The sequence below is a fragment of the Cryptotermes secundus genome, unplaced genomic scaffold, assembly GCF_002891405.2.
Source record: "Cryptotermes secundus unplaced genomic scaffold, Csec_1.0 scaffold62, whole genome shotgun sequence".
NCBI classification, from domain to species: domain Eukaryota; kingdom Metazoa; phylum Arthropoda; class Insecta; order Blattodea; family Kalotermitidae; genus Cryptotermes; species Cryptotermes secundus.
This window is the reverse complement of record NW_019727786.1, coordinates 1142812-1254392: the sequence shown is the minus strand read 5'-3', so window position 1 is coordinate 1254392 and position 111581 is coordinate 1142812. Positions and strand designations below refer to the sequence as shown.

The window sequence follows — 111581 nt, the reverse complement described above, 5'->3', positions numbered from 1 at the left end:
CTTTTTCACAAAAATCCTACTGGTTTTGAACCAGGGATCTTCTGAACACTAGGCTGATGTCTTACCCCTAGACCACCAGCACCGCTGAAATTTATTTTCTTTAATCTTCCTCTTAAGCTACGTCTTCGATTATAATTCCAGAAAAATCATATTAACTCACTTTCTATTTCACAAAATTATCGTTGGTCTCGAACCTTGTAAGTCCGCTTCACTACGCCGGTGTTTTACCAATTGGCCACCAATGCCACGGAAATTTTTGACCTTAAATCTTCCTCTTATGTTACATCGTTTGTTATACTTAAAGAAAAATCTTATTAACTCCACTTTTATTTTATAAAACTTTCGCTGGTTCCGAACCTCGAAACTTCTATTCGCTACGCCGGTGCTTTACCAATACACCACCGATGCCACGGAAATTTTTGACCTGTAATCTTCCTCTTATGTTACATCTCGCTATATAATTCCAGAAAAAATCTCGTTACAAAAATTCTTGTATTCTCGAACCACGGACCCTTTAATTACAACGCCGGTGCCTTACGTCTAGACCAACAGAACACCTGTGCTACCGCTTTCTGCGATTCTCCTCATATTCTACGACTTGGTTTATAGCTGCAGAAAAATCGCTAGGGTCGCTCCCACTTCATGTGTTCGCACCTGTCACGTTTTTAATGATTGCTGTAGGATATTAAAGATGTAACATCTTAACCAAATTTCGTGAGAACCTGTTAATTGGTTCAAGAGTCGGAACTCACATACGCAAACAACATTGCAATCTCGTAAATATTGTTTCTTTTAGAACGATGGAAATTGATGAAGGAAAGAGTGGAAGATCTAAGAAAAATCGGAAGAGGGGGAGGTAAACGAAAGAAATGAAAGAGGGCGATGCAAAAATAGGAAAGACGAATAGAAAAAATAATTCTAGAAAAATCTCTTTACTAAAATTCTTGTATTCTCGAACCACGGACCTTTTAATTACAACGCCGGTTCCTTACCTCCAGACCACCAGACAGTATGCTACAAATTTCTGCGATCCTCCTCACATTCTACGACTTGGTTTATACCTGCAGGAAAATTGTATTTATTCGTTCACTTTTCAATTTCTATTGACAAAAGACACAGCGGTCTCGAACCCGGTACCTTCCCAATACTACGCCAATGTTTTACCCACGTACCCCCAGATCTAGACAAATTTGTTACTTTCTCCTTCCTCATATATCATATAGTACGACTAGCTTCCTACATGCACAAATTTCTTAAATATTTCTTCTCACGAATATAGTCATGTCTTCGAACCACGTATCATCTAAACCATACGCCAGTGCCTTACCAAAGGACCGCCATGGTTATGACAACTATTCGCCTTCGTCTTCCACATATCCTACCGCTTCGTTTCTACAAAATTTCTCTTTACTACTTGCTTCGTTTCAAAGTCAATTTACGACTGACGGTTGGCCAGTCACTTTCTCTTAATTTAGAGCTCATTCAGACGCTCTTGACCAGATCTTAGTCTTGAAGTAGCTTCACTGTTTGGCCTTTATTAGGAATCTTTTCTGATAAGACGGATCTATCTCTTCTCACAGTCAATTAGTTTCTATATTTCGTCCTTCCTCCTTTAAACTGCATGTCACGACCTTTACAACTATACATACTACATACTGCACACGTCCTTTTTGGCACTACGTATAAGCCCCCTATCAGTCCACAACAGATTCTGCATTATTTTCATTAGCTCACACTAGACCGGCAATTTAGTCACCTCAACGATCAGAAGCTTGGCCGCCGCAAAATTTAAGCTTCGTGTTATCCAGTATTCCGAACATTTGCTTCTTCACGATCTTCTGTGCCTTCAGGTTGCTGGCCGTTCTGCGCCTTGCGATAGTGCTGCTGTTGCGGAGAACCCTGATTTCTAAGCGCTGCACTTTCGAAACGTGGGTATTTGCCGCAAATCTCAAGGCAAGCATACGGCATTGCAGACATGTTCAGAACGTATTTGAGGCGTTACTTATAAGCCTTCCTTACTCAGCCTACATCACATAGATATGCAACAGTTCCCAAACCCCACTTCCCTAAATACAAAATTAATATTCGCCATGGTAAAGTGTATCCACAGTCACTATCATTGGCATTTAATTTGCAATTTCTCCTCCCCCATATTTTCACACCATCTCATTTTCGAGTACCTTTGGACTTAGATACTTCTTGTGAAGCACTCTGTTCCTTAAGAGGAACGTATGTTTTTGCATATAATTTCACATAATTTAATTACTAGTCTAATGCTGAAGGTGTTGAAGCTGAATATAAGTTTCTCACTTCTGGTGCAGGCTGACAGATACTAAGGCACATAACGTTTCTTTGTCATCTTGTAAGCATTAGACTGGACACTGCGTCCATACTGCAGCACACAAACCATCATAAAATTGTTTCAAATCTATCCTACGACTGGCAGAGTATCAGTTAATGTACTAGATCCCACGGTCCACACCCTTACGGAATCACGCATCTACGTATATTTAAGTACTTGAGACCAAGCGAATTCAGCACGAGTTAACATGTCTGAAATTAAAAATGTGACAAATTACGCACATGTGAGGAACTAGGATAGAAAAGGAGGTACAAATTTTTCCTACAAACCTAGCTAACAAAAGTACATGAGCACCAATGCATAGAAATAGAAACAATTTTGTGAAGACATGTGGAATCTAAAAATAGCGCAATCTGTGGAGTAAAACGTGAACACTCCAAACTGAAACCTCATGGAAACACATGAAGAGGAGTAGTTAAAAATGTAATACCTCAGAATTGCTAATCTTTGAGCTGTGGTCTTGAACATGGACTATCCACAATATGAAGGAGTGCTGATCACTAAACCATAACATTTGCTGAAAAATATAGAAAAACAGGACTTACCTCTAAGTGATATCTCTTGTTCATATCATGTGCAGGTTTGGAATATACAGTTCCATCAGCCTCAGGAAACTGAAAGAGGATAGACATGCAACAGAGGCATGATTTAGGATGGTTATATACAGTACGTGCTTGTTTCCTCATTCTTCAAACATTACAAAATGTTAAGGTTCCTTGTTGATTTAAATTTCATTGTCGCAAATACATTCATTATAAAACAATTCAGAATTAAGTTTTCTTTAATATAACTGACATGTAGGAATCCAGCTTTGACATGGTTAATTCCTATGGAGATTTTATTTGTGTTAAGTATAAAGAGATTTTATATACAGCTTCCCAAGTATGGCCATTGCTATAGATAACCAGTACATACAGTTTTGTTTATCTCATAAACAAAAGTTTGAATATATGTAATTTTGATTGAACTGTAAAGACCATGATTCAAGAGTATGTTGTTTACGTATTTATCACATTATCATAAATAAAATTTGATTTGGAGTTAAGTTCATTTCACAGCATCCGTAATGGAATGAATCTTGAATTGGGAAAATAAAAATATTCATTTAGTCTGCTTCCCGATTAACCTTCTAGTACAACACCAAGAACAGAGACTAAAATTTATGAATTATACTAAATTACAATACAAAAAATATACATAAAGTACATGGAAATGACATGTAAAATATATGAAACTAAATAACTATTAAAGAATTCATCACAGTTAGTCAATAAGTCATATTAACTGGCAACATACCTAGTTCATACAAGTAATGCATGAACTTGAAACATGCCTATGTAACTGCAAAGAATGACAAGGATATAATACCTGAATCTATGACTCTGTTGTGTTGAAAACTTTTATTATGAAGTAATTCTGGGAAGTTATAATGTCATCAAACAAGATCACAAATGTTCATCAAGAGCATCAGTCACATTTTGTTACNGTGGTTTCCATAACTAGGCAGGACTGCGTGTTCCAAATATTTATATATATATATATATATATAGCCACATGCAGGAAAATGAAATGGGAATGGAAAATGTTCTGGATATATGGAACACATGTTTCATCAACAATACACTGTGCATCTTCAATTTCTCAAATAAATTTCAATGATTGGCTTCTCAATCTTTTAATTATTTACAATCTGTAAATTTTGTACAGTTTCAAATGTTAAAGATGTGAAGAAATGTTACACACTAAAACTTCCATAATTTTATACAACTTTATACTAAGCTGTAAGCACAGAAATTCATGACCTTAAAGAGATATTGGCAAAAAATTTTATTCCTATGTACTGAACACTCCTAGGAATAAAATATGGGGGGAAAATTCTGATTATAAAACTTCCAGCATTCACAATCATGTATTATGAACTACATCATTTTCAAAAACCATGATTGATTTCAATGAAGTTTCAAAAACAGTCTTAGTATGGCAGTTGGCAATATCCAAAGCTTTAATATTGGTAACAAACTGCCTGATTATACATGAAGATTAACTGAGAGCCTGGTGAAACTTATTCAGGTGGTCTCACAACAGGGACACGTTACTTACATCAACTCACACCATGTGCGTTCACTTTTGCAGCATAACCAACATGCTAACAGACTATAAGCCCCATGTGGAGACAGGTTATAATACCTCCAACATCGCCCTGTGATTCATAGAAGGCAATGAAAAGGGAACCCCTAGGCTGGGGGCATAATTGGGCCACCCTGTCACTGGGGAGCATAAATACAGAGACCTGGTCCTTCAGGTTTGGGGTTGGAAGCAAGGCTAATGACCGTGAACTGCAAAAATATTACTGCTTCAAAATCCAAAAAGTGTAAACCAGATGATCTAATTAATGACGGAATAGACAAATCTGGAACAAACATCTAAGGTAGGCTATAGCTCAAAAAGGGCTCTTTTACTGTTGCTGCTGCTGATGATGATTAGCCTATACACATTAAGATTTCTCTTCAACATCACCCCAATAAATCTTTCAACAGCTACCATGAAACAAGCTTGCTTCAACTCACACCATGCATGTTCAGTTTCATAGCATAATCAACATCCTAATAGCCTGTATACATTACGATTTTTCTTCAATGTCACGCAAATAAATTTCTGAACAGCTACCATCACGCAAGGGCCTACTGACAGTAATCAGCAACACTTGCTACCACATAAAACATTCTATCAGTCATGTCACTTCCTGTAGTTGAAATGACTTGTGAGAATTACACATTGATTTGAGTGTTGACGTACAATAAAGATAAAGCTATCCCTGTGACAGGCCTTAAAGGCCCATAGGGTTGTGGGACGTCAAGGCTCCCACATTTTCTAGGCAACTTACTCACAGATGATGGTAAGGTTGTGAGCCTTGCTCACCAGCCACCATTTATGCCCCAGGATCATTCCTGGTACTCATTTCTGTTAGAGGCTGAGTCAACCCCAGGGCCATAGTGCGGCTGGAAGGATTAGGTAAAATGAAAAAATCCACCCCATCAGGACTCGAACCCGCTACCTTCCAGCTTGTAGCACAGTGCCTCAACCAACTGCGCTACTGCATGCCCCTTCATGTACAATATCCCTGAGAAAAGCAAAGATAGGTTTACATATAAAATTCAAGATATTATAGTTCCAAACACAAAGAACTATTCCCAAGATCATAAATAAATTTGGTCTGACAAAGTTGTTACTGGACAAAAAAAAATGGACCAAAATGGCAATTACTCACTAAAGACAAACTAGATGAAATCTGTGCTAGGCTTGCACATTCCCTCAAAAATTCCTTAAGATGCCCTGCACAGGAAATGGGTATTTAACCTTTTAGGTTTCAAGCTTTCTCTACTTCCAAAACAGCACTTTGATGTCTGAATACAAACTTTCTACAGAGGTGCAAAGAACACATGCATAACAACAGGGACCATTTCTGGCATCTGCTGCAATCTAGGAAGGTTCTGTTTGTGATTTGGGGTTCATGATGCATGGAAAGAGCTGATGTGAGAAGCCTGTCCCTCTTCTGCTAGACTGGCAGAATGATTTGTGGCATGCTCTGAAATAACCTCCATGTAGATGGAAGTCTTCTTTGTGTGAACCCTTGAACACTTCAGGGTCCTTTGGGCTTAGTTTACATTTCTGATCCATCACTTTTGAGTACACTGTCCAAATTACATTCACGAAATGAGTACATCTGATGTGCTTTTAGAAAAGGAAAGAAATGACTGAAGAATTCAGTCTACATTTCTACTAAAACTTGGCAATTCTGGAGTAACTACAGGCCCCACAAAATACTGTTGCTTCATTTCACCTGGCCCATCTGAAGATCTTGCAATTATAGTTTTCTGACCCTCGCATTGCTCCATTTCCAGTCTCTTCATACGAGGAGTCACTTCAGACTACTACATGACATAATAATGAAACTGCTGGCACATTATATCTGCAGAATCAATTTGTTAAAAGGTTAATTTTTAACAGAGTAAGCACTATTTTCAGAAACTAAAAAAATGAAGTTGTAGTCAATACTACTCTGCATCACAACCCCAATTGTAAATGACTCCATATTTCGCACACGTCTGAAGTAGTAGCACCACTCTCTACCATCCGCACGCACAAACACACACTTCTTACTTCCAGTGCTGAAGACCTCAAAGAGGAGACTTCAATCCTACATCATGTCTGTAGCACCTTCACTTCTTCCAGCTGAAACAACAGACAAATACATCCAGGAATGGGGAAATAGAATTTCAAGAACCAAGGAAGAGTGTTTGTATCAATATTCAATATTTATGTTATTTTCAAATTGTGTACAAATCTTCATGCACACATTCTCATAATTAAGCACAGTTTATGGTCATAAACCAAGAAGGAAATATCAGATATTTTTGAAAAAGTAACAGCAGCATGTCTAACATATCAGGGTGGCTGCACATATAGTTGCAATATAATTCCCCCACACCATGCAAAGGAAGTGATCTAGTAAATGCACCCACATCATACAATTCCACAATGAAAAACGTATTATTCAAGTGACTCCCATTTTATAAGTGGAGATGGGTTCCTGCAAAAGTCTTTTTGGTCAACATTTATAATAAAACACACCACTTTATTCGTCAACACTTTATCTACAATTTTTTTAATGGAAGCTAATAATTTTATGCCCAATAATTCTGAACTGGAAATTAACAGAAATAATTCACGCAATATACAGAGTGTCCCAGGTCTTTGGTGCCATACTTCAGGAGCGTACTGACAGTTCCTTATAGAACTTTGAAATAGGAACCCATGTCCGCAAATGTAAAATATCAGCATTAGGGCGGAACTTAATATCATTTTGTTTAAACTTGGCGCCTCAATGTCTAAGAGCATGCACAGGCATATTACCCCCTCCAAATTCTTAAGACTCACACTTTATTTTGATGTCCCCACAATCTAGGCAATAGCACGAGTGCTTGCTGGTGGATGGCTGTTCCTCTATGGAATACAGTTCAACAATGAGGCGCCAAGTTTAAACAAAATGATTTTAAATGTCGCCCTAGTGCTGCTATTTTACGTTTGCAGACATGGGTTCCTATTTCAAAGTTATTCTATAGGGAACCCTCAGTACGCTCCTGAAGTACAGCACCAAACTCCTGTGACACCCTGTATATGAGCACTGACATAACCACTCCTGCTGTTGTATCATTTTAGCAGGGAGTTTGAGCTTCTAAGGCTGCAATTTAACAAAGCCTGTTTCTAACACGTGAATCCTGTGAAATTTTTAAACAGTGAATTCCCAGTGAAACAGAATTTACTAAACACTTATTTTAATAAAGTACTCAAAATTTCCTCTAACATTCTCCACTTTCCACTTGTGTTGTTTAATGACTACATATTGGAACATAGAAGGAAATACCACCTTGAGTATCCACCCCCTGGTGGCTCGGTCAGTCGTTGCGGCTGTGGCCGGACTTCTTACCCAAGGCCCTCTCCCTCTCGATAGACTGCGCTGAACGAGAGCTTGAAGATGACTGCCTCCTACGATGAGATCTCTTGCTTGGGGCTAATGAGCTTGACCTGGAACGGGAGTATCTTCCTTTCTTGCTTCCTCGATGACCCTCATGCCTCTTAGACATGGATGGAGAACTAGAGCCTGATGAGTGCTGTTTCAGTCTCTTGTTTTTTCCAAGCTTTTTGTTCTTTCTGCTAACTGGCGAGCAACTCTCCCGCTCATGTCTATATGCACGTGGTTTGCTACTACGACTACTACTACTACTAATCCTCCTCTCACTATCATGACTCTTTCTACACCTGCCATCTGATTCACGTCTACTGCTGTGCCATCTATCATCCTTGGACTTTCTCCTGTCAGTCCCATCCCTACTCCGACTAGTGTCCGACCTACTTCTGCTTCTACTCCTACTACTCCGACCCCTTTGTCTATCCTTTCTATCCTTCCCTTTCCTGTCCTTGTCACTTCCCCTTTCCCTGTCTTTGCAACTATTCAACGTTTTGTCAGACTTCTTGTATTCACTGTCATGGCTATAACTACGTCTTCTGTGACTGTTACTGCTACTTTTTTTCTTTTCCTGCCTTCTCGATCCTCCCATATGTCTGCTATTTTTTGAGCTCTTTTTTGAACTTTGTCTACTTGCTGAAGAACTAGATCGAGATGAGCTGCTCGAATCTGAAGTTGATGAACTATCAGAATTACTCTTTGAACTTGTTTCATCATCATTTTCCTCTGAACTGACACTCCTTTTATCACTTTTCTTATTATGTGAGAGGGATGTTTCACCCCTCTTTGGGGATTGTTTTATTTTCCTGTCTAATTTAGAATTATCAGCATTTCGCTCAGACTTTCCTTCACTGTCATGGAAAGATGATTTTATTGAAACTGGGGATGTAAACAGGTCCATATTAGGCGTACTTTGTAGTTTATCTTCACGTTTTATACTGTCCTGTGGATGTAAGATTTTCGGCTTTTGGTCTTGTTCTCCTTCCTCTTCAGACCCTAAAATTATGGTCAGTCTGTCAATGATTACAGCAACAGTGCCACACTGAGCTCTGCAGACTTGAAAGTTTCATAAAAATCTAACAGATGACAGACAATCGAAGGAACATAGGAACTACATCATTTGCACAGTACACATCCCTGACTGTCATGCTACTGACCTGCAGGCTGCAACTCAATACAAAAAGTGTTTAATGTTATTGCAGTGTACACCATCACAACAAAACCTGATTAAAACATAATCTTTACACTTGCATCTAAAAATTCTTTTAATTAATTTGGTTATGTTTTAAGTAGTTTTAAAAATTATTGTTGTTATTATTATGACTATATCACAATATTATACTAATGTTATTCCTAATCTTTTCAATACAGTGACCTCAAGCTTTTAATCCTTTCTATTTTCCTTGTGTGTATCACTGCAAACACCATTCTACAAATGTTGAACAATCTCTGACATGTGATTTCAACTGAAATAATTTAATTTCTCCAACTACATGCCTGATAAATATTTAAGTGAAGAAATCAGTCTACATTCCTGGTATGAGTACTACAAATAACTGATCAAATTATCAACGGGTGACACATACTACAAGCAACTACACTTCATTTGCATACAGATAAAACGGGTTTACAGTTTCAACAAATAGATATCAAAAATTCTAAATTAAAATAAAATGCAGAAATGAGATAATAAATGGAAACAAAAAGTTCATAATTTTGGTAACTTCTAAGAAATCACATATGTTGTAAAACAAATTCTTAGAAAAAGTTACGTAAAACTGTGATTTTTCTGTTAGACAATCATACACATCTTGAAACTTTAGTGTTAAGACTATGCGAAGTCACTGTTTGTAGTACAAACTGAAGAAATGTGTTTATAGAATGTGAAAAGGCAAACTTTCCTATGTGCTATCATGTCTAACACTGGGCAGTGAATCTTATAAACTAAAAGAATAAGGTATCACGAAGACCCTGCTTTGTGCATGTCTCTAAATTTCTGCCCCTACTTCAAAATTTAAAGAATTCTATACAAGTCAGTACTAGTGAAATACATGCATAACATAATGCTATCATACCAAATGTTCCAAAATGGAGTGTCATACATAATGAATCAGTTTCAAAACATCAAAATTAAATGAAACAGTTCCTGCAAAAATGCTTTTTAAATAGGCATGTGCAAGAATTACTTTTACAGTTCAAGATGAAAACATAACAATAATCTGTAAACATTTCGATGGTGATGAGAATGAGAAATTTCTGTAATAATAATTTATGTCACAAGCCACTTTTCACAATGCACTAACATGAAATGCCCCATTTGATATAAGATTTTTTTTTAGTGAGAATTGTTCATAAATCATCATATACAGAGTGTTTCACAACTTTAGGGCTTAACTGCAGGAGGTGATTTCCTAGGTCTTTGCGATCAAAAAAGTTCATACAAACATGTGTCCGATTTTGGACGGTTACGGAGTTATGACCGTTTTTTCATTCCCGTACATGCCCTCATGTGAACCGTGTCTGTCAGCTGGTCGGTCACTATTTTTCGCCAGTTACAGACAGAGTGCTCTCATTATCTCAACACTTGAGATGTACCTAAAGCAGGGAGGGTTGGTATGTCCGGCGCGGTTCACAACCGAGCGGCAGCCTGTGTTGCGGCAGGTGGTGGCATTTTCAAAAATCAGCTTTAAGCGCCAAGAAATTCAAATTAAAGGTAATTTCACGAAATGAACTTTACATTCATACTTTAAATGTATCATGTATTATGCTGGTTTATTATTTTGTTCTGTTTATTATCAGTAATTGTTTCCTTCTATTCTGAGTTTAAAACGGTCATAACTCCGTAACCGTCCAAAATCGGACATGTTTATATGAACTTTTTTGATCACAAAGACCCAAGAAATCACCTCCTGCAGTTATGCCCTAAAGTCGTGAAACATCCTGTATAAAAACAATTCTACTCTATGACCATACCCTTTTCCACCATTGGCAGAAAGAGGGCCAGTGAGACAGATTTTGTTGACCGTAGCATTGCCAACCATTACAAAACTGATGGATCACATCAGATAGTTTGTATGCTACTGTGCAAAGCCTAAGACTACTAGAAATTCAAGGTTGAAAATAAATGTTCAAATGGGAATAAAGATTTTTTCTTCAACTTTTGTTTAAAAATTTATTATACATGGCTATTTTAAATGCTTCTTTAAAAAAATACTGTGCTCTGTGCTACTATATTTTCACATCACACATCTGCACAGATTTCAGTTATATTTTATATATGTGGATTTAAGTTAAAAGTTTCATAGTGCTGCTTTATGGGTTATCACACCATGTAACCTGGCAGGTAGCTACTACTGCTCCCATCTTCAGGAAGACATTGTTCAGTGAATTTCATTTTTATTTACATGATCTCTACTTTGCAAGAAGCTGCAGAAGGGCATACTGCTTGTTCTCATGTACTGTTAAATAGTAAATATATCTTAAAAATATTTAAAGTAAACACAATAGATTCTAATGAGATTCACACAAAATACCATGATATATTTTGCATGGTAAGCAGATGTTGAGAAAATGAAGTTCAATTTTTGCATTAATAGAAAGTTCATTCTTCAGCTTAATGTCAACCTCTCCCTCCCTCCCATACCAAATTTTATAAAACTGTCCTGCAATTTTGGAAATGGAACACATTACTGTCAGGAATGGGGGCTGGGATAGCTCAGCTGGTATAGGAACTGGCTACAGGATGGATGACTGAGGGGTTGGAGTTCGAGTCTCAGTAGGGTGAAGAATTTTCTCTTTTTCATGTCGTCCAGACCAGCTCTGGGGTCCACCCAAACTCCTATCCAATGGGTACCAGGGGATCTTCCCTCAGAGGTAAAGCAGCCAGGGTGTGAAGCTGACGACTAACCTCCAGCTTGCGCCAAGGTCAAATAAATGTGGATCTATGCATCCACTTCCTCATACGCCTTCATGACATAGTGCTTAATTAGTTAAGCATAGGGAGACAACTGTCAGGAACACTTCAGTAAAATATTTCCAGTCATATACTGACTACCTTTTTGACTCAAGAAGCTCCCTTATTTTTATGGAACAAGCTTTAAGACAGGTCTTCAGCTTATATAACATTTTCCAAAAAAGAAATACTGTGCATGTACTAGGTGGTTCAAATATGACCGGGACTGATTTTTTTGTAAACAAGTCGCACTGCGCAGCAGCTGTGCGACCTTGAGAGATTGTAGCCACAACCTCCACCCTCCCTCATGTTAGGGTTAGCAACTGTTCAGTCCTGTCTGGGAGTTGCTAGAGTGATGAGCGAACAGAAGGTACCACAGGGCGTGGAACAACACATTGTGATCAAATTCCTCGTTGGAGGAATTCACCACAGACTCCAACAACAGTATGGGGAAGAGTGTCTCTCACGGACCTGTGTGTTTGAGCGGTGTGTTGGTAGTGTATAAGACATCATGAAATGGAATACCCATTAGGAGCACCCTTCAGTTGCAAAGTTAAACAACTCTGGAAATGAGCAACCAGTACAGTTTCCATGTGCGTTTCTTTGCACCTCTGCATTCTCGATGCTCCTGTTTCTTTCCAACAGCTCTGATGAAGTTAACATTATATACATGCTCAAAAATGAATTAGTATGGTTAATACAGTCACTAGTGGTACTAATGTTACTACACATTTCAGTACCGATGTCAGAATCATTCCAACCTCACTTTTTCATGTACCTGCCATGTTTTCTATCATGTTGCAGGAAACTCACAAAATGTGGATTTCAGCTATCCTTTCACATCAGCTATCATCAAGACCAACGAGCAGTTTCTGTTTTTGCAGACAGGCAGACAGATGGATAAACTGACAATATCACTCCTACATATGGAGTCAGGATAGCTCAGCCCATACAGCAATGGGCTATGGGCTGGATGCCTGAGATTTGATTCCTGGTAGGGCCAAAAGATCTTTCTCTTCTCCACAGTGTCAAGACCCGCTCTGGGGCCCACCAAGCCTTCTATTCAGTGGGGAATGGGGGCTCTTCTCCTGCGAGTCAAGTTGCCCACTCACATCCATCTAGTGCCAAGGTCAAGGACGGTGGTGCTAAGCCTCCACTCTCCTCCATATGTCTGTATGATGCGGCGCTTAATTAAGCGCAGGGCCAGCTTTATCTTACCTTTACATCTCCTATATACCGTTTTCTTATGCATATTTTGCAAAGTACGCACAAAAAGTAATAATTCATTTAAGTGATCATCTGACCCATCAAATAGGTGCAGGAGTGATGAGACTGGAGCAAGATTCATTTGTCCATGTTCTATGCTCAGTTTGAGGTTGAAAGGCCCAAGAAAAACTACATAAAAATGTTCCAAACAGCTGACCCATGGTATCACTTTTATGCATTTATTACTTATCTAAACTTCAAATTCAGTGGCTTCATTCACTCAAATTATAGAGTGTTTACAAAACAACTAATTAGCCCAATTTTTACAAATTCTTATGGCATATCCTTTGACAACCACTATACAAGTTTACTCTCAGAAGTCCACAAGCAACCTTTTCCCATATTTTTATGTGCAGATTAATAACTCAAGAACTGGAGTCAATATGCGAAAGAAACACTAACTCCCAAACATTTTACAATCTACTGAAGCATTAAGTTAATAACCATTCAACAACATCAGTAAGAGAGAGAAAAAGAACATACTTGCAAGTGCTGATGGCAACAGAAACTTAGATAGGAGCATTTTTTAGCATTTAGGATGAGAGAGGTTTAAAAAACCTGTATGAACAATAAAAGATTATTTTGTGAGGATGCCAGTGATAATTGGCGAATAGACAGAATATGATAATGAGAGGCAGAAACAGGCACACACATGCCCAATTACATTCACAAGAACTTGAGACAGGTCCAAGATATTATGGTATCACAATCAAATTTATTTTTGTCCCATTCACAAAAAAGTTGTCATAACCTTTTGTATGTTCCAGACTTACACAGTGTATTCAGCACCTTCTCAATGGTCATATAAATTACGTGATCTGATTTCGTGTAAAACTGTGCAATGCTACCATGTACCAGGTTCACATACTTAATCTATTTTAGTGACATTTAATAGAGTTTTAGTACTTCTTCAAATCAATGACACCGATGAAGCCAGAACCTCTAACTGTGGTACAACTCTTTCACATAAAGAAAAATTGTGATAATCAGTTTTTCCCACCCCTACTCCCCTCCACCTTCTTCTGAAGTCTTTTAGTACAATCATTACATTCTAAGTTTGTATCTAAGAAAGCTGCTAAGTTTTGGTTTTAGTGTTGTTTATTTTTTAACAGTTTATTTTACAAAGATGTCAGTGGGTTAGACTACAAAGAGCTGAATGAAAAATGTCAGAATGAATAATGAATTGGAAAGGAAATGGAAGGAAGAGGTCATGACCTAATTTGAGGCAGTATTCTGGTATTTTCCTGAAGACCTCAGGAATACCTCAGTTGGGTCTTCAAGGTGATATCCAAACTTGGAACTCTCAAATATGAAAGAGAACTAACCACTCAAGGAACAATTGATCTTTTGGTACTAATTACACCAAAATTATGTCCACCTGTAACTTTCATACCTCCCAGTAAACAGGTAAGTAATGATTATTCTACAACAAACTCACAAATTATACAAAATTGAAAATCGATAATAACCCTTAAAAATTATGAAACTGCATTTGAAATTATGATGATAACGGGTGTTTCATTCGGGGCGGAACCGGGCATTTTGTTAATAACTCGGATACTAATAAAGATATTGCAACGAAATTTGGAGTGGACTTACCTCAGTTCATGTGAAGTCTGATGACATCGTAACAAGTGCTGGAAATGGCCACTATTTGCGTCCAGACAGCATTGGACTCAGCGCGCCATGTTTTCGAAAGTCCTTGCCCGTACATCAGGTGTCACTTTTTGGATGGCCTCACTTATGTTTGCTTTTAAAGCCTTTATGGTTCGCGGTTTGTTGGCATGAACTTGCGCTTTCAAATGTCCCCACAAAAAATAATCAGGCGGCGTTATACTGGGCGAGCGCGGTGGCCAAAGTCCCCTGGAAATGATGTGGTCGCCAAAAAAAGACTGGATTTCAGCCATGCTTGCGTGCGAGGTGTGTGCTGTTGCACACTATCTTCCACTGCTTTGTGAATCAACTGGAGGATGAGGAATTATCCATCAGTTATTTCCAGGAGGATGGAGCAACAGCACACACCTCGTGCGCAAGCATGGCCAAAATCCAGTCTTCTTTCGGCTTTAAAAGCAAACATAAGTGAGGCCATCCAAGAAGTGACACCTGACGTATGGGCAAGGACTTTCGAAAACATGGCGCGCTGAGTCCAATGCTGTCTGGACGCGAATGGTGGTCATTTCCAGCACTTCTTATGATGTCACCAGACTTCACATGAACTGAGGTAAGTCCAGTCCAAATTTCGTTGCAATATCTTTATTAGTATCTGAGTTATTAACAAAGTGCCGGATTCCACCCCGAGTGAAACACCCATTACTATCTCATGAAGAATTTACGTAAAACTCTACAAAGACCGTTGCACTTTACAAGCTGGCAGTTGGTGAGATGATCATAAAATTTGACTATTGTGAAACTTGAAGGTGTTCATAACACCCCACCTATATATCATCCTCACTTCTTTATTTTTCTGCTGTATAAATTTGGTCTACATCCCATACCTTCAAGGCATCCTTTCAGAGTCTCCCATCTATGCCTGGGTCTCCCAAGTGGTCCCTTCCATTCCAGTATTCAGACTAAAATTTTGCATCCATTTTTCATTATCCCGGTGCATGCTATATCATACCCATTTCATAATCATCAATCTGATCGTCCTAATGACTGGTGAAATGTACAATCTACGTAGCTTTTTATTATGCAAATTCCTCCACTCTATTACTCCTGCCTCATAAGTCCAAATATTCTCCTCAGCATGCTCTTCTCCAACACCCTCGGCATGTCCTTCCTTTAGGGTGAAAAACCAAGCTTTACACCCACAATAAAACACGTAAAATTATAGCTGTGTATAACGTCTTTTTTTTTAATCTTTACAATATTTACATAAGAGGCAAGAAGATAACAGATACATATAGCAGCAAACATCAGCAATAAATCTACTGGCCGCAAATTCTTGCGACTTCGCTCCCGTTCATGCTCGCAAACAATAGTATTGCTGCTTTAATGCTGAAAAGTCAAATCTAATTTCTGAAGCACACTTGTCCACTTCTGATAAATGAGAAACCATAAGCTGTTACTCACAGGGCCCTTTGTACACTTAAGTATAACCTACAGTTTCAAGCACGAGTTCTCCCTGGAAGACTGACTGCTGGTATATTTTTTAATCAACTACCTAACTGCATGTTGCAGGGTCTCCCTTGACATTGATACTTTCTCAGTTGGTCAAGAAATATTCTGTTTTTATAGAACCTGAAGGTTTACCATCACGTTCGTAAAGGCACAAAATTGGATCCAATTCTAAACAAGTCTTCTCTTTCCAAAGGTTTCCCAATTAACATGTTGGAAGTATTTTTCATTCCTTCCATGGATGCTACATGTCCGAATCACTACATCCTATTCGATATAAAATTTCACTGGTCCTGTTTCCCTTTGTGGGGCTGATGCACTGTGCAGGCCAGCTGGCTCAGCATTACATTTCTTCAGTGTTAATACCATCAACACAAAATTAAAATACAGCTGCCAAACATGCAGAAATGGGAGAGTTAAAAGCTCCTATTTCCTGATATTAATATGTATTGCCAGAATTAAAATATGGCCACCACCCTCATCGTGCCATTAGACTTAAAACCCATATTTTTGGATGAAAAAGGTAAATTGTCCTAACAAATAGAATGAAAAATTTGCTTAGTTTTATACACTCCGATAACATCAATAAGACAGTGTTATCCTGGCAGTAATGAAAGAGTTTACTTGCTTCACAACATACTATGGACACTGTCCTTGAACGCAATGAACACAAAGACAAGAGAGTGCATATTTCAGAATTCATCTTTGTGGACAATGCAGAATTAGATTTAAGTGCCAGTTCCAAGTCTTCCTGCTGTGGTTAGTTGTTCCACTTCAGAAATCTCTCTCTGTATCCCCCCCCCACAAAAAACAAATATGATATATAATTCATACTTTTGTTTCCATTTCTATTGAATATGAAAAAATTTGCAATCCGGATACAAAGCTCTCACCACTGACTAATGCAGTACAACACTGATATGTTGTTAAACTGTACTTATATGGCAAGATTTCTATGCCGTAAGTTATATTTATTCACACTGCGGTCTACTGAGTTCACACTGTGTAGTCTTGCAGATGGACACAGAGATTTCAGAGGAACTTGCTGCCTCTATCTTCAGGGTGCAACCTTAAGTATCCATCTGTGAGGCTACACAGTGTCACAACCCAGAAGGCCACCCCTATACAGATTCAAATTTTATACTATGTTTATTCTGCCATTCAACGCATGCTTCAGACAAACTGGTTTTATACCCAATTATTACAGGGTATTAAGTATACAAAATTAAATTGAAACACACCTACTTTGTACTGACCCACTTTAATCTTCTTCAAAATAAAAATAATTTGGCCACTAAATTCACTTAATATCGAAATCCACTTTAAATAACTAGGGGAAGAAACTCAGGCTTCATGATTTGCTTGAATTATAGCAAATGTGTTCTATAAATTGTGGCCTAAAATTAATGGAGAGAGAAAAACCAAATTACAAAACATGAATTAGTTCCCCCCCCCTTCTTACTAGCAGCCTCATTTTTATGTTCTCCTAAGCCCACTTCAGCGACAATCTATTTTAGCTAATGTCAGAAATCAATTTACAACTGGCAGCAATGAAATTCACCATACAGTCTAATGCTGGACAAACATTTAATGTTGAGAATAACCAAAATTCAGAATGCTGAACACCGTACCTTGGAAAGCAAATAGCATCCTATAATCTGCACATCCATGATGTTATGGCAAAACAACACAAAATCTTGTACTCACCCTTCTCTGCAGGATGCTTTGAATCAGTTTGGTTTTCTACCTGTCTCTCTTCTCTGTCAGTGTCATCACTTTCCTCACCCATCATGCGTCTTTCTCTTTCCTTCTCTTGCTCCTCTTCTTCCTGAAGTCTTGCCTCTATCTCTCGTTCTGTTTTCATGAAGTCCATCTTCCGCTTCTGGATCTGATTCTACCAAATCCATAGTGTGGTATATAATTAACATACATATTCTTGGCTCTTAAGCTTAAGCTGAGTTACTTGTTTAAACAAATCTAATGTGTTGATGAACAACATCTTCATTATCATATCAACAAATCCATGACATTACCGTATTTAAAAGTTTACGTGTAGCTGTCATGTACCTAACAAACCAACTCTTCTGCTCAACACTGTACACAGTTCTTGGCCAGTTCCACCACCTCTCATCCCCACAAACTTTTTCAGTATGATCCATCTCAATATTACTCTGCCATGCAATTTCTAATGACTTTATACATGCAAAATAAAGCCTTGTCTCTACAGCATAGGCCAAATGCTTACCACCTAGCAGCTTCCTTCTATTATCTCCACATATATGAAGAAAAGAAACTACTCAGAGAAACTAGACATAGGTGACAGGAAAACATTAGCAGAAAATAATCAAATGGTAGGCCATTGTGACCACAGCAAAAGAACCTATGAGTTAAAAAACAGTCCCTGCAAATGCAATAAAATGTTCAGATACCAAAAATTAATATTTCCCAAAACTGCTGCCTCTACCATTAGGAGGTACTTACCCGGCACTGCATGCAATTCTGTTCAGTAACAAGATAATCAAGCTTGGGAAAGTAAAGATTTCATAAGAAATTAATATCATAATGACAATCAATCAATTATTTATTTAGTAGCAGTCTCTTACCCTCAGTTCTTCGTCTGAGTCAGCCCCATTAATCCGTGAAGGAGTGTTGTTGCCCGTAGCATCATCACCACTGTCAGAATCCTCACTGTCACCATACATTCCCAGACCTGCATGTGTGAGATTTCGAATTCTCAAAATATTAATGCATCACCACAATAATGCTCGGTAACATTCACATAAATTAATACTATGAAGTAACAATATTGTAGTTTTTTCACTGTTCAAGTTATGCCAGCAAGCTTAAGTCATATCGGTCTGCTAAAAACATCAAAGACTGACTTTTGGGAGTGTATAAAGTGATTAGGTTGGACCAGGTTCAAGATTAACACAGAGGATAATGGAGAAACGTACATGGCCAAAACAGTGAAGAGAATGCTTATTCACTTAGAAACATGGAAAGAGGGAAAAGCAGTAACAGGATGGTTACAAGATGCTGCAAAGAGTGGCAACCAGAATGGTTTAACCATTACAGAGTATGAGGACAAACTACTTATCTAAATGCAAAATATTGAAGAAGACAGTAGCACCTCAACTTCCCAGTTTTGTATTCAATATCTTACAGCTGCATTTAGCAAGAAGAATCTTTTTACCAGCAAATTGGACTTAAATTTGAAAAAGAAACTAGTGAAATGCTACATTCGAAGCAGGGCTTTGTATGGGGCTGAAACTTGGACACTTAGGGCAGTAGATCAGAAACACTTGGAAAGCTTCGAAATGTGGTGTTGGAGAAGGATGGAGAATATCAGTTGGACCAATTATGTGAGATATTTAGAGTCAGTGAGCATAGGAATATCCTACACGAAATAAGAAAATGGAAGGCTAATGGGATTGGTCATATCTTACGCAGTAACTGCCTCCTAAATGAAGTTATTGAAGGAAAGACAGCGGGGCACATAGAAGTGACCAGAAGACGAGGAAGAAGATGTAAGAAGATGCTGGATGACCTAGGGGACAGACGAGGATATTCTCATTTGAAGGAGAAAGTTCTAGATCGCATGAAGTGGAGGAACTGTTTTGGAAGAGACTGTAGACCTGTCGTCTAACAGATTACTGATGAATGAATGAATCTTACAATTCTGCTATAATGGAACATCAAATCCAAATCATTAACACTACTTCCAAAGCATAATCTATACCTTATAGAATTTGGAAGAAACTAGACATATGATGTGAAAGCAATTTTCTTGTGCCAGTTGGGGTTACTGGATTTTTGGACCTGTCACTGTCTGGTAAACAACACTTTAGGATACCTGACAATGGGCAAAGTCCAAAATCCTAGTAATCCTGAGTCTGATATACCACTGTCAGATCCCTTTACAATCTACCTCTTGTTCCATTGTCTTATATTTTGTTTCTTCGGACAGAATAAACAAACCATAACCCTTACACACTCAAATATTATACAACATTTGTAATATGTCTGTACAGATGATGGAAAATACAATGAATGCTAATCAGTATTCTGAAAATTAGTAAGCTCCACAAACTTTCTTACATACGATCCTCAACTGCCTATTTGTAGCGATCTTTGGGTCACAATGTGACAAACATAAAAACTGCTTAAAAATGTTAAAACAAACATAATTTCTCACGGAGCTGCAGAGTTGCTTTCTGTGCAACATATACATACTCTAGTAATATGGACCATATGATTATTCACATTTAAGTACAGATTTGGAAATTGATGATGCTAAATCTGCTTGGTGGCTTAAGAACTTGTGGGTACTTTCACAGACTCTTTATCACTATTTAATTTTATTTTAAATACTGAAGTGAACATTATAGCCCACCCTCAAAAAAAGAGAGAAAGAGGAAAGGAGGAAAAGAAAATAATGTGGAAGATGAGGAGGAAGAACAGACTAACAGAATGAACATAACATGGAGCAAGTGTGATGTACACCAAGAATAAGAAGCATATCTATACAACTAAATAAAATTTAACACTCCATGTTGAAGTCATCTTCATAAATTCAAAGTTCTATGGCAGTCTTTCGTGTAAATGTATCTACAATTCAGCCATCATTTGGTTGATACAAATAAGATATCAAAGGCAAGAATATATAAAAATGGAATTCATAAAATAAATGGGAAAATATTCAGGTGCAGAGTAATGCATAGAAACATTACTTTTATATCTTCTTCTTCTTCTTCTTCTTCTGTGGCACAATAATGTAAATAAATGTAAATAAAACTAAAATGCTGATACAGTCTAGAAGGAATCCAAGGCAAACTGGAGAAATTAACATTACTTTTATATATTTAGGGGCATTTCAGAGATATCAGTCGGTCGAAGTATCTGGGGTAATTTTTGTTGAACAGAAATACTTACTCCACATGGAATGCAACAAAATAATCACAATTACCTTTATAACTTCAGCATAACTTGACTAATAAAAACTACAATAATGAAACTGCTGAACAAGCTATTCAGTTACACAGTACATATAACAGTAGTCATGAAAACAAAATACAAGAAAAGCAAACGTCAATTGTATAGCCTCAAATGTAGAACCATTTCCTTTAACTAAGGTTGAACTAAATGTGTTTCACAATACGTAAGTAAAATGCATTAATATCATTTGAAATAAAAAAGTATAAAGCCTGGTAGAAGAAATTAAAGGGAGACATAGTTATGGTGGCTTCTGTATTTTAAAATGCCAATAAAGCTATTAGGCAATTAAGAATCTGGTAGAAGTCCCTAAACATATGCTGAGCTAATTTCCATCTGGCTCCCATCCTCAAAATCTGTTTTCTATCTACCATACAATCATTTTTCCATCTTCTTCATTGCCAACCAACTCCCCCTTTTCAACAGGTCTCCCCAGCATAATTCTGCATTTATTTCTTGACTCTCCCATCCAAGTTACACGTCCAACTCAACATAACCTGTTTAATTTCATCACAAATTCTTTTGTGAAATTATCTTCATACTTGGGTGATTTAAATTTATAAGTGAACAATGATATGCAATGCAGTCCCTGAGATAACATGATAAGACTACTGTGCATGTGGTCATATGACTGAATCATAGTCTAAAGTTTTTATTGCTTTATTAAAGAAGGAACAGTTTACTAAAATGGAGCATTTAATCATCTTGGACACTGCACAGATATGTAGTTCAGATTCACAGTTTAACACTGACAACTTGTATTAAGTTTCATTTTGAAATATGTTATATAGAACACCACAAAATAAAATATATCACAGAATCAGACAATAATAACATATATTATGGAATAAATTACATCACAGTATTATCAATAGTCTGCTGGCCTAACAGGAACAAATGACTTTAAAAATATTCACATCAACAATACATATTCATGTTAAACGAGGCAAAGTTCCTCCACATGGATTACATTCATAGATGTCTACAAGCATCCCACGGGTCCTGTTCCACAGAAGCATTAATGCATACTTTAGAAGATATAAATAAATTTACTTGCAAATGCAGCTCTGTAAAAGTCTGTTCCATAAAAATAAATCATTTTTTTTTTGATTGACACAAACCTGCATGGATTATAATAATTTTAATCTTAAACAACAAAGTTTTTAAGAAACTTTAAAAATTTTAATACAAGGAAGGCTGCTGTGACTGAAAAGTTGAACATTGTGTACATCGTGTATGTCAGACATTATATGTGTATGTATATAATTTAACACCTATTGTAATAATAGTTTCCGAAAAAAGTATTTATGCCCTCTGAGGATGATCCCTAGGGATTGAAACATGTAAGGGTGATGAGTTTTCAAGTGATAAAACTTAAATAGTCACACTGGACGGTGTTATTTTTGTCTTTGTAATAAATCATATACTTAAATATTCCAATTATGTCATTAAACTACACTTTATTAATGGAGTAGAAAAGTAAACTAAGATGAATACATCTCGACAAATCAAACTGTCTGCATTGAACAGAATATACAAATATAAACACACGATATTTCATTAGTATCATGGTAAAGTGCCAGAGAAAGATAAAATAAGTATGTGGCAAGATGTATTTAACATGGGAAAATCATTTGGTTTGTCTGACTCCACCAAAGATTAGACATACATAAGAGAAGTGTCTTAGCCCAGTTCAAGGAAAATGAAAGCAGTAAGTACAATTTATGTACATTATTTGGATGTTATTCCTTCTGTGTATCTTTAAAGTGATACCTTGCAGGTAAGAATGAAGTGTAAGTACAGTTAAATGAATAAAACATAAAATCTATAAATATCAATAAATATGAGGTCATGGCTTTGAATAGCTGAGTGTTCCAGTTCACGACTTATGTCATTTATAATGTCTCCCACTGCAGTAGCAAATCACCTAGAATGTTCATGACACACAAATGTGCGCGAGTGCACTCACACACCACCATCCATATTCTAATCATTATAAGTCCTTCTATTCTGGCAGAAAAATATGTAAATTTTATATATAAATTTCTATTTCTTGATAGCTGTTTGGAATAGAATGCTTGTGAAAATAAAAACATTACTTACAGCTTGTAGAATGCTCATTAATACTATACAAGTGTAGAACAAATGTTCACAAAACACAATACTTTTACAGTAGAACTTGGTTATAACGTCATCAAAGGGACCTAAAAATAGTGTCGTTATAAACGAATGTCAATGTAACCGAAATGGGCACTTCCACAGTAGCCTTATGTTAGTCACGTAAAAATCTACCAAAAACTGAGTTAAAATGCTGCATTTTTTAGTGAAATACGTAGTTAAGTACAGACTAACGTAACATTAACGTGGAATTGCCCAAATGTGTAATATCAAAGACATATTACAGCGCTTTTCACTGACAATACACACAATATTTCACGAATCACTTTAACTTTCTCTTCAATGCCTAAAACTTTCCTTTTCATTGCCATGTTTTCGCTACTGCACTTCTCTGGGTTTAGGCAGGAACACTATAGGGTAAGTAGACAATGTGAGGTCCTGTTAGACGAGATTCTACGAAAGGAATGCAGTTAACAACCTGCCGCGTCCTCTTGCACTATTCACGCAGTCCCACCCCACACCCTTGTTTTTGCATAAAACCCACGCTCCTCTTGCAGCCCGCGGTCGTATTCTTCCAGGACAGTCACGTCAGCAAGTAGAGAAAGTGAGGGTGGGCAGACACATCGAACTTTCCCACGATATCAGAGAAATTCAGGAATGAAAATGACGTTACATACGAGGTTGATGCATTTGTGCATGTCGTGCTAAGCAAGGTATAAAAACAGTTGCTTTATGAGGAATTAGTTCGTACCATTGAATATTTCACGCAATAGACAAGGTGTCGCAGAAACCGATGTTGCTATAACCAAGTTTTACTGTATTTTGTATAAATTACAAGTAAATTCATTTGTATTCTTCAAGTCTACTTTTGTGGAACCAACCCTGGGGCCACTGCCTTAACATGGTGGGGAAGCTTTATGCCCTGATCACTTAGAGAGTCATGCTTGTGACAGCATAAACTCCTGGTATGGTCACACATGCTAGATAGGTCAAAAGGCAGCCCCTGGACCTCCATACTGGAGGTTGGATGTGAGGCTAACAACTCAGCTAGTTAGACAATATGTGTTCAGACATCCAAGAGTAGTATTTTGGAGGCTGTCCCTGACTTGATCTGCAGGTAAGAAAAAAGAATCCAATGTGTGGCACTCATCAAATAAAGACAGTTACTTCACATTCAAATGAAGACTGAGAGTCATTATCCAAACACTACACAGTGGAACCCTCATTTAATGTTCCTTAATCTAACGTTTTCCTTTGTTTTGCATTCAATTTCAATGATCCAAAGTTAATAACCTCAGTGTTCAACTTTTTCTGCTCAAAATTTTACTCAGTTTAGTGTTCAAATTCTACAACTTCCCAAAGAAACTTTAAATGGAGTTTTCTACTGTTCCTGATCAAGGCAATGAACAATGTTGGAAGATAATATTCCCATACATAAATTACTGTACATGATGATATTATTATAAATGATGAGCAATTGTAGTTGCTAAGAAAAGTACTTTTGGCTGGGATGTAATATCCTGTGGTTTGGAAGAAGTTCCCCGATTTTGGGGGGGAATGTTGATGAACTTCTATCAGACAATGAGGCATCACATTCCAGTATATAGTACTCTTCAAAGTCACTGCTATGAGAACCTCAAACCTACAATGTTGCTGTTATTCCTGACTTGGAAGGATATCACGCAACTCTACAATATTACAACAACAAGACCACTTTGAAAATCACAGACAGTATATTGTATATTTATGACAAATGTCAACCCCTAGTTTGGAATCTAGAACAGCATATGTCCAAGAATTTTTGGATAGAATGGCACAAGGGTTGTGATCAGAAGCTTTCATAAGTTAACAAATTTAAGTTTAAAATCAGAATGCTCTATAATATCAAAACTGTCTTAAAGTGAAAAGAATTTAATACCTAACACAACTTCATTGTTATTTTAATTACAGTTCTCACATTGTGAGTTACACTAGAGGTAAGTACTGAAACATGTAGGTCTATATGCAAAGGGACCATTATTTTTGCCTGAGTTTAACCAAAATTGGAATGTGACAAATTTTAGTAAAACTTCCCACTATCAAAGTTCATTAAAATTCATTCAGTGGACCCCCAGCTGTTAAGTGGGGAGAAATGAACAGGCAGACACAACAAAGCTAATAAGCATATTTTTACAAATTTTCATTGTGAATACAATAAAAATGGGTAATTTATGATAACAGCATTAACATGTGAATCTTTCTGCACCAAAACATCTGGTATGATTCTGTAAATCCAATGGAACGAACAAATAAATAAGATTAAATAAAATAACTGCATTTTATGAAGATGTCTCATTTTACATCAGACCCTTCAGTTATGCGGTAAAATCCAAATTTAAGGTTACTCTAGAAGCAATGACATGATACTTAGGCTGAAACAACAAAAAAGAGAGTATTAAAATGGGAAAACTTTACCCCAAGGTGTATTACATATACTTAAAACATATAAAACACAATTGCTCATCATGTCTATAGCAATTAGTAGTTACACATATGGAAAAGGAAATACAACTTCATGAATCTACACAATATTATCTTATTTTCAGACATAATCTGAAACGTGTCATTGGTGACTACCTCAAATGACAGATATAAATCTTTAAAAATCACTTACCCAGCTTGCCAGTCAAAGACGCTAAAGCCTGGGTCTTCCGCAGTTGCAATGCTGGAGCTTTGTCACAAATATAAATGTTTAGTACAAGGCGACTGACACGCTTAAATGAGAAGGGAGGATGTAATAATTCTGTTCCCTAATGGACCACTGCACAGCATCTGTAAGTAGCCCACAGCTACACAAAACTGCACACAGCAGCTCCTTGTAAACAAATCCATAATAAGTAGAGAACAAACACTTCATTGCAACAACATATCTTTCTGAAAATTCAAGATTACAATCATTCCTTTCAATAAGAACAATTTCAGTACACTAGATGTTATATCAACATACACATCAACAGAGATTTCCACATGTATGAGTCTTTTAATAACAATAACTGATTCTATTGAGTATTGAAACAGATGCTCAAAGCAAAATATTACTGCCAAGTACAAAGCAGGCAATATGATGATCAAAATGTTCTTGAAATTACACAATTGATATTGAGCAGAAATGTGAATGTGTAATTGAAGTTTCTAATACCTTTCGCTTTTGCTTTACTCAACACTTCCTGTGCTACCGCTTCCATTTCCTCTGTAGTAACCTCCAAGAGGATTTCCGTTAATGTGCGCCGAACTTTCAGCATCTGTAAATTTTAAAATAGTTGCAAATTTAGACTTCCATTTCTATTCTGTGTAATGATATTCTGTCACGGTGAATAACCTGCGGACATTCCAAACCACTTTCTTCTAGCAGACTCCATCTTCAGGATCAAGTAACAGCAGACAAAATTCTTGTATACTACATAGTATAGCTGTTTTCATCAACAGCACTGTATGACATATATATAATATGACATTGACATGTATATAAGAGACCAGGGAGGATCTTACCTTGGTTGATCAGTTCACGGTGACCAGCGCACTGCTCACTGTGAGGCACATACAAATTTTGCCCATGAATTAGTATGCCTGATGGCCGATTACATTTGGTATTAAGGGAAGTTAATTTGGACTGCTTGACAGTATCATGTTTCATGACAAGCAGTTATCAGCTCCATTAGCTGTTTGCTCTCAGTTACAATTTGTCAGCAATGTGTTCCAACATGAAATGGTATACTTTAGAGCAACCTGCATTTCTGTGCTATACGTTCATGAAATACGGATCTGCTAGGAAGTGTCAGCGAAAATTTTGTGATGAAAGAGTTTCCAGCAGACAGATAAATTGGTGGATAGACTTAGATCAACAGAACTCTTAGTAGACAAGAAACAAAAATATATGTGGTTGATAGACTTGAAAGGATTCTGACGATGGTGCATACTGTACTTCTTCTGGCTTATTTTGGACTTCATCCATCGTCTGGTATGTAAAAGACAAAAGACCACGACGTTTCGGAGACCGGATCTGTCTCCGTCTTCAGATGGGTAGGGGAGGATAAAACCTACTCAGTTGGGCCTGTTAGAAAGAGATAGTCTCATTCACTGTCTTTTACATACCAGACGATGGATGAAGTCCAAAATAAGCCAGAAGAAGTACAAAAATATACGTGCCAAGCACTTACCAAGGAAAACTGGGGAAGCTTAATAAACTTCACGATCACAAAGAGGGAAACTGTCTCAGTAAAAGTAACAAAAGGCGGCGCCATAGCTCAAGTGGTTAGCAGCTGGCTTCTCACCGCGACAACCCGGGTTCGATCCCAGTTCTGGTCAAGTGGAATTTGTGGTGGACAAAGTGGTGCTGGGGCAGGTTTTCTCCTAGTACTTCAGTTTCCCCTGCCAATATTCATTCCACCAATTGCTCCACAATCACCATCACCTATCATCTGGGGCTGGTACAATAGGCCAGAAGTGGCCACAGTGCAAGGTACTTAGTCCCACCCCACTAGCAATAAAAAAAAAGAGTAACAAAGAACATGTTTCCATATATTTCATATTTTTATGATGCTTGCTTGTAGTAATTGTATGAAATTAATTGTTTTACAGAATATAAAATACCCTGGGACAGCTCAGCCAGTACTGCAATGGGCTGTGCACTAATCACAAAATATTATGGTAATTCTACAACTTCAAGACAACATGATAGAAATGAAAGAAGTAAGAGGCTATGTAAGTTCAACTATGCATACTTACAATTTCCTGCATCACTTCTTCTCGAGACTTTGGTGGCTCTGGTTCATTGCCTGAAAATCTTACTGAAGGATGATGTGGAGATAAGTTTGGACTGTCTGCGTTTCTAAACCGGGATTTCCTTCTCAAAGAAGACTGTGAAGGAGTTGGGCTTCCCCCATGGGCTGATTCTTCTGAATCACTTTCCTGCATTAAAAAATTACAGGAAAATATTTAAGTCTAAGTTCCAAAATCTGATGACACAAATTTACATGAGTTCTCATTTTACTTAATTTCTTAACTGTATGGATTTCACAATTCCCAAGAAAATATGAATATGACAGACTTTCAGAATGATTAGTTACTATAGAATTCTGACGATGGTGCGTAACACACAGAGATATTGCGTTTTCGGACTTTATCCATCGTCCTGGTTTTAAGATAACTAAGAAAAACACGTTTCGGAAACTGGATCTGTTTCCGTTCTCAGGTGAGGGAAAACACCTATTCTGTTGGTCCAGTGATTGAAGCTAGCTCTTTGTAAGGGACCCAACAAAATATGTATTTTCCCTCACCTGAGGACGGAAACAGATCCAGTTTTTGAAACATCATGTTTTTCTTAGTTATTTTAAAACCAGGATGATGGATAAAGTCCAAAAACCCAATATCTCAGTGTGTTTCAGAATAACGTTTCAAAAACTCTAACCTCGTGACAATAATTAAAATGGCAAGACTAGAAACTAGTAAACAGACCCATTCATATTTCTACAATTTACAGGTACCAATTATGTATGGAACCAGTAGTGACTCATAACTGGCTAAACTGATGGGGCCAGGACCAATAAAATTCCACACCCCATCCAATGCCAATAGTGTTTAAGGAGAGTGAGGAAAATGTGTTATTCAAATGTTCATATNGGTGTGTGGGGGGGGCTCGGCTTGGCGCAACATGTCACAATATAATATTCCCTTTTCAGCAACTTTGGTCTCACTCAGAACAGTCTACACAAAGGGGCTGTGCCCCATTGTGACCTGCAGGTGAACACCTTATTCCTCTTGGTAGAAATACAATACTCCTTTAGGATAAAGAAGGATTCATCTGTGCCCTCTATTGCCCACATGGTGATCATACTGATGGATAAGACAGTTTTACACCACAGGTTCTTCAGCACAGATATGTACAAATCTAAAAATGTGCTGATTCTATTATATATTGGGCTCAGCCAACTAAAAAAATCCTGTCTTTCTGTAGGTTCTCTGATAATCACAGCAACAAAGATGTTGCATTTAACCAAAATGAAACTGTATTTAAATTCTGAATGACACTTCTCAACCAAGTTCTTCTTATGTATGGATCTGTTTAGTACCAGCACTAAAATTTTATTTTCTGTTCGTGCAATATCACCCTTCCTTAATTATATTACTTTCCATTTCTGTAACAGCACCTTTGAAATTAATGCTACCTACACCAGTATGCAGGCACAAGGATGATGTTATCAGTTCAAAACGAGACTGACACAAGAATTTTGTAAAAATTTTGAAAACAGAGACGAAAATGAGAATTTTCTCTAGCAGACCAACTTTTTCACTGTAATGATTTACAACAACAGTCACAATTTCAGTCTCTTATTGCATTTATCCAAAAGAAATATGACTCCTAACGTAAGACAACCACATAAAGAAAAGTAGTTTCATGAATTTCATACTCTTACTAGAAACATGTGAAAGAAGACAAATATCAGAAAACATTTTTCATTTCATGCATCCCGTTGTGTTACAATATACAACCTCTTTATTAACCATCACAACACAACAAATGTTTTATATGTTTTTAAATGTCAAGTGTTTTATATGTTTAATAGTATTGTATCCAGTTTAATAGTACTGCAGTTCAGTGGTGTTAAACATGTATTTGCCTGATGATGGCTACTGATAGCCGAAACATGTAGCAGAGCTGTAGCTGGGCACTAACCTTGATGTTTGTTGTGTTGTGATGGTTATTAAAGAGGTTGTATCAGAAAACATGTTATGCATGGCACTTATTCAGTTTCGTTTTGGAAGTCATTAACCCTCATTCATCTTCACCAATGTCATTCTTTCCACTATTCCTACTGTCTCTTTCAACTTCATTATCTCCACAATTCCCATCTTCTGCCTCATATTCACAGCTCATACTCTCACGTTTGTTGCCAAGATTCTCAAGTTCTTCCTCACTCTCCACTCTATTCGCAGCATCAGGTATACAGCACCTCTTTATATCCTACAATGATACTTCTGGAGAGATCTGCTGCTATGATGTCTTGATCCACTGGCACAGCTCTTTCGTACTGGGCTTCCTTACTGTCCCAGTGGTGTCAGAACATGGGCCTCTGCCAAGGGCTATTAAAATTGTTTCAAATGACCCTTAAAAAGTAGTTACTATAGGATTCTGACAATGGTGTATAACACACAGAGGTATTGGGTTTTCAGACTTTATCCATCGTCCTGGTTTTTAAGATAACTAGTTAGTTAGTTATTGAAGAGGGTGGGTTTCCCCATGCACTTAGACCTGTATTGGTTCATTGTGCTTCCCTCTATGATTTCTACCAGTCTCTATATCCTACCGGTACTGGTGCTTACCATCAGTCTCGCCCAGCCCGCGAGACCGGCTCTACTAGCTGAGAGGTATCTATAATGCTTCCCCCATCTACCAGAGGTATTAGAGGCTGCTGTTGGGCGAGAAACGTCCGTAATTTGGCTCAGTGACCTCCTTTGGAGATATGAGGTTCTTTTACGTGCCGTAAAGCTACGACACGGGACCCACAGCTTAAAGTCCCTCCTGGAGGACTTGTTCCCTGAATTTTTCCGCCCTTAAAAATTCGATGACCTCCGCCGGGTATTTGAACCCGCGTACTACGAGTCATTTGGTGGGAACATTACCTCTAGAGTATGGAGGCCGCTTTTAAGATAACTAAGAAAAACACGACGTTTTGGAAATTGGCTCTGTTTCCATCCTCAGGTGAGGGAAAACACCTATTCTGTTGGGTCCCTTAGAAAGAGCTAGCCTCAATCACTTGAGGACGGAAACAGAGCCAGTTTCCGAAACATCGTGTTTTTCTTAGTTATCTTAAAAACCCGGACGATGGATAAAGTCCGAGAACCCAATATCTCTGTGGATCCTTAAAAAGCTTAATCACTGATGTGTAGTTATGCTCATACCTCCAGGTATGAAGACAAGGTCTGTAGTCACTGTATGAATCAAAGATCTGATATCCCATGTTAAATGACTTTCAAATGCATCCAGGAAAAACATTCTTTGCTTTCTGAATGGTATCTTGGCCTCCTATTCCAGACAGCACATAATCAATCCCCCAACAGTTCATTTAGTCATCCATCTCTGAGTTTCAAAACTAATTATCAATCACATAGGCAGCTGTGCCTTAGGTATTGTGTTTCAATTCAATATTAAATAGGGTAGTAGTTATGTGATGCCAACTCCACTGTCATGACAGTCACATCATTCCATTGCCCAATGTTTATGACCACAGATAATCACTGGCATTATTTCCTATTTCTGTTGTTTCCACATTCAGACAGTTGCCCCAGAGGACACTGTTCTTTCTTGATGCTTCAGTTGACTGACAGTTCTGTGCATTTAATCACTACAGTCTTCCTGTATGAATCACAACAGCCAGGCCAGATACTTTTTGACACATTATTCCTTTTAGCATTATTAGCTCTTCTGTTGACATGAGCTGTGATCCCCTGGCAAGGAAGTTTCATTTGCACTAAATTTCATGATTTAATTTGTTCCAAACCTGGCACTCTGGACAACCTCACAGTAGCTCTTGGCTTCTGACCTTCAAACACACTTCTGACTATCTTGCTTTCTCAATTTCCACTCTCATGGCAGGATAGTGTGAATTGCACCATGAACATGCTAAAAGCTTAAAACAGACTACAAATCACTTACACAAATATTCATTACCCAACCTTATGACTGTTTTCAAATTGTTAAAAGAGGGGAAGGGTGGGGGAAAAACTTGTCCAAATATGACAATACTCCCTCTGGATATTAAACCCTGATGTGCAAAGCAAATGCTGTTATCAGGAAATTCTCTAAGTCTGAGACTTAAAATTATTTCTTTTGGTTTCAAGTCTAACTTAAAATTATGTTCAAACTGAGATCAAGAAATTTATTTTTTCATTTCAATCTTGGAAATTCAAAACTCACACATGCCTATGATATAGCACAGCATTTATGTGGAGTTTCTAATGAACTTTAAACAGCATTCGTGTTGCAAACTTGCAACTTCAAACACCGATGCATGTACTGATCACACAATCTTAAGCTCGCAAGAAACTAAAATGTTAACATTTGCTTTTCTCACAGTATACGTGCACTATTCATTGCCTGTAGGAAGACTGAGATATTCAAAAAGTGTGGAAAATACAAATACACATGGATTTCTATGAGTGCTCTAACTGTTGGTCCAATAGTTGTAGAGAGAAGGCATGATATCTGTTCATGGGGCCCATTATCTCATGACCTTCATGATGGGCTGCCCCTGGATGGTATGATTCTGTCAAGCAGGAAAAGTTCTGCATGTTGTAGACACAACCATTCTAAGCAAAATACAGTGTGCTCTGACATATATTTAGCTTTTAGAAATATTAGAGGAAAGACAAAGAGGTAATAAATTCTTATCTTATATACAAACTGTGTTTAAGAGGTTAATAAAATAATACTTAATATGAACAGAACTGAGATATTTCACTCACACACAAGTTCTGCACACTCAGGTCAGTTTCAGCTGAAGAACAGCCACCTAACATATTTTTCTTTGACAGCAGTGAAATGATAAGCAAGTACATCTACAAAGCTAAACTACTCACAAATTTGCTTTTCTTTGGAATCACTGGTTGTCCACTATTTTTTTCTAATTCATTAATTGCATTCACCTCCTCTTCTCTTTTCTTTTGCAAATAGTCTTCCCTTTCTTTTATCTGTCTTTCTCTATCAATCTTTTTTTGTTTTTCCCTTTCCATCTTCTCCAAGCCTTCCCTGATCCATGCAGGTAATTGTCTCCTCTTTGCAGCATCTGGAAACATGAGAGCATTACTTTCATTAACTGAGATTCGGAATTGTGCTTTAATTCCATTACACGTTCACTGAAATATGTATAAAATGACATACATCTGGTCCCATTTAGAGTGAAAGAGATCTAATGCCTCAGGTGATTTCATATAAAAATTTTGAAAATTATCAAACTAAAAAACCATTACATACAACCAATTCAGTGCCAAATTTCCATGCAAAAAAATTCACAATTTTTCTTTTCTTTAAAGGTGCAATAAGAGATAATGTAATTTCTTCATATGAAATACAAGGTTCTTGCAATATATACTGCAGGTTTCACCTCTACCATCAAAATCATAGGAAATCACATAGAAAGTGGAAGAACTGTTGACAATAAAAGATCAATCTCTCCACTTTATGCACTTTTCATACAGTAAAATCTTGTTAATTTGAAGTGCCTGGGAAGCTGTAGTCCCTAATGTTATGTTGCAAGCTACAATTGTTTATCTACCAGAAGATCTCTTTATTCTTTCATTTATTTGCAGAAAAATGCAAGCCTGAAAACAGTAATTCACATTTAGCTTTGATCTTGGTTAACTGGTTCTTAAACTATGACTGGCTTTTGTTTCAGAGTGTTCTTATACATTTTTCATACAAAATCTTCATCCATAGCATTAACAATTTTCTCATCAGCATCACATAAATTTATAATACAGTCTAACAGTGACAAAGCCATTAATGCATGTAAGATTTGAGATTTACATGGCTGTGACTATGAAGAATGCCGTCTTCTGGGATGTGGTGCCGTGTAGATATTGTGTAAACCGAAGTTTTGGAGGAACCTGGAGATGGAGGTGATATGTTCCTCCGAAATTTCGGGTTACACAATATCTACATGGTGCCCAATCCCAGAAGATGGCATTCTCCATTAATGCATATTTGCAACCTGGGAGCACTGGAAGCAAATGCATTTCCTGCATCTACTCTTCTCACTCAGTTCCGACATGATTGCAGCTGCAGCTGTCCAAACTTTTCTTCTGATCACTGGTGGTTGGAATCAATTTGTCAACACTGAGAAACCCATTAAACTTATTAAGACAATCCATATGACCTTGAAATCCCACCCATCCATTGTTCCCTCTATCTGCTTCCAAGCTAATGCCACTTAAAGTGCCAACAACCACATCTTACAAAGCAGTTCTAGGTAACTACAGGAATCAATGATTCCCATAACATGATAACACTATGCATGGCATCTGAGATATTCCATTTCTTAATGTCTACTGCAGAAACATTACTGTTGATTTCTTGTAACAGAGAGTTCACAAGGTTCTCTTAATACATTCTTTTCATGCAACAGATAATCCCTTAGTCAAATGGTTGCATATAAATGGTGTTTGGCAGCAAATACAACACGTACATGCTTCAGATTAAGACCCTTGAAAGAGACTGATCTGGTATTATATGGGAATCCCAGTTTTGGTGAGCCATTTTCCTTTCAAAATTGACTCCCTAAATAGCTTTCCAGTTACCCATGCATTCTTAGAAGATTTGTAGTCGCAAGGATAGTGCTTCAAGCCTTTTAGGTAATGTGCTTTTTAAAGTTTCCAACAATCAAAGCATGCAGTACTGCATTATAACACAACAGAACCGTCGCTCTGTTTCTTATACCCTTTCTGTCCTTGGAACGTTTTTTACTTAAAGCTAGTGTTTTCTTTGACTATGCATTGTACACAGCAGTTTTGTCCATGTTCAAAATGTCCTTTGGAGCACATTGTGCAATAATAGGTCTCACATTTTTCACACCATTTCTCTGAGAACTCGATATCAGCAGTAGCACCTTCACCATTTATGGCTTGCCATATGGCCCACCACTCTTCGAAATACTGAAACATTTAAATTCAATGTCCATCTTCAGTGCAATTTTGTGGGCTTTACCTTTTTTCTGTATGACCATCCACTGCAATAATTTTATGCTAGAATTGAAAAACCATTCAAACAGTTCATTCCCCATACCACCATTTTTAGCACCATCTCATTCATTCATTAGTAATCTGTCAGACGACAGATCCACAGTCTCTTCCAAAACAGTTCCTCCACTTAATGTGATCTAGAGCTTTCTCCTTCAAATGAGAATATCCTCTTCTGTCCCCAAGGTCATCCAGCATCTTCTTACGTCTTCTTGTCACTTCTATCTGCACCTCTTATCTTTCCTTCAATAACTTCTTTTAGAAGGCAGTTACTGCGTAAGATATGACCAACCAATTAGCCTTCCACTTTCTCATTTCGTGTAGGATATTCCTCTGCTCACTGACTCTCTGCTATTCTCATCTATTTTCAAACATCACTTCATTAGAGAACTTCTTGTTCAACTGAATTCAGACTATTTAGATATAAGAACAGGGAGGGGGACAGGGATCCCATATACTTGTGCTATTTCACTCTTATTTCTTTTATTGACTTCCTTAATCACTTCCTGTTCTTCAACAGTTGTCTTTTTCAAGTATCTATTCTCCTTCTCACTTATGTTTCACACAAGTGGATGGACTAAAAATGAATATCTATTGTGCAAAATTGATGTGCCCCTAACACAACAGTTATTCTTTCTGACCCATACTAAACAGCAGCAGTGTTGTCATGCAGTTATGAATGGCTGTGACCCATAAAAAGACTGGCTATTCTTACTGGCCACAAGCTCCAGATTACAGTCACACTTCCATAGCTGAAAGAATTTTAGGAGAGCACAACTACTGGAATGAAATGCAGTATCAAATTGAAAAGTAACCACTTTTGAATTAAGCAGTGTAGAAAACATTACAAATTACAAACTTTAAGCAGGGAAGTTTCATTTACTTTAAATTAACAAGTGCTTTTAATTAACTGATACAAAATTAACGTTTTACTGTAACTTTTCAGCAGAACTTTTGCTTATCAGCCCTGATGACTGATATTCCAGAAACATCTACTGATGATAATACAGGCATAAGCCATTTCTAAACCACGCAACTTTCAGCCAACAAAGACTTAGGCAAATTATCTAACATAAAAGCTGTCTTACAAAAATGGCTGAACTTCACTAAATTACATTTTGTTTCATTACAGTTTCATATTTATGTGTTTCAAATATAACAGCAAATCACATCATTTACTATAAGATACCACTTAAGAAAAATACCACCAGTACGCAATGTGATAGCAATACTTGGTTTCTCACAATACAGCACATATCTTACTGTATCAGATTTGATCAATGCGTTGCCAGGCAACAGTTCTGTAAACACAGTCCAACATGCAACAGAGGAAGCTGTATTTTCCATGTCCGCAGTGATGTCACATAACAGTAGGTAGCGGTCACGTGACGTGTTTTCTGTATGTTTGTGCAGTGTGCGTGGGACTGGCTGGATAGTGATCACATGACATGTGCTTCCTGTGATGCATGTCTGTTCCTCAGCTATATAAGTAAGAGTCCAGGAGGGTTCAAAGCAGTTATGAGTAGCAGCGGCAGAAGCACACAAACCAGAGGATAATAGTAAGCTTGAGGAGTACAGAAGAGTACAAGAAGTCAGCCTATGAAGATTTAATGTATGATTTGAAGACTATGTGTTCTGTAGCACAGCGACATCGGGAGTGTGTGAGTTAGTGAGACTTTTATAGTCCGTGTTATAAATTCGTGAAGACTAGAGGAGACAGACTGATGTGAGTAGGGTGGAGTGTTCTGTAGTGTGAAAGTCAGTAACACTGTTATAATTATTTGTAGTTACAACCTGTAAGTATCCAATAAATACAATTACCAATCCGAAACCTTTCTTTAGTCACTGTGACACATGACATTATTAAAGAACAAGGTATTCCAGTAAATATGGCGCTAAAAACTTATTCCATTCTGTATAAACATGGTGTGCATCCTGAAGTTATACACCATCACATTACAGAGCATGAACCTCGGTCCTTCGCAACTTCACTAACTTTGTCTCTAAGTTAACGATGTGTGTGAACATTATGTTAAGAAGATTTTACATGGGGCACATTGAACAGAAAAATAACTCACCTAGGATCACATACAGTGAAATCTCTATAATAAATATCTGTGGGAATAACTTCTATTACACTAAATCAGGGTCTTTGCCAAATGGGAGTTATACAAAATTACATGATGAAACTCATCTTCTTCTGAGACTTACTGTATATAACTAAGGTAAAGCAATTTATTTACAAGTGTAGTTACATAATATAAAATAAAAACTGAAACAGGGTAACTGTTTCTATGCAAATAAATACAATTACATAATAACATCAAATTAATTTCTAAAATAATGAAAGAATATGAAATAAAAAGTATTAAAGTATTAAACATGACCAGCGACACACACACACACACACAGGGAGCCTGCACAGAATAATATATGAACGGTGCTGAAAACAAGAAATAGCCGCTGCAGCACATGTAGACAAGAGCAGGTGTCCCTGGTATTTAAAACTTTAAATTTTACAATTATAAACAATAAACAAATCAACTTTTAAATTTTAAACTGTAATTCTAAAATCAAACTGACATGCGTGTGTTGGCGAGATTTTAAAACAAAACTGACAGGCTGATGTTTTAGATTTTGGACTGTGTGCAGTGTGACAGCTATATGGTGAAAAATACACCTGATGGCCAATTACAGCCAAAACATGTAGTGTAGAGGAAGAAAAGACAAAGATCTACAACCACATAAATTGTTGCATTCACAACGACATTTGTATTACATATAGAAGTGTATAGTGCAACAGGATGCTTAAATATATGAAATAAACACTGAAAGAACCTCAGCCAAGAATCAAGGCAAGTATAATTCCATAAGTAACATGGCTTTCATACATCTACAATACGTGACTGATTTGCCACATAGTCATATTATAGTTGGCCGCTAAAAATTTCCATTTGAGAGAAATATAAATATCAACTGTTGCTTTAACCAAAGTCACACTAAGTTCAGGAATGAGTTCTGGAAGGTCAAAGTTTCTTAAACTAAATGTGGGATTTTACTAAATCAAAGATCACTAAATGCAGAAAAATAATAGACTACTTATGCTGGGCTCCAGCTGGAACCAGAAAAATATTCACTAAATGCGGGAAATAACTAAATGTGGGAATACTTTGATAGGATTTAGCTGTATACTGAATGTTAAATCGGGGGAAATCTAAACTGAGTAATATGAAATGGTGATCCAATCTACCTAGAACAGGAACTGTATCTTCTTCGTCATCCGACTTCTCTGTTGTTCGTATACGGTCATGGGAACGGTTATTCCTCCTCCAGTCATGTCGGTTATGCCTAATGAAGGGAGATGGATCAGTTTCAGGACCTGGGGGTACACCACCTGTATCTGCTGGGCCGCCTGGTGTCCAGTAGCCACTAGCCATAACCTAAAAAACAGAATGTATATAGCCCTCCTTTCCAGTCAAAGCACCATAAATTTGACAATTACATAAATGTTCCAATCCTGTTGAAAATCAAACTGGAAAAAGCAACACTGAATTTGAATTTTCCACTGGTTCTTGTGCTCGCTGATTGAAGATACAAATCCATCTTTCTTGAAGAAACGCAAATATCACACAACACAATAACAAATTATATTACAACAGACAGTAAATGCATGCAAAATGTTTATGGATAAACCATGTGGAGTACCAAGAAGATGGCAATAAGATGATCTTAGGGCAACAAACTGATCACTAAAATGTGACAGGCTGTACAACAAGAAACAGAATGAAAAAGTAATATTACAATATATTCTGCCATTTATAACATTAACATGGACATTAACATGTCCAATTCATAGGCGATAGTCAACAAAAGTGGTGGCAAGTACATTCACCTGCAGACTGTACTGGAAGATCCAACGAGTACAAGGAAACAGCCAGAAAAAGAAGGGGGATTTGAACTGGAAAGGAACGATACAATATACAAGTTCAATAACTAACATTTCACTGTGCCAAGCACCTTATTTCACACTGTAATATTCCTTTCAAATGCAGTAGGTTTTTTTTATTAACATTTAAATTGCATATTTACAATCTGCTCTCAATTTTATGGAGTAATAAGTAAATATGCTCTACGTTGGTGTGTTGAGAAGAGAAATCATCCACTAATGATACTCTCACAGGTCCTGTAGCGGAACTGTAATGGCTTTATAATGGACAGTAAAGTTGAAGACATACCAAGGTGTGTTGGTTATTAAGCACAACACTTCAGACTGGAATCTCTGAATTATTTTGGTGTTTGATGGTTAAATGCAGTAAGTGAAGGAATTCTATTACTGTAAATAATCTAAATTGTGTAACTTTCATATAGTGCTGAGGTCAAGAATGGTGCAACTATACCTCCAATCCCCCTGTATCTTCATGGCATAGGGCTTAATTACTTAAGCACATCATATCATAAATAGGTATAAAAGTGCTCTACAAGATTACATTTCCACAAAATGGAAACAGGAGTAAACCGGGCAATAATTCCGAATAAAAAAATCATACACAAATATAAACAAACCAAAAACAAGTATGTTTCATGTATATACATGGTAGAGTCATTAAGTTCGTGGAATGTGGTTTTATCACATCATATTACAAGGTATTCATATACACTTACACAGATCCACATCGGCCCTCAAAATAGTTGCCGTTGGATGCTATGCAAGTCTGCCAACATTGATATAGCTGTCTAAACATTGCTGAAACATATTGGCAGTAAATTCCCATATGATGCTTTGCGGCCATTCCACGAAGTTATTGACTATGGTAGTATATTCTTGTATGTTTAGGACATGTAAACCGGGAGGGGGGGGATGACATTTAACCCGCTTTTGCTCCAAGTACCTGAAGCTACAAAATTATTTGTAGGACACCAAACATACTATACCATGACGAAGTTAACGTAACTGGTATTGTGTATCCCTTGCTTTGAGTTTGGTGTGGTTTTGGAATTTATTTCAATTTTTTCTGCACACTTGTAACAGAAGTTACAACTGCCTCCCTGCTTAACCCTTCAAATCTGGCTCTAGTACACATATCATGGCTACTTGCCTTGCCAAGAAACCAATGGCAAACACATGTATCACCATAAATTTAAAAATCTGCGGTAAAAAAACTATCCGCAACATTAACAGAAGTTTCACAGTCTGACAGCTCAAAACTTGTAGCTTTATGTTCAAAAGTAGAGGAGGTTTCTGTATAACAGCAATGTGAAGTACCACCATGTTTATGTGGTGATTCAGTTTGTCGCATAGCGTGCACTATGATAGACTAATGTCACCACATAGAGATATGACGTATGGATACAAACACACGGCTCCTGACAACTGGAATGTGCTTAATTAAACCACTAGTAATAAATCTTGATGTAATTAAGTTTCAATTAACTTCAAGTTTTCCCTTTGACTATAATTTAAAATATTATATTGTTATACAGACATATGTATCGTGAATCTGTACGGTGTTTCAAATTAATGTTGATGAAACGTCTGATGATGGCCATGACAGGATGAACCATATAAGAAAATTTGTGTCTTCACAATAAAATAAACAACAAACATCTAAATGAATATATACTGTTTACATATATATCATACATTGTGACAGAACAAGATGCATGTAGTTAAGCTAAGGTGATATGACTTACCTGACCATAATGTTCTGATCCGGGGGCACGATTATAATCATATACCCCTGTGCTACTGCCATATGTTTGAGAACCATGCGGGAAACCATACGGAGGTACTCCCACTGAACCACTAGATGAAGATCCTTTCCCTGTGACAAGAGCCTGACTGGGTGGAGGAACACCTCCTGGTGGCACTATGCCCCCTGATGTACCCCAATTCCAGCCCCACTGCTGCCAATTAGGCCATGTTCCCCAAGAATTAGTTTCTGAAACAGAAAATTTTACAGTGTACATGAACTACCACAGTACTGGCATTAAAGTATTGGAGAACATTCTTTATTACTGGTTATAACAAATATACAACAGTCAAAATCCTAATTTCACACATCTCTGACCAGTGGTTCCCAACTTTTTCAAGTATGAGGACCACTTCCTAAATAAAAAAGAAATGCATACCCCTGCATGCTAACAGATATGGATTTCAGCTCTGCTAATTGATAAACTACATAATGACAAAAGACTACTACAAAATCAGTAATTGTTGCAAATGAATTCACAGTTCATTCATCACAATAACGAATATATACATTTGAAGAATAGTAGTATATATGCAAGCATCAGAGTCTACAGGAGACATTTATACAGTGTGTCCACAAAGCCCTGTCAGGGTTTTGAAACATTGTGGCATGCAAACAAACTGCTCAGCAGACAGCATAGACAACACTGTTTCCAACAGTTCTTTTATTGTTGTATGCACATCTGTTGACAGACACACATTTAGCATGTTGTTACCTAGCAACGACCATGTCTACATATTCCATTACTCCAGCTTATCAGCCATTATGTCACAATACGTTATGGGACAAGATATCATGTATTTCACAACCTTACTGGATAGTTTTGGACACTCAGAACGAATGTGTAGCCGGAGGTCTGCCAGATGCTTCTGGGTGAAGATTAGCTTTACAGAGCTGTCATGTGAAAATTCTGTTATGCTCTCAAGCTCCTTTGATGTCAGGTGACATATGACATTATCAGCATCCAATAAGGGGTTTCTCAATTGGTCTACCTTCATTCAGAAACAAGAAAGTATTCATGAAGTTGCACTTTGAGGCTTTGCAAGCATTCAAGTATGTATAATATTTTACGATGTCCAAAAGCTGAACTTTTGATGCAATGAAAAAATCTGAAGGTCATGAAAATGACCTTTAGTTTGGACTCAGCAAAGACACCACGGACCCAATTTCTTGATCACAGCTTCTCTTTTGACCATAATTCTGCAGACACTTATAATGTACCTTGGAAGATACATAAGTTGGATCTATTAGGGTCCATTTGTCTATAATCCGTCTAAATTGCAACACTTTTTATTTTGCACTTCAATACACTCTCTAACACTACATGTTTCGGCCTCAAACGGCCATCTTCAGGTGTTTTTCTTTTACAGATATTCAATTAAGATTGTGTCGAAACTGCTACACTGTTTCACTGTTCCAAGTCATTTTAAAAAAACCATATGCTGTAGTCTTCTTTTCAATTAAAATGAGATAAAATTCTTTTATAATTTGTTACTTATTGTAAATCCTACACAGCTTCCATTTCAACTATCTTAAAAACTGTTAAGAATTACAGGAAAAGCACAGTAGTCAAGAAAGGTATGACTAATTTTTCTCTATTAACGTTTGATTGGAACATTTTTCTCTGATAAATATTTAGTAAGATATGCCTGAGATGTAGATCTTCATTTACAGTATGCATCAAATTGTATCATCCAAATAAAACTGATTATGGCTTGAAATTTTCCCATAAATTCCCCAGTATCAAATCTCATACAAAACCTATCATCTGTAAACAGAGGCACATTTGCTAAACAAACTTCATCGCAGGATTCTATATGAGCACTATCAGTATCCATAAAAAAAGGTAAAGTTGTCCCTGTGCTTAATTAAGCACTAAGCCATGAAGACATATGGGAGAGTGGAGGTACAGTTCCACTAATCTTGACCTCAGCACTAGATGAAGGTTAGTGGTCAGCTTCACATCCCAGCTCCTTTACCCCTGGTGGAAGAGCTCCTGGTATCCATTGGATAGGATGCTGACTGGGCCTCAGGGCTAGTCTGGAAGCTGTGGAGGAGGGAAAAATATTGCTCCGGCTGGGAATCGAACCCTGGTTGTCCAACCCGTAGTCCTTCACTATACCGACTCCTATTACTACTTATAGCATCCCTGCAAAGTATAAATCTTTCAACTGCATGCAGAACACATTTCCCAAAAAGTGAGAGTCGTTTTTGTAACTTTCCCCCTTACAAATTAGACAGGACTTTATAAACACCTGACTCAATCACATTTCCATAGATACAGCTACAATTTATAATTTAAATTACTCCACCTGGAGTATTAGATGAACTTGAATTTTCTGGCTCATCTTTGGTGTCCATATCCATAGGTGCCTCCCCTCCTTCCAATTCCAAATCTTTCTTTTTTTCTCCAGATTCTACTCTGTCTCCAATGGGCGGTGGTGGTGGAGCAGGTGGAATCTGATCTGCAGGAAGTGTTTCCTTCATCTGGATCCACTGCTGTGCTAAAGCTGCCCAATCAACTGTTCCATAAATTAAATATCCTCATTATAAAAATCTGACAAAGAGATGATAATTGTCCATATTCATTAAAAATACAGGGCTGGTTCACAGTCAACTTGGATTTCATTATTTTCCTGAAGATGTGAACTCCAGAAAAATAACTCCTCTATGGACAGCTGGTGGCAACACTGTAATCAATGTCTTGCAGGTGGCCACGTGCACTGCTCCAGTGAATAACAGCTAATATAAGACAGTGTCAGACCTTGTCACTCTTAGTGTAGAACAGCACTGTATCATCAGATTTCTAGTGAAGGAGAAAATGAAACCAGCACAAATTATTTCTAGTTTAAATCAGATTATGGGAAGAGACCCTGTCATGTGCAAGTGTCTATGATTGGAAAGATAAGTCTCCTGAAGGCCATAAAGAAGACTTGAACCTATCACATGTTCACGTTCAGCAAAGAGCTGTATGCGATGTGAACATTTGCGGCATCAAACAGCCGATAGTGGGAAACAAGCAAATCACAGTGCATGATATTGCATCAAACAGTGGCATACATATTGGAAGTGTAGGAACAATTATCTATGAACAATGATTTGATTTGATCCCAAAGATATTAACATTCAACAAGAAGGTGCAGCATGTTGCCTTGTCTGCCAAATATCTGTAACAGTTTGAACCGGAAGGAAACACATTTAAAATGAAAACTGACTCCTGACGAGTCTTCACTCCAGAGCCGAAGTGGTCCAGCATGAAAAGACATTACAAGGATCTTCATCATCAAAAAAATTATGACACAGCAGTCAGCTGTTAAGATCATAGCAAGTGTATTTTGGGATTCACGAGGAGTGATTTATGTTGATTTGCTTCCACACAGTGTAGCAATTAATGTACAGTATTACAGCATCTTGCTTCTCAGTGAAGTGCACCAAGTAATGTGGAAGAAAAGACCTGTGAAACTGTCATATAAAATCATCATACTGCATGATAATGCTGTCCAAATATGGCAAAACTGATGATTACAGCGGCAATAATGGGCCGAGAAATAATGAACCGCCCTCCTTACAGCCCTCACTTAGCCTCAGTGATTTTCATTTGTTTGGACCACTGAAAGTGCAGCCAGGAGGACAGAAATTTCAAACCTGATGAACTCAAACATGGTGTCCTAATTGGCTACAGTCAGAATTAAACTCTTTAACACAGCTGGAACCAGTAACTTGGCGGAACGATGGTAACGATATTAGTGTAAAGGGAGAATATCTTCAAAAAGACTGAGAGTTTGGCCTGCACAAATATTCTTTTTGTTAAATAAAACTCCAGGTCAACCTCAAACCAACCTCATATACAGTATTTTATTTTATTGCACATTTACAGTAATAACATTACCATAAATTATTTCTCTGTCTCTCACTCATAACTTCTAAACTAACCAATATTATAACACTAGAGGTAACCCCACTTTTCTAACAGATAATACACCTTGAAGAGTGTATAGGGCTAATACCAAACCCCAACACTTGAACAAGACACTCAGCTAGTTCCAGTCAAACAGCTGCTTTTTTTATAAAAGTCAAACCGAACTCTGCACCAACATGACAAACACTTTCCAACGGGTAAGAGCACCAAAAGATTAAACATAGTCTGTACCAAAGTACACCATCATATATACTTTCAAGCCAATTCCAAATCTGCAAGCGAACTATACTGACTGAACGACCACCGCTTATCAGCGAAGTCAGTGCCAACTTTTGCAGATAGAGGGTGTCATGTGGTCAGCGCACTGGATCCCCATGGCCATTAATCTCAATTTTCTAGACTGGAGCCACTATTTCCTTGAAACAGCTCCTTAACTATCCTCATAAGGCTGAGTAGACCCCATTCCAGACCCACTACTTCACAGAAAATCTGGTAGCACAGGGAATGGAACCCAGGACCTCTGGATCTGTAGCCAGGAACTCCGACCATCAAACCACAGAGGCGGTCTTGAGAATAACATTATATGCTAAAATAATTATCATCACCTCAAAATCATATATTTTGCTCTAATAAACTTCCCCCCCCAAAAAAAGAACACTGTACAGGAAAGGACATAAAACCTTCATTACACTCATAACCACCCCACTACTACAAAATTAAGGAAAAGAATTTAGTTAGGAAGAATTATTTTGTTGTATAATCACGTTATTATCATGAAGTTCATACACGATGTAACATTTTCAGACTGAAAATCTTATTGATAGAGTTGCATACCTTCCTCGTGGGACACATTCTGGTATGTCGATGGGTTCAGGGCCCATTGGGAATACTGCGGATCACCCGACCACATGATGATAAATCTTTATTACCTTACTTTAGAGATATACCTGAAATGTAAAGTTCATTGTAACAGGTGAATATCACTTAATTAATTTCATACAACAGCAAATACATGACAGGGACTCCTCAATATATCTTCACAGCATCAGAGCATACCCAGAACGAGACCTCTTATCCAGTAAGCTTTGGACCTAGGGCTTCATGGATTTTGAATCACTATACTTTTATCATAAGTGATTATACCTTGCTTGAAGGTAGGGGAATATCCATGTTCCCTTATTTCTACTAAAGTTCACATTACATAACACCACTAATGAAATCACTGTCAAAAGTACAGTTTGCATGCTGTCAAAAAAGGTGACAATATAGTAAAGTACTAATTACTTTGCACACAGCAAAAAAAAAAAAAAACAAACAAATTACGTGACCTGTAGTCCGCAAGTGAACTATACTGACCGAGCAACCACCACTTGTTGATGAAGTTAGTACCAACTTTTGTGGATAGAGGGTGTCACGTGGTCAGTGCAACAGTTCCCCATTGCCGTTAATCTCGGTTTTCTAGAACGGAGCTGCTATTTCCTTGAAATAGCTCCTCAATTATCCTCACAAGGCTGAGTGGACCCCATTCGAAACCCACTATTTCTCAGAAAATCTGGTAGCGCCAGGAATCGAACCTGGGACCTATGGATCTGTAGCCATGAACTCTGAACCACTAGACCACAGAGGCAGCCTTGCATACAGCATTTTCAATGAGCATTATGTTAATTACAATGATAAGTAACACACTGTCACTAAAAAGGTCAGTTCTTCAACAAAAAAACCTGAAATCTCACACATTTTACTGCTGCTTGAACACCAAATTCTGAACACATATAGAGAGCGAGCATTCTAAATCTTGGTGAGCAGTCAGTTTCACAATTCTACCACTTCACTCTTGACTCTCCAACTTGCCAACATAAAATAAAACACTATCATATCAATATAACAGAAAATATGTCAGAAATCATAAAGACAAAATAATCATCAGGAACATATGAAAATCATATATTTCATCACAGTGACCAATTACTTATGCCTCTACAGACTGTTAACCCCACATTGTTCAATTCTGACATAAAAAATGCATGTGTTTGATGACTTCAGATGTCGAAACATTATAGTATGGCTATATGTATAGTTAAAAAATTAGTGTCTGCATGCGTAGCACATATCTCTCTATATGTTTCAGGTTCTTCAAGAACACGTAGTTCCACAAATTGCTTTTGTGATTTATTTCACAGCGTTGTGAATGATACGATGATCTGTGAATAACGGATTGGAAGGGATGTGGAAGGAAAATGTCAGCCTAAACTGAGGTACTACCTTGGAATTCTGACTGAAGGGACCAAGGGAAANGAGAAAAAAAAAAAAAAAAAAAGAGAGAGAGAGAGAGAGAGAGGAGGAGAAGGAGGAGGAGAAGAAGAAGAAGAAGAAGAAGGGGGGAGTAGGAGGAGTAGGAGAAGAAGAAGAAGTCAGGATAGCTATGTCTTGGTGGCCCCCCCCCAAAAATAATAATAAGTAATTATAGAATTTAATTAAGAGAGAAAATACACATGTATTACTAACAGCTTCTTCTTTAAATACAGTTCACTGTATGCTGTTACAATGGAGCAAGCTGTGATATTGAAACAGAGCAAGCAAGAAGAAGACTGTGGGAGCAGAATGGTCTAAGAGATACTGTGGTGTAAGAGACAGTTATAAAAACTCTGAGAAAACTCCTAGCAACTGATTCTGACTCAGACTTAGAAGGCATCCAACCCTCCCCTGCCTATCTGAACTTTAGTAGAGTAGGTACATACTTAGCCATGATACTTTAATATTGTGAGACCTTGTTACTCTACTCAGATGTGGAAAATCTCTGCCTGATAATTAGAATTAGACCTATGCCCTGATAGTCACACATTTACCCTGAAATTGACTGTACCTTTCTTAGTGGGAAGGAACTAGTGAGAACTAGAGAACCAGTCAGTAAAACACTGCATGAAAGCATATAAATGCCTTTATGTCAAGCTTAAACAAACAATAAACAAACTGTATATTTCATGTTTTAATACAGTTAAACTACATATCAGCAGACATCTGTAGCTGTACCAGCAAAGTTAACTAAGTATTCTTTTTCCATCCATTATGATTGAGTTAGGTCCAGTAAAAGGTAAAGCTGTCCCTGTGCTTAACTAAGCACTACGCCATAAAGGCATTTGTGGGAGTGGATGTATGGATCCACATTTTCTTCACCTCAGCACTAGTTTGAGGTGAGTGGTCAGCTTCACGCCCCAGCCATTTTACACCCCAGGAAAGAGCCACTGGTACCCATTGTACAAGAAGTTGAGTGGACCCCAGAGCCTGTCTGGACGACATGGAGAAGTGAAAATTCTTGACCCTACCAGGACTCAAACTCCAACCTCTCGGTCATCCAGCCCATAGCCAGTCACTATACTGACTGTGCTATCCCAGCTCATCACATCTAAAATCCATATTAGGTCTATTAATAAATGAATCTAAGCTCAACTACATGATCACCATATTGTAAAGCTCCATTAACTTTATATTGTTATGTGCAGATGCACACACATATGACAAAAACAATTATATATAAACTGAAATGCTGATCAGTCATTTAGGAACAAAGGAATGTTATGAATATATGTACAGGAAGGCAAACAAAATATCTATCAAATATTTCAATGGGAAAATCATATCCTTAACTTAATGCAAGAGAAGGAAAAGTTCATGGAAAATTTAGCAGCAGTTTAGGCTGTATTCCTTTTATTTAGGGACTTATCAGACATGCTTCAGATTTTTCACTGTGTTACAAGCCAAAAGAATATGACATGGTTTTAAGAGTTTGTTATAGCACAGACAAGTCTTTATTTACTCAAAATAATACTACCATAAGAATATGAATTTCTGTGCTAACAATGTTAGGTTTCTCGATGAAGCAGTAGCTGTGCATTATCATGAATCTGCATGAAATAAAATCATACTAATTACGTGCATGCAGTACCCAAAATCTAGCCCTTACACAGAACTTAAGAACCTAAGAATAAATGCGATTATCATAAATTGTAATAAACTGAACACACTTGCGTATAAATATTCCCAAATGTTACTCCTGCGTCTTTTCATTACATAGCCTTACTTACACATCTATGTAGTGTACAATGTCCTACAAATACATATTTGTGAAAGAAACACTAAACCCAACAGGTACTAGTAAACGTGGATTTTTGTTTTCACTATATGATAGAAGTTGTCTTCATTTTTAATAGGATGACTTTTTTAATGTTATACGACGTCAGAAGCACCAACACAACCCCGAGATCATTTATTTTCCTTTTTTAACTTTGGATGAGCTTCTAAATGGAAGCCATATTCACATCAAGCGCACACACACACACAAGCATAAAGATATAACGCATTGATTTCAAACCTTTCAGCGAACTATTTCCTGAGCCAGATTACTTTCAAACAATTAATACAATGCGTAAACTACAGATATACTGTTTTAAAGAAATCGACTACAACACCATTTGAAATCTTATCAATTTCAATCTACATGCGAAAAAACTAACACACTCCATAGACTTTGACTGCAGATAATCGAATAATATCGCCGGTCTCGATGTGACATATCCTAATACAATCGATACCTACACGAAGATGTAGCCAACATAACTTTCTAACGCTTATTAAGTATTAGATGGAGAATGTATAGTGTTAGATTACAGAAGAAACGAAAAAAATTGGAAATCTTGTCATTGTAATTAGTATAACTAAAAAAACTTTGTTGGAAATGTGTAATAGGTGATATGACTTTTGTACGCGTAACTATTACGGGAGAATTGGTGCACAACACGTATAGCTTATTCTTGTACTAGAGGAATATAAGTGATTTGTGCTGCATAGTGCGAAGGCGTTTTGTTTTTGGTGTGTAGGTATGTTGTTACTTTATGTGCGTAAAGAAACACAGACTTCAAACGCAGCTGTGTTAGCAGAAAGGTATGGTTTCATACTTAGCGAAGTATTTTCGTTACACTTAGCGAGGTTTTCTTTCGATTATTTCATCGTGTCTTCCTTCATGTTAGGTTTAGGTTAAATATGACATTTTAAGTGATTAGCCATGAAGTTAGCGACTAGAATGTATATTAACCCTACTGAAGCACGGTTTTATATTCGAACTTGCTTACGGGGACGCATCAGCTATTTGTGTGTTTATCACGTTAATTTACTGTGCTTTGTGTTTCTTAAATTAAACCACTGTCATGAATGCTTATAATATGTATTTCAGGGCTGGGGTCATTTTGACGAAACATTCCTAATATTGGGTTCTCATTTAGAAATAAAAGAATATTTGGTTAGAATACCTGAGACAAAAAGAACTTCTGGAAGACCTGGGCATGTATGTATTGTCATGTATTAGTGACTGGACACGGAGTTTGGATTCATAGTTGGAAATACTGAACGCTTATGATTCGTAACTACAAAAGTTACAACACTCGCACTAATCTATTTGCTCTCTAAACCAGTACAATCTCGGTTTGGTATGTCATCACTACTAGTTGCTAGGTAGCGGCTTTTAACAACAGATTCACGGCCAACCACCAGTTATGAAGTCATAGTCAACGTTACTTTATGCTAATCCTTCGAGCCATAATATGGCCTCGAGGTTGACTCAGCCTCTGAATGGAATGAGTACCATGAATCTTCCTGGGGGTAGGGGGCAGCCCATGCACAAGGCTGACAACCTTATCGCCATCTGTGAGCCGACTTTCTAGAAATTATAGTCAGAGTAACTTTATGGCTGATGGTTTACCACTGATCAGTTCGTCTTGGCACCAAGCTCCTTGAGGATTGCAACCAGTCTCCCCCCCCCCCAATTGAACCCTTATGTCCATAATCCTTTCTTCAATCGTTTTTATATACCGCTCCACCATGACCCGTAACTGCGGGTGCATGTCTTACTTCCAGGCATTGAACACTTCCTGCATAAGACGAGACTTGAAGTTACAGCCCTGGTCACTGTGTAGCTCCCGCAGTACTCCAAAGCGGCTAAAGCCGGTATCCAGGACTTCTGCCACATTGATGCTGCCTGGTTCAGGACTGCATAAAGCTACAGCCACTTAGTGAAATAGTCCACAATGATAAGGAGGTATCAGTTTCCCTGGTTGCTCCATGGGAATGGCCATGCTACATCGATGGCTATCCTTTCAAATGGCGCCCTGAAGTTGTACTGATGCATTTGGCTCTGAATCCTGTTTGTGCCACAACTGGCTGCACATATGTGACACTGCCGACATAACTTCTCAACACTGTTTCATGCCTGAAGCTAGTAGTACCTTTACATTCTGACTTCTGAGGTCTTGTTGACACCAGGTGTCTTTCTGACAGTCCACCATGTTGTTTAGCCAATACATCCTTCACTTTGCTTTGGGGGGGGGGGACTGTCAGATATTCTTGGTCAGCTGTCAGCGGACTTCCAGTGATGCTTCAATGTGTCATCCCTTGTTGCCCAGCTACTATATTCTGCCATGGTCTTAAACTGACAACAGGCCAAGACACCAAAGATACCGACCCATCAGACTTTGGTGTCTCTACTGTAGCTACGCCAGTTTATGAACTGCCAGAAAAGCCATGCTCAGCTCAGACTTCGACTTCCACTAGTCTTGTCTCAAGTTCACGCCACATGGCTTCTACTGTGGTCTTTATTGCTTATATGTCACTCTATGTTCCTTGAATCCTGAGGCTGAGCTTTTTGTGAAGGCCCTACATTGTGGCCACTATCTTGGTGGTGAATTTCACACAGAGGCTCTTGGTCTGTGTATCAAGGCACATCATCACTACTTGTAAGCCCAGCTGCATTTCTTCGATCTTTGCATTGAATTCCTCGCAGATGAGCTATGTATTAGTTTATTTTATTTTATGCTATTCTTCTGATACTTCCTTCTTCATAGGCCCAATTGTTCTCCTCAGTATGATACTAATACTACATTATGACTACAGTCTTTTAGGATGTAACATCATGTAGTCTGGTTGATGATCACAAACTTTTCAGCTGGTTACCCTGAAGATGGAGACGTGTTCCTTAAAAACTGTGCTAACCATTGACCATATAGCATGACATCATATCCCAGAAGACTCAGAAGGACCTCAAATTTCACACAAAGTACCATGATTCCTGTCCATGATTTATGCTAACCATCTTACAGTGCATACACTTTCTCACCTTACTCTTCTCTTTTGCACTACATGTTTCAGCACTAATGTGCCATCTTCAGGCGTGTTTTCTCTATGCACGTCTAACTACTGCATTGCATGCCTTGATGTCTTCATACTAAAATGACTAAAATATATATTCGTCATATATAATAATAGATTTTAAATATATATTTTAGTCATTTTAGTATGAAGACATCAGGGCATGCAATGCAGTAGTTAGACGTGCATAGAGAAAACGCACCTGAAGATGGCACATTAGTGCTGAAACATGTAGTGCAAAAGAGCAGAGTAAGGTGAAAAAGTGTATGCACTGTAAGACGGTTAGCATAAATCATGGACATGAGTCAGTGCAACAGGACACTAAAATATAACATTACCATGATTCCTTCTTTCTTTTCTTTCAGTTGATTTAGAAAAATAAGGAATGGCTACAAATATTGGTGGGAATTTGGGTCAGCCCCAGATTGCTGTCACAACCATAGGTAATATGCAAGCTGGAACAGGAGCAGCAGTAACAATGCCTGGTCACCTGCCACAACAGCCTCCCGCACAACAGCAGACTGTTGGCACAGGCATCAACACACCAATGGAAGTAGAATCTGCAGTACAGTCTGTAGGTGAATCTTGATGACATGAATTGAATCAGAATGAGATCATGTTAACCTATCAGGAATAGAATTCTGTCCCTTCTTTCAGTTGATTTCTTTGCTGTATACTACCACATCATATGCATGTCATGACTTCACATTGCATATCATTCATAAAATGTCTAGGTGTGCTCCTTTGTGAGTAGCAGTGATCTGCAGGGCTGGGGACATGGTTTGTGGCTGATACACACAAGTAGGAAATTGATCCTCTGAAGGTTACAGCAACATTTCTGAAGCAAAATTATGCTGTAGGTGCATTCATGAAGAGAAAAATGTGAAATGGCTGCACTTAATTTTGAACAAAGGATGTTTCATAATATTGTGACGTGTATAGCCATTGCTAGGCAATGACTCAGTAAACATGCCTCAACAATAGAGAGGCTGTTTTCTGTGTGGCCTGTGAGAGCCCTCGATGAACGAGGATGTGATTCCACAGGAGCTGCTCGAGTTGGACAGACAGTGATGGGCTTGTCAATCTGATAGCTTTTCTGGATCTCAACTGTCCCTTTGATTACACCACATTTGAGTCCATGTTTAAGGCAGCTGAAGAGGATGGAGTAGAACAAGGTGTGATAAGATGGATCCACGCCATGTTTGGAAGTTTGTAGATTATTATGACAGTCCAAATGTGCTGCATGATGAGGATGTCCGTTGATCAGAGGTATGTGCATGTGTGGTTCTCTCCTCCCTGCTGTGGAGCCTGTGATGCATAGCCTGCTTGTACAGCTCAGTAGAGGGTCAGTACACATAAGGCTGATCTGATGACATGGTCTTGTGAATAGCTGGAAGTTATCCAAGTACTGTTTCAGTGGTCCTGCAAAGGGCTCTGAACATTTATAGAAGGCTAATGCTGGGCCAGAAAGCTGTCTGTCAATCCTGACAAGATGGAACTTGTGCATTTCACCAAGAGGAAGAAGGCAGACGAGTTTCTAGAGCCTGTGATATTCTGCTGTGCTAGTGAATATATAATGGTTATCCTGGATGTTATAAGTTGCATCACATAAACCTGGAGAAGGTATGATACACATACCAGGCTTTAATGCGTGCTATAACCACTTCATCCATTGGTTAGAAGAGCAATGTGATGGGAATATGAACACCTTAATACTTTCCCTAAGATCAAAAACATTTGGTTGGTGACCATGAGCATTTTCCATAAGAACAAGAATTTTAAAGTGAATTTTCTCCTTTTCAGAATAGGTCTTCATGCTAGAGGAAGATAAGGAGTGTAGTACATTTGTGGACTTTTAGGTTTTGTTCCATGCATCACACCTACTATCCAATTTCCTATAGGCTGATTGTCCCTCACCAACCATTGTTTAAATAAAAAAACAGGCGGGCTCTTGTACCATGTATCACTAATTGTAGTATTTTCATGTTCTTTTGTTAGTCTGTGGTATCATCAGCCCAAGTAAGTGGCTCCTCCACTGCAGGACTGGGAAATCTCCAATCAGTAGTGGGATCTGGTATGGGCAATGCAGTTACCACCTCATCTGTTGTCACCATGTCGTCACATTCTCCTTTAACAACAGCACTACAGAGTGGGAACACCAACACTCAGCCTTCCACAAATACTATTGGAACACAGGTTAAGAGTTCATCCACAACTGCCACCTCCTCCACCACAGTGGTTCCGCATGAAGTTCAGGCTCAGGTAGCTATATTGTTGTAAGCAGGATGCTGGAGCCACTGTAGGTCTGATGCTTGCTCTGTGCTCTAAAATACCTCTCCTGAGAACTTAAATTGGTCTACTGTAGTCATGGTTGCAGTAACCTTCATGAAAACTTTATGGCTGCCATCCCCTCCCAAAACTGCCCTTAGCAATGAGATAGAATACTTGGAATTGTAAAATCCTTTCAGAAGTGACTTTTGAAGATTCAAAAATAAAGTAACGGTAGTGTAATTAGAATATTACAAGACTGATACTAGTGTCTGTTCCTTACCCAAGGATCAAACTGCCGGGCAGGCCGTGCCATAGCTCAGGCGGTTAGTCACTGGCTTTTCACCGCGGTGGCCGGGGATCGATCCTGGGTCTGGTCAAGTGGGATTTGTGGAGGACAAAGTGGCGCTGGGGCAGGTTTTCTCCAAGTACTTTGGTTTCCCCTGCTAGTCTTCATTCCACCAAGTGCTTCACAATCACCCTCACCTATCATCTGGGGCTGGTACAATAGGCCAAAAGTGGCCGTAGTACAAGGGAATGGTCTGATCTGACATGTTGAAACCTTCACTAATTTTTTTCACTGCAAGAGTACACACACAACAAAATCCACTGTCAAAATTTTAGCTGCTAATACGCACTACAAGTATTTTTTTAAAAATTGCCAAAGTTGCTCATTTTTTCTGTATGCAGAACCGCTTGTACCAGGGGTTCGTACAACCCCAGCCTAGGCTGTGAGTCAGCCGTGTTGCATGTTGCGTACTGTTCTGCTATGGGTGGACATTTCTCCAAGGGTCTGGCAGGCTACAATATTGTCCATGTTCAGCAATTTTTAAAAAATACTTGCAGTGTATTAGCAGCTAAAATTTTGACAGTGGATTTTGTTGTGTGTATTCTTGCAGTGAAAAAAAAATCAGGGCAGGTTTCGACATGTTGGATCAGACCATTCCCCTGTTAGCCCCCCACCCCACTAGCAATAAAAAAACTGCTGGGCACTTAACCATTCATCTTTAGTAGGAACACCCCAGCAACAAACAAAATATGAACCCCGTGTATTCAACCATAGACCAGAAAGACCTACAGAAGCAATACATCTCACATATTATATGAAATTCATGTTAACCACGGATGATGATACATTCTGCAGTTAGAAGACACCTCATAAGATGATACTGATACTTCACCAATTCAAAAAACTTTACCAGCTGTTCAGCTTAGTTATTTTATTCTACTGTATGCATTTAACAACACTATTCATGCATTAATAACATGACTACTCTAATAAAAACATATGCCATATTCATGGTTAACTAAAGATAAAATTAAACATTTACAGTTCATACTCACACGTATCCTCAGGGGTACGTGGTAGCATAGTTGGTTGAGGCATTACGCTACAAGCCAGGAGGTTGCAGGTTAAAGTCCCGATGAGGTGGATTTCTTCAGTTTACCTAATCCTTCGAGCCACACCATGGCCTGGGGTTGACTTGGCCTCTAACAGAAATGAGTACCAGGAATTTTCCTGAGGGGTAGAGGGCTGCTGGCACATAAGGCTGAAAACCTTACCACCATCTGTGAGTTGACTGTCTAAAGAAAATGTAGCAGCCTCGACATCTCACAATCCTATGGGCCTTCACATCCTGTTACAGGGATAGCTTTTTTTTTTTAAACCTTTTACTCACGTGTACTCATGGTATATGAACATTTTAGTTTATATTATCAACAAGTGTATGAATTTAACTTTTTATCATACTGTTTTAGTAGGAAAATATTTATACCACATATCATAAAACTGCACAATTGAAGTTCTACCAATAGTCATTAAAGCAAATTTGATATTTATTAGTTTTGTAACTATTAAACCCAACAAGAGGCAGAATTTAAATATCCCTAGTATCTGATGGAAATGTGTTGTACTGTGCTGTCATCCCCAATAACAGCATGCAGATATAAACTTTATGATATGCAGTAAAATTTGATTTTGCAGATTCTGACTCGACCACGTCTTCAAGACTTGGTTCGTGAAGTAGATCCAACTGAACAGTTAGATGAAGAAGCAGAGGAACTTCTATTACAGTTGGCTGACGATTTTGTGGAGTCAACAGTGGGTGCTGCTTGTTTGCTTGCCAAGCATAGGAGGGCCTCTACTGTAGATGTCAAGGATGTTCAGCTCCATCTTGGTGTGTTTGGTAACAAATGCTGTATTGTAATGTGGGGAGATGACATACACACAACAGTATTCTAACCCTCAGCTGGGCTTGAAGAATTCCACTGAAAAGTCAAATGTAATGTATGCAAATGACCAAATGATAGCAAAGTACAAAAAACATGGTAGCACTAAATTTGTTAAGAGGATCAAGCTGATTTATACACAACGCTACTACTGTAGTAGTAGTGGTAATGTAACCCAAGGTTCACATGTTCAAACCAGACCAAGGTTGGTGGATTTTCAGTTCATAGCACAACTTGCTTCAGAGTGTCATGCATTTACAGGCTGTAAAAAACCTTCCATTAATGAGAAGAGATGAGTGAAAACAAAATTAGGTGCTATTTTGGTCACCCTCAAAGCGGAGAGCAGGAACAACTTAAAATCACCCAACCCAACTGAAGTATGCTCGATAATTCGATAACATAACTCACTCAAGTGGTGCCCAAATATAAAAACGAAGATACATGAACAAGTTGAGGTTAAAAGCACAAAAACTGTGGTTTTAGTCCGCAAGTGAACTATACTGACTGAGCGACGGCCGCTTGTCGGCGAAGTTAGTGCCAACTTTAGCAGATAGAGGGTGTCGCGTGGTCAGCATAATGAATCCCCATGGCTGTTAATTTCGGTTTTCTAGACAAGAGCAGCTATTTCCTTGAAATAGCTCCTCAATTATCATCACGAGGCTGAGTGGACGCTGTTCCAGACCCACTACTTCTCAGAAAATATCTGGTAGCGCCGGGAATCGAACCTGGACCTCTGGATGTGTAGCCAGAAACTCGACCACTAGACCACAGATGAGGTTGGTTACAAGCACAAATGACTTAATTGTCGAAGTGCAGCATTAGAGACCGACCACCCAACACTGCTACTGCCACCCTCATTTGATAACATTATATATACACCTGCCTTTTAAAATAATGAAGCTGACCAACTAAGAATAATTTCTAATTTCTAACTATTCCATAACTTAAGGGTTTATTTTGATTCTCAGAACATTTATAGGGTCTGAGGTTCTCACAGCGGTGCTTATGAAGAGTACTATCTTCTGGGATATAATGCAGTGAAATCTGTTGAAAGTCAACGGATGAAGCTTGCCACATGCTTTCATGCTGGTTTCTTGCTTGGGTTATTCTTGAACCCCAAAAATGGAGGCGACATTTTCCTCCAAAACATTGGTCGACTTTCAACAGAGTACATGGCATCATATGGTGCAACATGAAGAAAACTCCCAACAATATGATATGTCTCCATGGCAGCATAAGAACCATCAGAAGAGTAAAATGACTTTGAGAATAAACATTTTGTGATCCCTCATATACAATGTCATTTTGATACCCAGTTCAACATTTCCAACAGCACTAAATAAATTTTGAAATCGATCTATGAAAGTTTTATATGGTTCTATTCCATACAGTGAAGTTATACAAATTTTAAAGTATTGTGTGATAAAAGACATTCAGCTTTTAATTGTATCTGATACCACACGATGTGAACAAGCAGTTGTATACTGTACAGAGAAACTCTAATTTAATTGTAGAATTTCTATCTTCTGGAATATGACATCATGTAGTTTTGTGGGTGGGTACCAGCATTACAGAGGCAACAGGTCCTCCAAAATGTACCCATCTACAAAACTACGTGTCATAACATCCTAGAAGACTGTAAGCTTGACAATTACTACAGTGAGAACCTCAAGTCTCATACAGATTTATTTGTTCTTCCTGTTTATTTCAGAGCGAAACTGGAATATGTGGATTCCAGGGTTTGGAACAGATGAACTGCGTCCGTATAAGAGAGCAGCAGTTACTGAAGCTCACAAACAGCGTCTTGCACTAATTCGCAAAGCACTTAAGAAATACTGAATTTTTGTGTCTTTAGGAAATTACTTTTAAAGTCTTATTACACATAAGATGACAAAACAGTGATTAATGTTTTCATCTATGAACTTTATTTTTGCATTGTAAAATATAGTCAAGAGAATGCATCTGATCTTCATAATGTCAAATTTTTGTGTTTCTGGATTTGTTGTGCCGAACAGTGATTGTGAATTAAAAGGATCTGAAACATTCAAAATACTCTCTTGCACTCCTTAGTAAAGCTCTTGACATATAATGTACATAATAAAATAAAATATATTATTACGGTGATATTTCCTTCATTTTTGTCTGTAAAATGTTAAACATTGAGGAGAACATTTAATAATATCCAGAGGAAGAAAGATTGTTTTATAATACCTATCATTGCCATCTTTACTACCCACTGATTCGTTTTCACTCGGTTAAGTTGTTCTATGACACAGCCAACTCCAATGGTCTCTCCCCCGTCATAAGTCCTCTTGTATCTGTATCCAATTAAAAACAACTATTTTGCTACATGATTACCTTTTCAAAAACTTCATATCTTTCAAGAATTCACTAATGCCATCCTGAGAAATATTTTTGTTGGTTGGTTGTACAGCCAAATCTGCATCAATCGTACATTTCATCATGTCAGTACAAAAGTGGATTTCACTGTCACTCTTAGCCCTTTGCATGTTATATTTTTGCCAGGCCTTTCCCTCTTTCTTTCTTGTTGTGTGCTTACATCTGTTTACCCAACATCATATGATGTTGACAGGACAGTAATTGCAGGATGTGCTATGATGACACCAGTAGCATTGAAAGGTTACTAAGTTCACAGATATGGTAGTCATCTCGGTGTTAAATATGGAGTAAGCTGGATTGTAAAGATGTCTGTGGATAGTTCTTTGAATGTTGCAGTTGTCATCAGAAAGGTATGCTGATGCACGTTGCCATACTTCAGGCAGACACCCTTATCAATGCATGTCATCACTGCTTAATGCCTGGCTCCAGGCTTACTTTTAGAATCATATTGCCGCACGTTGCCTATACAGCGTGACAAATAACTTCACGTGGGTCTCGGATTTAGCGAATATTTATTGAACGCTCAGTTTTACACACTCAAGTGCAATTAGTATCACTCTTATTGCTTCTGTGATCCAACNATCTACTGTAATTTGGTGAGTAGGCCTACCTTTAATATACAGTATTAGTGCGGTGTGTATTGTCAGTGAAAAGCGCTGTAATATGTCTTTGATATTACACATTTGGACAATTCCACGTTAATGTTACGTTAGTCTGTACTTAACTACGTATTTCACTAAAAAAATGCAACATTTTAACTCGGTTTTTGGTAGATTTTTACGTGACTAACATAAGGCTACTGTGGAAGTGCCCATTTCGGTTACGACGACATTCGTTTATAGCGACACTATTTTTAGGTCCCTTTGATGACGTTATAACCAAGTTCTACTGTAATTCAGCGAATGCTAGACTTCGACTGTACTCGATGGCGTCTAGCTTCCAACTCTGTCTGTCTGAGTCACAGTTACTTTATGACTGGCGGTTTACCGCCAATCAGTTCATCTTGGCATCAGGCCCCTTGAGGCCCACGACCAAAGATTTTTTTCCACCTTTAAGGTAATAGTCCTTATGTAACATCTTCTCTACGAGAAGATGGGTTTGTCTCTTATGAATACACTTGACCTTTCGTCAAGTGTATATTTCGCACATATAACATGTTTTCGAAAATTCTTCCTTGTGCACTACACACAAGTCCTCTGTCAGTACAGGCTTTACAGAGCAGATCATGCCTAAATTACATTTCTTAAGCTACAACGAAAACTTATGCATTTGAACGGTCGTAAGCTTGACCACCGTCAAATTTAAGCCTCTTATATTTTCTGTGTCTGGCTTCATCTTGTCCTATACCGAGAATATGTTCATTCTCATGATTTTGTATGACTTCTGCTTGTCGTCTGCACAATTTTGTTATATAATCGTATACATACGGAAAGTTGAAAGCCGTGTGCAACTTGCGGACTGGTGTGCATCTTGGAAAATTTACAATGGTGCGCAATACCTTGTTTTGCATGCACTGCAATTTTAGGAGGTAGGTGTCTGCTGCTAATTCCCAGGCGGGAGAGGCGTAAGTCATTACTGACCTGATCAGTGCCTTACAGAGGGATAGTTTAATGTTTGCATTTAAATGCTCACTTCTGAATAGGGAGTAGATTCTAATAAATGTTCTGAAGGTCTTGGCTTCAATCATTTCTATGTGAAGTCTCCATGTAATCCTATTATCGAAGATTATGCCCAGGTATTTTACATGATTGATGAAGGGGATATTCTGCCCATTCAATGTAAGATGAGTCTGAGGGGGCCTAAGTCTATGAGAGAAGTAGATTGCCTGTCTGGTATGTTCAACCCCCTTATATAGGCGTTATTTGAACTCCTTAGTGAACACCGTCAACAGTTCAGTTTCATGTGCTCTACGCTCGTTACCGCGGAAGTGCATTTTTCCTGCTGGTTCAACAATCCGTTGCTTAGGAAATGCATTATTCCACTGTTTCAATACTTTGTTGCTTTGGATATGCAATATTTCCCGTTGTTACACAATGCCTCTACCAATTCGTTGTAACCATGGAGACTCATTGTTAGAATTACGAAATTGCATTGCTTCTGTCCTAGGAATGGGTGCATATTCTGATTGTAGCAGGAACGTGGATCATTGCCTAGGAAGTGACTGTTTGGATATGCACGTTACAATATATTTCACCTTCTGTGGGGTGCTGATAATGTTCCAAAAAACTGACAATATCACTTTTCCAACTGACAATGCAAGTGTAATTTTGTTGTTGGGCTTTGATGATGATGGATGCCACATCTAGCCCACCTAATTTCATGCTGGAAGTGGTGCACCAATTACACACCACCTGTTATGAAAATTATTTTCTTCATAAAGGGTCAGTGAGACATTGTGTGTTGTGACAACTGCTTTATTTCATATATCAACTGATGATGCATTCAGCATGGTCACACTTTGTTGAATCTCTGCTTGTTACATATATCATGGACTGAATTGTCACTCATTTACAGTGCCACATCATCATCATTAGTAATCTGTCAGATGACAGGTCCACAGTCTCTTCCAAAACAATTCCTCCACTTAATGCGATCTAGAGCTTTCTCCTTCAAATGACAGTATCCTCTTCTGTCCCCAAGGTCATCCAGCATCTTCTTACGTCTTCTTGTCACTTCATCCGACCCTCTCTTTCCTTCAATAACTTCTTTTAGAAGGCAGTTTCTGCGTAAAACATGACCAATCCAATTAGCCTTCCGTTTTCTTATTTCGTGTAGGATATTCCTCTGCTTACTGACTCTAATTAACACTTCTTCATTTCTCACATAATCGGTCCAACTGATCTTCTCCATCCTTCTCCAACACCACATTTTGAAACTTTCCAGATGTTTCTGATCTACTGCCCTAAGTGTCCATGTTTCAGCCCCATACAGAGCTATGCTCCAAATGTAGCATTTCACTAGTTTCTTCCTCAAATTTAAGTCCAATTTGCTGGTAAAAAGATTCTTCTTCTTGCTGAATGCAGCTTTTGCCATGGCAATCCTGGATTTAATTTCACTAGTACACCTTCCATCATCTGTTAACAAGCTACCCAAATATTTAAAACATTTCACATTCTCCAGTTGTTTTTGGTCTAACAGTGCCACAATGAGGCTATACAAGTTATTCTATGATTTTCCCAAATTTTTCATTCTGCTTCTACAATGCTGTCAGGATGATCATGTGGTTCGCTTAGCCTTGCTGTTGAGCATCATCCAACTTCTGTATTCTGTTTTAATGAACTTTGGGTAATGCTTACTATCATTCAGTTTGGAACATATATAATTTTGCCTGTAGTTTTGTATAGGCATGAAACTTGGTCCCTAACATTAAGGGAAAAATACAGACCGAAGGTATTTAGAAAAGGGTGCTGAGGAGAATATCTGGTCCAAAGAGGGATGAAATGGTAGGTGGCTGGACTAAAGGAATGATACAGAATTTTGGTTGGAAAGTCAGAAGAAAAGAAACCGCCAGGAAGACCCAGGCATAGGTGTCGGGGGGGGATATTAAAATGGAGCTTAGTAAAATAAGATGCGACAGTATGGGCTAGATACATTTAGTTCAGGAAAGGGATCAGTGGAGGGCTCTTGTGAACATGAAAATGAACCTTTGAGCTCCGTAAGATGTTGGGAAATTCTTGAGAAGCTGAGCAACCGGTGGCTTCCCAAGGACTCAGCTACATGAAGTTGGTTAACCCTTCATTCCCAATGTTATCGGCCATCAGGCATGCTGATTCAACGGCAAAATGCGTATAAGCCACCATGCGTCACCATGAAGCACAGAGCCTTGAAGCGGTCAACAAAGTTAAAAACTCTCAGTATGTGTGTACTTTTTTCTTTGGTCAGAGAGAGACACAAAGAAGAGCATAAGCCTGCCATATGTTGATAAGATGGAATACTGGTACAATCTGAATGCAAAATTCAAAATGTCTCAGAGACATGGTACATCTGTTTGGAGAGAGTGGCTGATCATGACATGGCCATGGTTAGTTGATATCAGCTTCAGTTGTATTCCCAGAACACTTCTGTGATTCACTCTCTTCCTACTCAGTACACCATAGAAAAATTTTGGGTTCACTGTGCTTATTATATACTAATGTTTCTCTGGGCTGTGTGACAGATGTTATGCACAAGTTTGTATTTTTTTCTCAGAAAACAGCAGCATCATACAACATAATTCAACATAGCTTTCTAGATGCAGTACTTATACATTTGTACCTTTGGGAACACAAAGTTTTAAGGTGTCATTGATGGGGTGTCAATCTTACCTTCAAGTGGTGCAGTCTGCTTCTTTATATACAAAGCTTTGTTTCCAAGCTGATCACTACAACACAGTATCATCCCATCTGGTACATAGGAAACACCACTTCAGAAATTTAGGTTAAGTTTCAGTGGATGGATAGATTCCTTATTAAGTGTTCACTTTATATAAAACTGAGATAAAATAAGAATTTTATGTTGAAGAAATGTAACATCTCTGTTATAAAGATGAGTTTAGGAAATTATTCCTGTTTGTTCTGAGAGTCAAATGAAATTCATGAACTCTGCAAACCGAAATGCCACGCAGCATGCTCCTGCTCCATCATACTGAACATTCCAATTGTAAAACAGGGCTTGAGATGCTCCATAAATATATATAAACAATTGTGTTATTAAACGATTTTATTGAGATTAACAATATTTATCACTAACAAACCAATATTAAGAAGTCCTGGAATGTTCAGCGCTTTTTCCAAGTGTATTTCTTCCTGGCACCAGCTTGACCCGGCTTCTTCCGCTCGTGCTTCCTATAGTCACGCTGTAAAAGCCCAGCTGGAATTTCACAAATAAAAACATACTTTGCATATACAGTATGTCAAAGAATCTGGCTGATCATACTGATCTTCCCTGTGAGTTGCTGACCTCACTGCTGACAGGGAGGATCCAGATGGGAGAAACGTCAAAACTGGGTTGGCTGACTGGATTGGTTAAGCATGCCATATGGGCCAATTCCTTGCATTTACTGTACCCGCTGTCACTTCACCCAAGCCCACACTATGACCCTCTTCACACACATACACAGTAATATAAAGGCTGTTGCTAGGCAATGGCCATCTCATCTGTCTATTGGGTATTACAGTTAGTGTTCCCTCTTTGGTCTGCCTTGATGTATTAGGCAGATGTTCAAAACACCATATTTCAGTCTATCCTGTGGAGGTGGGGTCAAATACCTTCACCGAAGCCCTACAAGTCGAAGGAGGTGACAAAAAGGGAACCCAATGGCCAGGGATATAACCAGGCCACCCTTTTCTGGGGGATATAAATATGGGGACTTGGCATGCCAGGTTGGGGGAATCTCAAATCTGAGATGGAAAAATGTGTTCATCAGTCCCATGGAACCTGAACCTGAGAATGACTGTGCTGGCAATTATAAATGACATACCCATACTCTCGTCTGAGGGGTTGTTACATAACGACTATAAAAGCAAATGTTTGGCTGGAAAATAAAATTATTAGTCATGAGTCCCAAGGTGGTTGTCACCAAGAGGAAATGGCGGTAAACCACCAGTCGTAAAGTGACTCTGACTCTGAATATTCAGTCTCTGTCTGAGAGGGAGGAATAGGAGGTCCACTGCTTTGTTCAGTCAGAGCACATACATGGAAAGGCCGATCCCTTCTCTCGTCAAGAGGAGGCCCCGTTGCCTAGCAGCAATAGATGGAGACAAAGAGTCAGAACATGGCATAAGCCTACTTAAGAAAGCAGGCTAAAAATGGCAATTATAATAGTGCAGTATGTAACAGATATAAAGAAAATACAAAATACCTCCCGCTGAGGTGGATTTTTCAATTTACCTAATCCTTCCACTCGCACTATGGCCCTGGGGTCAACTCAGCCTTTAACAGAAATGAGTACCAGGAATCTTCCTGGGGTGCAAAGGGCGCCCTGTGTGTAAGGCTGACAACCTCACCACCATTTGTGAGCCGACTGTCTAGAGAAAATGTGGGGGCCTCAACATCTCACAATCCTATGGGCCTTCATGGCCTGTTACAGGGATAGCTTTACCTTTTACATAATAATACAAGTGAAATTCTTGAACGTGTACTTTTTTAAATGAAGACGATAATAAATAACATTAGCTGACAGATGTATTAGCAGCACAAATTTAACAAGATGGCAAAGACCTATGATAAGAGAGCAGGACTGAACTAGGTCTCACTGGTGTTATCACACTTGGTAAATTACTGTTAGATATGTAGAAATGCACATAAATTCAAAATGTCATGGTACACTTGGACTGAGAAACACCAGTGTAGCGGTCATGTTTGGGAGGTCCCACATCTGAACCTTGGATCATGAGCTAGTTTCCTAGCTGAATACTTTATAATTCTCCACACTTCAAAAAAATGCTGGGATATCAGCCTAAAATAACCCAAAATCATTTAATTACTTTCCTTTATCTCACAGAGACATTTTGTCTGTAATATTATCACTGCTACTAGGTGACCCAGAGTCATTAAGATTGCTGATGAGTAATGGAGATAATCCAACAAAGTTAAATTAAGAAATGCATACATACACATTGTAAATATTATTTCTCCCTGTTATGACTTGACATGACCATACTGATGTTCCTCACCTCTGCCCTGGTAATGGTGGAGCCCAATTCTAGGTGAGAGCAACCATGAAATGAAGTTTGTTACTCTAATGGTAAAATGACAGCTCATGGAGGGTACCTGTACTTCAGCATGGGCTTTAAACTGTTGTGTAAGTTTTGACTTTGGCAGAGGCAAAGCCACACAGATAAATCCACAGTGGATCTGATCAATCCTGAATCTAAGAACTTTACAGAAGTTCAGTCCCAGACAAGTCCTAAAAATGCACACGAACAAAGCTGACATGCACTGGCAGATGACTTCTAGAATTATAGTTATATCGTGGTAAGCAACAATGACTTATGAAATCATAAGGAACTGGCATATTCAAGGTTATTTTATCGAATGAAAAGGTGGTGATCATTAATATAACCAAACAGGCTGGCATAGCAGTACTGCTCTACATTTGTATTTGGGAACTGCGTGGTTGGAATCTTGGATGGGATACCTGCTCTCATGAAATTTTTCATCATTTTCCCCAGCCTCTCAAGGCATGTGCCAGGACAGTTATCTCAATCAGGCCACCACTGTTTCCATCCAAATCCTTTCCAATTCATGTCACTCTGCCATTGAATACTATACAGTCTAGCTACTAAGAGCACCATAAAATAACCAACAAAGAAGAAATCATTAACACCATAAAATTAAGCTTACCAATTCTCATTTTCTCAACCATGTCCTGCGTTACAAAGCTGCGAAGTCCATGAGCTATCCCCCATCTGATAGCTCCAGACTGTCCCGAAGGCCCTCCACCAGCCACAGTTGCCTCCACATCCACAGAACCAATCATGTTTGTAAAGATGAGAGGAAATAACAGCTGCAATAAAGGCAATGTGTCAAAATGAAAATGAGCTTCATAAGAAGGGTTAAATTCAGGATATGCCTTGCAATACAAAAATTCATGAAGTTTCAAGAAAATTACATTATAATTGTAATGTGTATAAAGTTTTCACCTGGCTAGAGAATAAGACATAAACAAGATTAAGAATCTCTACTGGGTTCAATTACATATCAATTTTGATGAAAATTAGGCTTCAGTTCCAGAAATTATTTCAGGTTGATACATGTGGATAGGATATATGGCTACAGAAAAGACAGGAAATGTTACTTTGCAATTAACCATTTTAATTATGAAANATATATATATATGGACTGGATTCATCTGCCTCAGGACAAAGTCCAATGGCAATGAATCTTCAGGTTCCATGAAGAGTGCAAAATTTCTTCATAAACTGAGTGACTGAGCTATTCAAGGAGGATACTGCTCCATAAAATACACTAGTTCGATAGGAGGTTCATCATTATGCTTACTACACCCAGCCAGTGGAACCAATTCTGTGCCAACTGAATAACCTACATCCATTATAATGGACTATATAATGCCCGTATGCAAGAAAACCTCAATTTAATTCTTATTTTCAATTTCAGGTTCTCATTTTTCATTTCCTACCATATTAAAGCCTGTTACTCAATGAAAAATAGCATATGCCCATAGAAATATTTCTGTAAACATTTAATACACTAAGGAGACATATCTGAAAAATAATAAATAATTCTTGTCTAGAGAAATTGTAACTTTTTATTCTGTTACATCGTAAAAAAAGCAAATAAGATGTATAAACAAGTGAAAAGTGGTAAAAAATACTCTTCAACTATATCAACATATATTCAATCAAATATGAGCAATAAATGAGCATGTTCACTATTTAAAACAAAATAAGCAAACAATATACAAAAAGTTAAAAATAAATAAATGACACACATCTGTTGGACCAAATGTGACAGTACATCATATATGGTTAATATTAATCAACTATAAGCTGCTAAATGTCAAATACCACAGATCAGCCTCTTCTGTGTCACTGCATGATAAACACTGTATTCCACCAGTACCTTTCAAAAACACACAATGCCATAAATATGAAATGGCATATACTAGTATCTCTTCACCACAGCATTCACAATGCTCCAGGGATCACTCAGATATATATTTTATTGTTACGTAAGTCATATTTTTCAGGAGTACCAGTGGCTGAAGAACAATATGTTCATTTTGTGCTGAGGTTAAGAATATGTGGAAATTTACACTGTCCCCTACACAGTATCATGGAACATTACTTACTTCTGTGCCCAATCACTAGCCCATCAGGATGTATCAGAAAACAGAAGTGTTATACAAGCTTTTTGTTTTACCATACCTCCATGTTCATGATTTCTATTGCTAGAAAGCTACAAATAGCTTAAGTTATCTAGAAAAGAGGGATATTTATTTAGCATCTTCTGAAACACAAAATAATTTCAGACTACAAGGGCCAGTGCTTCTAAACTAGTCATCTCACATGTAGTACAGAATGGTTTAATGAAACATATACTAGTACCATCAGGACAGCTAATTTCAATAACCTGTACATCCTATATTTCTGTACATTAAGTGCAGCAATGGATATTAACTTCAGTTTATCAGTGTACTTAAAGTTTTAACAGTCACTATTTTTCTTGTTCAACAGATCAAACATCTGACTTAACAAAGTCAGATTTGACCTTGTGGCTTCCCTAAGATCTTGTACTTCATCTGTTAATTTAGCTATTGCCTTTGATCCCTCCTCTATTCTCTGGAACAGCAAATGAATATTTGACAGTTCACACGTCTGCGGAAAATTCTTCTTCTGATCCACATGAAATGAAGACCCACGAGATGTTGTGAAGCTAGAAGAAACTGTACTGTGGGATCCTCGAGAGGACACCGTATGACCAAATTGTCTTCTCAGTTTCGCTGTTTCATAAGCTGCCATTAGAACATTTTTTGGTAGTCTTTTTTCTCGAGGATTGAGTGGTTTCACTTGTATTACAACCCTGTATGCAGAAGGTGACACTAGTGCTGTCCACTGAAGAATTCTAATTACATACTGTGGCAAGAAGCCATCAAATAATGCAGACTCTATATATGAAATCATTTCTGTCTGACGTACTAGTTTCAAGAGCCCTGCTGTCTTCTGAAGCCCTTGGATATCATGCACAGCAATTCCTACAAGCAAGTTCATCAATATAACAGTAACAAACAAAAGAAAGACAACAAACACAACATGACCACTGAACTCCAAAAGAAATGCTGGTTTCTTTTCTTCATCTTTTCCTAATATCATATCTTCAAATTCTAATTCACCAGTCATCATAACAAGGACCTTCATGAACCCTACAAGTGGATTTCTAAAGGCATCTGACATGGGGAAAATAACACAAAATGAGATTGTGAATCCAATCAAGAGGCAGAGGTATGCTGCAAAGAGTTTTGCAAATTCTTTCTGCACACTGGTGTACATAGCCACATAAGAACCCAACACAGGCAGCTGTCCAATCATAACCATGAGATTTACCCAACCCAGAAGAACAGCAAAGGCTCCTACATGATTCTGCCAGGTGTATGTTCTCCCTGTATAGATGCACGATATCACAAAAACACTAACAATCACAAACCATTCAATAGCATTCTCCATCTGTAACAGATACTGTTTCAAAGACGAATATGCTGCAAAACCAATGAACTTACGTAAGCACTCACATACAGTGAAGAATACAAGGACATACCATGTAACTTCAGTCACTAAATAATTCCTTCTAAGAAATTCTGCCATCACAGACTTGTCCAGACATAACTGTGTCTCACTGTCTGTTATCAGGGTGGCATTACTTGCAGCCCTGCCACTGTTATAACAGTTATGTGCCAGAGCCATCAGAACATAGGCAGACAGACACAAAACGAAGATTCCATAGAACAGAAGCCTGGCAACATAGTATTTACGTATTTTCTCCCATTTCAGGTAAAGAAATGCTTCACACAATGGATGCTCAAGAATATCCTTTTGACCTGCATCTACAAACGTCTTCAAAAAGCTTATTTCTCCCTTGTCACAATTCTGTAGTAGGAATCGAAAATCAAGTTTAACTTCTACTTCCCTATTAGATGCTTCTGGATCACTTAATGATATTGCAGAGTCTAATTTCTGGTACAACATGGCCAGTGATGCCGGAGTTTTGCGGATAATAATGCTGAGTGCTGAAGTGCCACCCTTAGTTTTGGCACTGACATTTGCACCATGGTATAGCAGTGTCTCTACACACTTATACTGCTCATTCAGGGCAGCAATGTGAAGTGGTGTATAACCATATTTGTCTTTTTGGTTCACTTCAGCTTTCCACATTAATAACAGCTCAGTAATTTCATATGCCAGCAAAGATTTTGCAACCGCTGCATGAAGTGGTGACCGCATATCATTATCCACAGCATTTGAATCACAAGCTCCAGTATCCAATAACATTTCAACACACTCTACTGATTGAGCACGAGCTGCCAAGTGCAATGCTGTTTGCCCCTTGTAGTTTCTCGCATCTGCATTGGCACCTTTACACAGTAATAATGAGATACATTCACTGAAACCCCCTTCTGCAGCAAGATGTAATGCTGTGTTCTTCTTATCACGAGTAACCAAGTGGGGATCAACTCCAAAATCAAGCAGAATCTTCAGTGGATGTATATGTCCCAATTCAGCAGCCAAATGCAGCGGTGAAACTCCTCCAGGCTCAACTGAGTTGATATCAGAACATTCTGCTAACAGCAGTGTGACACATTCAATGGCATTTGCTTTTACTGCAGAGTGTAAAGCAGTCCCATAAATGAAGTCATCATTGCCTTTTGTTTTTCCAGTAACTTCCAACTTTGCACCATTCTTCAGGAGGAACTTTAGAACTTCAAAAGAATTACCAAATGCTGCACTGTGGAGTGGAGTAAACCACTTGGGGGCCAAATTAATATTAGCACCATTTGAGATAAGAAATTCTGAACAGTCAACAGAACCAGTGAAAGCGCTAAGGTGAAGCGCTGTAAACCCTTCACTAGGTTCACTGAAATTTATGTCAACTCCCATGGGAAACAGAAACTGAAGGAAATCCAGTCGTTTAACAAAAGCTGCCCACAGGAATGTAACATTTCTTTCCATTCTGCTACTATTCTTCATTAATGGCACTACATCTTCAATGGACACTTTTCCAGCCTCAATATCTTCCAGGCAATGAGCAATAACTGTATTAGCATTGGATCTCATGAGGTCTAGAAGGCCTTGCCTTACAGTGTTTCTGCATATTCTCACGCTAATTACTTCATTTCCAATATCCTCAAAGCTATCGAACAGTACTATGTCATCTGCAGGTGGAGACTCCCCCCGCTTCATGACGTGGCACTCGTCTTCTTCCACACATACATCTCTCCTGTAGCTCTTCCACCTACCCAGAAGTCTGGGTGACACTGTCTTGTATTTTGGAAGAGCTGTTAGAGGTATCCTCTGGGCATCCATGCTCACAGCTCGAGCCAATGTTACTTTTTTCTTTTCCAGTGGCCTTTTATGCATATTCTTTTCTAGATCCTCCATGGTGACATCCATACTCACAGCTTGAGCCAATGTTACTTTTTTCTTTTCCATTGGCTTTTTATGCACATTCTTTTCTAGATCCCCCATGGCGAACTATACCATAACGCTGATTCCATTCAAGCGCAGTGCCCACCTGAAAAGAGAAATAAAGTACTGTCATTGCCCACTATGTCATTAATTTCTACACATAATATTTCATATATAGTGTATAATGTAGCAATTTTGAATGCAGTCACCAGCTCCTGTGAATGTTAAGAAATGTCAGACATAACCAGATATACGTTATTGCTGGAGTCTGTCTGTATTTTGGGATTTTTTCGCTGTATATCATGGATAAATCCGGGGAAAAAGTGACAATTCCGAAACCAAATGCCTTTCAAACATTTCGTTTGCACGTTTCTAACGCTCCACGAACATTTAGGAACAATAACTTTTTAATGTTTAAAACTCACGGCCATACCTTTTTTTTTTCTTTCTGTTCAATTTACATACTCAGTGCAATTTTCCTGTTCAAGAAATCAGGCACAGAAATGTCTTCTTTTTCATGAATGCATCAACAGTAAGCGCGTGCTGAAGGACCGCTGATCTATATTACGATAGTATTTCATCTAGACAAGCTTTATTTTCTAGAACTCAGCGCAATAATAAAATTAAGAAGTACCATAAACACAAACTTCTGAGCGCACAGTAACAAAACTATACAACACGTGTGTGCACATAAAGCGTCCGTGTCGTACATACAGCACAACCTTCTACGCTGGTCAATTCTGAACTAGCAGCGAACTCAAAGCCGGTTTCTCTCTTCAGGTACGCCGTATAGCTTCACATGACCCGCCTCTGATCCGTGACGTACTTCTTCATCATACTTCTCTCAGAAAACATCATAACCATCACCACGATCATGACTGCTCCTACAGCTACACACACAAGGTCACTGCAAATGAAGCACATCGCAAAACACAGCTCTCACGCGGAACGCTTTACCGCTGACGTTTGCAAAAGCTCGACTATCCGGTGGCATTTCAAATCTTTACACAAAGATTTACATAAACGTTTCAGTGGTATTCTAGGTGCATGTTCAAGTCTGGTCCCTAGGTCATCTAATTTCTCAGCAGGCACTTGGCGCTTAAGAGTCCGGTTGTTCTATGTTTATTCACCAATGAACAGCCTGCTGGGAACTCTTTCATCACAAAATTTACGTCGAAATTTCCAGCAGATCCGTATTTCACGTAGGTGTCATATAGATATACACATTGCTCTAACGTATGGCGAACCAAATCGTCGCGCACTGCTGTTAACTGCGAACAAATGGCTGATAACAGCTGCCTACTGCTGACAAATCATAAATAAACTCCCATGCATGAACCCCACTGCCCGCAGTGTAACATAATACTCTGTAGACGTCTAGACGTTAATTACGTATTATCCAAACATTATCGGTCATCAAGCATGCTTAGTCATCGGCAAAATTAGCATGCGCTTCGCGGCCGGCAATGGACCGGTTGCGGTGAAGCGCAGGGCCGTGGACAAAGGAACGGCGCATATGTCGGGACGTTGTGAATAAGCAGGAAAAGCTTACAGGAGCAAAAACTTCTTGTGCATGAAGAAGTACAAACCGAAGGCATAAATCGGATAAATATGTATTGATGAGTAGTCCTTCATAAAAAAAACGAATAAATGAAGTTCTTGATAGGATCAGCCGAACTTCACTTACGAGCTCATATTAGAAGCGATGATATCAGTCCGTTATGTTAACGACATTCAGAGTTAGCATACTAATAAACGGAAACCTCCAGTGGAAAAAATGAACAAGCTCAGCCTCCCAAAAGCAAGCTTCATAACGTATAAGCACAGTGTGAGGGAAACATTCATTGAGAATATCAAGAAAAAGGTTCAGTTATGAACTCAAAACGGGGCCTTAAAGGAGGAGGAAGAAGGGTTTCAAGGTCTCACAAAAGTAACGACATGCAAGTACAACGCTACTTAAAATCATCATTTTGATTAGGCCTACGAGTACGTGTATATACCATACAACGATTCGACAGTTCTGCTCTCATGAATAATTTGTATTGATTCAACATAAATTTCAAATAGTGGGAGAAAAAATCGAATATTACACATCAGTAAAACTTAATATTTCGTAATGAAGGGCGGTTGTAACGGAGGCGGTGTGGGAGTAAGAAAAAAATCAGACGAATAAAACTCTACATTTAAAAAAAACCTCCTAACAGACCAGATCTCGCTCCGGACAACGCACATAACTATACCGTACGCGAATACACGTAACTTGTGCGTATACGCGTGTACATCTGCGTGTACGTCTGCGTGTACGTATACGCGTGTACGTCTGCGTGTGTCTATGTTGTCTCAGGTAGGTAAGAGGCATCGAAAACGGGCTAATTCGCATCCCAAATACCTTAAGGACCACTACTTCAGAATCAAATCTGAATTCGAACAGGCCCTAATACATGACAGGCCTAGCCAAAGGAGCAGAACATACTGGATATGCTGCCTATCGCACAACATAACACTTTGTTATTAAATGTAATTGTGAAACTCTGAAGCACGTGTGAAGCTCCTCCCATGAGTCATTACTGTCCAGAATGCAAGTGGGAGGCAAGTTGTCTGTATTTCCCCTACATCATAACTACTGTCCAGGTCAACTTCGTCAGCTAGAAAATTAACATTCCGATATGATGATCGCATGCCGGCGGTAGCAGAGCAGCTGTAGAAACAGCCTAAATACACACTCCAGGCCCTCGAGACTGAATGAATTTATCTCTATACTCAAAGCGGAGGTTATGAAGATCCCATCATATAACGCCATGTAGGGGTCAACATGTTTCCCAGAAACGCCCGTTGACTTTCAAAGGATTACACCGCGATATACCCAAAAGACAGAACTCTTCATAAACACCGCTGTGAGAACCTCAAATTCTTCACTCTTTTATTTTGTCCGTGAAATCATTTTTTAATTTCTCAAATGCTTAAAAATTATGCAGATAACATAACAGCTTAGCATAATAATCTACTATTACACAACTGTACTTCTTTTGGCTTGTTTTGGACTTCATCCATCATCTGGTATGTAAAAGACAAAAGATCAGGACGTTTCGGAGACTGGATCTGTCTCCGTCTTCAGGTGGGTAGGGAAGGATAAACCTACTCAGTTGGGCCCGTTAGAAAGAACTAGTCTCAATCACTGGGCAAACCCCGGTCTGTAGAAAACCTACGAACACCCGACAACCGGTTCCATCTGTAGGAGATATGAATAAAATCACAGTAAAAGACATGACAGAGGTCCAAAACAAACCAAAAGTACAGTATACACCATCGTCAGAATCCTTTCAAGTTTATATTACACAACTGTTTACGAATAACGCAAACAATCTAACACTGATTCTGCCCATAATATCTACAGAAAAAAAAACTATATTCGTAATATTAATTTTGGTATGTCGGTATGACATAAGAAGTGACCGTACGCAACCTAGCGCTATCCCAGTAAAAAATATTCGAATATAACCAACCCTACTTTATATTCCCCCCTCAATGTTTCGGAAAGTAAATAATTTCTGCGGTGTATTTCCTATGTCAAACATGAAACAACACATTTTCGAAGGCTGCCGTGGGTCGTACTCAACCCAGATGTTATTTTCGGGTTCTTTACTTCCGCCGGATAATGTTGCTACCTCACACCATCCGTCCAATACTCAACGATTACCAGTTACATAAACCGGTTTGCGAAGGTCACATGTTGTTAGTGAAAAGCATGGCTACCAAAAAGAATGCCGGGACTTCACACACCTGCAGCTTAGGAACGAAAATAGATATGAGGTTGTTACTTGCAGTATTTTATTCATAAACAGAAACTGGTTTTACACACGGGTACAACAGATTTAGGGGGACAACACATCACAATGAGAGCCATCTGGATTTCTGCATACATCCCGTCCACAGTTCACCTCCTGCCACTGGCGCTGTACCATGTGCTTTTCAACATTCGCAAATGCTGCAGTGGTCCGTGCTTTGAGTTAATCCAGGGTGTTCACTCTTTGGCTCTACACCTGGTAAGTCACTATCCCCAAAGAAAGAAGTCCGAAGGCGTGAGAACGATAGGGCCATGCAATTGGTGCTCCTCCTCCTTTCCATCGACTTGTAACACTCACGAACGTCAGCAAGATGAACAGGTGCATCGGATAGTCGAAGAATAAGATTGTCGCTGCTGCTGACCTGCGGAAGGATATATTTTTCCAACAAGTCTGAGAATGAATAGACCGCCTCTGTGGTCTAGTGGTCAGAGTTCCTGCCTACAGATCCAGAGGTCCGGGTTTGATTCCCGGCGGTACCAGATTTTCTGAGAAGTGCTGGGTCTGGAACGGGGTCCTCTCAGCCTCATGGGCATAACTTAGGAGCTATTTCAAGGAAATATCAGCTCCGGTCTAGAAAACAGAAATTAACGGCCGTGGGGATCCGTTGCGCTGACCACATGACACCCTCTATCCGCTAAAGTTGACACTAACTTCTCCGACAAGCGGCGGTCGCTCGGTCGGTATAGTTCGCTTGCGGACTCAAGCTACGGAGTATGGTTTTCCTCTAAAAATGAATTGCTTGTAATGATGGCCTCGTGTGTCAGCGCATACCACACTTTCACTTTATAACTATCCCGTTCATGCTTCGAATGTTCTCTCGTNATTGGTGGAATGAAGATTGGCAAAAGGAAACCGAAGTACTCGGAGAAAACCCGCCCCGGTGCCACTTTGTCCACCACAGATCCCACTTAATCAGACCCGGGATCGAACCCGGGCCGCCGCGGTGGGAAACCAGCAACTAGCTGCTTGAGCTATGGCGCGGCCATCACGTGCTATAAGTTCCTAAAGTACCCGCAATTAGTACGGCTGTAGACGAAGAGTCTTCTAAAGAATTCTGTGGACAGTCACTTAGGGCATCTGTAACTTCTACACTTGCTCGGGAGATCCAACACCGTATGAAACCCTGCCTATTACGATCCAGATCTTCATCAGATCTCCTACTCTGCCCCGTAGAATGTCCTTCTAAATTGCTCACGCCATCTCCTACAGCTCTTGTCATCAAGTGGTCTTGCATCATACGTACAGATATATGTTTAACCGAGTGAAAGTTCGGCCACACAGAGTGCTACGTACGCGACGAACGCTACGTACGCTATGTTCGCTATACGAACAGAAAAATATCTCCCTTTATTGCCAATGTGACTGGCCACACAGACTTCCGTACGCTACGTACGCTATGTTCCCTATGTTAGCTGCGTCGCAGAGTGTACACAGCGTCGTAGCGAACATAACGTAGCGCTCTGTGTGGCCGAACCTTAATGGATTCAAATTTTTCGTACCACATCAGTCTATGCTTTCTGTTGTGCCGGAGACATTGTACTGATCGGGCACAACACGAAATCAAAGCTGCTGTCCGTTAACTATAGTTGGGATGAGCACGCTACTTGTGTCAGTGAAACTGTTTATGTTACACTGTAAATACCAACAGCTGTCATATCTGTTTTCGTTCCGGGGTCTGAATACTTGGCATTCTTTTTGGCAGACCCTGTATGAGCAAATGCTTAAATATGCACATATCACATGATTTGCCATATGTATCGAGTTTCCACCCATATAACAAGCACTTATATACTTAAATTCTACACATTTTTAAATGCAATTATAATTAATATTCAAATTAACTGTTAAATGATATGATTTCATTGTTATTCTTATATCATCGAGTAACTAATTCCATGGAGCCTAGTCTCTCTTGAGAAGCCAACATTTTATTGCACCTGAAGGTTCATTACCATGTTCCCTGTCCTGAGCCAGATCAATCCAGTCCATATCACCCCATCCTATATCTTTAAGATCCATCTTAATATTATCCTCCCACCTATGTCCAAGTTTTCCTAGTGGTCTCCTTCCTTCCGGCCTTAACCAGCAAAATCTTGCATGTATTATTCTTCTTCTCTGCTTTCCATGGGGTTAAAGTGGCCGAGGGGCGAAGCTTATCACTCACCTCCAACTGGTGTCGGGGTGAGAACGTGATGTATACATCCACTCCCCAACAGGCCTTCATGGTACAGTGCTTATTTGCGTACGCACAGGGACTCACCTCCAGCTAGTGCCGAGGTCAAGAAAATGTGGTTCTATACATCTACTCCCCCATGTGCCTTAATTCGTTAAGCACAGGGACTTCACCTTCGCCTGCGGCCTCCTGAAGTTGTAGGTAGAAGGCTCCTCCCAAGTTCCTACCAGACTATATGACGTAAGGTTCCAGAAGTCAGCAGTCTTCGTATTCACCGCCATAAAAACCTCAAATCTCACAGGGCAAACGTAGTTCCCAGTATTAATAAGAGATCACTTATCGTGCTGCGAGCATACCATACAGTAAACATGCCTATGTTACAGAATGAAAGAACATGACACTCAAGTATATTTGTTATGTAACGATACGCGGGCCAGATAAACTCGGTACACATGACTCGCTAAACAGATTTTGTAAGAAAATGAAAGTAACTTGTTTCCGGGTGGGATGCTGCGCACAGTCTATGCAGCTGTGCAGAATTAATCTGTAAAGACAAAGATGTCCTGGGCCTAAGGACAGTACTGGGATACTGGCGTGTGGAGGTACTTTGAAGGAAATAAGTGACGTAAGGCATATGCTCAATCTAGAACTGGAAGCTGCATGAAGAAGGTAATTATAAAACTGAACGAACATAAGATAAACACAGAAAAAGCACGTCATGCTCCTGAATTTAGACAGGAAAGAGACCTACACAAAAAATCAGAATCCAGCGACCAGTAAACACGGACAGGCCGATGAGGGGTGCACATTAGCCAGCAATCTCACAGTTACGGCTCGCTTTACGAGCTGTTAGCTCTCGAGGGCTTTCGTGAGTGGCCTAATCTCTTAAATGGGATGAGGAACCTGTCTATCAGGGACAAATATCTGAGCGCGGAAGAGGCTGGTGAAGAGCAGGTCTCTTCTGAGCGAAACTGAGGGCTCGACTGCAGGTCCAGCTGGGACTAGTGATGGGGCTCTGATGTCCCTGCCGTTAAATTACCAAGGGCGTCTGGGATATCTCGCTACAAGCAGCCCAAGATATGGTATTATGTCTGTGCCCAACAACATTGGGTATTAATGTACAACCTTTGGTTCTGCAAGGGAAGAGCCGATGGTTGGTAAATGAGCCTCAGTCTGCAGGTTTTTTTTTTTCAATGTAGTTAAAAGCGAGGCTCTTACGAAGCCCGAGCAACATTGCGGGGAGCACATTGGACCCAGTGAAGGCGCGACCATAAATTGCCCAACCTATGTCAATACATTACAGTACAATGGGAAACATTCACACACATTACGAACCGAGCTTTATGAACTTATATATTCTTAACAATGGGAACTGGCTGTAGACGGACACGGTGAGATGTATGCGGTAGGTTGCGTCAGCAAAAAAACCTTTCCTACATTAATATGAACCTCACCTTCACGTGCTGCAGGTACCCTACTTTCACGAAAGAGGAACTAGTGGCTGAGTCATGACTGTATAACAAGTTCTTACATCTGCACCTGGGGGAAATGTTCAAGACTAGCCAACGTAATGGCGGTGTAACTGTTCCAACAAATGAGAACATATCGTTACCAACATTTATGTTCGCTTCAATTTTATTTCCTATGCGTTCTTTTCATCCAATGAGGACACAAATCCCGACAGAAAATATTAACTTTAACTTCAATTTCAGTTTTCATATATACCGTATTTACGCATGTATAGGCCGCGTGCGTGTATAGGCCGCAGCACAACTTTCAGACAGAAATTATAGAAAAAATAATTTTCTTGGAATATTATTTCAGGAGTAGAAATTATTCCGAAATTTGGCAACGTTAATTTTTTTAAATGAAGTGTGATTTCGAATATTTCGAATATAAGCCGCACCCCAGTTTTCCTCTTGAATTTTTGGCAAAAAATGTGCGGCCTATACATGCGTAAATACGGTATTTGCACAACGAACATAAAATTAACCCAGAATGAGCAATCTATGCCGGGCTGTCTGCCCGAAACTACTTGAGAGAATTCCACGAAATATGGTATCAGACAGCAAAAGGTACTGGGTACGTTTCAGTTCAAGATGGACAGTCTTCTGAGATATGTTGTCGTATAGCCTGGTTAAGAAGTACGATTCGGAGGAACCTGATGCTTCCATCAAACGCACAAAACATGGACTGACAGGTTCCTACCAAAGACGGGAGGTCTATACAAGTCTAGCCGAAATCGTGTCCCAGAAGACCGTGATCTTAATATTCACTCTCACGAGAACTTCAAATCCCATTCGTTGGCTCCTATGCATCCAGTACGTCCCTGTAACTCGTAAAGGTAAAGGTATCCCTGTGCTAAACTATCAAGCTTTACGTCATGAAGGTGTATGGGGGAGTGGATGTAAAGATCCACATTTTCTTAACCTCGACACTAGCTGGAGGTGAGTGGTCAGCTTCACGCCCCGGCTGCTTTACACCTAGGGAAAGAGCCCCTGGTACCAATTGGATAAGAGGTTGGGTGAACCCCAAAGTCGATCTGGAAGACGTGAAGGGATAATTCTTGACTCTACAGGGGCTCCAACTCAGATCCTTCGGTCGTCCAGCCCGTAGCCAGTCGCTATACCGACTGCGCTATCCTAGCTCCTCCCTTAACTCGTACTTTACATATAAAACTCAAATCGAATTCCGTGGCTCGTGGTACAAAGAACGTGATTCATGACACATACCCATAGGCCTAACGTAGATCTCATTTATATGAATGAATGTATAAGGGATGGGCCTTCACGGCCCTTCCACCGCGACCTACAGTGATCTATTGTGTTTCAGATCTCATTTAGATTAACACAGTTCATTTGGAACACATACCGATGTGCTTGTTTCACGGAACGCACGCAAAACAATTCTTGATACTGTGTACTGTGTTGCCAGTGAACAGCTCTGAAACTTTATCGAATCTGTAACAAATGAACATCACTGCCAGTGAGGTGGACAAAATCGTCATGAACGTATTCCGTCCTTCATACATGGACTCTTCTTCACGTAAACACCACAACCGTTAAGGGCACAGCTCTAGGTACGGCATTTTTAGACTAGTCAATGGCTGCAGAAGAGTGGCCACCTTGATGCTCCAACCGCTTTACCCTATAAGAGAGAGTGGGCAAACATCCCAGTGGGATAGGAACCCTTGAAACCAGCGTTAGGCGCGGCCACTGGAATCTGGAGGAATTGGTTGGATTTGGGGTTCTCATGGCGGTGTAGTCTTCTGGGATGTGGGGCCGCGCAGTTCGGAGGAACAAATCGTTTCAATCTTCAGGGTGAACTAAACTAAGAAAGATACCAGCAGAAACAGGCGGGAAGCTGAGTTGAGCGTATCGCCTGCTTCTGCTGAAGATGGAAGCGATATGTTTCTCCGAAACTCCTGGCTCTCTCCGAACTACATACCGCTACAACCCAGTACACTTTACCCTTAAGAAAAACAGTTTTCCTTTGGCCTATATCACTTTTCATGACGGACTTACCGGAGACTTTGCGTTACACGCGATGGGTGCACACCATAGCTGCATGTGACTCATACGGAAGAAAAACTTTTGTTTGTTTGCTCATGTATACGTGGCACAGGTCAGTGTACAGGTAACTGTACATATAAACAAGTTAGAAAATGAGAGGAAACAGGAAACAAAGATACTGTCTGTTGATTCTTGTTTTACTAACAACGCTATGTTAATTCCGTACGTTACAGAGCATCCATCATGGTAGACGCAAAAAAGGGGCCCCGAGTATATTTGGGAAACTCGAACTGAAAACTGAAGGGAATATTCCAAATATTACTGCCAAAAATTAAAATTGTTCTATCTAATGGAAAAATCATAAATATAGTTTGTGGTGATATCTGTTTCTCTGCGTAGACCCACAACCCTGGGGTGACCCGTAAAATATTTTCCAATCAGCTTAAACGTATATCCGCATGGAAATAATCTTCACTCTCCCTCTCCCTACCTTAAAAAAATCGGCGAGGGCCCTTTGTGTAAATATAGTCGCCATCAATTTTGTTAAATTTAAATGATGACAATAATACACACAGAAGCACATTTATTAATAAAATATATGCATTGTATTTACACGAGCACCATCAGCAGGGTACGTTGTGGCATGAGAAACGGCACAATGCGAATGAATGGTAAAGTAGGAAGGATGTGGAAACGGTCACTTCCCAAGTTGAGTTACTATGTCGACGTGCGTCCAGGGCACGACGAAAACCACAAACGCCTATTATAACAGCCGTTCTCCTAGATAGCGCCAGAATATGAACCTCTATACCGCGAAAACTAGATTCAACGTGTACACGAACAATTTCTCTAGTACACTCAGTCCTTTCTTTCTGAACAAGGGGTACTCGGAGAAGAAACCGGGAGGCTTTAAACCAAATTTTCGCCTATTTTCTTTTTTAAGAAAAGGCAGAAAAGCAGAGAATGTAAACATCAGCATAATGGGCTTCAGGTAAAGATAATCTGGAAGAAATGTCATTCAGAGCACAGCATGAACACATTTTCTTTGCATGTTATTTTAAGACTATCAGTACTGAGAGTATATGGCGTCGGGGGATGAACTGGAAAGCAACTGGAAGCGGTCATAGCCTAATGGAGGGGTATCCAGGCATTTGCCAGAAGAGACTGCAGAAAACTATGAGAAAACCAAAAGCGCATAGCCGGTATCCTGGAAGAGATTCGAACCGATCACCTCCAGAATGGAAGTCCAGAGTGTTACCATTAGACCATCCTGTTCTGGGATAACAAACACCGTTCCGTGAGTTTCTGTATATCCTGTTAAGGCTAGTTACAGGACAATGCGGCCACCAAGTTAACGTCCAAGTACTAACTAGCAAAAGTTTATTCTAGTATAAACACGTGGTTTATTCAAAAGAAATTAAGATTTACTGCACTTACCTGCAGATGTCTTTGACTGCAGATATGCCGTGATTCTCTCTTCAAATGACGCTGTTCACTGCCAACATTTGTTCCTTGTTAAAGCGCAGAATTTCAATTTCCAGCGCAATCCAACGTCCTCGAAACGCTCGAAACGTCTCGCTTGAGTCAGTGGATAAGAACGCATTAAGCTCAACCTCCGTTTCTTGGAGCTGGACTCGCGCAGCCTGGGAATTCCCTTCCGCCTGTGCCAGCACTACCTGCGGCCCATTCGTTCCTACACGCTGCTCCGAATGTTTTCATCCGCATAATTACGAACTACTTCCTGTTCGAGCACAATACCCTGCTGCGACGTAACAACGCGCGAACTGGTGACAGAAAGGCGGCGGTAAAACGGTAAAGTTTCCCCTGTGCTTACTGAAGCACCACGCCATGCCAACGTACGAGGGCGTGAATGCACCGTTATACTACGCATTCTTAACCTCGGAACTAGATGGATATCAGTGATTAGCTTCGCGCCTCCGCCGCTTTACCCCCGCTATCCACTGGACAGGGGACTACGTGGGCCCCACGGCCTCTGGACGCTGGGCAGTAGAAAAAAACTCTATTTGCTGGGAATCGAAACCCGATTCCAAAAGTAGAAAGGTGTGCTCCAATCTGGTATCATGTTTCCAAATGCGATATTTCTAACTGAAATGGTGACTTGGTAAAGGGAGCCTGTCCATTTGTCAACCATTCGACATAGCGGCACAACAGAGCCCTGGATTATGGGTGAAGCCTGATACCAAGCCCACACTTGTGATGATGTACTGAGTAGTCAGTCTACTGTAGGGTCTGTTTGTAAACTCAATGTGAGAATGAGCAATGCCCCTATTTTTCATGATACAGGTATTTATTCTATACTTACTAAGATTTTTTCAATCACTGAAGCAAAAACAACGAGATCAAAGTGATAAGAGACTACCTTTCTCCTCCAATTGACATTTTATACAGCGACATGTTCATGGATGATTTGGGGGGGGGGGGGAAGCCAGGCACATGCTCTCAATTTTTGGGAATAACCAAAGTTGGGAAAAAAAAACTGAAAATTACAAAATATTAATACAACATTAAAAGTATTTAAGAAATATTCTTCTACCTTGAATGCTCTATGGCAACAAGTAAAAAGAGTTCTATAAGGCTTAAACAAAATCGACAAATTTTCAGCCCCTTCAATAAAAAACCTTACAATGACTATGAATAGGTCTACGCAGTTTATTTCACAAACAGCGCTGAATGTGTGCACCTGCTTGTGTGTTTATCAATGCATTTCATCTCTGAAACTATGTACCAAATTTTGTTTAAATTTTGCATGGGAGACCACACTATGAGCAGTCGGACACAACTTTAGAGTTGTCCTTAGTTAGGGTGACCAGACATCCTCTCTTTCCTAGACATGTCTAAATTTGATGTTCAGGTTCTTTTCTGTTAAATTGATAGAATGTCTTCTTTTTCTAAAATTAATTCTTACATCCATGATTTATTTAAACCATCTTGCAGTGCATACACTCATCTATCTCCTTCTCTCACTCACACTACATGTTTCGGCATAATAATGCCATCTTCAGGTGCTTACTCAATCCACGCCAAACTAGTTCATTGCATGCCTTGTCCTCACATTAAAATAACTAAAATATATATCTATCATATCCGAAACATGTAGTGCGAGTGAGAGAAGGAGACAGATGAGTGTATGCACTGCAAGACGGTTTAAATAAATCGTGGACTTAAATCAGTGCAACAGGACGCTAAAATATAAAATTAATTCTTACATACTTAAAACGCCAATAACACCTTATTGTTTCAGAACAACGATAAGTTTACCTACATACAAACATTTATTTTCAGAGTGCCAGTGAGTAATCCATGGGGATTTGTCGTGCTGACCACGTGACACCCTCTATCCGCTAAAGTTGGTACTAACTTCACAGGCAAGCGGCAGTTGCTTGGTCGGTATAGTTCACTTGCGGACTACACGCAACAGAGTGCCAGTGAGTGCTGTAACAACTGAAGTGAGCTATTTCTTTTTGAAATCGTAATCGTCGCAAGCAGGGCACCTGAAATACTGTCCCACAGCTTTGCACCTTCACCAGGAGAACTGCAAGTGTTGTTATAATTACCCTCACTAATTTATTTTTATATTCACAGATATTTGCTGGCATATCACAACAATGTGCTCAGTCACTAGTTAAACTTCCAAGGACATAGTAAGAAACCAACTAATCACTGTTTGAGCCCGCATATTGCAAGTTTTGTTTTGTAAATACAAGTGCAGTTTTGTAGTTTATGATAGATCTGTGTTATATTTCCCTACTGTAGAAGGATAAGTATACATTTTTTTTTTGTTTTTTACCAATAATATGCGAAAGCAAAAGTGTAAATTTAAAAGTGAACTTCAAACGCTTCACAGTTTGGAGAAACAGAAATGAAACCGAATGTACTCATGTTATATGCAAAATGTTTTCGTTTATAGCAAACAAAAGCAGTTACGATTTGGAAGCACATATTAACAAGCCAAGCATATATAAAAAATTCTGATCTGCCATAATACCCAAAGGTCAGTTAGTGGTTTTTTTATCAAATAAAATTCATAAATAGAAGAATGGGCAATCGCAAATGAGTTCTCTTTTTTTCTCTCACAAAATCTGGTCACCTTATCCTTACTGCTTAATTAAGCTCTGTATCATGAAGACAAAAGTGGGAATGGAGGTAAATCAATAAATGGAGGTGAGCGTCCCGTTCATGCCCCAGCTGCTTTACCTCTGGGAAGAAAGGCCCTAGCACCCATAGTACAGGAGACTGGGTATGCCGCAGAGTTGATCTGGATACAGTGGAGATAAGAGAAATCTCTTTCCCCTGCCAGGAATTGACTGAATAGGGCCCTGCATAGTACCAGTGAGCTATCCGAAGCTCCCAGGTTTGGTGCACTTCAGTGTGAACCTGAAACTGATGTTCTATCGATTTTCTGAAGTGGCTCATCACGTAAAAATTAATATATTAATAAAATACAGATCCCATTAACATCTGCAACATTTGAATTCCTTTTTGAAATGGTAAATATTTAACAAAATGCAAGAAGAAATAACATATCTTGTGTGTGGTTAGCTCTGCAAGAGTAGATCTGTATATACAATTAAGCAACATTATGGCCAACAGAATGAGAGGAACAGAAAAAAGCATCTGGAATATATTAGAACTCCACAGGGATACATATTTCCTTTCCTATTTTAATTAATGTGGGAGAGTTTTGAATTCTGAATATTAGTGTTCTCCTGTATGAATGAAATATCATTCTGGAGAAGATACACTAACAAAATTCAGTACTGGATGTCCTAATTATTAGACTTAATTTTGATCCATACAGGACAGTCTGCTCCATAAATTTACAGAATTCAAATCCTGGAAACAGGAAAAACATCGTGTAAGATTTGAGGCTTTCACGGCAGTGACTATGAAGAAAGCAGTCTTCTGGGATTTGGCACCGTGTATATGTGGTGTTAACCGACGTTTCGGAGGAACATATCGCCTCCATCTTCAGGGTAGAAGAAAAAGTATAAGAAATCTGCAAGCGACAAGACCGTGAGAACGGTTTTTACCGTTTTACCGTTTACCGTTCTCACGGTCTTGTCGCTTGCAGATTTCTTATACTTTTTCTTCTACCCTGAAGATGGAGGCGATACGTTCCTCCGAAACGTCGGTTAACACCACATATACACGGTGCCAAATCCCAGAAGACTGCTTTCTTCAGGAAAAACATCCATGCACTAACAAAGTTTGATAAAATATAAGTCTTCCCATTCAGTAATTTTCACGTATAAAATTTGTTAGAACTGTTGTGACAGAAGAATTATCCAAAACATACAACACGGAAGAAGCAGTCAGCAAAGGAACTGGGTATTTAAAATACAGACAAATCAAAACCGAAGCCAAAGACCAGAAAATGCAGACAGCGCTTTGTAACATACACACAACACTTGTGCATATGGACAAACATGACAAATGCAAGGCAAATGAAGATGTCAAATAACTGGCTACAGAGGAAACAGAATAATTGGGACACATCTAGTGAGGGTAGGCAGACAAAAGCTAACAGGGAAAGATTTGTCACACATACAATAAGAGCATTTATGGGACTTGAGAGGCTTTATCATAGGATGACTTTCACATGTGGAAATTGCAATGCATACTGATGGTATTCAGCGAAGGAAACTATTTAACTTTTTCGGAACATGGATTAAATTGATGTGGAATCAATAATTAATTCGGTAGCCTGGATTTTCCTCTCCTCTGTAGTGTAAGTTTTGTCCATTTTACTGAAAAATTAGACACATTAAGAGTGCCATATGGCAGAAGCTGCAACTGACATGTATGAGTAATGTATGTCCATCTGCATCTAATGAAAACTTATCACTGTGCACATGGCATGTCCTCCACATGAAAGGGCAAACACTGAGGACCAGCTATTTTTTTAAGACAAACAGTTTTTCAAAAAATGTCAAAACTCTAGAACTAATAATTACATACCTCATGATTTAAAGACTGCAGTGTAGAGAAATGTTAAGGGAATATTCAGAATTATTTAAATTTTCACTCATCATCTTGTTGTAATACTTACTAAATCTCAAACTGTATTTCTTTCAATCCACTTGGCTGCTAGCTGAAGTATACAAACTACACTAGTGTGAAAACTAATTTCAGAATAGTCATTATAAAAACAATCATGATCATAATGGTAATAATAATAGTTGTTATTTTTACAGGGGGTACACGGTAGTGTAGTTGGTTGAGGGGCTATGCTACAAGCCGGAAGGTTGCAGATTCAAGTCCCGATGAGGTCATTGGATTTTTTTCAGTTGACCTAATCCTTCCAACCGCACTATGGCCCTAGCGTCAACTCAGCCTCTAACAGAAATGAGTACCAGGAATTAATTAAATAGTTTTCTTGGGGAGTAAACCGTGGCCGGCACGCAAGACTGACAACCTTACTGCCATCTTTGAGCTGATTGTCTAGATATTGTGGGACCCTCAACATCTCACAACCCTACGGGCCTTCTCGGCCTGTTACAGGGATAGCTTTACTTTTACTGACACTATTATTGGTACATGTTTTCAAGCTGGAATTTCATTCTACAAGTCAGACTTCATTACTTCAACACAGCCATAACCAGTTCTATGATGATTACCACCTCAATGCCATAACACAATATTCATTCCCTTACATTCAATCTCAATTGGGAATACTGGAACTACTAACAGTCCATAGTATTTATAAGCATTTATTTGATAAAATAAAGTATTTATATTTCCAATAAATATTAAAAATGTATCAAAAGGTGATCCAGTTTTGGATTGCTGGTCCTCAATGCACATAAGAGATAAAGATGAATATCCTACCTGCTCTCTGTCTTGAATGTGTTCAAAATACTCAATGGACTTGTTATTGATGGTGATTAGGCCAGTTCCTGGTGATCTGACTGTAACTTCACCACGAGCAGATTTCCTCAAACACTCTGGAAAAAAAAAACACAATATCATTATATGTGTTCGCATTCCTCAGTATTATTTGCTTTATCGTCATTAATTTAACCCACTGTGGCAACTAACATTATTTCCAAGAAGTGATAATCTGTGTAAGTTTTGAGCTTTTCACGGCGATGACTATGAAGAAAGTCGTCTTCTGGATTTTGGCACCGTGTATTCTTTGTTTTGGCCGACGTTTCGGAGGAACATATCGCCTCCATCTTCAGAGCAGGTGAATGGCTTGTGAATGCAGAGAGCAGTAGCTGTAGTGATTAGGAAGTGAAACGTTACTGTTTCTCCGAAACGTCGGCCAAAACGAAGAATACACGGCGCCAAAACCGAGAAGACGACTTTCTTCAAGTGATCATCTGTTTACAACCAACAATGGCTGCTCAGTGTTCTTCTGTGGTTTTCTGACCAAAGAATGTATTTTATTTATTAACACAGAGCAAGGAAAATATATGATAATATTGCAACAGCAAGGACTTAAGAGTAATTCAAAACATTGCCTTCTTTCTACATGATATGTTTTTATTTTAATGGGCTCTGAAAGGGTTCTGATGACTGAAAAGCTTGGACAACACTGAAATGTTACCCACGACTCATGTGAGACAGTAATGAAATGTGCCCACCTACCTTTTATTGTCACATAAGCTCTTCCATCAGCACTGTATTGTGGCTGGAATCAATAAAAATCAATGTGAGATTTGAGGTTCTCATGGCAGGCAGTACTGTGAAGAATATTATCTTATGACATGTTACAGTGTGTAGTCTATTAGAAGTTTACTGACATTCCTATGAAACACTACACACTGGGTGGTGGCATCACATCCCAGAGTATAGTAATCTTCAATAACACAGCAAATTATAGTACAAGCAGTCTTGGGCCAAAAGTTCTTTAGTTGTAAGGAAGATGAGAGAAAAAGTAGATCAGGTAGTTCTATAAGTACAAGGATGTTGTTCACAATGACTGTAAAGTGAATATAAACACAGACCAAGCAGTTGGTGACAAAATTCTAGTCACTTAAAGAGTAACAGCTAGGGAATTTATCAAAGGCATGGTTTATAATGGGTCTCTGTTCCTAAGAGCAGAAAAACATGCAACAGAACTGAAATGTGTAGCAGAAAAAATCTCGTATCATATTTGCTCTTTCCTTATTCATGAACGCAAATCTTATTTGACACTGAAGAAAGCAGTCTTCTGGGATGTGGCACCATGTAGATGTGGTGTTAACTGACGTTTCGGAGGAACGTATCGCCTCCATCTTCAGGGTAGATGGAAAAATAAGAAATCTGCAAGCGAAGAGACAGTGAGAACTGGTACAAGCAGACTGGTGTTGGAAATAAACACAGTTATGTGAGAGCAGTGAAAGGAGGGGAGGGGGGCAAGTCTACATGGGAAATCAGTGAAGTGGAAGGGGGGAAGGGGCTGGAAGGGTTGCTATGTTAGTCGGTCATGGCCTGTGTAGCCTTGTGGATCTGGTGTCATGTCCCGAGGGGGGGGTTATGGAACAGATGAGAGGCTTCCATGACTTCATGAGACAAAACCCCCCTTCCCTGTTCATATTTTCGGGATGGAGTTCGATCTCAATGGCTTCCCTAATGATGCGATCCATATATCGGGTCTTGGTGGTGAGGATGGAGGTATTCTGAAGCTGAATGCAGTGTCCCAGATCGATGCTGTGTTCAGCTACGGCTGACTTGTCCGGATGGAGGTGATACATACCTCTGAAACGTCGGTTAACACATCTACACAGTGCCACATCCCAGAAGACTGCTTTCTTCATAGTCACTGCCATGAAAACCTCAAATCTTACTTATTTGACATTGTTATTCCAAAATATGTGAAATGGGTCACATCCTAAAGGATTTGTTAAGTCTCCTTATATCACGATTCTGTTCAGCATTCTGGTGATGACACAGTACTCAGCTATTGCTATGTTTTATTTCCAGACCGATTTCCTTATTAGCCTATAACATTCATTTTTATTAGTCTAAGCCCTTGTGTCATTTTTACAGATTTTTATGATGCTTTATTATCCCTTGCCATAACCCAAAAGCTGGAGGACCAACCTTCACTGGAACAAGCGACTAATTACTCAACATACTGGCAGCTTTACTCCATCCACAGCTCTATGACACACTAACATGTGCCCTTACTAAGGGGTTTTCATATTGTATGCATTATGTTAAATATGATAAATTATGACAAAGAACAAGAAAACACAGTTGACAAAAGACAATTTGACCCCTGTGAAGTCTGAAGTTCTCATGGCAATAAGCATAAAGGTTACAGTCCTCTAGGATGGATACCATGTAGTTTGGTAGATATATACCACCATTTTGGAGGAACCTATGGGCTCCATCTCCATGGTAGAAGAATGATGGGGGCACCAGGTTCCTCCAGAATGTTAGTACCCACCTACCCAGCTATACAGTGTTGTATCCCAAAAGAACATAATCTTAAATTTGATCTTACCTTGACCAAGAATATGGTACATGAATGTAGCAAGCAACAGCATGGGGGGAGGGGACAACATAAGAATGAACACTTATGTTGATATTTTATTCTTCTCATAACACACTGCAAGTTTATTTATAAATATCCATGAATATGAGTTTTAAATACACACAATAAAATATCTTTTCACCAAAATTCATCCTCTAAAATCTGGACACATCTCAGTCTGAAAAATATGCTATGCACAGCACAGAACAGCATGTAGCATGTGAGCGTGGGATTAAGGGCAAGTATCCAGTTCCTTAAAAATGTTACCCCTTGGTTAGGGGAGTGAACCCTGAGAGAAAATCTGAGCCTTCATGTAGTCAGGGTTGGGCACAGGGCTAACAATCCTGCCTCTTAAAAAATATAATAAAAATAAAAAAATAAATGTTTAGAAGTCAAAATTATATTTTTGAAAATACAGTCGGAAATCAAACTAACTTCTTTCTAAAGTGGATAGTGAATAAATTAAAATAGCAAATGAATAACTCCTACCTTGGGAATATCGTAAGCAGTACTTTGGCTCAGTATTGGTTTCCTGAATTTCTCAATGAAATCTTTAAGCCGGTAAGAGTAAGGATGCTGAATTAGTCGTTCCATAACATAGATGAGATTGGAATACTGAAATGCAGACACATTATTATCAAAGCTCATACACCACCTAACAAGTTCCAATGTTAATGGCACCATTTAACCCTTATCATTAGGAAATGAAGGTTTTAAATTTCCAACTGCTACATGCATGGTGGTCATATACTAATTTGAGGTAACAGTTTATTGTCAGGAAATAGGGGACTTGCTTCTATAGGTCTGTTGACCACAATTTAACTTGTTGGTACAACACATTTCCTCAAATCCTTTCTATCCACAAAACCTGTTGCTCCTGCCCCCATAAGAAAACAAACAAACCAAGAAAAGCACAGATATAATCTATGGTGGTTTGTATTGAAATGCTAGGATACAGAGGAAGTGCCTATGCATTTTTCTTACCTCTCTGTCACTTAGTTTCTCTACAAGGATGATCTCAAATTGACTCTTCGGTAACCACACTGATCCTGAAGTGCTCCTTAAAAAAAGAATTATGTATTAGTCTGTAAAGCAGAGCTAAGTGATGCAACTTAAACTATTAACACAGAGACTGCAAATTAAAACTTACATTGCCTGGGTAGCATCTGGTATCAAGTGTTTCTTGATCATTTTATCTTCAAAATCATTTAATGAATTCGTGTGACTGACAAGGTCCTGTATGAAAGAAAATTATATTAATTAGCTTACACAGAGAAAATTACACAGTGACGATGTACATAATTTGCACTCTTCACTTATATTATACACAGCAACAACAGCAACAACAACATTTATTATTATTGTTGTTTCTGTTATCACTGAATCTATGAGAATGTGGCGGACAAGAAATCTAGCAGATTTGAGATGCAAATGTATGCATCACATGACAGACTAATTGTAGAGGGGAGGACAATATTAAATAGGATCTCAGGAAAACAGGATGTGAGCATATGGACTCAGTTTTAGTGGCTTAGGATAAAGACCAATAACAGAAATTTAAGAATAAACTAATGATCTTTGGGTTCTATAAAAGGTCTAATAAATTCTCTGACCAGTTGGGTAAATTCAACTATGCAAGAAAATTCCTTAACATCTTAAAGTTAGTTTCAGTTTCCTTCATTGGAACTGACAATGAGTTGAGTTTTGTTCTTTGTGAGTGAACAGTCATTGCAAAGGAGATCTGCTGACAAGCAGCACAAGCTCAGTCGGCTCAAAAGCTGCATGCTGGAAGCACTGCCTGGTTACCTACATTGCTGCAAGTTCGCACTTGTTCCGTACATAGTCCTGCAAACTTCTTCTCTGATGGAGAAGACATGCATCTACGGAGTTCAAGAATAAGTTGCTACAGCATGCTGCATTTGAAAGTGAACTGTCAAAAGGACACTGCAACACAGTAGCCATGCTGTTCAAAAACGTGGAACAAATCCTTTGTGTTTCCAAGAAAAAAGCATAATGAGGCATAAGAAAACAATGAAACTTGATTCTTTAAAAAAATATTAAATCAGAAGATGTGTGTTGCATAGGCAAAAAAGAGGAATATCCAATACTAACAAACACTTAGGTAGTAGTGGAATATAATTTATCTGTTAGTTCACTGTGGAGGGTATCAAGATCAGTATGATTTAGAGCAAAGATGAGGAATATGATATCTACACACACACAATTAGCAACATACCGTATTTATGCATGTATAGGCCGTTATATTATACACAGCAATTCAAGAGGAAAACTGGGGTGCGGTTTATATTCGAAATATTCGAAATCACACTCCATTTTAAAAAAATTATATTCATAATTAGTAATACCGGATGTTCAAAGATCGAGGAATTATTTTTTCTATAATATGTCTGAAAATTGTGCTGCGGCCTATACACGCACGCGGCCTATACATGTGTAAATACGGTATCTACTCTGGCAGTGTGGAAGAACCTACAGCCAATGGTGCATACATACGAGGTGTGTTCAGGAAATAACGGGAATTTTAAAATTTCGCGGGTTTGGAGAGTCCAATTGTCAAAATTTTTTTTTATTATGTTGGTATACATGCCCCTGAAGTACAATAAAATTTTCAGCTGTATTCATTGCTTACTTTGTCTGTGGCAGCCGCTAAGGTTAGACGTGTTTTTATGAGCTTGGCGATTTTCGTTTGTTAAAAGAAATGGATCAAAGAATTTGTATCAAATTTTGCGTAAAAAATGAAATAAAGTGTTACAAAGTGTGTGAAATGTTAACAAAGGCCTATGGTGAGTCTGTTATGAGTAAAACAAGAGTTTACGAGTGGTATAAGCGTTTCCAAGATGGCCGTGAAGACGTTGCAGATGACGAGCGCCCCGGACGCCCCAGCACATCAACAACCGATGAAAACGTGGAAAAAGTGAAAGCAATGATTATGAATGATCGCCGAATCACAATCAGAGAAGTCGCTGATGATGTTGGCATATCGATTGGCTCATGCCATGAAATTTTTTCGAATGTTTTGGGTATGAAACGCGTGGCAGCAAAATTTGTTCCAAAATTGCTGAATTTTGAACAAAAACAGCGGCGAATGGAAGTTGCTCAGGAATCACTAAAGGAAGTCAACGATGATGCAGAATTACTGAAACGTGTTATAACAGGTGACGAAACATGGGTTTACGGATATGACGTTGAAACTAAGGCTCAATCGTCTCAGTGGAAGCATCCTGGATCGCCAAGACCGAAAAAGGCTCGACAAGTGCGTTCGAACGTGAAGGTTATGCTTACTGTGTTCTTCAATTTTAATGGCATAGTGCATCATGAATTCTTGCCTCAAGGTCAAACGGTCAATAAGGAGTACTACCTGAAAGTTCAACGCCGTTTGCGTGAGGCAATCCGAAAAAAACGCCCGGATTTGTGGAAAAACAATTCATGGCTTTTGCACCACGATAATGCACCTGCTCACACTTCGTTGCTTGTTCGTGAATTCTTGGCCAAAAACAATACTGTAACGATGCCCCAGCCTCCATATTCGCCAGACATGGCTCCGTGTGACTTTTTCCTATTTCCAAAAATAAAGAGAACCTTAAAGGGCCGTCGTTTTACAAGCATAGATGACATTAAAAGCGCATCGCTGAAAGAGCTAAAGGCTATCCCAAAAATCGAGTTTGAGAAGTGTTTCGATGATTGGAAGAAGCGCTGGCGTAAGTGCATAATATCGAATGGGGACTATTTTGAAGGCGACAACATTAATGTAGACGAATGAATAAATATTTTTTCCAAAATACGGAAATTCCCGTCATTTTTTGAACACACCTCGTATGAACAGTGACTACACCACCACACCAACATCCTCATGAACTGCACAAATAACACGCTGCAAAGGCACTGCTGTGCATATAAATCAGGAACAAGAGATACTCAAGCAAATATCTTTTAAATGAATGGACAACAGCCATAAGAAACACAATGGGATATTAATTAATTTTAATTAAGGTCAATTTATTGCAATTAGGAAATATCACATTTAGCAAGATAGAAGACACCTGATGATGGCTGTATATGGCTGAAACACGTAGAGAGGAAGAAGGGTGACCTGATAATAAGTTGCATTTAAAACGGAAATATGTGTGAAATAAATGATATATTAATGCAACAGGATGCTTAAATACAATATTATAACAATAATACAACAAAATACAGAACTCGATGAAGAAATCAAGTAAATGTGGCTACAGAAATGGATTCACCAATTGTCCTGACTACAGGTATAATGCTTTAAAGTCTCAGCATCAAACAAGAGAACTTGGAACTTAAATCATGTCACCATAAATACAAATATCAGTCATTGTGGATACATGCCAAATAGCAAGATGTTTCATGAATACCTTGTAATGACCATAATAGTTACAAATAAGGATGCTTGACTAAGACCATGTTGTTATAATGCTATGTAAACATGAGAAAAAATTATAGAAATGATGATAACAGACTACTTGCATGTTATGAATTGTTTTTCAGTTAATATTTGTATCCACATACATGTAACAGCTGATATAAATTAGGCCTCCCAGTATAAAACAGAAAGTGATGAGGCCGACCACTCTCATCAAATTCAGCAGCTTTTCTTGGAGGAAACACCTCGTCTGGTGGTTTCATTAATGGACGAGCTTTTGGTTCAAAAAGGCCCGATGGAAACAGGTACTCAATGGCTCTCTGAAATGGTACAAAAAGTCAGAAATATAGCAAATAATAGAATATTTATGGACACAAATGTTTCACTAAAATACACAGAATGCTGTACCACTCACATATTTATTGCTTCCATAATCTCACAGAAAAGAAATAAAATGCGGGGAACTTAATGTCTTATACAGGGTGTCCCAGGAAGCACGGCTAGGGTGTATCATCGCACTCAAGGACAAACACAGATAAGGCCTCTCAGCTGAGAGGTACAGTGTGTGGACCTGCCAGAAGACCACACTTTTCTTGGGCCATTATCTCCGTAACCGTTCAACTTTGGACATACGTGTTTTGGGTTATATCGGCATACTTTAACATAAGGAACACCCTCCCGAAGTTTGGTCCATTCCTCCTGGGACACCCTGTATATAAACTGAATTTTCAATATTAAAAAATTAGTTTTTATTGAGTTTAGGCTATCACAGTGATTAACTGAAGATGTTAATTAAATTCTTTGGTGATTACATTATGTGGATGTGGAGATGGATCTGGAGGTGCATGCTGCGTCCATCTTCAAGGGCAAAGTGTGCAGAATGGGAGAGTTTGTATGTTTATGTGGGTTTATGTTTTGAAAAGAAAATGCGAGGGAGGAGAGAGGGGTCAGTATGTACTGAGGGTCCTAAGTGAACCAAGAAACCATCAGCAACTGTTGCTTCATCATTCAAGTACTCACCAGACATAACACTGTTTAACCTTCTATGATGTGGGTCAAGCCACACAGAAAATGACTGGGAGGTTACCACTGGTTCAGGGTGTTTGAATGGGGATGGCGATTAAGAAGTGTGAAGAAGGCTACAGCTTAGAAACAGGCCTAGAATCGGAAAGTAGGTGAATGTGGTGGTTGTCCACTGGGGTGGGAGGGGGTGTGTAGCCATTCCTCAATTTTGCATGAGGTTTGGGTCATACTCTCTGCTTCTCAACCATATTAAACATCCTTACAGTTGTATGGATAGAAATGCTGGCTTAACTTACTCAAATTTTGCTGCTGTCTCCTTCAAAATAGTCTCCTTGGGAACGTATACAGCGATTCCATCGTTTTTTCCACACTTCAAAAGCACAGTGGAAGTCATTTTCCTTAATGCTGTTGAGTACCACTTGTGGTTCCATTTGGATGTCAGACACTGTTTCAAAATGTCGTCCCTTCAGACTCATTTCCGATTTGGGAAACAAAGCTAAATCACTAGGGGCTCAGTCTGGTGAGAAGGGAGGATGGGGAATGATAACCATGTTGTTGTTAGCCACAAACTCTGTGGTTTTCAGGGACGTGTGAGTGGATATGTTGTTGTGATGAAGGAGCCAGTTGTGGTTGCCGAAGTTCCAGTCTTTTCTATTGCATATTCGCTCAAGCGTCTCAAAACATTACAGAAAAGTCAGAGGTGACTGCAGTGGTAGGGGGAACAAATTCACAGTGAACAATCCCCTGCACGTAAAAAAAACAATGAGCATGCTCTTTGTTGAACTCCAGACCTGTCGTGCTTTTTTTGCTCTTGGTGATTGTCGCCTCTTCCACTGCGATGACTTTTGCTTTGTTTCTGGATAATAACCATAAATCCAACTTTTGTCACCCATTATGATCCTACACATAAAAGTTGGGTCCTTGCTAGCCTTCTCTCATAGCTCAAGACACATGTTTACGTGCTACTGCTTTTGATTGTTTGAGTCGGGGGAACAAACTTTGCGGCAATGCAGCACATGTTCAAATTTTCATACCCACCGCTGTGAGAACCTCAGATCCTCCACAGTGCTATATCCCAGAAGATAGAACTCTTCATAACCACGGCTGTGAGAACCTCAGATCCTACATGGTGCTATATCGCAGAAGATAGAACTCTTCATAACCACCGCTGTGAGAACCTCAGGCTGTACACAGCGCTATATCCCAGAAGATAGAACTCTTCACACCCACCGCTGTGAGAACCTCAGATCCTACACGGCGCTATATCCCAGAAGATAGAACTCTTCATAACCACGGCTGTGAGAACCTCAGATCCTACACGGCGCTATATCCCAGAAGATAGAACTCTTCATAACCATAGCTGTGAGAACCTCAGATCCTATCCCAGAAGATAGAACTCTTCATAACCATGGCTGTGAGAACCTCAGATCCTACATGGCACTATATCCCAGAAGATAGAACTCTTCATAACCACCACTGTGAGAGCCTCAAATCCTACATGTAAAGGTACATCTATTATCAGTACCTTTTTATAACACACAAGATAATTATGTGACTTTTGGCATACTTACATCGATATCTTCCTGCATGAAGGTCTCAGGATCCTCACCCATCATGTTTGCTAGGTGTCTCTTCCCAATGTTATACTGAAGCAATTGCTCTTTTAAAAATTCATCTAAAATAAAAAGAGTTTATTGTCAAAATATACAGAAGTACTATACTGCTAACTCTCAATAACCAAGTGTCAGTTACCAGACTGTGGATTGCTTTTGCTTTTTGGTACATTCAACTGTATTTTATCTACCATCACATACAGTTCTAAATGTTTTGCATCAGTGTGAAATGTGAGAACACAAATTACAAATATTGGAAAAGACAGGGCTCAAGAAATATTATGAAGGAATAGGACTATTTAGTATATTACACAATAAGGATCTCTGTGGTTTTACAGGGTACCTTGTATTAACAGGACAGTGAATTCTAGAAGACTGTGATGAACTCGATATGAAGCTAGTATACAGAAATCAGAAGAACTTTGGTGAGGAAACCTCCTGGAAAATGACAATTTAGAAATATGAAGGAAAAAACTGGGAAATACATAACACAGATCTCAGGGAACAGGTTGTGAGGATAGGAGGCCGAAAGAACTGGTTCAGGAACATTTGCTATAACAAGTTTTGGTATCAGGAGCAATGAAATTTCAGGTTATATCACAAACAAGTTTTGCAGTACTTTCTGAAATTAACTCTTTGAAACTGAAGTAATTACATGTTATTCATTCTGGGGTGCTTCCATGTTGCAATGGTTAATCTAGTGCACCTGTTTCAAGTTCCCCTGGAGATAATAATCACAATAACTACAATCAGAGGATCTAGCTTGCCAGAATAATTTGCTAATTATTCTGTTCTCAAACACCTCATATACAGTAGCCTTGGGCTTGTTAACAATGAGTCCTGTAATATCATCTCGCTGTAAATACTAATTTTGTCTTTCTTCAGCTGTAAATTTATTGAAGAAATGATTCAACATACTGCTCACATACCACAATTTGCTTCAAAATAAAAATGTTGCACACTTACAGCTCACCACACCCTACATTCACAATGCATAATTGCACCTAGTAATTACATGAGAATATTCTTCGCTCCATATATACTGCATACTGACATGGGCACTAAGTTAAAATTGTGCCTCATCAGTTACCAACAGCAGCTGTGAATCCATGACCCCACTATGGACATTTTGCAGCAACCAGTTACAAAACTGGATTCTTTCTTCACAATCTGACTCTTCACGATCATGTACAACATTATTTTACACATGCAAAATTAATCTCATGGTTGTTATTCTTCAATTAGCACAATCCTCTAGGATTGCCTCCTTTTGTCACAAACTGAACCCACAGTCTGCCATTTTATGACAAATTCCGATACTCAGGACTCCATGGACACTTGTTCTTGTTGGTATTTTATGAGTCAGTGAACCTCCAAACACATTTTCCACAACCTTCCCTTCCTAGGAGTCATAAGACTATGAAAATTTGCTGTTGAATCGTATAATTCATTGTAAGAGCAATACTCAGGTCTTAATAGTAAGAGATCTGGGCAAGCAGAATCTGCGGTCACTACTTTAATCACAATATGTCTGTTAAATCCACAAACAACTGCCATGTTGGTAAGATCCATAAGGATTGCAGTCAAAGCATCTGGAGCATTCATGGTGTTATGGAGTGTCCTCATTTGAACTATCAGTAGCATTAAAGATGGATATACTCCATTTTGGTTAGAAATAATATTATATTTCAGCATCCTGTTTCATTAATAACACTCATTCACTTACTTCCATCTATAATGCAAACACATGCCTGACACAGGAAAACTAAGCACAAAGAAATAGTGTAAATGCTGCAACACAAAAACAGTATGAGGAAAATGTGGGCAATCTTGAATATGATGACATGCAATAATAGCATGTAAATATACCTACATGTGAGCCCAAGCAGTGCAGTGAGGCCTGTATGTAGCAACAACAAACAAAAAGTGATTTTAATAACATTTTATGAATTTTAAAATATAACAGAGAGTTTCAATTTTAGATGGAAGTAAGTGAATGAGTTGGTTACAATTTTTTATGCTTACTTGAGCTGTCCCTTTTGTTGTCTATGGCCACGGTACAAAATAATTTTGAATATTATACCGCTACATTTCTATTTGTATCCAGTACTTCATTTTCAAATTGTTGCATAAATCAGCAAAATTTATTCAACTTGTATTGTAGGAGGGACTTACAGAGCATTTTTAGTTTTCACCATACTGAGAAATATGGGGCAAAAGATGAAACAATATAATTTGAGACATAAACTAAGAGAACCTGTGCACGTAACCTTTAAGACACAATGGTAGTTATTATCTACTACCTGTTGTGAAGTATAGACCCTGCTCTTAATTAATTAAGCAATACACCATGTACACCAACTGCCGTAACATTAAAAAACTTAGCAGTTTTCTCAGAATCTATTTGTGTGCTTTATATGAGTCTCAGAATAAACACTGATTATTTCTCTGAGCAGCATTAACTGACTGATTTTGTAATGGACACACATTTTCTACAAGACAGAAACACATTTTATACGTTATTTAAACAAACCTCAGGTTTCATAGGATGAATAAACAATTATTGTTACACAAACCTATTAAAGTGTTGTGCCAACTTGATCCCGTTGAATTATATAATAAAAGTTTACCCACTGAGCTGGAATAGTGTGGCTGATAGTTGACCAGCTATGGGCTGATATAGGCTGAGATTTCTCCTGTTGTCATCATGCTCAGATTGGATCTGGTATTCCTCCTCCAAGAGTTAAGTCAGCCAACACATGAAACTGCCTACCTGCTACAGCTAAGGTCTAGATTACCTTTACAGTACGATGGTACTTGGCACGCAGGTAATTTTATCATTACTGAAGGTCACCACACTGAGAATCTCAGATTAGTACTATGGTATTAGTAAATACCTGTGTAAGCTTTATATATATTTTCTTATGCAATACAACTCACCATGCTTCTGTGCTCTTTCAAGATATGCTCGCATTGCCCTACTGACTTTGGCCTTCTTTGGCACTTCATTTTCTAAATTCAATTCTGGTATATTAGAATAAGTTGTATATCTACACCTTAGTTCATGTACCTACAAAAGAATAAACACAAATATTTTAAAAAATAATACACTTCACCTGAGGACACAAACAGATACATGTAAGATCTGAGGTTTTCATGGCGGTGACTATGAAGAAAGCCGTTTCTGGGATGTGGCGCCGTGTAGAAATTGTGCTAACCGACGTTAACATCCTATCCAATGGGTATTGGAGGCTCTTTCCCCAGGAGTAAAGCGGCCAGGAAGTGAAGCTGACCACTCACATCCAGCTAATGTCGAGGTCAATAAAATGTGGATCTACACGTCCACTAACCCATATACCTTCATAGTGTAGTGCTTAATTTGTTAAATACAGGGACAACTTTCCCTTTACCACTGTAGGGCATCCACAAAGTTTATAAAATTATCGGACTGTAAGCGACAATGAAGCAGACACTTTAGATTATCAAAAACAGAAACCTCTAACTGTACAAAAACTTTTTACCATAAAGTTACGAATACGCCAAGTACAGATGTTTATAGGCACAAGACTTTGAAGACTTTGAATATTCGCAAAATGTTTACATTTCAAAACAGTACCTATACATTTCGCCATTTTCACATGTGCTATATTGTGATCGCGTTGCCAACATTCTTGGAATGTGTGAGATTTTCTTTGGAACGTATGAACATACTTTAATAATCATTTCAATGACACAATTAACAAATTTAACTTAAACATTTACCTGCTCTGAAATAATATTTTACATACATACTAGATGACACAGAATTAAATACTGCTGGCCTTCATGTTGGTGTACCTGTAACCGTCTGTTCCGGGAGTGTTTTGACATGAAAGAAAGGGTTACACGTAAAAATGAGGAAAGTTGTTTTTTTACATCCAGATTTGGGCATTGGAGGAGCTGAAAGATTAGTAGTTGATGCAGCTCTATCATTAAAAGGAAATGGGTATGATGTCCAGTTTGTTACGTCACACCACGATCCACAGCACTGTTTTATGGACACAAGAGATGGAACTCTGCCTGTTACGGTTGTTGGAGATTGGCTTCCAAGAAACTTATTTGGTCGTTTTTATGCCGTATGTGCGTACATTCGCATGATTTATGCCGCAGCATACATTGTTTTCTTCAGTGGACTTACACCAGATATTGTTTTCTGTGATCAGATTTCTGCCTGTGTGCCTCTTTTGCATATTGGTGGTTATAAAATAATATTCTATTGTCATTTCCCAGATCAGCTTCTCAGCCAGCCAGGCACTGCACTGAAATCGTTGTATCGTGCACCACTTAACTGGTTGGAGGAAACCACAACTGGTAAGGCACATAAGATACTGGTAAACAGTAAATTCACAGCAGGGGTGTTCAGAGATACATTCAAAAGGCTTCAGGTTGAACCTGATGTTCTTTATCCCACTATGAATACAGATGTATTTGACAACACAAGACCTCTTCCTCTCAGCCAGATACTCACATCGGAATTTCCAGATAATGGCATTCTTTTTCTCTCAATCAATCGTTATGAAAGAAAGAAGAATTTAAAGCTAGCATTGGATGCAATGAATGAACTCAAAAAGTGTTTATCTTCTAACGAATGGTCACATGTTCATTTAGTAATGGCAGGTGGCTATGATACAAGAGTAAAAGAAAATGTTGAGCATTATGATGAACTGGTTAGTCATGCTAATATACTGGGTCTGACTGAAAAAGTGACATTCATGAAATCCCCATCTGACATAGAAAAGATTTCACTCCTGATTCACTGTCACTGTCTTATCTACACACCTCCAAATGAACACTTTGGCATTGTTCCTATTGAGGCAATGTATGCAAGTAAACCAGTGATTGCTGCCAATAGTGGTGGACCAACAGAAACTGTTGTTAATGGTGTTACAGGATTTCTGTGTAGTTTGAAACCTGAAGACTTTGCTAATGCAATGTTAAAGTGCATTAAAAATGAAGATATAAGGACAAAAATGGGGAAAGCTGGACAGGATAGAATGAAAACACAGTTTTCTTTTGTGGCCTTTTCAAATCAGCTGTTAGAAATTGTACATTCTCTTCTTGATGTAAAAGACAAAGTGGTTTGAACTTGAGGTTCTCCAGTAAAGGCAATTTGATTGATTGTGCTTTTGAGTGCTCAGATGAATTGATGCATTTTAATTGTGAAATAATTGATTTATTTAATGTTCCATCACTATTAATAAATTCCTGTACAGTACTCTGGCCATATTCTTGAGCCTTTTAACATGCACATACTTAACTTACTCATGGAGCTGAGCCCTTCTTGAGGAGCTGCCAATTTTGCAGCTACTCAAGAATTTCCCAGCATTTTATGGAACCTGGAGGTTCATTACCATGTTCACAAGAGCCCTCCACTGGTCCCTATCCTGAGCAAGATCAATCCATATCATCCCAGCCTATCTCTCCATTTTAATATTGTCCACCCACTTACACTAACATGCACATACACTCGTGAAAACTGTTACAGAAGTCATGTTTTAGTTATGTTTACTGGACTTTATATATGAGTTAAATAAATGTAAATGATGTAACATATGAGCACATTTGAATTTTTTGGAGAAGAATATAAACATATGTCTGGGTATGAAGAAGATTTCGTTTTATTACTGTAAATAAGACATGTCAGTAAATAGTTCAGGCTGTGTATGTCAGAACATTCATGAAACAAAAGAGGTATAACATATTATAAAGGTATATCATTTTAATACATATTTTAGTGAAAACGTGTTCTGTTGCAAGTTCCTTCCAACCTGTTGTTCAGAAAAATATGAAGGTATGAGATACTTACAAAAACTGAATGCAAATAAACTCAGTATAACCTTGCCAGCAACATAATTTGTAAACTCATGTCTCTGCTTGACTACTCAGTACCTGGGGGACTATCTGTGTAGGATCAAAGACTGCCCAGGTATCTTTTGGGTAGTTGTTACATTGTTGACTTGTGTGAGAACTGTGTTAGATGAAATACTGATACCACCCATCTTAATTTGTCTCAGTTTAATTTCAACAAAGCCTTCATTCTTTTGTGAGAGGGCCCAGATAAAAGCCCATTTGCCTGTTCGAGTCCGGTTGTGGATTCCTAGTGTTTTTTTTTCTATTCATCCAGCCCCTGACCGCTTTCTTGGCAACTCCAATTGAGATGCCGCAAGCTGGTTCAGGTCCTATGAAAGGCTGTTCATATCCTGTTCTTGCCAGCTGATCTGTGGTTTCATTCCCTACAATACCCTCATGACCTGGCACACATATCAGCTGAACTCTGTTATGTTTGGCCAGTTGTATGAGGGACTGGTGGCAGTACCAGACCAATTTTGAAGTTATATGGTGTTTACCAAGGCTTTAATTGCACCTTGACTATTCAATGCAATGTCCCTAATGTGTTTGTCTACTAGTTTCTCCATCATTTTCGAAAGGAAAGACGACAGGCTGAAGAACAATGTGCCTTAGCCTCGGTATAGTCAAGTTTCCCAGGCTTTGGAATAAATTTCTTTCCAAATATCAAGGATATTGGACAATATTTCTAGACCAGAGCCGCTGTTTCCCTTGAAATAGCTCCTCAATTATCATCATGAGGCTGAGTGGACCCTGTTCCAGACCCACTACTTCTCAGAAAAAAATTTGGTAGCACTGGGAATTGAACCCAGACCTCTGGATCTGTAGCCAGGAACACTGACCACTAGACCACAGAGGCAGTGTAGAGAAAACTGAAATAAACGGCTGTGGGGAATTGTTGCGCTAACCATGTTACACTCTCTATCCACAAAAGTTGACACTAAACTTAGCCGACATGTGGTGGCCGCTTGATGAGTATAGTTCGCTTACGGACTAAAATCACGGAGTTTTTTTTTGTTGTTTTTGTAATTGGACAATATACCTCCAAACTTTGATACATCTGGAACAAAATGTTAGAATTATCACTAGTTAATTTTTTTTTTCTTGAATACATGCTTTTAATGAACTGAAAGAAAGAAAAAAAAGCTGATTCTGGTGCATGAGGCATAGTTTTATTGGTTATTTCCTACAACTTTTATTGAATATATGAACACAGTCCTCTGGAGCATATCCTGAGTTTACACGCTTCCTACTGAAGGTCTCTATCAATTAAGGGTCTTCATCAATAGGAGCAGGTATGTCCAGGTAGCACTGACTGATATTCAGTGACTTCAGACTGGCCAATTGACATACAATACAGGTGTCCTCAAAACAACTTTATGCTTAAAAATTATATAGATAAGAGTGCANGCCGCGGCCGCGGAATTTAAATGACCACGTCAAAGGGTTAAGGACTTCACACCTATATCATTCAGTAGAGAATCCATCTGAGTTGTTTTCTAAGCCACCAAGGTTGTTGTTGCATGCCCCCATTGGATTCCACTAGTTTAAAAAATGGCTACTCCACAGCATAAGAGTCGGCATGTACTGCAGTGAGCCAACACAGACATTCTCACACCTGTTCAGTGTGTATTTCTCACAAACTCTGGCATACAGCTATCCAGCAGTCTCCATTACACTTGGTGCAAGACTTTCCAGGAGCAAGGGTGCATTTGCAAGGTGTGTAATTTTTTCATACATATTTACCATTTACATCCAATATGCAATCATACACCAGTTCTTATTTTGTAGGATTTGAAGTTCTCACAGTGGTGGTTATGAAGAGTTCCCCTCTTGTGAAATATAATACTTGTAGTTTGTTGAAAGTCAGTCAACATTTCAGAGGAACATGCCACCTCCATCTTCAGAACTGAAGAATATGCCAAGCAAGAAGCCAGCATGAAGCAGGTATCAAACACTGCTTCATGCTGGTTTGTTGACTTCCAGCAGACAACATGGCTAAATATCCCAGAAGATAGAACTCTGCAGTTCCTGTTTTGCTTGGTTGTTTTCTGATATGCTTCCTTGAACAAATAACGTTTGCGGTAATTCATTCAGACAACTTACTATCTCCTGTAACCCTCTTCCAGCAACAGTTTCATCTCAGAAGAAACAGAACCCTTTTTTGATTACTGTTAAAATTCTTTTACAGATGATTGCAGACTACCATTAAGTGTTCCAACTTTACTCACATTATCTCAACCCCTGTCCATTGTTGCATTTGTTTCATGGTTTACTTCCTGCTTATGTTTTAGGGGAAATGTCCTGTTGCCTGCAGAAGAAGATTACAAAGAATAATATACCTGTAATGTCCCTGCATTTTATTCACTAACAAGGATTGCAGTAAACTTGTTTCTGTTTGCTGTGGAGAATCCTGACAAGTCATATTATGAAAGAAAATATTTACTCAATATTCTAAACAATATTGTCATGCATTATGGATAAGAATCTTTGTGTAATTCAGTGACAGGTGTAGTCATTACCTACTTACTGAGAGGGAATCCAAGTAATCCGATGGAAAAACATGATAACCCAAAATGAGTAATGAAGTTACCTCAGAACAAAATAATTGCCTCATTGCTTAACAAACGGTATCACTTATACTGTATGTAGTCAGGATCATGGATACTGTCAGCTTGAGTCTTCAGACAGCAGCATGGACATCAGTCACCATTTGTAATCCTTTGTCTCACTAATCTGCTCCATTGTGGCATGGAAATCATATTAAAAAGGAAGATAACTTTTTCCATGTGTATATGGAGAGATGTGGTTTATAGACTTATGTATCATCTCTGTCATCTTGTGAAAGACGGAGAAATCTTGTTTGTGCAGATGAAACATCTGATTAGGAAGTCAGTAATATGGATAACTCATTTTTTGATAAAATATGGGTGACCTTTTTCACAGCAGAGGCTCTTTCCCTGGGGTAAAACGGCTTGAGCATGAAACTGACCACTCACCTCCAAGAATGGTGGAACTATACCTCCACTTCCCCATACATACTCATGGAATAGTGCTTAATTAAGCACAGGGAGTTTACCTTTACCTTACTCCTCATTTTTACTCTCAACGTTGGAAAAGGTGTGTGAATTTATGTTTGGTCCAAACGCTTATCAAAGGAAGTCAGTTTTAAAAACAATGAAGTATTTGCTAGATAAGCTGTAACTGACCCTGATTGAGTACAGTGCAGAGAAGTGGAGCAGCATGCATTGCATTATGCACATGCATACAAAGGGAGTTCTCCCTAACTCGTATGGTTTGATGATCACTCACCTGTACACACATTGTGGGTGTGGAGGTATAGCTTCACACATTCTTAACCTTGGGCTGAATGGAGGTGAGCTGTCAACCACATGCTATAGTGTTTTATCTCTAGGGTACCCATCAGGTAGAAAGTTGGATGGATACCAGAGCAGCTCTGGACATGGTGACAAAGACTACAAATTCCTGTCTGCTGGGAATGAACCCGTCATCTAGTTCAGCATTTCCCTGGGTTGAAGCTATGACCCCTGGGGCCTATAAGCTTCTTCTTGGTGGGGGATGCTTTTTCTCGGATGTGGCACCATGTATATCTTGTCACCACTGTGAAAACCTCAAATCTTACATGAATTAATTTTAATACTATGTGGCCACCCTGAATTACAAACGTACAAATTTAACAGAAGAAGCATTTTACAGATATTAAAGTTAATTGTAACTATTCTCTGAGACTGGTATATCTTATTTTAAGTTATTTTTATAGATTCTGAGAGGCGGGGGCTCAAAATATTTTATTCACATCACAAAAGCCTCAGACTAAGGAGCCTGAGAACCAGTGATCTCTCCCATACTCAGTCACTGCTAATGAGATCTGCTGGCTCACTGCAAATACATGGGTCTAAGAGAAAAATAATGGAGGAAATTATACACTATGAAGCTTCATAATTCATAGTCCTCACCAAATGTTAGTGTTATTAGGGTGAACAAATTAGGGAGGATGAGAAATACATAATAAATTTTTGTCTGAAATTCTATGGAAAAACACCACTTTGGAGACCCAGGCACAGATGGTAAAATCATGTTAAAGAAGTCAGTCAGGATTCATCTTGCTCTGGATATGGATCAGTGGTCGACTTCTGTAGGGAAGACACAATTCTAGTAATGAGGAATTGGTGGTTTAAGGATTTCATATTCATTGTTACTGATGTTTCAGATGTACATGTTGCCGCCATCTTCAGGGCTGAAGTGAAAAAGGTGAGAGTGTATGTATATACAGGTTTTGGCAGAAATAGGGTTGGGGGGCTGGTGCCTAGTCAGGGCCAATGAAGAGAGTGGATGGAAAAAAATTATCAAGTCATCCCTTCTAGGGTCACCAAATGCACCAAAATTCATCAGCAACTGGTGTTCCCTAGTAGTCACCCATCAAAGTTCTCCCCAAGCACAAAGTTCCTCAAGGTCTGCTGTGGGCCAAATGGTAGAAGATGTTAGTGGAACCCTAATGACTGAAGGTAGATTATGACAGGGCTGGGAAGACAGGAAACTGGGGAACAGTATATCACAGGGCAGAGATAACTCAAAAATGTAGGGTGGGTCATCTGTTGGGGCAATGGAGAGAGCCAAGCACACCAAAAAACCATTAGCTGCTAGTGTTTCCAAGATGTCATCTATCCCAGTGTTCACCATGTAAAATGTTTGTAAAGTGACAACAGAAGATTTAATATAACACATCTTCTCCTTTATACATGGGTTATGGCCTGAGTTGTAGTTACAAAAAAACAAGGAAAAGAGGATTGGCAACAGGAAAGGGCTGAAGAGAAGTGGCAATGCTCTAAGTAAATATCTAAATCCCCTCAACTAGGAAGGGGGGAAAGTTAGAGTTCAGTAGAAAAAAAGAAACAAGTCTGTGTTAGATAAAGAAGTCAGGTCAAGCTATCGGGGTCAGCCTCCAGGGACTGGAAAAGTGAAACAAAAAAAATTGAAGAGGGATAAAAGGGCATGTCAAAATTGGCCTTCTCTGAGAATGTGAGCACATGCTACAATTACATGGGAAAGTAAGTTAATTTTGTTTCACTATATTAATTTATGGATTATGAAGGCTTCCATTACATTAAATTTTGATAGTGGTCCTTTAGCACTAGTCTTCAACAGAGTAAATATAAAAGACAGTGGATCTCAAGACAAATCAGAGGTGATTTATCCTTGGAAACAATTATATAATGTATTTTACTTTCAATACTTACATAGTATATTACACTTATGGTCTAGTACTGAATCCTTTAAAGATATATTAATGACACATCTCCCTTAATGTTAAAAAGCTATGTGTAACATGTTGCATCCTCTGCTGTGGGTCAAGAAGACTGAGGGAGGACAGAAAGTCCTCTATGATACACTGTTCCCACTTTCCTCCCTTTGCAGTCCCATTGTAACATAACCTCTACCAACAGAGACCTCATGGACCCCTTCCATTCTTCTCGACCCATATCAGAAGAGATTAAGCAATTTTGGGGAGCACTTGGATAAATGACTGCTGATGGTTTTTTGGTACGGACAGCCCTAAAAAGTGACATTTTATAACATTTCTCCCTATCCATTGACCCTACTGGACTGAAATCTATACAGACATAAACACCCACATACCCAGTTTACTTCATCCCTAAAGATAGAGGTTGCTTACTCCTCTGAAACATAGGCAACACTGCCCACATTCACAAGGTAAAAAGACACAAGAGTACAATTAACATCAATAATGAAAAACTGTATAAATGTATCACACTAGGTGTAATACACATAAAGAGTAATCCAATATATAATTAAAAAATTAATTAACCTTAGTAGGTTAGATATATTTATATATCCAGCTGATGCTGGAATGAATTATCACAATGTGCTATTTTTACAGGTCTAAGAATTAAATTTCTCCATAACGGATTAAATTATGTCTTGTGTAGCAGGAAGTATGTTATAATGAAGCAAATTATATGTATAAAGCCTATACAAAAGAATATAGAATGGTTTTCACAACATGATATGTAAATACTGCAATGGTTTCAGTCACAATAAAATATATCAAATACCTTAGCTTTCACATTCAGTTTTCATTTGTCAGAATATTATAGTATATAATGAAAGGTCTTTATCGCATTCTGTCATGTTCACTGTAAACACATTAGTTTCTGGCAATAAAGAGATGATTGAAAAATAAGCTTCATTTTCTGAGAAATGATTACTGATATGTGCTCATCTGTTACTAATTAAACTGATATACTCACCCTATTTATGAACAAAATTTAATTACAAATAGTCTGGAATTCAATGCTTACAATAATAAACTGTTATCACTGCCAGTCATGAGGGTGTCTCAAAACCAAGCCATACAATGACCATCATCCCTGGGTTATGCAAGACTTGACTTCTGAAAATCTGATTTTATATGAAAGCCTCTGAAAATAAATTTAAGGTACAAGCAAGAACTTATGTCAGCAGGTAATGAGGCTGCTTACATGACAGAGGAATCCATGCATTATTCCTGTATTCTGTATGCATAAACTGTTCCGAACAAGCTATCACAATGAAATATGATACATAGCAAATGTTAAATAATTTTTATACTGCCTATAGAGTACCATCAAATTATATAATACAATGAACATAATACTAACAGCAGTTTTCAATATATGTAAGATTTCACTTACACAAGGATTTTCCAAATCAAACCTTCACATAAATCAGGGACTGTCTATGTATTAATCATGAAAGATACTTCTAGCACCAGATTCAAAGAACATGAGTTCAAATGACATACACTTTTTCCCTGAAAACTGAGAGAATCCCATGAAATGCCTGCAAGGAACTATTAGTACTTGCAAGACACGGCAGTGAATGGGTTACTCACAGTCCTTTATGCATTTCTTTTCATCAGTGTCCTTGTCCACATTCCTTCATAGCCTTCCCATGTAATTTATCAGAGTCTGAGCTGGATTCCAAGTCCCTGAGATCAGTGTTCGCTTGAGCCTGAAGGCTGGCTGGGATGATGTCAAGTTGCAGGTCATACTGCTGATCAAGTCCCAAGTAGCAATCAGAAAGGACATATAAGGTCATGATCGAACGCCCTGCAAGGAAAATTATCTTTCTGTATACACACACATATAAAGTAATGTAACAATAAGATGAATGCTCTGAAATTATGTGATTTTGGGTTACCACACCAACAAATTACTGTCAAGCATTAATACACTGCATGAGTGTAAGTTATGTAATAGGTTATGATGGAGCAAGAAGTCTTTTCTTTCAGTGTCAAGTACTAACATAAGGAAAGTCAGAATAAATCAGAGCTTGACTCTAATATTTACTTCATAAAGCCTCTTAAATGCCTTGCACAAAAAATGGAAGTATCAAAATGGATTATGAGAACTGCATAAAATTACTGAAAGGACAGTCTTACAAAACCACAGTTGTGCACCCTTACTGACCACTGACTCAGTTCATGGTGGACAACCCACCTGCCAATTAACAGTTTTTTAGATGAAATTTGGTTTTACTTGAAAGCACACATGAACACAAACTAATGGATAAAGAAGTACAAGAACTCCACATTTAATACATGAAGTTCCTCTCCTTTATGTAAAGGCTGGTGTCCAATTCACCTGGAGTCCTCTTTTTTTATGCATTATTTCTGAAGGATATGTAAGGCATACATGAATGGACTAAAGGGGTGAGCCACACTGGCCCTTGCTCGACTGACTTCACTCACTGCATCTCCTTTCTAAATTAACATTCTGGCAGTTCTGCACTTCAGATAAATCATAGTACTCTGTTTCCAGCTGAAGAAAAAGAGAGATTAGGTATCCTTGATAAAATTTGAATTTGACAGGCAAACTTTGCTTAAAACATTTATCAAGACAGGAGCAGCATACTGTTATTCTACCAATTTTATCATCTCAGTATAAATACGAAGTCTAATAATAAAGTTTGTGAACTCGCCACCATGTGCTTGCTGTGGCAGCAGTGGACAGAATCCTCAATATAGTTTAATGACATTGGCATATCAGCATTTCACAGCTGTGTTGTTGATCTATGGCAGTCTCTTTCTGAGTTACATCTATTATTGTATGTGTTTTGGTGTGCTGTCACAAGAATGTTGGGAAGAACATTAAATTTCTTGTTAAACTTGGAGAGTGGAAGCAAAATCATAGAGATATTAATGCAAGTTTACAGGATAATGCTATGAAAAAAACAGCACACATGGGTGGACTTACAGCATATACTTCTTAATACTACCATGTGTAGGTGTGACTATAGACGTAGTTTTGCATTGGATGATTGGATTTATTGCACCTTGTACATTCATCCAACTCTGGACTACAGGAAATTACAGCACTATTGCTATTTTCACACATTTTTAACAGTTAACCACTGAACATGCACTAGGGTTAGTCTTCACTAACCATAACCTGGCAATGGATTTATAACAGTCTCACTATGTCTTCAAATATCATATGAAGTCTTCTTTGTCCTGCCTAATTCCCTTTCTTGACCTTATATGGTGACTGCCAATTCCAAAGACTCAACTCCAATTCCTCTGCCCCCACGCTCATATCCTGGCAGGCTGGCATCTCAGAACGCTACTAGACT

General features: G+C 38.7%; 6 protein-coding genes across 16 annotated transcripts in view; 2 read left to right on the top strand and 4 right to left on the bottom strand.

The window, feature by feature from the left end:
• Positions 1–5392: 5392 nt before the first annotated feature.
• LOC111864924 (arginine/serine-rich protein PNISR) lies at positions 5393–49310 on the bottom strand. 3 transcript variants are annotated; one of them, XM_023852545.2, is made up of 13 exons: positions 49142–49310; positions 45607–45719; positions 43166–43375; positions 40795–41042; positions 38354–38543; positions 32950–33155; positions 28099–28281; positions 26513–26615; positions 25988–26044; positions 18828–18934; positions 17932–18118; positions 7791–8885; positions 5393–6595 (listed from the first exon to the last, which is right to left on the bottom strand). In XM_023852545.2, exons 2-12 carry the CDS (start codon positions 45680–45682, stop codon positions 7819–7821), a joined length of 2634 nt encoding a protein of 877 aa, XP_023708313.1. In that variant the 5' UTR covers positions 45683–45719; positions 49142–49310; the 3' UTR covers positions 5393–6595; positions 7791–7818. The 3 variants fall into 3 exon arrangements, with proteins under 3 accessions (XP_023708313.1, XP_023708316.1, XP_023708314.1); XM_023852548.2 differs by lacking the exon at positions 49142–49310 and adding an exon at positions 48855–49114; XM_023852546.2 differs by lacking the exon at positions 5393–6595 and having other exon boundaries at positions 7575–8885.
• Positions 49311–49366: 56 nt separating this feature from the next.
• On the top strand, positions 49367–58589 carry LOC111864925 (transcription initiation factor TFIID subunit 12). Of its 3 annotated transcripts, none has more exons than XM_023852550.2 (5): positions 49367–49646; positions 52332–52540; positions 53965–54228; positions 56219–56411; positions 58175–58589. In XM_023852550.2, the coding sequence occupies exons 2-5, from the start codon at positions 52352–52354 to the stop codon at positions 58300–58302; spliced, it is 774 nt and encodes a 257-aa protein (XP_023708318.1). In that variant the 5' UTR covers positions 49367–49646; positions 52332–52351; the 3' UTR covers positions 58303–58589. The 3 variants fall into 3 exon arrangements, with proteins under 3 accessions (XP_023708318.1, XP_023708319.1, XP_023708317.1); XM_023852551.2 differs by having other exon boundaries at positions 49367–49710; positions 53965–54162; XM_023852549.2 differs by having other exon boundaries at positions 49367–49710.
• A 4467-nt stretch (positions 58590–63056) lies between these two features.
• Positions 63057–100822, bottom strand: LOC111864908 (28S ribosomal protein S9, mitochondrial). The gene is made up of 11 exons (XM_023852519.2): positions 100806–100822; positions 99984–100113; positions 97002–97105; positions 94554–94727; positions 91147–91232; positions 90981–91056; positions 90486–90611; positions 88124–88166; positions 87362–87477; positions 66187–66349; positions 63057–63711 (listed from the first exon to the last, which is right to left on the bottom strand). Exons 2-11 carry the CDS (start codon positions 100015–100017, stop codon positions 63620–63622), a joined length of 1014 nt encoding a protein of 337 aa, XP_023708287.1. The 5' UTR covers positions 100018–100113; positions 100806–100822; the 3' UTR covers positions 63057–63619.
• Positions 66726–82301, bottom strand: LOC117282034 (transient receptor potential channel pyrexia). Of its 3 annotated transcripts, none has more exons than XM_023852513.2 (2): positions 81950–82301; positions 66726–71088 (listed from the first exon to the last, which is right to left on the bottom strand). In XM_023852513.2, the coding sequence occupies exon 2, from the start codon at positions 71040–71042 to the stop codon at positions 68010–68012; it is 3033 nt and encodes a 1010-aa protein (XP_023708281.1). In that variant the 5' UTR covers positions 71043–71088; positions 81950–82301; the 3' UTR covers positions 66726–68009. The 3 variants fall into 3 exon arrangements, with proteins under 3 accessions (XP_023708281.1, XP_023708280.1, XP_023708282.1); XM_023852512.2 differs by lacking the exon at positions 81950–82301 and adding an exon at positions 71416–72253; XM_023852514.2 differs by lacking the exon at positions 81950–82301 and adding an exon at positions 71617–72253.
• Positions 100823–100872: 50 nt separating the features above from the next.
• On the top strand, positions 100873–102412 carry LOC111864909 (alpha-1,3/1,6-mannosyltransferase ALG2). Its single transcript, XM_023852520.2, has one exon. It carries the CDS (start codon positions 100937–100939, stop codon positions 102164–102166), a length of 1230 nt encoding a protein of 409 aa, XP_023708288.1. The 5' UTR covers positions 100873–100936; the 3' UTR covers positions 102167–102412.
• Positions 102413–106039: 3627 nt separating this feature from the next.
• Positions 106040–111581, bottom strand: part of LOC111864936 (activating signal cointegrator 1 complex subunit 3) — a 134303-nt gene continuing 128761 nt past the window's right edge. For all 5 annotated transcript variants that reach the window (XM_023852569.2, XM_023852567.2, XM_023852568.1 and 2 more), the window contains one exon: positions 106040–110059. In XM_023852569.2, the coding sequence (XP_023708337.1) occupies positions 109866–110059 (194 nt within the window). In that variant the 3' untranslated portion in view covers positions 106040–109865. The remainder of the gene's footprint in view (positions 110060–111581) is intronic.

Bases quoted from the DNA above. Each gene is read 5' to 3' on its own strand.
- LOC111864924 (XM_023852545.2), bottom strand. From the start codon at position 45,682: ATGTGGTCGGGTGATCCGCAGTATTCCCAATGGGCCCTGAACCCATCG. The intron at 26,045-26,512 runs GTATTAGAAACT...TTTGTGACAAAG, and splicing joins GAGTAAAGCAAAAGCGAAAG to CTCCAGCATTGCAACTGCGG. The intron at 18,935-25,987 runs GTAAGTGATTTT...TCACACATGCAG, and splicing joins GTCTTTGACTGGCAAGCTGG to GTCTGGGAATGTATGGTGAC.
- LOC111864925 (XM_023852550.2), top strand. From the start codon at position 52,352: ATGGCTACAAATATTGGTGGGAATTTGGGTCAGCCCCAGATTGCTGTC. The intron at 54,229-56,218 runs GTAGCTATATTG...TTGATTTTGCAG, and splicing joins CGCATGAAGTTCAGGCTCAG to ATTCTGACTCGACCACGTCT. The intron at 56,412-58,174 runs GTGTGTTTGGTA...TGTTTATTTCAG, and splicing joins GGATGTTCAGCTCCATCTTG to AGCGAAACTGGAATATGTGG.
- LOC117282034 (XM_023852513.2), bottom strand. From the start codon at position 71,042: ATGGGGGATCTAGAAAAGAATGTGCATAAAAAGCCAATGGAAAAGAAA.
- LOC111864908 (XM_023852519.2), bottom strand. From the start codon at position 100,017: ATGCGAGCATATCTTGAAAGAGCACAGAAGCATG. The intron at 91,057-91,146 runs GTAAGTTTTAAT...TCTTTTTTTAAG, and splicing joins CCAGATGCTACCCAGGCAAT to GAGCACTTCAGGATCAGTGT. The intron at 90,612-90,980 runs GTAAGAAAAATG...TCTGCATTTCAG, and splicing joins AGAAACTAAGTGACAGAGAG to TATTCCAATCTCATCTATGT.
- LOC111864909 (XM_023852520.2), top strand. From the start codon at position 100,937: ATGAGGAAAGTTGTTTTTTTACATCCAGATTTGGGCATTGGAGGAGCT.